Source organism: Podarcis melisellensis (genome assembly GCF_964234715.1).
Source record: "Podarcis melisellensis genome assembly, chromosome: Z".
NCBI classification, from domain to species: Eukaryota; Metazoa; Chordata; class Lepidosauria; order Squamata; family Lacertidae; genus Podarcis; species Podarcis melisellensis.
The window spans coordinates 2,827,219-2,956,212 of record NC_138547.1 but is presented as its reverse complement, the minus strand read 5'-3'; the positions used below and the strand labels follow the sequence as shown (position 1 = coordinate 2,956,212).

General features: G+C 45.7%; 2 protein-coding genes, 1 long non-coding RNA gene and 1 pseudogene across 9 annotated transcripts; 3 read left to right on the top strand and 1 right to left on the bottom strand.

Annotated features, from left to right (window-relative positions):
- Nucleotides 1-13,989: 13,989 nt before the first annotated feature.
- Nucleotides 13,990-46,425, top strand: LOC309361536 (dual specificity testis-specific protein kinase 2-like). The gene is made up of 9 exons (XM_081896654.1): nt 13,990-14,117; nt 15,666-15,865; nt 31,592-31,713; nt 34,768-34,816; nt 35,370-35,519; nt 40,061-40,234; nt 41,847-41,930; nt 43,939-44,025; nt 45,424-46,425. The coding sequence occupies exons 2-9, from the start codon at nt 15,680-15,682 to the stop codon at nt 45,523-45,525; spliced, it is 954 nt and encodes a 317-aa protein (XP_081752780.1). The 5' UTR covers nt 13,990-14,117; nt 15,666-15,679; the 3' UTR covers nt 45,526-46,425.
- A 6,493-nt stretch (nt 46,426-52,918) lies between these two features.
- On the bottom strand, nt 52,919-113,573 carry GLT6D1 (glycosyltransferase 6 domain containing 1). 6 transcript variants are annotated; one of them, XR_014164471.1, is made up of 9 exons: nt 105,225-105,584; nt 86,223-86,312; nt 85,006-85,092; nt 79,712-79,744; nt 77,433-77,504; nt 75,233-75,292; nt 64,665-64,802; nt 61,805-63,583; nt 52,919-53,029 (listed from the first exon to the last, which is right to left on the bottom strand). XR_014164471.1 is itself a non-coding variant. In XM_081896597.1 (8 exons), the coding sequence occupies exons 3-8, from the start codon at nt 85,089-85,091 to the stop codon at nt 62,890-62,892; spliced, it is 1,083 nt and encodes a 360-aa protein (XP_081752723.1). In that variant the 5' UTR covers nt 85,092; nt 86,223-86,312; nt 113,430-113,573; the 3' UTR covers nt 61,311-62,889. The 6 variants fall into 6 exon arrangements, 5 of the variants coding, with proteins under 5 accessions (XP_081752723.1, XP_081752722.1, XP_081752724.1 ...); XM_081896597.1 differs by lacking the exons at nt 52,919-53,029; nt 105,225-105,584 and adding an exon at nt 113,430-113,573 and having other exon boundaries at nt 61,311-63,583; XM_081896596.1 differs by lacking the exons at nt 52,919-53,029; nt 105,225-105,584 and adding an exon at nt 111,983-112,140 and having other exon boundaries at nt 61,311-63,583.
- On the top strand, nt 63,599-67,118 carry LOC309361597. The gene is made up of 3 exons (XR_014164547.1): nt 63,599-64,380; nt 65,136-65,159; nt 66,459-67,118. It is a non-coding gene; the product is annotated as an uncharacterized lncRNA (long non-coding RNA).
- LOC309362216 (ubiquitin-conjugating enzyme E2 variant 2 pseudogene) lies at nt 82,534-84,971 on the top strand (annotated as a pseudogene). Its single transcript, XR_014173387.1, has 3 exons — nt 82,534-82,866; nt 83,447-83,793; nt 84,958-84,971. The product of XR_014173387.1 is annotated as a ubiquitin-conjugating enzyme E2 variant 2 pseudogene (transcript).
- Nucleotides 113,574-128,994: the final 15,421 nt, after the last annotated feature.

The window sequence follows — 128,994 nt, the reverse complement described above, 5'->3', positions numbered from 1 at the left end:
GCGGACGCGTATTTAAATTGCTTTCCTGGACCCTGCAATAAATCGTTTGCTTATGTATATACAATTTACTTGTTTTGTTTATTTATATTACATTTATTTTCTTGGTTTTTTTCCTTGATCTTTATTCTTATTTTCTTGTTTTGTAAAATTTTTGTGCCACTTGCTTGTAACACACGCAAACACTTCAGACACTTCAAAAGCAGCTTGCAAAGAAAATAACATTAACAAACTTTACAGAACAGTAATAGACTGAAAACACAGCAGCATTCTGAATTTATATCCCACCTGCCTTCCCGGGAGCTCATGGTGGCCTGTGTGGTTCTTCCTTTCCCCATATTATTCTCACAACAAGCTTCATTAACTATGAACCCTGAAATTTGGGTTCCCCTCCAAACCAGTGCCAAAGTTTTGTGGTGGTTTTGCAGCACACACCCAAACTAAATAATTGATACTCAAACTGGAGGTGATGGGTTTCACCCCAAAACCCAGCCTTGGTTGATGGCTATGACCCCTGATTTATGTATCAGTTACTCAGGCTGGAGGCCACTGCAGAACATGGGGTTTTCACTGCAAAATGATTGCAAAACTTTGGGAGCAGTTTGGAGGGAGTCCCACATTGTGGGGTTCATAGTTAATAAAGCTCCCACAACAACCCTGCGAAGCACGTTAGGCTGATTATTCCCCAAGGCCACAGCTAGTAAGCTTCATGGTTCAGTGTGGGATTTGAACCCTGGTCTCCCCGAAGTCCAGCACTCTAACCACTATCCCACCACTGGCTCCCATATATAATATATTTTGGAGGTGTATAATCCTTTCAAACTGCTTTTAATGATTTTTGTTTTGTTATTAACTGTTTTTATGTGTTTTATTTTTGGGGAGGGCAGTATTCGGCTGTTTCTGTTTACATTTTATATATTTTGTGTTTTTGTATTGGGATTTTATCTTGCGAACCGCCCTGAGACCTGTGGGTATAGAGCGGTATATAAATATAAATAAATAAATAAATAAATAATAAATTCAACAGTTTATTAAATCCCAGCATGTAGCCATTAGGACTAATGTGCTGCCCTGACAAGGGTGTCCTGGGTGCATGTTTTACTCCTGGAAGGACAGACCTATGATTTTGATTGTGGTTTTTGTGGATGTTCTTGATTAAAATGACGAGGTTCCATAAAGATCTACGCTCAGAACCATGTTTCTGTGCATGACAGTGCCGCAAACAGGATTTGCAGGATTTGCCATTTTGCTGTTTGAGGCAACAGTGCATTCTCCGTTCCGTGTGCAAAATCTGACTAGACTGGTAATTGAGTCTTTCCCCAGCTCTGGTGATAGACCCTAGGGTGCTAAGGCAGCAAGCTAGCTTAGAGATAATAATAATAATAATAATAATAATAATAATAATAATAATATTTATTTCTTTATATCCCGCCCATCTGGCTGGGCTTCCCCAGCCACTCTGGGCGGCTTCCAACAAAATATTAAAATACAGTAATGCATAAAACATTAAAAGCTTCCCTAAACAGGGCTGCCTTCAGATGTCTTCTTGTAGGGCAGGCCACATAACCCACATTTCTAGCCCCTTCCCACCCTTCAGAATTTGTCACCCAAGGCAGCTGTCTCACTTTGTCTCATGGAAGGGTCGGCCCTCACTGCAAAGCACCAGATCCATGATGTTTAACGTTCAGTGAGTTGTGAGCTGGGATGGTAATGAAAAAACTGAAATCTCAAGAGGATCTGTTTTACAGGATCCAAATTTATGCTTTAAATTCTGAATCTCTTACACATATTGGTAGTTTGCTCAGCTTAACAGATACTTCCCAGACTGCATTTGAAAAGAGAGGTGTAAGCCCCTACAGTCCAAAGACAACTGGAAAGCTTTCCCCATTTCCTTCCTCCTTGCAGAGAAATATTTGAGGTCAATTTGGGAGAGTCAAAATGTCTTCAGGATTGCTCTCCTTACTATTTCAGACACGTGGTTTAGACACTTATGTATGTGTTCGCCTTGTACATTTATGAACATTTATTCTATATTTGAGGCCTTAGAATTCTTATAACACAGATCACCATCCTTTAACTCCTAGTCTCTGAGGAACTCCACTTTCTGGTCAGCTTCTGGATCCTGAAAATCACATAGAACTGAAGCTCTTCCAGCTTCACTTCTATGTACATACAGAACAAGGATAACATGGCATCTATCCAGGTGAGATGGGAACAGACTCCCCCATTTGTCTCTGTGGCAACGGAGCTCACTCTTTTAAGATACAGATGATATTACAGTAGAACCTCTGCTTACTTCGGGTTGTGAAGGCGGCAAACCTGGAAGTATTTTGTCGGGTTTCGCCACACGCACATGCGCAGAAGCGCTCCATTGTGCCGCACACATGTGCAGAACAGGCACCTCCAATTGCAGAAACCTTGGGATCCGACCGCAGCTCTGGAACAGATCCCATCCGCAACAGGAGGTACCAGTGTACCTAGCCCCACTCAGCTATAGGGCCACTATGCTAGACAAATGAAGTGTTCTGACGGGTTTCCTCTTATATACCCTACCCTTGCAGATACAGGATCAAAGGTTTGGAAGGGATCCAAAAATGTCATCCAGACTGAGTCCTCAAAACTTTTTGGCATTTGTCTCAGGCGACAATAGAGTGCACCATCTACCTGCCTTACATACTCCACTCTGGATTTGTGTAGAGTTTACTCCCTAGACTTTTCTTCTCCTGAAGATATCCCACAAGGCAGTAGAGGTATAGAATCAGAGCTTTCCTAGATGGGCTACCTTCCCAGGTGGATGGGCCCCAAGTGCTCCATTACACCATGTGCAGATACCACCTTCTTGACTGTTGGACCCACTCTTGGTCTTGTCTGCTCAATCCTTCGGAGCCTGTCTTCGCACACAGAGTCCCAAACTCACTGAGGGTTTGTGACCCATTGGCTACCCTCACCTGATGCAGACGGCCACTTGAAGCCATTCTCAGGACTGTGGCTGTTGTCACATGCTGGCAGCTTCTAGAAGCCACAGGTGAGAGCTGAGAGCAGGGTGGGGACCAAATGGGGATGAACTACCTGAGAAGGAGCGCAACATGCCCCCCACCAGAGGTAGGCACTGTGGGTTAAAGCACAGAGCCTAGGACTTGCCAATCAGAAGGCCTGAGGTTTGAATCCCCGCGACGGGGTGAGCTCCCGTTCGGTCCCTGCTCCGGCCAACCTAGCAGTTTGAAAGCACGTCAAAGTGCAAGTAGATCAATAGGTACCACTCCGGCAGGAAGGTAATCGGCATTTCTGTGCGCTGCTCTGGTTCGCCAGAAGCGGCTTAGTCAGGCTGGCCACATTATCCCAAAGCTGTACGCCAGCTCCCTCGGCCAATAAAGCGAGATGAGCGTCGCAACCCCAGAGTCGGCCACGACTGGACCTAATGGTCAGGGGTCCCTTTACCTTTACCTTTAGGAAATAATTACCTTCATCACCTCATAATGAAAGAAGCAATGAGTTAGAGGTGCTCAGGGGCTTGCACAGGCAGCAGATGACATATCCCAAGGTCCCCTTGCACTCTCAGACACCACGCTGGCAAGCCCTGAAGGCTCACAGTGTCTTAAGCTCCTCACTGAGTTAGTCTTTCCCTCTATAGCTGTGAGGGGGCATCAGAGAGCAGGGCCCATGGGCAGCTGCCCACAGTCTTGTATCCCTTCCCCAGTGTTCCCTCCCTCCCTGACTGCTGCTCAACCAGACTGGACCTAACAGTCCCTGACATGGGCTTCCTGGGAGAGCCTCTGTCGGACTGCGTTTGCTTCTCTCGTAAGCCTCAATGGAACAAAAAATGCATGTATTTGGGGTGACAGGCCACACAGACAGGGAGAATACGACAGCCCTTAGCTGTGGGCTCCTTTTTCAAGCAGCTGCTTCAAACTGCTGGAGAGGCAAGTTTCAAACTGAAATTCAAAATAGTGTTGTCTCTTCAACATGTAATGAGAGAGATGGGATGTTTTATAGTGGGAAACCCTGGAAACACTGTATTTGCCCACCTGGTCTGCTTTGGGCTACAACTCCCATAAGGCCTTGCTTCATACAGCCATGCTGGTTAGGGCTGGTGGGCGTTCTAGTACTAAATATCTAGAGGGCGCCTGGTCAGGGAAGGCTGCTCTCTGGGAAGCAGTCATATATACCAGAGGTGAATGGCCTGGGGCCTTTCAGATGTTCCTGGACACCACCTTCCACCATCTCTGCCCAGTGGCCATGCTGGTTGGGGCTGACAGCAGCTGGAGTCTAATGATCTCTGAAGGGCCACAGGTTAGCCATGCCCGCCTTACCAATTGATGTTCAGAGATAGACTGTCTTTGGACATGCAGGTTCCATCCTCAGCTAGGAAGATATGAGGATAAGAACTTTCTCTCATTCTTGCTCTGTAGCCTCTGATATTCAGAGGCAAATTGGAATATGGAGGCTGGTGCACTAAACAAACCATAATGCACAGCCATGTCAAGGTCAAATGTCCTCCAAGCAACCTCTGGCAATGGGCTGAACTTGATCGCTATAAAACAGCCTTAAAGTTAATTATTTCCCCCCACTTCATGCACTGAAGTAGCTTGAGGAGGTGGGCAGCGACATTCTGGAAAGCCAACTCGTAATTGCAGAGTTGAGTTTCCACTTGAAGGGCTAAAAATAGTCTTAATAATCAATTTGGGGGCAGGAGATCTCAGAGAATTGGATTGTTGCACAAGAAAAGGTCAGTTCCAGGTTGGGAGAGAGAAAGTTCAATGTGCATTCAATGAATGTTATTCAGTGTACCGTAGATAACATTCAGGATCCTCAAGCTCCTCCATCGAGAGAAAACAGCAGGAGAATTTAATGCTCCAAAGCACACTGCAATTCATATGGTAACTATTGTTGTTGTTGTATCTTTAATACTGAGGAACTGAGAATACTGAGAAACAAGACATGGGTTCAAATTCCTGCTCAACCCATCGCCATTCCCGAGCCCCTCTATCCCACTCTACCTTGCAGTACTGCTGTGTGAATAAAATGGGGTGGGGGCACCACAAACATCACTGGAGAACATAAATATAATGAATATAAGTAAATAAATGTTCATGCGTCTGACAGATGGATGCTGCTTTTTAGCGGTTTTCCTCAGCATGGATTAATCACACCTGAATGCCAGAAAAGCGGCTTCCACTGCTGGATACAGGCAGCCAACAATGCAATTTCCCGGTATTTCTTTAAAAGTGCACGCAAGGATAAATTTGGAAATTTCAGGCTCCAGCTCATTAACCGGGTAGGGTTGTGTTTTAGTTTCTTTATTATTTTAAGCATTTTGTTGCCAATGGGCGAGTATAACAGGCATGTAAAAAACACCGTCTAACGAATTATCTCTTGTAATCTACTAAAAACTAACAAGAAAACACTTGTATGGCGATTTTGATGTCACGTGCACACTGATTTCTATGCAATTGGGAGACACGTTTATACTGAAGACAGAATACCGCTGAACTTGGAGGCTCCATATAAGCGTTATTCTTCGCAACCCACTGAAAGTTTTCGCGTAGCGCTCCGCGGCCGTCAAAGAGCGCGTCGGATGCAATGCATTCTCCGATGCTTGTGAAGTGCCCGAGGACACCGAGCTCCTGTTTGTCCAGAGGGCGGCGCTGAACCCGACTGCCTCGCCTTTCTCCCCCAGACTTGGGCTGCCGGGAGCTAAATGCGGCGGAGCGCGCCTTGGAGAGCTCATCGGAAACCGGCGCCCGCTGTGCATTTACGCACGGCGCGCCTCCGCTTCGCCAGAAAGAGGCAGCACTTCAGCCGGCAAGAGGAGAAGGCAGCAAGGCGCCGTTGCAGCAGAAGCTGAGCGCGCCTCGGGGGCCCCAGCAGGTGAGTGCGCACCTCCTCGGGCCCAATAGCCCTTTCTGGCCAGCGCGTAAAGTTCTTTCTCCTCCAAGGCGTAGGAGGAGACGACCCAAACTGGTGACTTGTCCTACAGACAGGAGAAGAGCGGTTTAATCTGAGCCCCGAGACCCGTTTGGTGGAGCAGGTGAAGAAATCCCCTAAATCGATTTCCTCCGAGCGCGGGTAAAGCGCCTTCCTTTCCCTCCGAGGATTACCCTAAGCTCATCGTCTAGGCTTAGGGAGGAAGGGCAGAGAACGATGGGTGAGCCCCGGTGCTTGTCTAGCAGCGAGGGCAGAGACGAAGGAAGGCTCCTGGGCGTGCTCAGCGTAATTGCCCCGATCCGCCTTTGCAGACCCCAGCAGTGATGGGTTTGAGCGCGCTTCCTCTCTCTCCGCCTCATTACAGATTTTTCTCTCCTATCCAGAAGGGTTTTATTAAGGTAGAAAAAGTCCCGACGTTTTAAAACAAAAATCCAGTTTCGTTGAAGGTATCCCATAACAGAAGCGAGATCAGTTGCAAGTAATGGCCCAGTTTTGTAATGGGACTTCCGTTAAGAGCCACTGGGGTAATTCCCTAACCCCCAGGGGTGGGCTGGGATGGGTACGGTTTTTACCCCCTTCTCAAACTCATCCTTTTCCCAGAACTGGATTTGCCGGCCGTTTGCAGCCTTTAACAATAGCAGTAATAATAGTGATCGGTTGTGGCCAACGAAGTTCTACTCAGAGTAGGTCCACTGAAAGAATTGAACCTAAGTTTGACTGCCTGTCATCAGGTGAAGACCTTGTTCCAAGTGGCTTTTGGGAACTGACTGCTTTTAATGAATGGGGTGGGGCTGTGCTGTTTTTATTGTAATTATTTGTATATTTTAAACAAATGTTATATATGTATATAACTTTAATTCTATTTAATTGTTTTATAATGATTTATTTTTTTAATAGTAATTATTATTTTTATTTGTAAGCTGCCTTGAGTCCTGTCAGGTGAAAATGTGAGGTATAAATAAATATGTAAGTAGTAGCAGTAGTTACTCATGTCCATTAACTTCAGTGCTTTGGATACAACCTTGTGCCTTTGATCACATTCAGCATTCATTTAACCATAACCATCATTCTCATGTGCTTGCAAGTTTGGGAGCTGAGGTTCTGAGGCAAGCAGAGTCTGAACCCCCACACCCCATTTTTTAAATAAAAAAATTAACAAGTTGCTATAAGTGTTGTGGGGAAATCCCTGCTTGGTGGTTTCAGCTGCTTTTTAAAATTTATTTTTCTTTGGTTCCCCAGCCACTGAAGCTGTGTGTGTTACAGCTTGCTTTTTAAAGCACAACAGAGATGTTGGCATGTCTGGTCTCCTATTGCCTTGTTCTGAGTGGCAGAAGCTTTCCAGGGTCTGTCATGGAGATAGGCTTTCCCCAGCCACGTGAAGAGTCTTGCTGCAATTTATTCAAATGCTGCAGATTTATTCACATGGACGAAGTTGTAAATTAATGCAAGGACCTTGACCTTGGCCTCGTCATGAGCATCTTGTGCAAGTTTTTCAGCACCAGAGTTATGTGCTGGCTGTAGTCTGTCCCAATCAACAGTCCAGCCTCATCAGTTTGCACCAGCTCAAGGGTATCCACACAGAGAGCACTTTGAAATAACCAAGTCTTGCGGTTACAGATTATTTTTACATTATTATTGCTTAATGTATATAAATCCTGCCTTTCTCCCAAATTGGGATACCAGGTGGCATACAACATTTCGGAACATTATTATAAAATACAAGAAAAATGAGTTGGTTGTTAAAACTCAGCCATTAAAATTTATACAAAATGCAGTTAAAATGCAACAACATGGGATAAAGAGTATACGTCTTCCTGCTTTTTATTTTATGCAGTGTACATACTTACATTTGCAGCCTACTTATATTTCTATTCTTCTAACACCCATTCATCAGTTAATGCTCATGAAAGTGCACAGTCAGGAGAGCAGTGACTTCTGTCCCAGAGGGTTCACGTTTGCAAGCTTAAGTTGCGGGAAGCAATAGTTTGAATGTTTGGAGACACTTCTTAATAGTAAGAGGCTGTCTGTCAAATGTGCCCCTTGGGATGCCAAATTACCCACCCTCGCCCCCACCATGTAACCAGCATCACAAATGCCAATTGGGGAAAAGCTTTTATAGCTCTGCAGTTCACAGTCGAAAGACGCTATTGCCCGATCCCTTATGAAGAGAGAGTTTGCCCACTTAGGAGTTCGTGTGCCTGAAAATTTACCACACTACTTACTGGTTTGTCCAATCCAAGAGGAATTAAGAACAGCCTTGTTCAAAGATTTAAATCTCCCAATTGGGAGATTGGTTTGGTATCAAATTAACTTTTTATTAGGGGACAGGACCCCCTACACCTCTGAAAATGCGGCTTATTCTGCCTTTAGAGCAGCAATTTGAAGGAGAAAAGTTTGTGGGGATGATAAGCTAAATTCTTCAGGGCAGCAAACTCCTATCTAACAGGATGCCTGGTTTTAGTCATTATTTTAACTGTGTTCCGTTTTCTGCATTTTGATTTTTAATGGTTTTCGCTACACAAACACTTGTAATTTGTAATGGTAATAGCGGTCTGACAAATGGAAGCAGGGATGTGAAATAGCTGGGCAAGAATAGGTGGGCCGGATGAAAGGGTTGCCACCCAACGCGCCACCTCCACCTACTGTTAACTAGACCCTAGGGAGGTGTTACAGCCACAAGTTGGCATGACTTTTACCCCTCCTGCTGCCCTCCCCTGCCTCAGTTGTCTTCCGCTGTGTTGAATGATGGATTGTAAGCTCCTTGGGGCAGAGACTCTCCTTTTGCAGTTCTTGCAGAGTGCCATGCCACATCCACAGCACTATACTAATACGGTTGTGCTTCGTTTTGCTTGCTTTGGAATTCCGGTAAATCTGCATAAAATGCAACCAGGTGATTTATTCTTCGTGGCTTCTGCTGTTTTTTGGTGCAAATGCTAAATATAATCCAACCTATATTTGCTGCTGCTGCTTTTTTTTTTGGCAAATGTAACAGAGGTGGGGCTGGGCATTTGGCAAAGATGCTTCTGGCCTGGGGCAGGATTCAGTTTTCACTGGCTGCTAAGCTTCCCCTTGGCCTGCCAGCGGCCTGTTCAGTTTTGTTGCGGCAACTGGAGGAGAGCTTGACTTGTAAATCGCATCTAGGGATGGATGGATGCCTTTGTGACCACTCCCTGTGCTGGGAAATGAGAAAGGAGTTTACTTCTAATGCAGCCTTCCTCAGCCTGGTGCCCCCCATATGTTTAGGGAATACAAATTCCAGCAGCTGTAGCAAGAGTGGATCCAAATCTAAGGCACCAGTGTGGTGTAGTGGTTAGAGCTTTGGACTGGGATGTAGGAGACCATGATTTGAATCCCCACTTGGCTAAGGAGTTTACCAGGTAGCCTCTCAGCCCAACCCAGGGGTCAGCAAACTTTTTCAGCAGGGGGCCGGTCCACTGTCCCTCAGACCTTGTGGAGGACCAGACTATGTGGGGGCGGGGGAATGAATGAATTTCTGTGCTCCACAAATAACCCAGAGATGCATTTTAAATAAAAGGACACATTCTACTCACGTAAAAACACGCTGATTCCCGGACCATCTGCAGGCCAGATTTAGAAGGTGATTGGGCTGGATCAGGCCCTGGGGCCTTAGTTTACCTACCCATGGCTTACCCCACCTCACAAGGTTGTGGGGATTAAATGAGGTAGGGAGAACCATGAGCTCCTTGGAGAAAAGGTGGGCTTTAAATGCAACAAATAAATACAAATAAACAATGAAAGTCCGTACTGGAACCTCAAGGACTTTGAACGGGATGTGGAGCCTCATATTGCTACAGAAGGGAGGTGCCGCATCAACCCTCAAAATTGTCTGGCAGTGTGAATCCTGGCCTTTTGCTGGGTTAACAGAGCAGGACCCCAGGGTCTCCTGCCCAGACTGTGGAAAGCTCAGGACAGTGGGTTCACCCTCCAGGTGTCTCCAAAGCCCCAGCCATGACTGAGGGCAAGTTGCCTCCCCCTGGGTCACGTGGCTTGGCTTCCTTGTGTGAGTTATTATCTGTAGCTATGCTATTTGCACCGCATGCCCATTGTGGCATATGTGTGAATACACACACGCGGATCTGGATTGTGATGATTAGTAGTTAGACATCTCTGCCTGTCAGTCAGTAGATGATCTTTGGGCTGCTGCCTTAGGACTCAGCAGTAGCAGCCCTGGCGTGAATATATACTGTTTCCTAGCAACCAGACACAACCTCCTGTGCTGATTCCAGAAAGCGTTGGAAACATTTTGGTTCTTTCCTTAAAAACAGAAAAGAAAAGCTGTCCCTCAGGTAGTTCTTTGTGCTTTCTCATAGTGCAGGGAGGGAGGAGGGAAAGATGCAATGTGCAGTGATGAGTCTCCCACCGGCTGTTTCTGCAAAGAGGTGTGGTAGCTCGAATTTCACCTGGTGACCTGTGTGCTAATGGAGTTGGCACCCAGCTTCTGCTGTGGATGGACTTTTCCCAGGCAGATCCTCCTCTGCGGGTCTCTTAGGTCCTACACAAAGTGTTTTTCCTTTGGAATGTGATCTGCAGGGTGCGAGTTTGTATGTGTGCATGCCTACTCAGCATACATGGGAGCAGACTGATTAAGACTACAGTGGTACCTTCGGTTACAGACGCTTCAGGTTACAGACTCTGCTAACCCAGAAACAGTACCTCAGGTTAAGAACTTTGGTTCAGGATGAGAACAGAAATTGCATGGCGGCGGCACGGCAGCAACGGGAGGCCCCATTAGCTAAAGTGGTACCTCAGGTTAAGAACAGTTTCGGGTTAAGAACAAACCTCCGGAATGAATTAAGCTCTTAACCCGAGGTACCACTGCATTATGACTGAAGTGCCAGATATGGAAATTGAAATAGCGGTAAGAATAATTGCATAAATAATTGTACAGAGTCTGTCACAAGGAAAATGGAAAGTCTGTGGCGGCTATGAATTTAGAAAATGTGCATGCCTTGGCTCCTTTCAGGAGGAGGAGAATCCATAATGCATTCATGGGGGTGGATGGGAAAGAGAAAGCATTGATGCCTTTTCCCCTGGCCCCAAGCTTCAAACTCAGCCCCACAAGATCAATAAGTCTTTGCCAACATGCTTCCAATTTTTTTCTGTTAACACTTTTTACCCAGACATTTCAACACGACTTCTGTTTCTTCTTTAGCAAGGCTAAGAGGCTAAAAAGTGTTGCATTCTCATCAATCTTTCTCCATACTGCTTTATTTACCAACCTCTGGTGCCCTCCAGATGCAACTTGCATCAACACAGCCCTATCTGTGGTATAGGGATTGGTGGGAGTCATATCAAAAACATCTGGACTGAGTCTATAGAAGCAGAGGCTGCCTTACGCTAGAGTTTGGGTGTTGTCTGCTTTGACTGCCAGGCTCTCAGGCAGAGAGAGAGAAAAGCCACCTCCAACAGCTCCCTGAGGTTACTTCCACTGGACATGCCAGGATTAGAACCTGAGACCTTCTGCCTGCAAAGCAGGGGCGTTATGCCACTGAGCTCTCCCTCAGAGGCACATGGAGATTCTTGAACATGGGTAGGCAACCTAAGGCCCAGGGGCCGGATCTGGCCCAATCGCCTTCTAAATCCGGCCCACGGATGGTCCGGGACTCAGCGTGTTTTTAGATGAGTGGAATGTGTCCTTTTATTTAAAATGCATCTCTGGGTTATTTGTGGGGCATAGGAATTCGTTCATCCCCCCGCTTCAAAATATAGTCCGGCCCCCCACAAGGTCTGAGGGACAGTGGACCGGCCCCCTGCTGAAAAAGTTTGCTGACCGCCCCCTTCTTGAAAGTTCACAGAAAGGTTATTTCCCTTTCCCTTTGTTCATTCCCTGTTCACTCTCCCACATCCCTGCTCATTTCCCTCCCTCTCTCCCCCCCCCCGCCATATGTATTACTTAGTTGGAACAAGGGATTGGGTAGGGGGAAAGAGGATTTCATTTGATTCACATTTATAGGTGAACTTGGCTAATTGCCACTTTCTGAAACAACATGAGAGCTGAAAAACCACCACCGCCAAATACTCACCTGTCTCTGAGTTTTGCGATGCTGTTCTCCAACCAAGTTCATCAGGTGTACAAAAGGCATATTACAGGGGTTAAGTGCAACATGCAAAATGCATTATATTAGGGGAAATCATTTTGCCAATATATTAAGAGAATTTCTGGTGTTGATTCTGCATCCAAGTCTTTAGTTTACCTGGTCAAAAAAACACACCCAACTATCAGAACAATATAAATTCCAGGCTCTTAGCTAATTCTGCTAAGAGAAAACAAAACAAGGGCCAGTTTTTTCTTTATGCGTATTTGGACCCAGAGGGGGAAAAGACTGATGCTAATCAAACTGCCTCTGTATTCATTATATATTATGCATCCCTCTGTGCCACTGCATCGCTGGATGTCGAATTGCATCTGTCTTTTGATGGATAGGCAACCTAAGGCCTAGGGGGCCAGATCTGGCCCAATCGCCTTCTCAATCCAGCCTGTGGACAGTCTGGAAATCAGTGTGTTTTTACATGAGTAGAATTTGTCCTTTTATTTAAAATGCATCTCTGGGGTATTTGTGGGGCATAGGAATTCGTTCACCCCCCCCAAAAAATATAGTCCGGCCCACCACATGGTCTGAGGGACGGTGGACCAGCCCCCTGCTGAAAAAGGTTGCTGATCCCTGGGTAAGATAGCCTTACACCCCTGAGAGTCATTCGGAGGCCACAGTTCGCCTCCCAGAGCTACAGTTCCTAGAGCAGTGTAACAATCCGTCTCCTCAGGGAACTTTTGGAATTGTAGCTCATGGTGGGGGGGGGGGGATAGTGCAGTATCTCTCAACACCCCTATCAAACTATAGCTCCCAGAATTCTTTGGGGGGAAAGCTGTGGCTGTTTAAAATGGTACTTCTTCAAATGTGTGATATGAACCGGGCCTCTTAAAGAGTTTACCACATAGAAACAGCCAGCCAGCAGGCGATGCAATAGGAAATTCTTGCTAGGTTGCATGATATGGCCTTGGAGACTGACTCCCCCACCCCCAATCCATCCAAACTATTTAGGTTGAAAATACAAAGGCCCCATTTCATAGCTAGTGACTCTTTTGAAAGACTGCGGAGCTATCCAGCTCTCCTCCCAGAGGCCAGCCATCAGGCTGGTTGTTTCCAGCCAAGTTTCCCTCCTTCTCTACGCTCCCCGTCCCCTGAGCCTGGGCGTCTGTGTCTGAAGAGAAGACAAAAGCGCCTCTCTGCGCTTTTTCTGGGGTTCCTGCTTGGGCGCAGTGGTGTGAATGGCTTGCCTCTAGCGCCTGGGGAAGGGGCATGATGCAAATTCTCCTCTACACAAAAGGCTCTTTGAGGGAAGGAGGCTGGGCCAGCAGGAGATTGATCTTGAGGAAAGCCATGAACTTGAGGAAATACAGTAGATGTTTCCCATAGAATGTCAAATGCCAAGGTAGGGGGTGTGACGGCGCAATGGCCCTTTTCCCCCTGGCGCCATTGGACCTGTCCTCTCACTTAAAAACAGAGTGTGCACCCAACTACAGTCCCACAAATTCCCACAGACTATCTCAGATTATCTTGGGGGGGGACTTGTGTAAGGTAAAATTTAATAATTAGGAGTCTCAGGCAGGATTTGTTCTAATAAACAATAATGGTTTTATTTAACAAGGAAGTTTATGACACGAGTAGATAACACTTAGGATACTTCAGTTTACAATGTTATTTCACTTCAAGGTTTTCTCGGTTGTAATACTTTGGTTCTTAACTTAATACTTTGGTTCTTAACAAGGTGGTACTTTTTGTTGGTTGCACACCCCTTTGACAACCCTACTCCTGAGGTACTCCAAGTAATAGACCCAAGGTTCCACTGGTTTGGGAGTTTTCTCTTACTAGAAGAATCTCTCCCCTCCTGACTGGAATGACACCTAAGTAGACTGTCTCTTTACAGTTTCTACTTCTCCTGACTCAGCCTCCCAGTTAATTCCTGGCCTATTTCTCTCACAGGACACCACACACTGTCCTTCACACTAAGCTCAGAGACTCCTTTCTCTAGCTTGTGATATTTTCCTCAGAGTGGATGTTTCTACCCAGAACCAGCTCTCACTCCCTATCACTACAATGCACTCTCTGTGGGACTGCCCTTGAAGACAACTTGGAAACTTAACTTGGTCCATAATGCAGCTGCCATATTGCTGGGTGGGCTTCCGTTTAGATTTCATATAACCCCTGTTTTTAAAAAGCTGCACTGGCAGCCAGTTAGTTTCTGGGCCCAATCAAAGGTGTTCACTTAGTGTTTAAAATCCTAAATGACTTGGGCCCCAAATATCTGAAAGCCTACCTCCTTCCCTGCAGAACCTGTTAAGTTGTGGGTGAACACATCAGACGACACAGCGATTCTTCAAACAGCTCTTGTTTATTCACAAGCCAGAACAGAACTGAACTGAAGGGTTCAGCCAGCCTGCTTATATAGAGCTCAACTACAAAGCAAGAGTAACAACTTTCTGTAACTATCCAATCACTGAACGTCGCTTTCAATTCCTTATTTGCATATGCGGACCTGAGTGAAAACTATCTACAGAATCCCCCTGCTGGCCCAGGGTGAGAACTTCAGTACATAACAGAACCCTTTAGGTGCTAAGATTGGCAGTTCTTCCGCCCTCAGAGATTCAGAGTGGCAGTGACCCAGGAGAAGGTCTTCTCTGTGGTGGCCCCAGTAGTGGAGCTCCCTCCCTACAGAGACACGCTTGGCACCTTCATTACATAGCTTTTGGCAAATGCTGAAGATGTGCCTCTGTACCCTGGCCACTGATGCTTAAGGTACATATTCTTAAAACTTACAACTTGCGGTTGTAAGCTGCTTAAATCTGTTTGCAGTACAGTACTGTGTTTTTTTAACATAGTAACCTGTCCCGGGATCTTAGGATGAAGGGCAAGTAATTAGTAATAATAATGATTCAGACCACCACCCTGGTTCATTCTGATCAGTAATGGTGGAAGAGCTGACCCATTGCCACTGCTCATCTTCCCAGGTAGCGCTCCAGGTAAGAAGGGTGCTGGCTGTGGCCCTGGGCACCCAGTAGGCCCCACAAGAATGCTCCAGAATGTTCTAGAACCACCTTGAATGTTCTAGAACATCTTGCAGCCTGCAGGGCTCTCCTGGCAGACGTGCACCACTTTCTGGAGTAGATGAACCAAGGGAGAAGTAGTTTTCCTGAAGTTTGAAGGCCTTTGGGCATGGGTGGGGAGGTCTCAGTGGCAGAATCTGGCCACTTACTAGCCCTGATCTGTGTTCTCTCCTCCAGTGCTTAAGCCTGGCATCCTTGCACTCTGGTAATGCTTCTTGCTTTTCTGGATGGTGAAAAGAGATGTTTCCTGTGCAGGGTGAAGTATGCTTGAAGCTTGTGCAGAAGCTCCTGACTTTTGCTGGAATTTAGCATGTTGTAGAAAGGTGAAAGGCACATCCATTGCTCCACCTGCTTTTGGTTCTGACCCTGCCTGTCACTGGCATATGGCCCCTCAGAAGCTTGTTCATGGGGGAATGTGGCCCTTGGGCAGCATAATTCCCCACCTTGGGACATAGGAAGCTGTCAGTCAGCTGGCGGGGAGGGCTAAAAGCTCTGTCCCCTGGAAGGGACCTGCTGTTTGCAAAGCAGGCACGACAACAGCCAGCCTTGCAGGGCTTCTTCACCCATTTGGCAGAGCCGGCAATGAAACCTGTTCATTCTCTCTCCCTCCTCTTTGCAGCACCTGTCTCTGAGATGTGTGAAATGGGGCTGGTCTCTCCTGAGCCCTCTAGCCTGACGCCATACTATGGGGAGATGCCGGACGCTTATTGTCAAGATGACCGCTGGCAGAGGTTGCGCACGGCTGTCAGGAAGCTGGAATTCTGGGAGAACTTTGAGGCGGAATTGATCGGCAGCGGCTTCTTCTCCAAAGTGTTCAAGGTATGACTGACGCGAAATGCAGCCTTTGCAATGCTTTGACACTGGCTTAAGCTTTTAGTGCAGGTTCACCCTCAGGAGTGCAGGACACTTGCAACCCTTTGTGCCTGCTTGCCTGCCTGCCTGTGCTGCCTCTTCAGTACAGCTGCCCTGTCAGAGAAGGGAGAGAGTGTTACTCTGGCAGCCTTTTTTGTGCTGCTGTAAAACAGAAACGGGACGCGGGTGGCGCTGTGGGTTGAACCACAGAGCCTAGGTCTTGCTGATCAGAAAGTTCGAATCCCACGACAGGATGAGCTCCCGTTGCTCAGTCCCTGCTCCTGCCAACCTAGCAGTTTGAAAGCACGTCAAAGTGCAAGTAGATAAATAGGTACCTCTCCAGCGCGAAGGTAAATGGTGTTTCCGTGTGCTGTTCTGGTTCACATGACCCAGAAGCTGTACGCCGGCTCCCTCAGCCAGTAAAGCAAGATGAGCACTGCAACCCCAGAGCTGGTCACGACTGGATCCAATGGTCAGGGGTCCCTTTACCTTTACCTAAAACAGAAACCTGTTGCAGCCTGGAGAGGGCAGGTAAGGCTGTACTGTGGTGGTGGTGGTGTGGAGCATCTGTTTTGTGTGCCAGGGGTGTCTATGTGGTGGGGTCCCAGGCTTAATTCCCTGCATCTCCCAGTAAGGCTGAGAGAGAGAGACCCCCTGCCTGAAGCCCCACAGAGCTGCTGCCGGTGAGAGGACACAGTGAACAAGACTGACTGGTGGCCTGACACGGATAACACAGCTTCTTGTGTTCCTAGACTGGGGTAGGCAACCTAAGGCCCAGGGACCTGGATGCGACCCAATCGCCTTCTCAATCCAGCCCACGGACGATCCGGGAATCAGGAGTTTTTTACATGAGTAGAATGTGTGCTTTTATTTAAAATGCCCCTCTGGGTTATTTGTGTGGCATAGGAATTCGTTCCTCTTCTTTTTTCAAAATATAGTCCGGCCCCCCCACAAGGTCTGAGGGACAGTGGACCGGCCCCCTGTCCTAGACCTTTACTCAAGCCTGTGTGCATTAAACCCACAACTTAACAGTGGTCAAAGAAGCTCAGCCGGGTTTCCTGAGAAAAGGCACAGTGCAGTGTTTCAGACAAGGAAGGTCAGCTGTAAAAATTGCCAGTCTCCTGCCAGCTTTCCTGATGCAAGCAGATTTGGAAGCATAGCACATTCTCTCCATCCCAGGCACCCCCTCCCCTGGCAACTGGCAACCATGAGCTGGTTCCCAATCCGTCATCCCCACCTACTCACTGCAGCCTCCTGACTCTCTTGTTCCTCCCACTCTTGCAAATTGTTGTTGTGATAGTTACTATCTCCTTCCCCCTCCCTGCGCACACACACACACACACACACAATTTTCTTGCAGCATTTCTTTCCCTCTCTCTCCTTTCTTGGCGCTCTGTAGAATCCCAGCAGCCAGCAAAGCTGGAGACATCTCACTGTAGAATGAAACCGTTTTAGATAACATGAAGGATTCCCAGGGATCCACTATGAAGCCTTTGTTTAGAATAGAGGGGGGCGTGTCTCTCCTTGGACATAGGTGAAATTATGTTTTCTCATGCTGAGGGCATCGTCCTTCTAGTTTTATAATGCCCAGTGATGAAATAGCATTTGGTGTTTGGGTTTGTATAGCATCCAGGAGAGCTGATCCCTGGGGGTTAATCCATTGGTTCCTAAACTCTTTTGGGCTACTACCCCCCTGGTTCCATAAACCCACCTGATAAAAAGCATTGGTCAGAACAACACAGTAAAATTTGAAACGGTAACATGCTCGTGTATTCAAAATCCAATTAAAACTTAAGTTTAGCTAACAAAACTGATTAACTTGATCCAGCGACACCAGCTTCTCAGAGTCTGATAGTTACTTAGCAAGAGTCTTGTTCCCCACCCCTGAAGTAAAGGTTGTAGTCCTCATTCTCAGCCTCCCTCGTCCGCTTGTGTGGAGTCTCTCCTTAATGGGAGGCGGTGGTGGGGAAGCGCTCAGCTATTTATTTATTTGTAGGAGTTTCTAAACTGCTCAACACATAAAAAATACCACAAACAGATCCAGTCAAACAGACCCAATTGAAAGTGCTTCACTTATATCAGACACGTCCAACAGGTAGATGGTGATCTACAGGTAGATCACTGGACGTCTGTGGTAGATCACTGGCTCCCCCCGAAAAAGCTTAACAACTTTGACCTGAACCCCAAAAAGGGGGGTAGATCACTGCCAGTTTTTAACTCTGTGAGTAGATTGCGGCCTCTTGGGAGTTGGACACCTGACTTATATCACTAAGATAATATCTTCACAATAGCCCCTGCCCTGGTAGATTAGCCTGAAGCTGGTCTAAAGTAATGACAGGAATTTCCCTCCAACCTCCCAGTGAGTTTGTGGTGGAGGTGAGGTGGTTGTGTTGTGTTTCTGAATGTTTTATTGAATTTATAGTAAGATGTCATTGACCAAGGACACGGCCAAATAATGGTATCATTGAGTACAGTACCAAGGCTTCAGCTATCCACAGCAGAGCATGCGTGATGGAGGTCGGACATTAACGTCACTTCTGTTTATGTTGTTGCACCACCTCCCCCAGTTTCTGCTCATAAAGCCCTCATCCGAGCACAGTACGTAGACACTTGACAGGTGGTTATAGCAGGTCTTTAAATGCCAAATACTTGGTGCAATATCCAACTGACCCCGCTATTCCGCCAGCCTGGTTAAAGCATCAGCCTTGTTTTGAGCTGGCTGCCTCTTCCTCTGAGAGCTGTGAGTGTGTAAATCCCTTTTATTCTTCACTAAAAACAACTGCTGAGCCACAGTGCTGCTGGGCTGGTTAATAGCCAAAGCAAATGAGAGGTTTTTGATAGTTGTTTACTCAGTTACAAAGCAAACTAAGTCTCTTAAGATGTTTGCCAATTCCTTGCAATTGCCTGGAGCCTGCAGCTCTCTATTTTAAGGCTGGCTGGTCTTTTACACCCAGATGTTCCAGGGGAAAACCTGAAGATCTTGAAGATGCAAACTGCTGCTCCCTAATACACAGAATTCCAAGGAGATATCGTATGAGTTCTATTTGATAGATTGATTATATTTGTGGATGGGTAAATATTATATATATATTTCCCCCCACAAGTTGTGAGGAGGTGTGTGTGAATCTGAACTTATGATATGGTTTATATCTTTAGATCATGGCATAAGTATAAGATTGACATAGCTCTAATGTGCCATGAGACACCCCCCCCCGTGATGAGCTTTGGTGACCCTGGAACAAGCCAGATTCTGACCGCCTGCTGAAAGGCATTTGGGCATATCCTGAGTTCACCTGTAAAAAGGTAAAGGTAAAAGACCGCTGACAGTTAAGTCTAGTCGTGAACGTCTCTGGGTTTGCGGCGCTCATCTTGCTTTATTGGCCGAGGGAGCCGGTATACAGCTTCTGGGTCATGTGGCCAGCATGACTAAGCCGCTTCTGGAGAACCAGAGCAGCGCACGGAAACGCTGTTTACCTTCCCCCCGGAGCAGTACCTATTTATCTACTTGTACTTTTTGGTGTCCTTTCAAACTGCTAGGTTGGCAGGAGCTGGGACTGAGCAATGGGAGGTCACCTCATCTTGGGGATTTGAACCTCTGACCTTCTGATTGGCAAGCCCAAGAGGCTCAGTGGTTTAGACCACAGCATCTGTGTGGCTAAGTGCAGGATATTCAACTCCTCCGTAGGCTCTATTTGCATAATGGTGAGGTGATTTGAAGGCAGATAGCAGACAGGGATGCCTAGTTACAGGTAGGTAGCCGTGTTGGTCTGCTGTAGTCGAAACAAAATAAAAAAAAATCCTTCCAGTAGCACCTTAGAAACCAAGTAAGTTTGTTATTGGTATGAGCTTTCGTGTGCATGCACACTTCTTCAGATACCTAGGGATGCCTAGGTTCAGATAACTATTACAAGTCTTTCACCCTTTGTTAAACAAATAGGGTGGCTAGTTTAACGATTTCTCACTATTCTGGGGCTAGCAGTGCAAAATTTTAAAGGAACATTCCCTTCTCTAAGCTGAGATTGATTTATAGGGCTTGGATCCCCATATTGCATTCCTCTTAAGCGTCATCTATTTTCAGCTCTAGGCCCTTCTCCCAGGTAAGTGTAAAAGCTTATAATGGGTCTGCCTAGATATATCAAGAAGTTCCTGTAGAGAGTTGGGGGGGGGTTGCCTTTCACAACTGCTAAAAATAAAACCTGTGTGCTCAGATGCAGTGTACCTCTGGATAACTGTTACAGGGGGGAGAGGACAGTGAAGAAAGTTGTTGTTGTCTTCAAGCCCCGAGGTTTCTAATAGGCCATTGTGGGGGAAGCCCACTGACCCCATAGTTGCTTTCAGTCATCCTGACCATTGGCTCTGCTGGCTGGAGCTGATGGGAGTTTGAGTCCAAAAACTGGAGGGCACCTAAAGCAGTTGCTCCCAAAGTAGGCAGTATCCATGCTCTGGGGACGGGGCGGGCCAGTTGGTGGGATTACCTGTGGAGTGAGGCAACAGCTTCCACTGCAACCTTTTCTTTCCTGAATCTTAATGCCAAATTGATTGAATTCCTGATGACTTCCGACTCATTGTAGCCCAGTGTGGGAGCACTGATATTCCACTGAGCACAGAGAGAAGCAGATGGTGGGTGAGAGAATCTGGAAGGCTTCCGATTATGGGTGCCAAATACCCTGAACTGTTGGTCTAGATTAGACATGCCTTGAAAGTGATTAAGAGGAGGCAAGGCATGGTGGACATTAGCAAATGGCAGCGCTGTCCTCAGCAAAACATATTTTATTAGGAAGAGGCGTATGGAGCTGAGTGAAGATTTCCTGTATTGCCTGTTTGCAAAGGTCACTCCACAATTTTGTATCCATTAGAGGCGGCATAGTGACTGTTTTATGGAGCTGAACAGCTGAGCTGCCCCCATCAATCTTGTTTTGAAGCTGGGAATGTGGAACAGCCAAGGTAGCGCACAAAGAGGGATGCGGGATGCGATAAAGGTCAGACCTGCGATAGAAGTGCTAAGCAGGGCTATTAGTTAATTAAAAGGCCTTCACAAATCAACAAGGAACCCTTTTAAAGTGTGGCTGTGGATTAATCTGAAATCTGCATATGTCAGTTTCAGTAAGAGGACCTCACAAATTCTGGCACTAATTATTGGAAAGAGAGATATGCTTTTAACATTTTTTTTGTTTTTGTTTTCATTCCCTAGCCCAGTAATGCCTCAGAATTCACATTAGTGTACCCTTAGCACACAGCTGCACTGAGTGTAGAATTACTCTCGGCCAATAAATAAAGCTTTAGTTGATTTAATCTAACACTCCCACTTTCTGAAATTGCAGCTCTGGCACTAAAAGACAAATGAAAATTTAGCTGCAGCAGATATTACCTGCTGAAGATAAAGGAATCGTGCCCACTAGAAAAATCAATATGTAAACATGAGATCCTCTAGAGGTAAAAAAATGTAAGGACAATTTCCTTTCTTTAGTTAGGTTTTAAAAATGTTAAATAATGTAAAACAGACCATTCACCCCCAGCCTATGAATGGCTGTGGATAATACAGGAAAAAAGGAATATGTGCAGAGCCTGACAAACTAAGGTTCACTGGAAATGCAGTCTGTCTTTCTAGAAAATAAGGCGTATCCATGTCAGTGGTGTTTTTGTTTCTATAGTCTTGGTTCTAATTTCTATTATACAAAAAGTCTGGAATGTATCACTGAAGTCCCCATCCCCTGTTTTTGTCTCTGCTTCAATATTTCTTACCAGTTTTCTGCTGGTACGGTTTTGTTTTATGCTTGATTGTGCCTCTTAATAAAATTCCTTATAATACTATAAAGAAAATATATGTATAGAAGCCCCCACCTGGAAGCGTTTTTGGTGGATTTCAGCAGGCCTTGTGTATAAAGGTCTCTTCCAATTAACCCAGAGCACAAGTGTCCAGCTAAAGGGATGTGATAGCACTACTCCCTTCTGCCTTGGTCAAACCTCATCTGGAGTCCTGTGTCCAGTTTAAGAAGGATATTGACGAGCTGGAAGGTGGGGAGAGGAGGGTGACCAAGATGATGGAGGGTCTGGAAGCCAAGCCTTATGAGATTGGTGCAAAGTGTTGGTGCTGACCTTTAAAGCCCTAAACGGCCTCGGTCCAGTATACCCGAAGGAGCGTCTCCACACCCATCTTTCTGCCCGGACACTGAGGTCCAGCACCGAGGGCCTTCTGGCGGTTCCCTCCCTGCGAGAAGCAAAGCTACAGGGAACCAGGCAGAGGGCCTTCTCTGTAGTGGCACCCGCCCTGTGGAATGCCCTCCCACCAGATGTAAAAGAGAAGAACAATTACCAAACTTTTAGAAGACATCTGAAGGCAGCCCTCTTTTAATGTTTAACAGATTACTGTATTTTAATACTTTGTTGGAAGCCGCCCAGAGTGGTTGGGGAAACCCAGCCAGATGGGCGGGGTATAAATGATAAATGATGATGATGATGATGATGATGAGGGACAGTTGAAGAAACTGGGAATGTTTAGCCTGGAGAAGAAGAGACTGAGAATTGACAGAATAGCCATCTTCAGACACACATGCAAGATGGAGCATGCTTGTATTCTGTTGTGCCAGAGGGGAGGATCCAAACCAATGGATTCAATTGCCAGGAAGATTCCAATTAAACATTTAGAAGAACTTTTTGATGATAAGAGCAGTTTGACTGTGGAATGGACTGCCTTGGAAGGTGGGAGACTCTTATGCCTTGGTAGGTTTTTAAGTGGGGTTTGGATGGCCATCTGTCAGGTATTCTATAGTTGTGATCCCTGCATTGTCAGGGTTGGACTAGATGACTCTTGGGGTTCCCTTCGAGCTCTATCATTCTATGATTTTGTTATCCTTAGCTTCTACGTCATGTCCTTTGCTTGTGCTTTGGTACCTTAAGCCTTAAACTTTGTTTAAGCTGTTTCCATCTTACTGAGCAAATCACTACTACGATAGGGAGGGTAAAGTGTCAACAAAGGGCCTCTGTTTGATCTGATAGCTTGATCAGAATGATCCAGCAGGTACCAGCTTAATTTAGGTTCACCTCCAAGTGCCAGGGTTTTAAAGGAGCCATCAAGGTGATGTGACGTTATACCAAGGAGATCCTAGTATGGTTGTTTTAAATTTTGTTTGCTCTGCAGGGCTGCCTAGAGATAGGGAAAGACAAAGACCTCATCTTCACTAGGAAGACACACCGATGTCTTAAGTTAAGTTGTGGACTTCCCTGTTGCAGGCCATGTCATGAGCCACTGGCTTAGATGGCTTTAAAATGAGGTTGAACAGATTAATCGAGGAGTATTATCTGTGGAAATAACAACAACAACAACAACAACAACAACAACAACAACAACAACAATAATATTTTATTTATACCCCGCCCTTCCCGGGGTATAATACTAAGGTAGATGGGTCAGCAGTCTGACTTGGAGGTATTATTACTATTACTATTAATCCTGCCAAGTCAGATAATAATAAGTGGCAATTTAATTTACATACTACTTAATGCCTAGGTGGCTTCTAAGCAGCTTGCAAAACAGAAAAACAATTGCACAACATTATTTAAAAACAGAATTTAAATACAACCCTTTACATCAGGGGTCACCAAACCTTTTCAGCAGGGGGCCGGTCCACTGCCCCTCAGACCTTGTGGGGGGGCAGGACTATATTTTTTAAAAAGAGAATGAATTCCTATGCCCCACAAATAACCCACAGATGCATTTTAAATAAAAGCACACATTGTACTAATGTAAAAACACGCTGATTCCCAGACCGTCTGCGGGCCGGATTTAGAAGGCGATTGGGCCGGATCCTGCCCCCGGGTTTTAGGTTGCCTATCCGTGCTTTAAATCCTGCTTCCGGGCCTATCAGGGGCACCTGGTTGGCCACTGTAGGAAACAGGATCATAGAATCGTACAGTTGGAAGCCAACCTGAGAATCATCTAGCCAATCAGCTAGAATCAGCTATGATTAAATGGGCACAGGATATTGGTCATGATATTATGTTTGCGGACTGGGAACAGTTATGGACCACCGGTATTAAATTTACGGCATGTAGTGCCTTGAAAGAGAACATAATGAAAATGATCTATAGGTGGTACATGACCCCAGTCAAGCTTGCAAAGATCTACCATTTGCCCAATAACAAATGTTGGAAGTGTAATGAGACTGAAGGCACCTTTTACCATCTTTGGTGGACCTGCCCAAAGATTAAGGCCTACTGGGAAATGATCTATAATGAAATTAAGAAAATCCTTAAGTGGACATTTGTAAAGAAACCGGAGGCTTTTCTCTTGGGCATGGTCGGCCAACTGGTACCAAAGAAAGATAGGACATTCTTTATGTACGCAACTACAGCAGCAAGAATCCTGTTGGCAAAGTATTGGAAGATGCAAGAACTACCTACTCTGGAAGAATGGCAGACGAAGGTGACTGAATATATGGGACTGGCAGAGATGACCGGCAGAATCCGTGACCAGAGGAAAGAGACAGTGGAGGAGGATTGGAGAAAATTTAAAATATATCTTAAAAATTACTGTAAAATCGTGGACTGATAAGATGTTAAGGGGAAAGAAACAAAGAATTACAGCTGTAAATGTTAATCTTAAGTAAATCTAAAAGAGACTTGATTAAAAATTGACTGAAGGTGTCAGGGAACTGACATCTAAAGCGCCGGAGGCGCAAAGGCTCACTGAGGGTGAGAGAGCAGTAGCAGCGGAAGAGGGAACCAGTAGAGGGCGAGCAAGAACTCCAAGGGAAAGTGAGTCGGAGGGATGGCTCAGAGACGCTTCAAGCGAAACCAGTGGGGAGGTCTCAGGACCTCCTATAGGGACACCCACACCTCGACGGAAACTGTCACGCCGAGAGGCCAGACGACGTGTTTCCGTTAAGGAGCTTTTATGTTGGAAACATTTCCGAAAGCAGCCACTTTCGGATTCTACTAGTGATTGACGCAGCCATGCTGGAGGGGCTCCGTCACAGGCAGAGGTTTGAAAGCCTGATCAAACTCTGAGGGACTTGCATTTTACGCACAAGCAGCTCATCGTCCCATCACAGCAATCCGAAAGTCTCCGAAAGCCAGCTTGTGCAGGGAGAAGCATCATGAGCAATCCAGCCGGAACCGGGGAAGCAGGAGCAGCTGGAGGAGGTCCAAGCCTGGAAGAAAGGTACAGGGCGTTGGAGATCCAGTTGGCGCTGCAAACGGCGAGGCTTGAGGAGAGGAGGGCTCAGGATGCAGAAAAGGGAAAGGAGAAAACCACCCCGCTCGCCAGAAAGGTGCCAGGATTGGTGTAGAAATTCGGGGGGGATCCCAGGAACTATCATGCCTTTAGAACAGAGATGCAATACGCTCTAAACTTGCAGTTTGATGACTTCCCCGATGAGGAATCGCGAGTGGCGTATGTGATTGGCCATCTCGAATCCGGGGCGAAAGATTGGGTTAGACCCCTGATGGCAGCGAATAATGAGATCTTAAAGGACACGAGGAAGTTTTTTCGTGCCATGGACCTGATGTTTTCCAGCGATATTGAGCAGGGGGTGGTGCGAAGGCAGTTAATGGCTTGCCAGCAAGGAAGCAGATCTGTCCGTGAGTACTGGACTGAATTTACCATGTTGATTCACAAATTGGGGTGGGACCTATCGGCGGAGCCCATCCAAATGCTTTTCGAAGAGGGGCTTTCTTCAACCGTCAAAGATGAGCTTTCCCGGGGCCCCAGGGCGGAGTCTATGGACCAGTTAACCAAATCTGCGCTGGCCATAGGAGCGCGCCAGGAGGCGAGGGCTATGGAAAAGCGGGAAGGGAAAGGAGACCGTTGGAGGGAGTTCCGCATTCCAGACATTCCAGAGCCACCTTTCCCGCCGGCAGAGCCGATGGAAGTTGGAACAGCGCGGGCGCGCGCAGTTTCAAATCCCAGTGAAGGGCGGAAAAAGGAGGGAAAGAGCGCCAAGAGATGTTATCTCTGCCAACAGCCAGGGCACTTTGCCAGAGTTTGCCCACAAAGAAAGGAATGGCAAGGGATGGCAGGAGCTGTTGGGGGAAAGGAAGAGGAAGGCAAGGAGCAAGTAAAAGCCAACGCCTGGCTGCCACCGTTGGGGCACAGCAGCCAGGCCAAAGAGCAATGAAAGTGCCCATGCCAGAACCCCCCAGACCCGCTTTAGTGATAGAGGTGTTACTAGAACTGCCAAACGGACACCCACTAAAGGTCAAGGCGCTTTTGGATTCAGGCAGCTCCTGTAATTTCATGAGTAAGGAGTTTGCAGCTGAGCACCAGATACAGACTATCCCTTTAAGTAACCCCTTGCAGGTGACTACGATTGACGGCAGAGAGCTGTTGGGGGGAGAAGTTAGCCAACAGACTGTCCCGATGATAATGAGAGTGGCAAGGCACACCGAACAGATAGCGTTTAATGTGGCCATCCTGGGAGGAGCGCCCATCATTTTGGGGATGAGCTGGCTGGCGCTACACGATCCGCTAGTGGGCTGGCATCAGAGGGTGGTCTCCTTTGGGTCAGCGCATTGCCTAGAACACTGCAAGGAGGGGAAGGTTTCGGGAGGAGACAGAGTCACCCTAGCGGGGATGGAAGTGATGGACAAAGGGAAGGTGCCCCCGCAATACGCAGATCTGAGCAACGTATTCAGCGAAAGGGAAGCAGACAAACTGCCACCGCATAGACCCTTTGACTGTCAAATCAACCTACTCCCAGGGGCCCAACTCCCAGTAGGCAAGCTGTACGCCATGTCAGACAGGGAGATGCAGGAGCTGAGGGAGTTCATTGACAAAAACTTGAAGCGAGGTTTCATCAGAGAGTCCCGAGCGGTGGGGGGCAGCCCAGTGTTCTTTGTGGACAAAAAGAACACAGACAAACCGAGACTGGTGTGTGACTTCAGGGCCCTCAATGCAGTGTCGGAGCCCCTGGCTTTCCCTATGCCCCGAATTGATGACATTTTGACCAGAGTAAGGAAGGGAAAGATTTTTACAAAACTGGACCTGCGGGGGGCGTACAATCTGATACGCATAAGGAAGGGAGATGAATGGAAGACCACCATGTTTACCCCGTTGGGAGCCTTTGAATACCTCGTTATGCCCTTCGGTCTACAAGGGGGCTCCGCGTGTTTTCAAGCTTTTATAAACCACGTTCTGGGACCTTTGCTCTACAAGAATTGTGTGGCCTTTTTAGACGACGTGTTGGTGTATTCGGAAAATGAGGAACAGCATGTGAGGGACGTTCGAGAAGTGTTGGGCAGGCTGCAAGCCAACCAGCTGTGGGTGAAACTGGAGAAGTGCCAGTTTCATACCAAGGAGGTGGAATTCCTGGGGTACCGCTTGTCAGACAAGGGATTGGCCATGGATCCAGGCAAGGTCCAAGCGGTACTGGAATGGAAGACACCGAAGACCAAGAAGGACGTGCAAAGATTCTTGGGATTTGGGAACTTTTATCGGAAGTTCATCAAGAACTTTGCCCACTTGACGGCGCCCATCACCGACTGTCTCAGCAGCAAGAAGAAATTTGTTTGGACGGCAGAGGCGGATCGAGCCTTTGAAGAACTGAAAAGGGCTTTCGCCTCGGAAGAACAACTTCTGCATGTGGATTTACGAAAACCCATGAGAGTGGAAACAGATGCATCCGACCGGGCGGTAGGGGCGGTCCTTCTTCAACCGGGGAGGAGTGCGTCGGAGTGGAGACCGTGTGCCTTCTTCTCGCGGAAGCTGAATAAGTCCGAGAGGAATTACACGGTGTATGACAGGGAACTACTTGCCATTCACGAAGCATTCCGGAGGTGGAGACATTTATTAATTGGGGCACAACACAAGGTGCAAGTGTGCACCGACCACAAAAATTTAGAGTATTGGAGAACAGCTCGAGTGCTCAACCAACGACAAGTGAGATGGGCACAGGAATTCTCCAAATTTAACTTTGAGATTTGTTATGTGCCAGGCCCAGAAAACGTCAGGGCGGACGCGCTCTCACGCAAACCAGAATATTGGGAAGGGGAGGGGGTGATCGAAGAGAGACATGTCATCCCGGAGGACCGCTGGGTGTGTGGGGCGGCGATGGTGGGGCAACGAGAACTGGTGGAGGAAACGGAAAATGATGAATATGCCCAGGATAAGCTCAGAGGTCTCAGGGGGGAGGGCGAGAGCCCCGGAGGTTTTGAGGAAAGAAATGGGGCATTGTATTACAAAGGGGCACTGTATATACCCGAAGGTGAATTGAGGGGGAGAGTACTCAAGCAGTTGCATGATAGCCCCACGGCGGGACATTTTGGGCAACACAAGACCATGTGGTTGGTTACCAGGGAATTTTGGTGGCCTAAGGTGAGGGAAGATGTAAGGGAGTATGTAAGAGGGTGTGACCAATGTCAGCGAGCCAAAGGGGAAAGAAGGGCGCCGGCAGGGTTATTAGAACCTTTACCCACACCAGAACGGCCTTGGGAAGCGATATCAATAGATTTTATGACGGATCTGCCAAGGTCCAAGGGGAAAACAGCCATCATGGTAGTAGTAGACCTGTTAACTAAGATGTGCCACTTTGTAGCATGCTCACATGCAGTCACAGCGGAAGAAACGGCGAAGTTGTTTGTGGAACATATCTTTAGGTTGCACGGGGCTCCCTCGAGGGTGATCTCAGATCGAGGCAAACAATTTTCTTCCAGGTTCTGGAGGAAGCTCATGAGCTTGTTACACGTGGAAGTCAATTTTTCAACTGCCCGGCACCCTGAAACCAACGGGCAGGCGGAAAGGGGAAATGGCATTCTTCAACAATATCTTAGGTGTTATGTCAATGACAGAGAGAACGATTGGGTCGAAAAGTTGGCGTTGGCAGAATTTGCCTACAATAATGCGGAGAATGTGTCCACAGGGATGAGTCCCTTTTTGGCTAATTACGGGTGTCACCCCAGGGCATTTCCAGGGGAAGGAGGGGAGAGATGGAGCGTCCCAGCGGCTGAACATTTTGTAGAAGAGATGGAAGCCATCCATCAGCAGCTCCAGCTCAACTTAGAAAGGGCTAAGGCACAATATAAGAAGCAGGCAGACAAGAACAGAAGGGAAGGTGAAACCATAAGGGTGGGGGATCAAGTGTGGTTGTCAACCCAAGGGTTGCCGTTCAAAGGGGGTTGTAAGAAACTGAGGCCCAGAAGATTGGGACCCTTTGAGGTGATTCAGCAGGTCAACCCGGTAGCTTTCAAACTCCGATTACCCAATCACATGAAATTGCACCCAGTGTTCCACAGGTCGTTACTGTCACCATACAGGGGAGGAGGTGAAGGGGAGCACGTCAGGGGACCAGCCTTGGAAGAGAGGGAACGCCGCAACCATGTAGCGGAAATCCTCGATTCCAGGTGGAAGGGAAATCAGGTGGAGTATTTAGTGGCGTGGGAAGGGGAACCGGAGTCAGAAAACACCTGGGTAAGTGCGCAGGAAGTCAATGACGAGGTTTTAACAGAAACGTTCCATCAAAGGTTCCCGAGGAAACCTCAGCCGATAGCAAGGTTTAGGAGGGAGTATTTCGGCACCACCGATGAGGAAGAGGAAATGGAAGGGTTCGCGGAGTCGGAGTTGGAAGAGGGAGTGGACTCTGATGACGAAGAGTACCTAGAGAGTAGGAACAGCAACAAGTGGAAGGAAGTGTTCGCGACGTCGGAAGATGAGGGAGGTTCTTTCAAGGGTTTTACCTCCTCACCGCCAGTAGGAGAGGAGACGGGAGGGGGTGAAGGGGGCCCTGGAGGGGAGGTGGATGTCAGGGAACTGACATCTAAAGCGCCGGAGGCGCAAAGGCTCACTGAGGGTGAGAGAGCAGTAGCAGCGGAAGAGGGAACCAGTAGAGGGCGAGCAAGAACTCCAAGGGAAAGTGAGTCGGAGGGATGGCTCAGAGACGCTTCAAGCGAAACCAGTGGGGAGGTCTCAGGACCTCCTATAGGGACACCCACACCTCGACGGAAACTGTCACGCCGAGAGGCCAGACGACGTGTTTCCGTTAAGGAGCTTTTATGTTGGAAACGTTTCCGAAAGCAGCCACTTTCGGATTCTACTAGTGATTGACGCAGCCATGCTGGAGGGGCTCCGTCACAGGCAGAGGTTTGAAAGCCTGATCAAACTCTGAGGGACTTGCATTTTACGCACAAGCAGCTCATCGTCCCATCACAGAAGGGTTGCTAAAAAAGAAAATAGTAAAATAAGGATGCGGTGAAAGGGAGGCATGGGGAAGTCAAATTTTGTTGTATGTTTTTGATATATGTGTTTTGTTTTGTATTGTCTTTTGTATGTTAAGAAAACTAATAAAAATTATTATAAAAAAAGAGAGAATCATCTAGCCAAACCTCTGCAATGCAGGCTTATGCAGCTGTATGGGGACTGAACCTGCAACTTTGGTTTTATCAGCACATGCCCATACCAACTGCAGGGTGCTAAAATAGGGACGTAGGAGGCTGCCTTATACTGAGTGAGACCGCATCAAGCTCAGTACTAGGAACATGAGGAGATTCTGCTGGATTAGGCCAATGGCTCATCTAGTCCAGCATCCTGTTCCCACAGTAGCTCACCCAGATACCTCAGTGGGAGACCAGCAAGCAGGATTCAAGCACTAGAACACTCTCTCCCCTCCTGTGGCTTCCAGCAACTACGATGCGATAATATTTATTGTCATTGTCCCATACAGAACAACGAAACTGAAAATCTACACCAGACATTCAGAACCAACAAGCCTTCTATCCCAGCTATCCCAGCCTGGTTAACCCCCTAAAAACTCTGATACCCCATAATTAAATACAAAATACTCCCACAGAGACTACCTTAAAGGTAAAGGTAAAGGGACCACTGACCATTAGGTCCGGTCGCGGACGACTCTGGGGTTGTGGCGCTCATCTTGCTTTATTGGGCGAGGGAGCCGGCGTACAGCTTCCAGGTCATGTGGCCAGCATGACTAAGCCGCTTCTGGCGAACCAGAGCAGCGCATGGAGACTACCTTACACTGCGTTTAAAACCAAAATCGCATTTGGATAGAAACTGTTTCTCAGGCAGCTAGTCCTATACAGTGGTACCTCTGGTTAAGTACTTAATTCGTTCCGGAGGTCTGTTCTTAACCTGAAACTGTTCTTAACCTGAAGCACCACTTTAGCTAATGGGGCCTCCTGCTGCCGCTGCACCACTGCTGTGTGATTTCTGTTCTCATCCTGAAGCAAAGTTCTTAACCTGAGGTACTATTTCTGGGTTAGCAGAGTCTGTAACCTGAAGCGTATGTAACCTGAAGCATATGTAACCCGAGGTAACACTGTATATAAGTTTATATAAAAGTGGGCTCAACACACACCCCTGTGGCATCCCTGTATTCATGAGATCCGCAGAGACATGGGAACCCATCCTGACCCGTTGGGAATGGTTTGATAGAAAATCTAATATCCACCTTCACAAAAGTCCCAGGTCTAATAGTTTGGGCACCAATCTATGCGGAAGAATAGTATTAAATGCAGAACTAGTATTCAAAAGCATTGTTGCCTCCAACTGTGGAGCACAGCCACTTTGGGTAGTAGCCATTGACTGCCCTCTCTTTCATGACCCTGTCTCCCCCTTTTTAAAAGTCATTCAAGTTGGTGGCCATCACTGACTCCAGTGGGAAGGAGTTCCATACTTTGACTATGCCCTGCAATCTGCATGAATAAGTACTTTCTTTTACCTGTTCTGAATCTTCCAAAAACTCACAGGTTGCCCAAAGCCCTGGAGGCAAAGCAATGGTGGTGAAGATCTACAAGAATGACGCAGACCAGGAGGGGATCGTACGCGAGATCAGCTTGCTGCAGAAGCTCTCCCATCCCAACATTGTCAGGTGGGTCTCTGGGTGGCAGGTGACCAGGGGTGGCTCCCCCACTCGCCTTGGTGAGGCAGTCGCCTCAGGCGGCAGGCTGGAGACAACTGGGAGGGGCGGCAGATCCAGGGCCCCAAGAGCATGCCTCACACTACCTTCTGTGCTTGTTTCCCATGGCCGTGGTCTAGAAAGAGCGGGAGCGATGCTTCGGCCACCTGTTCCCTTTGGCTTCCTTTTTTCTCCCTTGCTGCTTCCAGGATGTTGGTTCTTCCCTGAGCGACCTCTAGCTGCCTCAGGCTGAAAGCAAAGAGTAAGGTTACCGTAACTTCTGTCATAGAGTTTCAGTATGCTGATGACAACTTAGTGTGCGCGCGCTCAGAGGATGACATCCAAACCATCCTAAATATCTTTGCAGAAGCTTACGAAAAGCTTGGCCTATCACTCAACATTCAAAAAACCAAAGTGCTGCACCAGCAAGTACAAAATAATCCTTCTGGCAGCACCACAAATCCAACTCAATGATGTAATGTTGGAAAATGTCAATCACTTCTCCTACCTGGGCAGTTATCTTCCCACAAGGGCCAACACTGATGCCGAAATCCAGCATCGCCCTGAGCTCTGTGAGCTTTCTCCCAATTGAAGTATCATCATTCTTGTTCTTGGTTTAAATGACCTCGTGCTAGACAACAAAAGGGGAAATGTCATGATGTAATAATAATAATTTTATTATTTGTACCCTGCCCATCTGGCTAGGTTTCCCCGGCTACTCTAGGCAGCTTCCAACAGAACACTGAAAACAGAATAAAACTTCAAACATTAAAAACTTCCCTAAACAGGGCTGCCTTCAAATGTCTTCTAAAAGTCAGATATGTGTGTATTTCCTTGACATCTGATGAAAGCGCAGTGAGGGAACTGCCAGAAAGCCCTCAGAGGTGGACCTCAGTGTCCGGTTGAACGATGGTGGTGGAGATACTCCTTCAGGTATACTGGGCCGAGGCCATTTAGGGCTTTAATTATCAGCACTAACACTTTGAATTGTGCTCAGAAATGCACTGGGAGCCAATGCAGATTCTTTAGAACAGGTGTTATATGGTCTCGGCGGCCGCTCCCAGTCACCAGTCTAGGTGCCGCATTCTGGATTAGTTGTAGTTTCCGGGTCACCTTCAAAGGTAGCCTCATGTAGAGTGCATGGCAGTAGTCCAAGCAGGAGATAACCAGAGCATGCACCACTCTGGCGAGACAGTCCGCGGGCAGGTGGATCTCAGCCTGCGCACCAGATGAAGCTGATAAACAGCTGCCCTGGACACAGAATTGACCTGCACCTCTATGAGTAGCTGTGAGTCCAAAATGACTCCCAGGCTGTGCACCTTGTCCTTCAGGGGCACAGTTGCCCCATTCAGAACCAGGGAGTCCCCCATACCTGCTCGCCCCCTGTCCCCCCCCAAACAGTACTTCTGTCTTGTCAGGATTCAACCTCAATCTGTTACACCCCATCCATCCTCCAACTGCCTCCAGTGACTCACACAGGACCTACACTGCCTTCACTGATTCTGATTTGAAAGAGAGGTAGAGCTGTGTATCATCCACATACTGATGAACACCCAGTCCAAACCCCCTGATGATCTATCCTAGCGGCTTCATATAGATGTTAAAAAGCATGGGGGAGAGGATGGAACCCTGAGAGACCCCACAAGTGAGAGCCCAGGGGTCTGAACACTCATTCCCCCCCCCCCACTTTCTGGACACAATCCAGGAGGAAAAAGCGGAATCACTGTATAAAAGTGCTTCCAGCCCCTCTAGGTGGTCCAGAAGGATGTCATGGTCGGTGGTATCAAAGGCTGCTGAGCGATTCAGCAGAACTAGAAAACAGCTTTCACCTTTGTCCCTAGCCTGCAGGAGATCATCAACCAGTGAGACCAAGGCAGTTTCAGTCCTATGATGAGGCCTGAATCCCGACTGGAAGGGATCCAAATGGTCCACTTCTTCCAGGCGTGCCTGGAGTTGTTCAGCAACCACCTGCTCAATCACCTTGTCCAAGAGTGGAACATTTGAGACTGGGTGATAGTTGGCCATATTGGCCGCGTCCAAATATGTTTATTTAAGAAGCTATTTAATGACCACCTCTTTCAGTGGGTCTGGGAAGGCTCCCTCACAGAGGGAAGCATTCACCACTCCACAGAGCCCATCACCTAGCCCTTCCCAGCTCGCTTTTATGAGCCAGGATGGGCAAAGATCAAGGAGACAGGTGGTTGGTTTCACTCATCCAAGCAGCCTGTCCACATCCTTGGAGCTAACAGATTAGAATTGATCCCATGCAACTTAACCAGACAGGACTCTAGCACTCTCCTGCCCCGGCCCTGCTCCCATGGTGGAGTCTACCTCTTTCCGGATCTGAGCAACTTTATCTGCAAAAACTTTGCAAAATCGTTGCAGGAGATCTTGGAGTCCTTACCAGGCCCAGATAACACAGGTGGTTCCGTTAAATTGCAAATCACCTGAAAGAGTGTCCTGCTGCTGTTTTCTGCAGATGCAATAGAGGCAGTGAAGAAGGTCCTCTTTGCCGCCGCTATCGCCACTTGGTAGGCTCGACTTTGAGCTCTAACCCATGTCCGGTCTGATTCAGAATGAGTTATCTGCCACTGGCGCTCTAGCCATCTCAGTGATGATTTCATCACCCTCAGCTCCAGGGAAAACCACATGGCTGTCCGGGCTCCATTCAATCGGAGAGGGCACTTCGGAGCCAAACAGTAGATAGCACTGGTTGACTCCTCATTCCAGTAGGCCACCAGGGAATCAGCTGAAAGGCCATCAACATGGGACAAAATATCCCCTACCACTTTCTGGAAACCATTTGAATCCATTAAGTGGTGGGGGTGAACCATCTGAATCAGTCCTACGTCCCTGCAGAGGGGAAGGGTCACAGAGAAGTCCAGTTGCACCAGGAAGTGATCTGACCATGGCACTTCTTTTGTTTCACTTTTACTAAGTGTCAGATCACCACATTCATAGAGGTGAACACCAGGTCCAAGGCATGTCCGTGACTATGATTTTTGTACATTATATTCCCTAATAAAGGTATCTTGGGATCTGTGTGAAGGGTGAGAAGCTGTATCCCATTCTGGAGGTAAGGAACAATTCCCCCAGTGATTCCTCTTTACTGTTGTTATGCCTATAAATATACAAGCAGTAACCATAACATAACAAATTATTTCCCCATGATGGTACTGAATGTTAGGCAGCCCTCAAGACTTGAACCCTTTCCAGTGAGTGCTGGCTGAGGGATCCACTTATTCTTTCGGTGGTGGGCTCCAGATAATACTGTCATTCCCACCCAAGAGTCATCTTGTTCTTTTAGGACTAATGTGATGGAAGCTTCCACTAGAGCACCAGCAAACAACAAATCCCTGCACATAGAAAACTAGCAAGTAGAGCATTTCTGATTTACTAGCTTTCTGTGTGCGAGGATTTGTTTCCTTTTTGGACTAGTGGAGTGGTCTGCCATGGGAACCCTTGCAGGCAAACTGAAGAGGAACACTCCAGGCACGGGTTGCTGTTGGTGGCAATTTAACCTTGGTCCGTGAACAGCCTGCTTTGTTTGGCTGGTGCTGGGACCAGTGTCCCTTCCAGCCTCTTATGGAAATGATAATGGGTGTCCCTCTTCAATCCTCTGCTGGTAGTATGTGAATGGCGGGTGCCTGGAAGAGCTGTTGGCCTGCAAAGATGTCTCTCTCAGCTGGAAGGAGAAAGTGGACCTGGCTTCAGACATCACCCGGGGGATGGTCTATTTGCACTCCAAGAACATCTACCACCGGGATCTCAACTCCAAGGTAAGCTAACTGGAGATCCCCTCTGGGCAGGGGCAGTCTACCTCTTAAGGACCAGTTGCTGGCTGTGATGGTTGGTGCCCACTGGCACTGTTAGGGCAGAAGACAAGCAGGTTGTCAGAACCGGAGGCAGATCAGGCAGGTGGGGGTTGGCAGTGCCCCTTGCATCCTAACGAACTAGGCTCCACTGGTTGCCGGGCAGCAACAGCAAGGGAAGGTTGTGGTCTTTATGCCCTCTTGTGGACTTGCCAGGGCGTTTGGTTGGCCACAGTGGAAAACCGGATGCTAAACTGGGAACTTACTCCAAATCAGGACATTCACCCATCTAGCTCAGTACCAAGGATGGAAGAAAAGCCCTGCTGGATCAGGCCCATGGCCCGTCTAGTCCAGCACCCTGTTCTCACAGTGGCCAACCTGTGGGAAACCAGCAAGCAGGACTTGAGCACCAGAGCACTCTGCCTTTTCTGTGTTTCCCAGAAACTGGGATCCGGAAGCATTGCTGCCCCTGACCATGGAGCCTAGAGTGCAGCCATCGTGGCTAGGAGCCACTAATAGCCTCAACCTCCATGTATTTGTCCAGTCCTCTTTTAAAGCCGTCTCTGTGGGAGGGAGGGTGTTCCATAGTTCAACACTGCGCTGCATGAAGAAGGACTTTCTTTGATCTGTCCTGAATCTTACAACGTTCAGCTTCATTGGGTGTCCACAAGTTCTTGCATTAGGAGTACTGTATATTCCAGGGGTCAGCAAATGTTTTCAGCAGGGGCTGGTCCACTGTCCCTCAAGCCTTGTGGGGGGCCAGACTATATTTTGAAGGAAAAAAATGAACGAATTCCTATGCCCCACAAATAACCGAGATGCATTTTAAATAAAAGCACACATTCTAATCATGTGAAAACACCAGGCAGGCCCCACAAATAACCCAGAGGTGCATTTTAAATAAAAGGACACATTCTATTCATGTAAAAAAAAGCTGATTCCTGGACCGTCCGCAGGTCGGATTTAGAGGGCGATTGGGCCGGATCCGACCCCTGGGCCTTAGTTTGCCTACCCATGGTCTATACCAACTGGCTGCAGTTCTCCTGGAGAACCTAGGCATTGAATCTGAGACCTTATGCATGCAAAGCGGATGATCGGCTACTGAACTTCTGGCCCTTCCTGATTAGACGAGCCCTTGGTCTCTAAGCAAAGGCAGTTCTTTATGCTCTTCGGAGATTTTGCAAATTATTTTACATTTTGTATTCATTTCATAAAATTTATATGCAGCTTGATTGTTAAAAAGAACAAAGGAACCTCAGAGTGGCTTACAAATTCAACACACATTAACAAAGAGCCCTTGCAGGAAATCTTCCACGTGAACCTGAAAAGAAAACTGGCTGAGTAGGGAAGAGACGCATCTTTTTTGCTGCCTGCCTCTCAGAGGCAAAGCTCTCCAAGCTTGAACAGTGAGGTCATTGCCAATCTACTCAGAGGAGAGGCAGATCATCTGCTGGTTAATGGCATCATCGCTTAATGAGATTTTGGCCTCTGCATTTCTTGGGCCTTTTCCAGAAGCCTCCAGATTTGCAGAGCTGTTGGTGGTGTGCGTAGAGGTTCATGTGAGATTGGAATTTGGGGTCACCCCAAGGGAAGCAAGTGGGCAGGAGATTCCTGGAAGAGGGAAGAGTGTACTTGTTTGCACAGTGATGCAGCAATAGCTATGATTAAAAGGTGGTCAGGCAAATTATTGGATAAGAAGGTTTTTCAGTGACTATTAAATTAATGGAACTTCCATGTTGAAGTCAAGTCTACCTCTAACAGCTGCAATCGGGGGGGTGGGGGGAACAACAGGATGCAGTTCTTTGGAAAGCTTCATGCCCTACATGTGGATTTCTTAAGGTATCCTGCTGATAATTGTGGGAAGCAATGTGTGTATGTGTGTGTTGATCTAGGAAGGCTCTTCCTACAAAAGCGGTGTCAACGAGGGATGAACAAATCCACCTCGTTCTCTTTCTAATTTCCTCCACAGTCTTAATTTGTGTGTTTAAAAAATTCTCACGGGAAGGTCCTCACTTTGGCCACACACACACACACACACACACACACACACTTTTGCAAGCAATTTCCCCAAATATAATTCATATGTTGTTTACACTAATATATGCATTTGTTACCATAAGTTAGTTTCTATCCTGCTTTTTGGCCCAAAGGCCTCCAAAGCAGTGAACAGATTAATACAGAAAGAAATATACAGTACGTATAGAAGTACAATGAATATATACAACAATTCAATAAAATTATAAAATAATGAAGTCGCCAGATGCTCCATCAATCCAGTTGTATGTGTTTGTGAGCTGGGTTCATTATCTCACCACAGATACAGCTCCCTTGCGTTCCACCTCTTACTTAGAAGCCAAGTTAGCTCATATCCACAGTTGCCCAAGGGGAACCGCCCTGACAGAGCAAACACCGGTGATACTTCCCCCAAAATCATTTTTTTTTACTTGTTTTAAGTTGGAGAATAGCCAAATATTTGGAGAAATGCAAATTTAGAATCACAGCTGCATTTCCGTTCATATATTGTTTAGGGAGATGTAGGTCTGGTAGGTTTATATTAAAATGAAGACTGAACTGAATTTCTGCCTCACTCCTAGCGATAGCTCCCAGCTGTGGTGGGGGAAAAAAGGGGTCTGTCTCTGTTTATCAGGGTGTCATAGGCATAAGGGGAGACCAAGACCCCAGTTGGGTACTCTAAGGGCAACAGGCCTGATCCAGTACGCCAGCGTTTTTAAACCTTTTTGAGTCCACAACTACCGCATTTTTCACTCCATAAGACACACCTGACCATAAAACGCACCTAGTTTTTAGAGGAGGGAAGGGGGAAAGCCCTGGTTTTGGGGGGATCAGCTCACAGTTGTGCAGCTTCTTTTGCAAAGGGGAAAAGCTCCTTTTTTTTTTTTTTTTGAGGATCAGCTCACAGTTGTTGAGCTTACTTTGCAAAGGGGAAAAATCCTGTTTTTAAAGAGGCCTGGGCCGGAAAAGGAGCCAGCGACCGACCACACATTCGCTCCACAAGACACACAGACATTTCCCCTTACTTTTTAGGAGAAAAAGTGCATCTTATGGAGCAAAAAATACGGTACATTGACCAACTCCATTCTTTGTGCTGCTGCTCTGGGTGGCTCAGGAGCCCAATTAGGTCCCCCCTTGCCTGCAGAGCTGGCAGCCTCTCGCCCTTTTTCGAACACCCTCACTTGTGGAGTGTTTCCTCAGCCTCCTCTCCTCTCCCCTCTCCTTCAGAGTCCTCTGGGCAGCTGCTGCTGCTGCCATCCCTTGTCTCTGAGCTGCCCCCCAGCCTCACACTGCCCTACAGGGGCCTGGGCCTTCTCTGTCCATTCCCAACAACAAGGGCTGGTGGACTGGCTAGCTGGGCTCCCTCAACCACTTGCTTGCTTACTCCGAGACGGCCTCAGCTCCTGCAACCAGCACCCCATGTGGCCAGGCTCAGAGGCACCACTCACTCATGTAATTTGTAGCCAGGGCTGCTGCAACAAACAGCTGCGCAAGCCTTTGAGAGGCAGATGCACGAGAGGACTCAGAGGAGGGAGGGAAGGAAAGAGGGCCAGGGTTGCAGAGGGTACTGCAGCACACTGGTTGAAAACCACTTCAGTAAGCTAATCTGGTGATGCTGCTGGATGAAACTGGGATGGGAACCATGGTGGGGAGGGTGCTCTTGTGCTCAGGTCCTGCTTGCTGGCTCCCCACAGGCATCTGATTGGCCACTGCGAGAAGAGGCTGCTGGACTAGAGGGGCACCCTTTGGCCAAATCTAGCAGGGCTCTTTTTATGTTTCTATGGTGCCTTCAGATCTGTACCATCTTTTGGGGCTAGTACAGTGGTACCTCTGGTTGTGAATGGGATCCGTTCCAGAGGCCTGTTCGCAACACGAAGAGAGCTCAACCCGCAGCGGCATGTCTGCGCATGTGTGGCTTGCAATTTGCCGCTTCTGCGCATACATGTGATGTCATTTTGTGCTTTTGTGCATGCGCAAGCGGCGAAATCCGGAAGTAACCCTTTCCGGTACTTCCGGGTCGCCGCGGAACGCAACCTGAAAAAACGTGAAGAACCTGAAGCAAATGAAAGAACCTGAAGCAAATGTCACATGAGGTATGACTGTACAAGAATTCACTGACCTTCTGATTGAAGGCTCCCTTGGCCAGTAAAGCGAGATGAACGCCGCAACCCCAGGGTCGTCTGCAACTGGACCTAACAGTCAGTCAGGGGTCCCTTTACCTTCACCTTACAAGAATTCACACATACCTCCTAGTGGTGCGGCAATAAAACTGCTGGCACACTTGCAAAGCTAAGCAGGATCCAGTATGATTTCAAATGGGATGAGGGAACGCATGTTGAGATTCCTGATTTTCAGGGGGTTGGGCTAGATGACCGTCGGGTCCCTTCCAGCTCTACAACTCTGTGATTTTCGTATGTGTTCAAAGTTGCCACTTAGAGCAGGACAGGAAGAGAGAATGCGTAACCTTGTAAAGTGTGCCTTGAAATGGGTTTCAGAACTGCCTCATTCGGGTGACGCAACGGGGGCGTGAGGCCCTGGTGACGGATTTCGGCCTAGCCAAGGAAGTGGCGGAGCTTTCTGCGAAGGACCCTGAGAGAAAGCTTTCTTTGGTGGGCTCGGCTTTCTGGATGGCCCCTGAGATGTTGCGAGGGGAACCTTATGACCGGAAGGTACCATGTTGTCCACCCCCCCCCCATTAGTTTGAGGGCTGTTCTTTGTGGGACCCAATCTGGCCCTTATCCCCAGGGTGCCTTGGTTTACTAGAGTAGTGTGCCTTGTTAGAAGTGATGGAAGAGCCTATGAATTTCAATTTCTCTGTTTCCCCCCAATCTTATGTTCAGCTTACATCTATTTGTATTTTTTTTAAGTCCTCAAAATAATTAGTTGACAACTTAGCACATTTTCCCATTTATATGCAATTTCCCCCAATATTATTTGCCTTTAATGCCATTTTAATGAATATGCATTTTCATACACACTTTCCCCAAGTGTTTGTGTGTATGTGTGTTAGTGAGAGAGCACGCGCGCACACACACACACAAACATTTTTCTTGGATTGGAGAACTGCATGGCAAAATTTGGAGACGTGTGAATTTCAAGGATAGCTGTGTTTTTGTTCATATCTAGTTTCAGGAAGTATTAATTGGGTAGGTTTGCATAAAAATGTGAACTGAACAGAACCCACCCATCACCCCCTGGGTACTATGCCTATTTATTTTATTTTGCAACATTTATATAATGCTTGTTTACTATACAGTCGTACCGTGGAAGTTGAATGGAATCTGTTCCATTCGACTTCCAAAATGTTCAGAAACCAAAGCGCAGCTTCCGAATGGCTACAGGAAACTCCTGCAGGCAATCTGAACCCGTGGAACCCATGTTGGACATTTGGGTTCCAAAGAAAGTTCACAAACCAGAACACTCACTTCCAGGTTTGTGGCGTTCAGGAACCAAAACGTTCGACTCGCAAGGCATTCGGGATCCAAGGTATGACTGTAAAACCAAAAAGCATTTTACAGAAACCCCTTGTACAAGCTCACCTGCACCATTGTTTAATGTGGGTAGTAAATTTCTTTCCGTTCATTCTGTGTTGTCTCGCCAGCATTCTTCTCTTAAATCACTCACTTCCCACACATTCTCCTCTATCGATCTGGATTTTCTCATGCCAGCGATACTTGAAAAAGGCGAGGGCATGAAACAATCCAGATTGGAGGAGAGGAAAGTGTGGGCAGAGAGTGATTTAAGAGGAGAGAGTCATATGGGTAGTGGAGAAGTGAAGGAGGTGCAGAAAGCTTCCTCTCCACTTTAAACAACAATGCAGATGAGCCATCAATCTCTGACTCAGACAACAGTGTATGTTGTTTGCTTTTATGCAGAAACCTAGACAGCAACATCCTTAGCTGTGGTGGGTGGAGAAGTCTGCCTGCTTTCAGGTATTTCCAAGCCATTCAGAAGACTTCAGGGGATCCACCCACTGATGGCATTTAGCCAACCTCCCGACAAAAGAGGCACTTGGCAACTTTGCCAGGGTCATTAAGGACTTAATTATCCAGCACTGGCTCTCCTCCAAGCTCCCAGTCTCACAGGAATGTTAAAAGCAGTCTTTTATTAGCAAGGCACCTCTGTTTGTGGACTAGTAACCTCAGGGTTCCTGTCTTCCAACCCTTTATGATGTTGCCTCCAGCTTCTGTTATGTGAAAGGCTGGATTGTTGGTCCCTCTGCTCACTGCCTTTGGGGCCTCCAGATGCCGTCTCCCACTGACCCCTTGCTCCCTCCTGTAGGTGGACGTCTTCTCTTTCGGCATTGTCCTGTGTGAAATACTAGGGAGAATCCCAGCTGACCCTGAGGTGCTGCCCCGGACCCAGGTCATTATGGTGCTTTTATCTGCTTTTCCATCTCAAGTACAGGTGAAACTCAAAAAATTAGAATATCGTGGAAAAGTCTGTTTATTTCAGTAATTCAACTTAAAAGGTGAAACTAATATATGAGATCGACTCATGACATGCAAAGCGAGATGTGCTTCTACTTCTCAGAGGTCCAATCTTGCTCGATTTGCAATCCTTGCTTTGCTGATTTCCTTGAATATTCTAATTTTCTGAGATGGTCAATTTGGGGTTTTCATCAGCTGTACGCCATGATCATCACAATGATAACAAATCAAGGCTTGACATATCTCGCTTTGCATGTCACGAGTCAATCTCATATATTAGTTTCACCTTTGAAGTTGAATTAGTGAAATAAAGGAACTTTTCCACGATATTCTAATTTTTCGAGTTTCACCTGTAACATCGGCTGACAGCAAGGCTTTGGCATGTTGCATCATGCACCGTCCATGCAGTGTCCACAAGATGCTATGCTCTGTTTAAAAGTGCATGCATTGGGGACTCTGCCTAGTGACAGTGATGGTTTTGTACAGCACCGTCTGTGTTAGCAGGTGGAGTTTGTATGTTGCAGGAGAAGTTAACTTCAGTGAACTGAATCCTTGCTTGGAGGAAACTTTTAACTGGAAGATGCTCGGATTAAGACTTGGGATAAAATAAGAAAGCTTAAGGGAAGTACCTTGCTTGACAGGAAAGGGTTCTATAGTCTATGCTAACTAAGTATTTGGAGAAACCAAGAAGCCTTGTTTGCCTGTTTGTTCTCAGAAGATCAGTGCAGGTGCCAGGCTGTTTTGCTTCCTAGGCAAGGCTATCTACTTGCACTCCCCACAAAAAAAAAAATGCTAACTTCATTTTTCAAAAACAGATGTCTTGTAGACAAAAATAAAATAAAATCACAAAACTTGAAACTGCTAAATTTATTTTGAATTGTAAGATAATATTTGATTATCTTTCTCAAATACAAAAGAAAATGAATTAGCACATACCGTATTTTTCGCTCTACTAGATGCACTGGACGATTGGACGCACCTAGTTTTTAGGGGAGGAAAACAAGAAATAAGAAAGGAACGCAAAGCATCCTGAGCTAAGAGGGAGTGCTCCTCCATCTTCGCTCAGGAGGCTTTGCGGGGCTATCCCTGAAGCCAGGAGAGCAAGTGGGATCAGTCTGCACCGATCCCTCTTGCCCTCCCGGCTTCAGCAAAAGCAAGCCTCCTGGCTTTCCTCCCGCAAGAGCCGTGTGCTCTTTAAAGGGAGTGCGGCTCTTGGGGGCTTTGCTGGGAGGTGGGGGAAGGGACAGAACTGCACACTCTGTGTCTTCCCCCATCTCCTGCAAAAGCCAGGGATAGCCGCACGAAGCCTCCGCAGGGCAGCGGGATGAAGGCTCCCCTGCGGAGGCTTCGCATGGCTAAGCCAGAAGCTAGAACAGCCAACGGGATCCCCCTGCTCGGGAGAGGCTGTCTGCGGCTAAGGCTCCCCCAAGAGCCACGCTGCCTTTAAAGAGCGTGTGGAGTGTGTGTGTGGCTCTTGGGGGCTTTTCCCTGAGGAGGGAGAAAGGCAGCCCTTCTCCCTCCTCGGGAAAAGCCCCCAAGAGCCGCACACACGCTCCATGCAGCTCTTTAAAGGGAGCACTGACAGAGCCTCCCACCTGCATTCGCTCCATAAGACGCACACACATTTCCCCTTACTTTTTAGGAGGGGAAAAGTACGTTTTATAGAGCGAAAAATACGGTATATCATTTGAATAATCTTCATGCCAAAAGAGGCTTCTGAGACGTTGACCAAACAGGCAGGGGCCTCTGGCCCCAGGTGTTCTCCACTCATTTTAAGGGGTCCTCTTTTGTGGAAGGGGAGTGGAATCCCTGGGGCCGAAATATAACAGAGGGGGCAGCATTCTGCACAAAGTTGTGGTGGCACAAGCTCTGCTGTTCTTGAGCTGCATAAGTGGATGAAAAGCCGAGTCACCTGTGAATCCTTTTATCATTTTCCCTGCTAGGATTATGGGCTGGATGTGGCGTCCTTCTATGACATGATCCGCGAATGTCCCAAGCAGGTCTTGGATCTGGCTGCCAGCTGCTGCAGGGTAAGGAAGTTACTGGGAGGAGTTAAAAGAAAGTCCTCATCATGCAGTGTATCATTAACTTACAAAAATTGTTGCCGTGACAGCCAATTAGCTTGGATGGCTTCAAAAGCGAAGAAGTAACTTTCCCCCCCTTTTTTATGAGGACAGCTCTGTTCAGCAAGATTCTTGGCAGCTAAGAATAGAGCCTCCGTATTTAGAGGCTGTCTAAATAATAATAATAATAATAATAATAATAATAATAATTTATTATTCGTACCCCGCCCATCTGGCTGGGTTTCCCCAGCCACTCTGGGCAGCTTCCAACAGAACACTAAAATACAATATTAAACACTAAAAGCTTCCCTAAACAGGGCTGCCTTCAGATGTCTTCTAAAAGTTTGGTAGTTGTTTATCGCTTTGACAGCTGATGGGAGGGCGTTCCACAGGGTGGGTGCCACTACCGAGAAGGCCCTCTGCCTGGTTCCTTGTAACTTGGCTTCTTGTAGCGAGGGAACTGCCAGAAGGCCCTCGGCGCTGGACCTCAGTGTCCAGGCAGAATGATGGGGGTGGAGATGCTCCTTCAGATATACTGGACCGAGACCGTTTAGGGCTTTAAAGGTCAGCACCAACACTTTGAATTGTGCTCAGAAACGTACTGGGAGCCAATGTAGGTCTTTCAAGACCGGTGTTATGGATAGGACAGTAGGCGACAGGCAGAAACTAAGGACTGTTGACCTTAGTCCCTGGCATCTGCTTAGCCACTATGGGGAGCAGGATGCTGGACTTGATGGAGGTTTAATCCTTCTTGATTAATTCCATAACTAGGAAGGAGAGCTGGCTGGATCAGGCCCATGGCCCATCTGGTCCAGCATCCTGTTCTCGCAGTGGCCAACAAGAGGCCTGTGGGAAACTCTGAAGCAGGATTTAAGCATAAGAGCTCCTGCATGTCCAGCAACTGTTATTCAGAAGTGTTGCTGCCTCTGGTTATGGAGGCAGAGTCTAGCCATCATAACTAGCAGCCATCATAGCCAGCAGCCATCGACAGCCTCCATGAATTTGTCCAATCTTCTTTTAATCTTCCAACCTTCTGCTTCATTTGGCTTCCAAAGAGAGCCAGTGAGGTGCAGTGGTTAAGAGCGGTGGACTCGTAATCTGGTGAACCGGGTTCGCTTCCCCGCTCCTCCACATGCAGCTGCTGGGTGACCTTGGGCCAGTCACGCTTCTCTGAAGTCCCTCAGCCTCACTCACCTCACAGAGTGTTTGTTGTGGGGGAGGAAGGGAAAGGAGAATGTTAGCTGCTTTGAGACTCCCTAGGGTAGTGATAAAGCGGGATATCAGATCCAAACTCCTCCTCTTCTTCTTCTCGGCCTTGATTTTTCTCTTGCTGCTTCTCCCCGCAACCCCTTCCTGCTGTTCCAGGTGGAAGCGTTCAAGCGCCCGTCATTCTCAGAAATCTTGGAGGAGCTGGAAGACACTGCGGAGAGGCTGGAGTCTACAGTGGGCAAGCAGACCCCCGGCTGAAGCACTGGGGACCTGAGCTGCGGATGTATTTGTATATCTTGAAACGGACAGTGGTGAGCAGGAGGGAAAAGGGCCTCATGGCAAAATATTAAAGGGGTGTCTTGCCCTGCTCACCCATTTCAGGACAGATCTGCGACTTGTATAGAGGAAGAGGGGGTTCTGTTTGTGCCTGGCTAGCCCCTGGATCTGTCCACAGCAGAGCCTCTCTTACAGAACAGCTTTTAAGAAAAGATGGTCCTGCCAAGGTCCTGTTGCTTGCAGAGTAAGCAAGGTGTACAACGCAAGCAGGGGAGAAGGGCCACCCACCTTTCCAGACCAGTGCCTGCTGAAGAAATGGGCTTTCGGTAGCTCTAGCCAGTGAGCCCAAGGTGCATGGAAAAGGCAGCAAATCCACTGCAACTGCCAGCCCAAAACCCTTTTCTGGCCTGTTCTTCCCTCTCCACACAACATTTTATTGAATTTTTATTTGTATACAAAAACTGTAGGCACAAAAAAGAAAAGAAAAATCTGTTCCTCAAGCCTCCCCCACCCCATTCTCTGGCCGTCTTGCTGTCACTTCTTGGCTGTATCTGCTTCTTAACTGGTGCCAGGATCAGGCCAAATGAGAGACAACCATGCTCACACTGTGTGTGTGTGAGAGAGAGAGAGAGAGAGAGAGAGCACTTTTTCTCAATGCTAAGTTTAATTAACACATAGAATGCGGTACCATAGAATGATGCTGGGGGCTTAGACAAAATTCGTCAAAGTGGAGCTAGTTAGGAGCTGTGGTGGCTGATAGTAGGATCTCTGTGCAAATAAATCATCCACTGGGAAAGGCAAATGCCCGCTTCCAAAAACGGGTATCTGCTTGGATGTTGTGGGGAATGGGAGGCTGGGCGCAATAGATCTATGCTTCATTGGAGCTCCCCCATCCTTGCCATAGCTGTCAACTTTCAGATTTGAAAATAAGGGATCAGCAGCCTCGAAAATAAGGGATCAGCAGCCTCACCTGTCTCAGGGACAGTCCACAGGATATCTAACAATTTGGGATAGCAGCGGGAAACGGCGCTGGAATAAGGGAATTTCCAGCAAAAAAAGGGAAGGTTGACAGCTATGATCCTTGCAGCCCATCTTTTGCAACGTGCGATTCAGGGATTGCAGCAAGTAGGGCATTATTGACAAGATGACCTCTAAGTCATCCCCTCCCAACTCCTGCAACAGCGGGGTGCGCTCAGAAGTTGCCTGTTCACCATAATGGCCAAACAGAAGCAGTGTAGCTCTGAATAAGCTGCGGCTGGTGGGGCAAACAGCAGGTGAGAGATGCAGCCTTTGTGCCACTTCATGGAGCCTCCTGGCTATCCTATGCTTGGAAGCAGTATACTCGGCTAGGTCAAACTTCAGCAAAACAGTCCTTTTTTCCATATCTAGCCCTGAGAAGTCCCCATTTTTCAGCAGAAGACTTTCTCCTCTTGCCAGACCTTGTTTCTCCCTAAGCCAGGCATGGGAGAGCCTGTGGCTCTCCATGGGGCTTTGAACTCCACCCTCACTGCCCCCATCAGCCTCAGCCTGCATGACCAGCGCTCTGGCATCCATCGTTCCACCTCTAGCAATGGTCCACATTTTGAGGTGTCCCTGCCAAGGGCACATCTCACATTTATTCCTGCAGCATCAGTACTGTTCCTGGGGAGCTCCCTGTTTACAAGTCACCATGGGCAAGTGATGAGAAGGGTGGAAGTTCAAGATGGGGAGTGTGGCATAAAAAGAGGTGTGCAAAGTATGATGGGCTGTAGCTCAGCCAAGGCCCCGGAATCAACCCTTGGCATCCCTAGTTTTTTAAAAAAAGATTTGAAGGAAAGAACCTTCTCTGCTTGAGACCCTGGAGAAGCAGCTGTCAGTCTGCATTTATTTTATGCTGGAGAGAAGCAATTCAGTTTGCATTTATAGGCAAACCTACCTAATTATCCAAAACAATCTGCAAACCGAAACTCACCCACCCTATGAAATTCGCAGCTCTCTGAATGTTGCAGTGCTGGGACATAGCATGCATATAAATGCACATACAGTGGTACTTTGGTTCTCAAACTTAATCCGTTCCAGAAATCCATTCCAAAAACCAAGGCGTTCCAAAGCCAAGGTGTGCTTTCACATAGAAAGTAATGCTAAAGGGATTGATCCATTCCAGACTTTTAAAAACAACCCCTAAAGCAGCAATTTAACATGAATTTTACTATCTAATGAGATAGATCCATAAAATGAAAGCAATAAACAATGTACTACAGTCACACAATCAATCAGTAGCTGAACAAAATAAGAGCTGCAAAAAACGCAAAATAAATAGCAAAAACAGACAGACATCAGCGTCGCACTCAAAACGGAAATGTGGCACTCAAATCGAAAGTGTAAGACTCAAAACGGAGCACGTTTGGCTTCCAAAGAAAGTTTGCAAACCGGAACACTTATGTCCAGGTTTGCAGTGTTTGGGTTCCAAAGTTGTTTGAGTACCAAGGTGCTTGAGAACCAAAGTACCACTGTATATTAGTGAAAGTATACAAAATGAGAGTGCGTTGTAGAAGGTGAATTCCACACTAAAATTCTGATGCATTTTCGTGAGAGCTTATTTAACAACAAATCACAAACAGATGTGTGATTGTGGAGAAGTGAACTTAAGAAAAAGTTAGAAATTGAGAAGACACCAAAATTGCCAACATCCCTCAGCTGGACTTTGGACCAGGCAGCTTCCTGTCTTCGTGGGGGTGACTTTTGTTTTGGCCCAACCCAAACATGATGAGGGATGCCTGGCTTGATGTAACAGCTGCCAAGGTTGTCCCCTCCCTTTGCAAGCAGCGGTCAGTGAGGTGGGGTAGGGAATTCTGAGCATCTTGACATCACACTGTCTTGCTTTATCAGAAGCTATCTTGTAGTACTTGGGGGTGGTGAGTAGGGGCACAGTCCCTGGGAAGTCTTGCTTGGGCCTCAATCTCTAGGTTTCATCCAACATCTCCCCCCCCCCCCCCAAAACACAACATTAAAAAGTGGGATAGGTTTTGCCAGGTGGGCTTTTAAAGCAGGTACAGGGAACCTGGTGCCTTCCAGATGTTGCAGACTACGTCATCCCTGCCCACTGGCCATGCTGGCTGGGATCTTGGGAGTTGGAGTCCCCAACACCTGTAGGGGCTGTAGGTTACCCATTCCTGTTTCCTGAGGGTGCCACTCCTGCCCTCCCCATAACTGATTTTTTAAAAGTCCCATCTGCAGAATTATGGCCCCAGCCTGTTGCAACTCATGATTGGTCTGCCTTTTCCCTTTGTATGAATCAATAAATGACTTGGGAACCTGCTCCTCAAATACCAAACGTCTCAGTTTCCCTCGACCTTTATGTGGCTTTCCTGTTTCTTTGGTAGCAGCTTTGAGAGGGTGGGGCTGAGATCAGAAAGTTATCTGAAAAGAAGTCAAACTGAAATTTGTGCATTTGGGAGAGTGATTTTCTGCCAACGTTCATTCCCCCCTTCTTCACAGATCCCAGCTTTGCATAGCCCCCCACTGCTTCCCAAAGCTTCAGACCTCTGCCTTCATCCAGAGCTGGTTGCAGGGCTACACACACACACACACACACACACACACACACACACACACACACTGATTTGCTACTAAAAAAAAAGCAATCAAGGCAAAACAATAATATGTTCAAAGTAATAAACTGATAGTACAGTGGTACCTCAGGTTACAAACACCTCGGGTTGCAAAAGCTTATGGACTCCGCTAACCCAGAAGTAGTACCTCAGGTTAAGAATTTTACATCAGGATGAGAACAGAAATCATGCGGCGGCAGCAGGAGGTCCCATCAGCTAAAGAAGAAGAAGAAGAAGTTTGGATTTGATATCCCGCTTTATCACTACCCGAAGGAGTCACAAAGCGGCTAACATTCTCCTCTCCCTTCCTCCCCCACAACAAACACTCTGTGAGGTGAGTGGGGCTGAGAGACTTCAAGAAGTGTGACTGGCCCAAGGTCACCCAGCAGCTGCATGTGGAGGAGCGGGGAAGCGAACCCGGTTCACCAGATTACAAGTCTATTGCTCTCAACACCACACTGGCGTCTGGAGGTCCATTCTTAACCTGAAACCATTCTTAACCTGAGGTACCACTTTGTGGGGGAGTGGGTGTCCAAAGCCAGGGTGCCACCCTTGAAAAGGCCCTCTCCTCTCTAGATTTTCAATGGTAGAATGCATGCTGCTTGTGCAAAAGGTCATGGGTTCAATTCTTGGTCTCCCGGTAGAGCTGGGAAAGGATCCTTGTCTGAAATATTCAAGAGCCTCTGCTGGTCAGTGTAGACAATCCTGGGCCATATGGACTGGTGCTCTGATCAAAGTTAAGACATCTCTCTACATTTCTATTTTAACTCAGCCCTTTGTTCAGAGCCATGAAGACAGGATCTTACTGGAAAGAACCCTCGCTACCTCACTGGTGGAATACCTCCAGGTAAAGGTAAAGGGACGCCTGACCATTAGGTCCAGTCGTGGCCGACTCTGGGGTTGCGGCGCTCATCTCGCTTTATTGGTCAAAGGAGCCGACGTACAGCCTCCGGGTCATGTGGCCAGGATGACTAAGCCACTTCTGGCAAACCAGAGCATCGCATGGAAATGCCGTTTACCTTCCCGCCGGAGTGGTACCTATTTATCTACTTGCACTTGACGTGCTTTCAAACTGCTAGGTTGGCAGGAGCAGGGACCGAGCAACGGTCACGGGGATTTGAACTGCCGACCTTCTGACCAGCAAGTCCTAGGCTCTGTGGTTTAACCCACAGAGCCACCCGTGTCCCATACCTCTAGGTAGAGCTGAGGAAATGCCCCCATCTGAAACCTGGAGAGCTGCTACCAGTCAGCATAGACAATGCTGAGCTAGATGGACCAGTGGTCTGACTTGGTGGAAGGCAGCTTTCTATGTTCCCATTTTTCAAAGGAATAGAAAAAAAGAGAAAAGATTCCTTCTTGCACAGTTGAGAAAGGCCTCGGGTATACCAGGTTGCCCCAACCCCAGTCCCTGCTCACTGCTGGAACTTTTCCAACATTGTAGAATTCAGTTTGGTGGTGTTAAAATGCCTGCTGGAAGCTCCCGAGAGTTGTTCCACTGCCATTCCTGGGGTGCCAGTCTTCAGGGTTGTAGTTACAGCTGTCCTTTGAGTAGAAGATTGCTCCACCCATGAATTAACCTGCAAAACTGAGTAGCTCAGGACACGATGGCAGCTTGATCGATCAGACAGATCTGTGGTCTAAATCACTCAGTCCCTTGGGCTTGCTGATTGGAAGGTCAGCGGTTCGAATCCCAACAACAGAGTGAGCTCCCGTTGCTCTGTGCTAGCTCCTGCCAACCTAGCAGTTCGAAAGCACGCCAGTGCAAGTAGATAAATAGGTACTGCTGCGGCAGGAAGTTAAATGGCCTTTCCGTGCGCTCTGGTTTTCGTCACAGTGTTTCCGGTGCACCAGAAGCAGCTTGACCCAGAAAGCTGTCTGTGGGCAAACACTGGCTCCCTCGGCCTGAAAGTGAGATGAGCGCTGCAACCCCATAGTTGCCTTTGACTGGACTTTACCGTCCAGGGGTCCTTTACCTTTTACCTTTTACTATAAACCCTGCTTGCTAAATGGAGCCACCTAGTTCAGAGCAGTCTACTTCTGTGAGTACCACAATGGAGGAAATTTGCTGTTATGCTCTGCTTTTGAGTTGCCTTGATCTCTCTTGGAAATAGGATACTGGGCTTAAATGGACCCTTTGGTGCAATCCAATGTGGAGATTCTTCAGCTTGCCATTTCCAAATGCAGCTTCCTCCATAATCTCCATGAGAGCGAGGGAGCTGCTTTTCACCATGGTGGTGAACGCCGGAAGTCCCCACCCCCTACTTCTTTAGAGCATATTTCATTTTCAATTTAACTGGGTAACTGAGGATGTTGCAAATCCCAGGCACCCAACATATTAATTTACCGAGAGACAAATCTGTGTCGTGAGGCTGTGCCCTGGAGTCATTTATACTTCCTGGTGTATAAAACGAGTCATAGTATGATAGTGTCTCCCTCTCTCCCTCTCTCCTCTTTACCGTCCAGGGGTCCTTTACCTTTTACCTTTTACTATAAACCCTGCTTGCTAAATGGAGCCACCTAGTTCAGAGCAGTCTACTTCTGAGAATACCACAGTGGAGGAAATTTGCTGTTATGCTCTGCTTTTGAGTTGCCTTGATCTCTCTTGGAAATAGGATACTGGGCTTAAATGGACCCTTTGGTGCAATCCAATGTGGAGATTCTTCAGCTTGCCATTTCCAAATGCAGCTTCCTCCATAATCTCCATGAGAGCGAGGGAGCTGCTTTTCACCTTGGTGGTGAGCGCCGGAAGTCCCCACCCCCTACTTCATATTTCATATTCAATTTAACTGGGTAACTGAGGATGTTGCAAATCCCAGGTACCCAACATCTTAATTTACCCAGAGACAAATCTGTGTCGTGAGGCTGTGCCCTGGAGTCATTTATACTTCCTGGAATATAAAACGAGTCACAGTATGATAGTGTCTCCCTCTCTCCTCATTCTAGGGGTGGGGGGTGGGTTCCCCAATGCAGTCAATGTTCAAGCAGCTTATAACCTTGTTGTGCAGCTATGGCCACCACCTTAGAAGGCTGCAAAAGATTCGACCAAATTATTGCTGCATTTACATCCCTGTGTTCTTTTGCAAAGCCAGTAAGTACACCCTAGTTACACACATGCCTGCACAATTGTGCAACGCAGAAACAAAGCAGAGGCAGCGCAACAAGCAAACCGTATGCCAAACAAGTTCTCCTCCTTTGCCACACTGGCCTTGGAGTGGGGCGGGTGTATGTGTGTGAGTGCCTGTGCCCTGCCCATGGGAGCACCTGCCTTGCCAGATTTCTGTTCAAAATCTGGGTTGTTCCACTGGCTAAGCTGCATTCAGGCAGCTCCCTCTTGTGGGCATTTGTAGCAACAATGTGCTCTGCGCACACGTTAAATTGCCAGCCGAAGATTCTCAAGTGCCAGGGTGGAGGGTGGAGTAGGAAGGGATCCAAATAGTACAGTTCTGGTCACCTCGCCTCAAAAAGGATATTGTAAAGTTGGGAAAGGTTCAGAAAAGGGCAGTCAAAATAGTCAAGAGGAAAGGTTGCCGCATTTCAGACTTTTTAATTTAGGAAAAAGGCAAGTAAGAAGAGACATGATAGGAGTTTATAAAATATGCATGGCAAGGAGAAAGTGGACAGAGAAAAGCTCCCCTCCCCTCACTGGGAGCCAGTGTGGTGTAGTGGTTAAGAGTGGTGGACTCGTAATCTGGTGAACCGGGTTCGCTTCCCCGCTCCTCCACATGCAGCTGCTGGGTGACCTTGGGCCAGTCACACTTCTCTGAAGTCCCTCAGCCTCACTCACCTCACAGAGTGTTTGTTGGGGGGGAGGAAGGGAAAGGAGAATGTTAGCCGCTTTGAGACTCCTTAGGGTAGTGATAAAGCGGGATATCAAATCCAAACACCTCTTCATAATCCTATAAATTTTGAGTTATCAAGTGGAGCAGAATATTGGAAGATTCAGGGCAGATATGAGAAAGCCCTTCACACAGCTAATAGTTAACCTTTGGAACTCCCTCCCACAGGAGATAGTGATGACTGTCACCTTGCATGGCTTTAAAAGAGGACTGGGCAAATTCATGGAAAATAAGGCTAATGTTACAAAAAGAAAAGAAAAGAAAAGAAAAGAAAAGAAACGAGAAAGCAAGGTTATCAATAGCTACTAGCCTTAATGGCTATTGAACTGCTTCTGATTTCCTTTCAGTGCCAGAACTGAAGGGAGCTCGATCAGGCCTTTCACATGCAAGTCCACACCTCCAGGTTTAGGCAGGGAAAGTTATTCCCCTTTACTGCTGTTGTTAAGCAATTGAGACTCAGAAACTCTTGCCATTATCTACCCAGAGTAAATCCCGAAGATCGTTTGGTAGAGGCTGATCTTTGTTCCAGCCAGGAGCTGCCTAATGTCCTCAGTGTGTACGGTGCTTTACAGAGCATAAGAGGGAAGATCTCTGCCTGAAAGAGCTTACAGTCTAAAATTAGACACTGGAAACAACTGGAAAAGGAGAGAGCAAGGGGCAGATGGGATGAATAAGAAAGTCACATGCAGCTGTTTCAGTTGCACGAGTTTCATTCAGATCAGATCAGATCAAACATTTATTGTTATACAATTATCAGAATTAAGGAAACAAAATGAGAGGGACATGAAACACACTATGCTGATATGTTTAGCAGGGTAAAAAAAGAACAAAATGAAGCAAACAGAAGTAGCGCAGAGTGAGGTAAAATGGGCACCAATGTTTTAAAAGTTATAGTCATGTTACAAACCTAAATAGGAAAAACCACAAAATGTCAGAGGGATCAGTGCTTGCTGCAGGGCAGTACTTGGCCACACTGAAAACAATAGACGCATTTCAATCTGACAGGAATAAAATGATGTAACGTGCACCTGTTCCTCTGTCAGTTGCTGGCTGGATGGAAAAGAGTGGTGGGAGACACCAGCCCAAGAACTTGGGATAACACAGAGGAAGAAGATTTAGACCAGGGCTCAGCATCCTTTTTCAGCCGTGGGCTGGTCCACTGTCGCTCAGACCCTGTGGTGGGCTGGACTATATTGTTTGAATGAATTCCTATGCCCCACAAATAACCCAGAGCTGCATTTTAGATAAAAGCACACATTCTACTCATGTAAAAACACCAAGCAGGCCCCACAAATAACCCAGAGATGCATTTTAAATAAAAGGGCATTCTACCCATGTAAAAACACACTGATTCCTGGACCGTTCACAGGCCAGATTTAGAAGGCGATTGGACCGCATCCGGTCCCCGGGCCTTAGGTTGCCTACCCCTGATTTAGACCCAGGAGAGTGGCGGTGGGACAGTCTGCAAACTGGAAAGTGGCAAACTGGAAGTGGCAAACTAGAAAGCCAGGGCAGGGCAGGGCCCCGAGGGCCTCAGTGTGAGTGCAGACACTGGCAGAGAGAAACAAGATGCTGCTTCAGTTGCCCAGCAGCGGGGCAGCACAACAGGAAACAGGGGGCGCAAATCATTGGCGCAACAGGAAACACGGGGGGGTGCAAATTGGTGGTGCGACAAGAAACAGAATGCAAATCATTGACGCAACAGGAAACACGGGGGGGGGGGGACGCAAATCAGTGGGGTAACAGGAAACACATCCTTTACATATAATGCTACTCCTTCTCCCTTTCTGTTTGGCCCTTTTCTCTTGAACAGGTCATACCCCTCAATTCCTACATTCCAGTCATGGGTCTCATCCCACAATATTTCAGTAATGCCTACCAGGCACAGGCAAAGGAACAGGGGGCGGGGGGAGCGCACCTCCCCCATCACCATTGGGGATGGGGTACCATCACGGCCACCCCCCGGATACGTGTCGTGCACCCCCCCACACCAGGCGTCACGCCCCCAGGGGTAGCGTGCCACGCCCCCAGGATGCACACCCTGCAGGTGACATGCCACGTCCCCAGGACGCGCACCACCCCTGCAGGTGACATGCCACGTCCCCAGGACGCGCACCACCCCTGCAGGTGACATGCCACGTCCCCAGGACGCGCACCAGCCACACCCCTGCCTGCTCTCCGCCCCCGGTGCTGGAGCATGCAGCTTCGCCACTGCTACCAGGTCATATTTGCCCTCCTGAATTAAAAGCTGCAGTTGGTCTGGCTTGGTTCCCATACTCTGTGCATTTGTGTAGAGACAACTGAAACCACAAGTCCTTCCCTCCATCTGCTTCCTTCTTGTACTTTTTTGCCCTTTAGCAGGTTTCTGGAACATCACCTCAGTTTGCTGAGCATCAGTGTAGCTATTATCCCCAGTTCCATGTGTTCTTCTGTCGTCTGTAATGTTGTCTCCTTCCCCCTAAAGTTCTAATTTAAAGCTCTCCTGACCACCTTCACGAGACCCTTAGCAAACACATTCTTGCCAACCGCTGTGAGGTGCAGCCCATCTCTTGCCAAAAGTCCTTCCTCAAGCAAGCGGGGGCCATGATTGAAGAAATGAAACGCTTCCTGACAACACTACCTGTGCAGCCAGTGGTTTACCTTCAGTATTTCCCTCTCTCTTCCTGGGCCACAACCTTCAACAGGAAGGAGTGATGAAAAGACCACCTGTGCCCCAAAGCTCTTCAGCTCCATGTGCAGAGTCTCATAGTCCCTTGCTACACGTTAAAGACTGTGTGTGGCAGTATCATTGTACCCATATGAGTCTGAAGGAAGCAGGAGTGGTCAGTGGGCTTGATAACACTTGGCAACTTCTCTACCACATCGTCAATCTTTGCACTTGGAAGACAGCACACCTCCCGGGACATCCTGTTTCCTCCGCACATTGCTGCCTCTGTTCCCCTCAGTTGGGAGTTACCTATCACCACCACTTGTCTCCTCCTCCTCTGGGGAGGGCCAGGAATCGTTCTATGCGCCGTGCCTTCCAAAGCCTGCTTGGAGTGATCTAAGTCTGCTCCTGCTGCTCTTGAGTCTTCCCCTCTTGTCTATTGGAGCTTATTTTGATATCGTGGGGATAAGTTACAAAGGCAGGAACCGTACGGTCTGAGACTCCCTACAACTTCCTCTCGGCTGGCCATCTCCAGAGTGCAATTCTCTTTCTCCAACATCGTCTCCATGGAAGATAGTAACAAACTCCAAAGGAAAATTCAGATGACCATGTTTAAAAATGTGTAGGGAGCCTGTGAAGATGAATGGTCAACCAGGAAGGGTGAACTGATCACCCTTTTCTCATCCCTGGGCTGCTCTTCCACCTTCCATGATGACATTCTAATATTCTCCTAGCCCCTTCCTCACATTCCACAGGGTTACCATAGAGACAGCAGGAAACAGGTTTGCATCATCGCTATTCTGTTGCTCATTTCTTACCGGATGCTTGGTCAGTAAGAAGCATGAGAGGTGCTCTTAGCTTAGATATTTGTGTGTTTTCTGTCAGCATTCTTATCAACATGGCAGTTGGGAAATTGTGCCATCTAGATGTTCACCTGTTCTGCTTCATTCTCTGCTTCATTGCAGCAGAGAAGTCAGCTGAGAAGGTAAGGATTTATAGCTGGGGAATGGATGAAATCTTTGGATAACTTAAGGAGAAAAGCAGATTCCCTTCAAAAGCCACCGGGCACCCTCCACCCACTAGTCAAGGTCCCAGTACCCCCCCATGGGGTTTAGATAAGCCATGACTAAGGCCATTTCAATGGCCTTCAGTGGGACTTAGTCTTGAATGTATCTTTCACTAGATGTGCCTCAGATAAAGTCTGAGGCTCTTTCAAGATCGCATATTTATTTTTGGTACTACATTGCGCTTGTCTAAAGCAGCTTACGAACCAAGAATTTCCAGGGAACAACAACACAAAACATCAGCTTGGGAGGGAAAACAGTAGATAAATAAGTAAATATCCATAAATGATCCACATTGATCCAGAACCAAAAGCTGTTTGGTTAGGTTCTGCTCTTGTTTGAGAGCCTGAAATAGCAATTGTTCTTTAGAGGAATAATGATCTTTGTTGCTGTTGTAATCCCTATCTCACCAAATTATAGAAACAGGTGAGTTTAACAGGTGTCAGGTTTAGTCAGGGCCTGTGAGTTCGCTAGGTGTCCAGATTAACCCGGTCAAATTTGGGGGATGCCAACCAGGGGAAGAGCGTATGGTAGAGCTTGTTGCCACTCAAACTTGTCATAACGTCAGTTACTCTTCCCCAACAGATGTTTTTTCTATCCTGGCACCTTCAGTTCTGGCCAACTGCCTTTTGCATCATAACATTCTCTGGCCAGTTTGAATCTCAGAGGTCAGCGTGGTGACAGCAGGAAACAGGCTCATATGACGCCAGTTCCAGGGGCTCCCAGGATGGGATGCTGCCCTGAGTTAACACTGAGCGCGGGTGCGTTTGAGGACCACAGGGTGGGGGGTGGGAATCACCCTCATGTTTACCATGAAAAGAAGGGGAATAGCAGAGCATCTTGACAGACAGAATCTGTTATGGCAGCAGCAGCCGGGCAGGTCTATTCATCCATGGAAGAGACAAGGAGAGGGAGAAGATGGGGGAAAGATTCTTCCCCATGGGATCAACCGGACACTAGGGCATAATTCAATAGCAGGACGACCTCCCACAAGCCACTGTTGTATCTATACTGTGTACCTCTTCCTCTTCCCTGGAAGGGTCAGGAGGGGGAGGCGGTCTCCACCATTCCTGCTCCTGTGGCCACCCCTGACACCTGGAAAGGTTGAGAAAGGAACCACCAAAATTATCAAGGGTTCAGAGTAACTCCCTTATATGGAAATATTGGGATCTTTTAGAGACATCCTTCCCTCTGTGTCAAAGCTGAGAGGTTTCTTGGAGGTGTTACTTCAGAGGGCTGGGTGTCTGGCAATATGGAGGGCAAAGGTGGTGGGTCAAGCAGGGTGGGACCCCTGCCACCAATGCTGGGCAGGGGTCTCCAGTGGGTGGGGAGGGAAAAGTGAGAGAGGGGGCCCACCCATGTGGATGCGAGCCAGATGGTCCTGCTAACAGCTGGGGTAATCCACATGGGTGAGCAGGGAGAGGGGTGCCAGCCTCTGCCCAAATTGGGCTGCTGGCTTCAGCAGGGAGGGGGCTGGGGAGGGGGGATCAGCCGAAAGAAGCTTTTGGAGTGTTTTTTAGGCCTTTCCTCCAGGGCTATTTTGTTCCCTCGGATGCCTCAGATGCCCCCTTTCTCTACTTTTGGGCCTTCCTTCTTGGGCTTCTTAGGGGGTTCTCTTTTGGGGGGTTAGGTATGCCTATCCCCTTTATGGCCAGGTCTCCCCTATCTTGCTTCCCACGGGTGGGTGGGCTTTGTTGGATTCCTTTAGGGATAGGTTCCAGGGTCTTCCTCCATCTCAGGCATTCACCCAAGTCTGGAAGAAAAGAAAGATTGGAGGTACAGCCATTGTTTTCAATGCAACTAGTTTGTCCATCGTGGAGAGTCTTCATTTATTCCAACATATTATATCCATATTTAGAGCTTTCCAAACCCTACTATAATTAAACTGATACAACTTGTTCAACTTCGGGGTAATTTATACCACCAGATATCTAAATCTAAGACTTTTCCTAACTATTGGATGATGAATGAGAAAGTGGGGGGGGGCACATTCACACAGGACAACGCCATTATTCAAGAGGATGGGATCTATAGCATCTCTGTGTAAATTTTGAAATAAAAAATTACTGTAAGTAACTTTTCCTTGTCTTTATCATTTCATGGGCTGGGAGCCGCTGACAGCACCCTGACACCAGCTCTCAAAGACCTGTTTTGAGGCAGAGAGGCCAGGACTGTGCACTCTGCAGTGTGCCAAATGTGGCTGCATCATCAACTGGGAGGACAGCATCGAGATACTGGAACTCACACTGTCCCATAAGGAGATACCCAATGCGCACCCACAATGCAGAGCCATGTGGAAATGGTACCGGGCTTGATAGCTACTGAGGCTAGGCTAATCCCCTGACCCAGAGACCCATGGAAAAGCGAATGATTCCTTTACAAAGATGAGCACAGACCTTGCAAGGCTGGAAAGCACCCAGTGGCTGGAGTAGGCCCCAGGGTGGTTTGGGGTTCTACCTGCTGGAGGGCCAGAAGTATTTCCTTGTTCGCGGCTGATAGCATAGGGACAGGGCTCCCAATCTGCACAGTGGGGCTCTTCTGTTCCCGTGGAATGGGGGCTAAGTTTCCGTGATGGCAGATGCCCACCCTGTCCTAGGAGGCTGAGTGGATGGGTCCAAGCCCAGGACTAGCTGGAGGTGAGGTGCTCTATATAATTGAGTATCCATTTATTTGAGCATCTCTCACCCTTTCGTTCTCGAAGCCCAAATCACTTGCTGCTGCTGCTCAGGTTTAGCATTGTTGATCCACGTCATTACAATATAATTAGGGTTTCTCAGCTGTGCATCAAGAATCAATGTTTTAGATTTCTAATGATAGCATTTTATTAGTTTTCCATGCTGTTAACCTCATCCCTCCCCCATAATGCTTTATTACATTCTGCTAAAAAAAGGAAATCTGTTTGCCATATCCCTGAAGACTCATCCATCAATACTAGATTTTCTGTGTGCTGGATTAGCACCAGAATGGGGTCTGTAGGGTTTTTTAAATTTTATTTTAAATGCATAATCCTGATCTGGCCCCATTTGGACAGAGCTGACTTGGCAACTGTACTGCATGCTCTGATAACTTTCAGGTTAGATTACTGCAATGCACTTTCTGTGGGTTGCCCTTGAAGATGAATTGGAAACTTCAGTTGGTCTAAAATGCAGCGGCCAGATTATTGGCTGGGGTTCTGCTTAGATCTCTAGATCTGTTTGGAACAGCTGCACTGGTCACCATTTTGTTTCCAGGGCCAATTCAAGCTGCTCACTTAGCATTTAAAGCACTGAATGACTCAGACCGCAGAGATATGGAAGGCTGCCTGCTGCCCTTGGGTACTAAGACCAGCACAAGGAGCCCTCTGGGTTGTTCCTTCACCTTCAGAAGCTTGGGGGTTGGTGGCCCAGGAGAAGGTTCTCTCTGTGGCTGTGAAATTATGGAACACCTGTCTCAGAGAGTTGTGCCTGGCCCCCTCATTGTAGAGCTTCCGGTGAATGCTGAAGATGAACCTCATTACCCTGGCCTTTTGAAACTTGAGATATTTTTAGGATATCTGTGATTGTGAGTTGTTTTAAACCATTTTTAATATTGTGCTCTAATAATGCAAACCGCCCTAGGACCTTAGGGTGAAAGGGAGCTAACTCATTCTAATCATAATGTGAGTTTGCATGGTGGCGGAAGCGGAGGGTTAATCAGCATGATGATGCCCGGGTCCCTTCTAATCCCTGGGGTCATGGATCCAGCAAGGGTTAAAATCTAATGGAGGATTCCATAGCCAAGCTATGCATTCCATGCAAGTCTCTCTGTGAGCTAGTGGCTGTAGTTCCTTCTTAAGTACTGTTTTTAGTAGAATTGGTTTTGTTCCAAAGGGCAAATGGGTGAGCCTCCTCCCTCCCTTGGCTGCTAGTGAGAAGGGCAACAGCCTGTGTGTGTGTGTGTGTGTGTGTGTGTGTGTGTGTGCTAGAAGAAGGAAGAAGCCAGAGAGTGACAGCAATGCAGGATTTCCAATGGAATCCAAGGCCATGACTATGGGAGGAGCAAGAGCTTCTCAGGTGTTGATGATGTGAGCCCCTCCATCTCAGGCTCAGGATGTATAACAACAACAACAACAATAATAAAAATATTATTATTTATACCCTGGGTTTCCCCAGCCACTCTGGGCAGCTTCCAACAAAGTATTAAAATACTGTAGTCTGTTAAACATTAAAAGCTTCCCTAAACAGGGCTGCCTTCAGATGTCTTCTAAATGTCTGGAAGTTGTTCTTCTCTTTGACATCTGATGGGAGGGTGTTCCACAGGGCGGGGGCCATCACTGAGAAGGCCCTCTGCCTGGTTCCCTGTAACTTGGCTTCTCGCAGGGAGGGAACCGCCAGAAGGCGGTGTAAATGAACATGTGTTCATTTATGTGTATATGAGTAAATGAACCATATACTCTAAAGGCACATAATAGTTGTCCCTCATTCCAAGGAAACTGGATCATGCCTGGAATCTTGCATTGCTTGGAAAGTGGGGTAGTGCTCAGCAATAGCAGCAGCAACAATAAAAACAATTTCCCCACCCCCAGGCAAAAACCCAACCCAGCTAATATCCCTGTGGCACATTATACAGACATCTTCCTCCAGGATGCAACTCCCAGCACAAACACATAAGATTTTGATAAAATAAGGATTTGCATTTATTATCTCAGGATCATTTGCAACCAAATAAATTAACAAAACAATCACCTTTGGCTGTGTGGAAGGGCTTCCATTTTCGCAGCAAAAAGAAGTACACAAAGGAAGAAACAGGATACAAATGGGAATCGCAATCAGGCTGCGTTGGGGAGCACCGCAATGATGGTTGTGGGGAGCGGGAGAGTTTACATCTCAGGCAGCAGTGGTACTAACTGTGAGCCAGTGTGGTGTAGTGGTTAAGAGCGGTGGACTCGTAATCTGGTGAACCGGGTTCGCTTCCCCGCTCCTCCACATGCAGCTGCTGGGTGACCTTGGGCTCGTCACACTTCTCTGAAGTCTCTCAGCCCCACTCACCTCACAGAGTGTTTGTTGTGGGGGAGGAAGGGAAAGGAGAATGTGAGCTGCTTTGAGACTCCTTTTGGTAGTGATAAAGCGGGATATCAAATCCAAACTCCTCCTCTTCTTCTAACACAGATCTTCTCCGCAAATGCCCCTGTGGCTGCCATGTCACTTATCCACAGTGCACCAACAGGGCATCATTCCACGAGGTTGTGTGCGGGGACATGACATAGCAACTGCTTCAAAAAGTGGTGGGCCGTGGGAGATGCCATCTTTACAGCCTTCCACAATGCCCCAGAACAACTCCCTGTCCGGAACCCCGTAAGACAGCACCCGCCGGCGAGGGAAAGATGTTGTAGCAATTGAAACCACCATGGGCAGCAGCAAAAACAAGATTTAAGATGGGTAAATGATATACGTGAAGAAGAGAACAAATGTAGCAAAATGAGGGAGCTTTCAACCACTGGACGGCAGCTAAGGAAACATGTTTCTTTGTTTTTAAAAACAAATGACGACATGAACCTGTTCTTTGGTAGCAAACCCCCCCCCAAATTGGTATTAATAAAGTGATACCCACCCTCACATTGCCCCCACTGAGGTTTATGTTGTCTGTACAGTGATCCTCATTTGGGGGGAAAACAGAACAAAACAATTAGGAAGGCAAGATTTAGACCGTCATTCAAAAATCTTTGTTTAAAAACACACACATTCTGACATTCTCAGGGACACTTCTGCGTTTGCACCAGCTTTCCCGCAACCTCATGGCCTCAGTGACGCCACCCCTCCCCCATTTACTGCTACCCTCCTGACCCCTTAGCGGTTCCAACTCTCCCTTCTTTGCACATCCAAGGAATACAACAACCATCTTGCCAACCTCTCTGATGTCACCGTGCCACTGTGGAGGGATCCTAGCTTGGCACATAGCTGTGTGCTGCTTCCACAAATGTTCCCAACACCAACAGCATTTCCTGAGAGCAAAAGATCAGCAACCAAATCAACAACCTGTTCACAAAAGGCTCTTCCGACATCTGGTTCCTACAAGCCTTCCAAGGAATCCATAGAGAAGAGCTGAGAGAGCGTCACAGTTTAGTGAACTAAAATATTTTGGCAAAGTTTTCTCTCCTTCCCGTAGAGGACGAGAGTTGAAATGCTCAAACGGTTCTGCGACCGAAACAGTTCGTCGACCCCTGCCGGTGTGATTTGAGGAGGGCAGCGGAGTCATAGGTTACTTCTAACTTCACCATATTCTTTGGGCATCCAGGATAACTTGACATTTCTTATGGCGCTGGGGATGCCAATTTTATAATCCCAGCAGTACTCAGGGGATAACACCTTGGTTGGTTTGTTGAGGAGGTAATATTTGTTCAGGTGGCTTTCGTCATGCCACACCGCCTCAAAGTTGTGTTCCTTGTCCTCCTTGATGCCTTGATAGCATTGACGAGTGAGGTTCAGAACACGCAGTGGGGTCCCCCCAAATATGGCCCCATGGTAATAGTAGTCCCCTTCCCCATAGGGGATGTACGCAGCCGACTCAGGACGCCTCTCATAAGTGAACGCAGTATTGTCTGCATTGTAAAACCAAGCATGGAGCTGGGCCACAGACTCATCAAGGGTCTCCACCCCATAGTCACTCTGGAAGACCTGGTCAACATCCATGCAGAAGAGGAAGTCCACCTCGTGGCGGATGTGGCTCTCGATTAGGTCCCCAATCACCTTCATCCGCATCATGCTGATGTCTTGCCACCGGCTCTCCCTTTTCACCTGGAAGACTTTCAGCACCCTCAGGGGGCCCAGCTCAATAAGAGGCACTTTGGTGAGGTCGTCCACCATGATGTAGAAGATCACATTGTGCCCAGTCATGAAGAAAGCGTTTGCAGAAGTCAAGAAGTTCTTCAAGTATTTGTCTAGGTACCTGGGGAATGGAGAGGGACAAATGGAGACAGGTGGGTTCTGGGCAGATCTCCTAACCCAGGGTCCCAGAAGCTGACTTTAAAGCAGGGTGAGGGTTCCAGTGCTCAACTTTGGACTGAGACCAACATTGTTTTTCAGATGTAAATCAGCACCCAATTAAGAGGAGAAGAACCCTTGGTCACCTCCATTGCCCTTCCATTGGGCAAACCCACCATAAAAACACCAGATTGCTGGATGTAGGCCACCATTCTGTTCTCACAGTGGCCAACCAGATGACTCAATGAGAAACCCACATGCTTGATCCAAACAGAAGAGCATTCTCTCTCCAACTCCCATCAAGGAATTAAGAAGCATTTACCACCTCTGACCTTAGAGGCAGAGAATAGTCATTGTGGCTAGTAGCTTTTGATAGCCTTCTCCTCCATGAATTTGTCTGATCTTCTTTTAAAACCATTGGCCTGATCCAGTAGACTCTTCTGGTGTTCTTATGGCGGGTTTGCCCAGAGGAAGGGCGACGGAGGTGACCAAGGGTCATTGTGACTCAGAATGTGACAAATACCTAAAAGACTGCCTCCTTTCTGACAGACCCTCTCGTGCTATGATTGGCAGACAGGGCCCTACTGGTTGCTCCACCACCCTCAGAAGCTCAGTGTGTGTGTGTTGCAGGCTGGGAATGGGTCTTCTCTGGGGCAGCCCCTACCCTGTGGAAACCTCTCCCCAGAGAGGAGTGCCTGGCACCTTCATTGCCCAGCTTCTGATGAATGCTGAAGATGCACATTTCAAGGGTAAGGAGGTGCAGTTTTTAGGATCCGCCTTACAGTTGAAATCTTAAGTTATTTTGCACTCCTTTTGTGTTGTAATTGTTGAAACCTGCCCTGGGTCCTTAAGACAAAGGACGGGTAATAAATAAAATACGTGGCCGGACAATGGATGTTGTTTTGCACATCCAGCCAGGAAAAGTCTGGCAAGAAAGAAGCAGGCCCCAATCCTGATCCATATTTTACTTGTGAGCTAGTGCCACTGAACACAAGGAGACTTACTCAAGAGTAACGTGCATCAGATTGGGCTACAAGTGAACTTACCTCCCAATAGCGAAAACCGTCAGGCCAATGGTGACTTTCTGCTGCTTATAGTAGTTGTCCAAGACCGGTTTCCCGACTGTTCCATCCCAGATGATGGGCGCTGACCAAGGGGTCAGGGTGGGCATGTCCGTTCGTGCACTGCAAAGAAAGGAGAAAAAAGCATGGATGCCCAAAATGGTGGAAATCTAGTTGGAAGTATATATATTAGGTGGGGGGTTTCACCTCCACACCACTGCCACCTGAGGGCCCTGACTTCATCATCATTGACTGAGTCGAGGTTTATCCTGGTATCTTGAGAACAAATGCAATCAAAACAGCTAATGCACAGTATGCAAGGCAAGCCATTTAAGCCTGAATTTGCAAGGAGTAACAAATTTAAAATGCAGCTAAGAGTCAATGGCCGAGCAAGCCAAGATACTTTCATTTTACAGTGCCTTTTAAAAGGTTGCAGCAGGAAAAAAAAAAAAAAAGGTTGCAGCAGGAGTACAACAGCACGTTTGCCTGGCACCAAGGTGGGCAGCAGCGGAAAGTATCTTGCAGTCCTGAGACCCCAGAGAACTGTTCCAATTCTGTACATAGTATTTTGCCTGCTGTGATAGGGTCAGAGGTGCATAAAATTATATCCTCTGCAAAGAGGCCTGAATTTTGTTCATTTCCGTTTGCAACCACTCCTGTACCAGAGAGGGCATTGCATAACTTGATTGCTAATGCCACTACCGAGCTTCAGGAGGAGGTGGGGTTGCGGGCTCTCGACCCCACCCACGCTCCCGCGGGGCTGGAGTCGGCCTCGCGGGATGATGTAGGGATTCCCCGGCATCCCCGCGCGCCAGCCAATCGGCTGGTGGCAGGGGCGGGCCTTCTACAGGCCATTTAAGGTCACGGCAGCCCTGGGCTCGCCCCTTTCTCCTCAGCAGACGACACGGTTTCCCACCCACCCGCCCTTTAGGTTTGCCTTCGACATTGCTATGGGCTTCGGCTGGTCGCCGCAAGGGGCCGGGTAGGAATTTTTTCCATTTGGCTAATTGGCTGTCTATTGGAGCCACTTGGTTTTTTCGCCTACCTCGTAGCAAATTGTCACAACTTCTTCGGTTTGGCGGTAGGCAATGGCAGGGGTATTGTCATGTAAATGAGTTCGGGGGGGAGGAGTGCCATCACCTTCCCCAATGCATGGAGGGTAGTTCGTTAAAGGACTCCGAGGGGCGACGCCTCGTCCGAAACCTACGGAGGCTAGGGCCTAAAGCGCGCCCCCGAGCGGTAACCCCTCGGGGAGCGCCTAGGGATATGCATCTCGGGTGGCTCCCCCTGTTGGAGTTAACCCTTCCCGGTTAGAACCGGATAGTCGGATAGGGGCCAATGCCTAATGCCAATACCTCTCTTACCTGTAATCAATAAAGTTGTGGCCATTTCCGCCCATTAACCTAAATACTTGTGTCCTGTGTCTTCTTTTCCTTCACCGTGGGAGGGGAGGGAATAGCCACGCAATGGTTCTAGAATTAATACAACTACCAAGGCTGACAGAGAGCATCCTTCCTTCTAATCTAAAAGATCCCAATATTTCCATATAAGGAACCACACCACTGCCACCTGAGGGCCCTGACTTTATCATCATTGACTGAGTCGAAGTTGTATCCTGGTATCTTGAGCACAAATGCAATCAAAACAGCTAATGCACAGTATGCAAGGCAAGCCATTTAAGCCTGAATTTGCAAGGAATAACAAATAAAAAAATGCAGCTAAGAGTCAAAGCAGAGCAAGCCAAGATGCTTTCGTTTGTTTTACAGTGCTTTTTAAAAGGTTGAAGCAGGAGTACAATAGCACGTTTGCCTGGCAACAAGGAGGGCAGCAGCAGTGGAAGCATCAGGAAAAACCAGTCCAGGGAGAGTATTCCAGGGAAAGGCCGTAATTCAGTGACACAGCACCTGCTTTGCATGCAGAAGGTCATGGGTTCAAGAGAGGGCATCACTAGGCAGGGCCAGACTCTGAATCGGAAGGTATTTTGATTCTAGGGCCCTGACCTGGTTACCAGCTGACAGGCAGGTCCATCTAGCCAGGAGTCTCCATGGCTCCAGAATCCCCAAAGACCCTGAAGAAAAAAGCATTTTTGCCGGCCACACGATAGCTCCCTTATGGATTGTGCATTGTTTTCAATTTTCTGGTTTTTAATTGATTTTATCCATTTGCATTCTATCTCAATGCAAGTTGCTTTGAGACCCTTCCCTCCCCCGCTTTGGGTATAATGTGATTAACAAAAGTAACAAATAATAATAGTTTGTGCAAAGCTTTTGCTGTAATAAACGCGCTAGACCTCAAGGTTCTCTTTGTTGTGTGACAGCCTGGTAGGAATGGATGCATCTCTTAGACTCAGTTTCTCATTTTTCCATTTTTACTCATGCCCTCGGTCTTAAATTCAGCTCACCTCATTTCCACATCAATTTGCATTAAAAAATATAAATAAAAAGTACATGAACTTTGTAGATATCTCTATGCAATTTTTTTTCTTTTTGCAAACAATTCTCTGTAAGATGTTTTTGTACATGATTCTCACTAATATACACATCTGTGCATGTGGTTCTTAATAGATGCCTTTTGTACACCTTTTTGGCAGGAGTACTCCACTGGGGGGGGGAGCAGAACTACAAATTTCAAAGGATAGCTGCATTTTTATTTGTTTCTTGGTTCATGAAGCTGACATTTGCAGCATGCCTTAAAATGCATATGCATTTGAAACATATGCTGAACAGATTTCTTTCTCCTGCTCCATCCCTGTTCACAGGCTTGGAGCTCAGCTGGAACAAGAACAATACAAAACACTGTAAATTAATAAGCAACCACATGATGGAAAGTGTCTGGGTTTGCTGAAGTTAGTCAGCTTAGCCATCCAGGCACCTAGACCTACATCCTGCCCTCCCAGTGGCCAACCAGGTCCGCCAATGGGAAGCCTGCAAACAGACCTTGAGGGCAATCATGTTTTCCTTGCTTTGGATTACCAGCAATTAGCATTCGAAGGCACCCTGCCTCCAACACTGGAGGTACAGGGTGAGGCCATCATGGCTAGTAGAATCTCAGTTGGCTAAGTAGGAACTGAAGTGCCTGTGGAGCATTTTCTGTTTGCTTGGAAGCATGCTAAATGGAACCAGATGTTGTGCAAATATTTTGGATTATTATTATTATTTTATAAAACAAAGCTGTTTCCCAGCTACACTTGCCTAAATTTAATTTTAGCAGGCTATTTCCAGCCTTGCTTGTTTTCCAGTGGAAGCATACAAGCACACACACACACACACACACACACAGAGAGAGAGAGAGAGAGAGAGAGAGAGAGAGAGAGAGAGAGAGACAGACAGACAGACAGACAGAGAGAGAGAGAGAGACCCTGGCCAGCTCTAAACAAAAATGCTTTAAAGCTGGAATCAGAGCCAGCTTTCCTGAGTTCATGCTGGTTCTATGAACAAGAGAGCACATTTCTGGAACACCTGTGCCTAGGATAAAATGGTGCCAGTGGCTTTTTGTACATGGTGTCTATTTATTAACTAATGCACTTACTATCCCACTTATTTTGATCCCGCCCAAAGAGCTAGGAGGAGTCCAAAGCTTGAGAAAAACATAGCAATAACTCAGTGCTTTCGCATTTCATTCTTTCTCTGCTGAATGCTTTCTACTGGCATCCTTACTGTGAAATTTAATTTCTCCCAGGGCAGATGCAAATGGTCAGAGGCCCAGTTCTGTGCCCTTCTTGCCATGGCTGAAGGCAGGGTGTGATCTGTGCTGGCATCTCTTTGCTGACGCTTAGACAGGAACACTCCTCCCACATATTCCAGAGGTTCTTTGGCCAATGACCAAAAATGGCTGCTTTTGAATCTGTGGCTCCACTGGCTTTAGTTGTATTTTATCTGCCATATTTTACTGGACCATTAGCATATCACAACTAAGCTACTGGCATGGATAGGTGCTCCTAGCTCTCTTCTCTTGTAACCCACCTTATTAATGAACTGAGGCTGTATTTTAAAACTGCACATTAAAGGTAGAACTCAGAGTTTACAAAGATGCGTCAAGTGAAGCTCCTGGTCTGCAGGAAGAGGACTTCACAGCCACCAGCTGTTGGCCTTTTGAGGTGGGGTGGGGGAGGACAAGGGTAGCTGCAATGATATGTTGCAGAATGCAGCTGTTCCTGTTTAGAATGCTAGCCAATCACGACCCCTTCCAGGACACTCCTCACCAATACCCAGCCAGGGTTCGATGCCCATTGATATATGCTCAGTCTGCATTGGGCTTAATGGGGCAGGGCAGGGGTCCTCCCTTCCTTATGTTCTCCACTTTAAATATTTTTGTATTTCTGCAAACTTTCGAGTTTCCTCTTGTGCATGGATGATGCTGTTTTGGCTACCTGCAAACTTCTTACTTGGAGAATGGGTTTGCTGCTGTGTTAGATGGAGGGGAATAAGCAGCCACAAGTCAGTCATGCACACTGATTTCAATGGGTCTCCTCTGAGTGTTACTGGCACAGGATACAGCCTACTATCTGTGAAGGAGAAATGCCCTGCCTGCCATCAGCTGTGATAACTAAGTGCAACCACCATGCCTAGTGGCAGTGTACTCTTGAGCACCAGGCACCAGGGACAAACAACGGAAGAGCATGGTTCCTTAGGGAATGTTGCAGCCATCTTGGAGGTAATTTGGCTAACCACAGTCAAACCTTTGATCTAGTGCAGTAAGGCTCTTCTGCTGCTCTTAACTGACTGACTAAGCCAGTGTGATGCAGCAGAAGCAGCATCAAAAGAAGAGACAAGAGCAAGCTAATGCAATTCAAGACTAAATCAGCAGAGGTCTAGTGTTCCAATCAGGGGAAGTATGGTAATAGTAACACTCTTTTCTGTCTTGGTTTGACCACACCTGGAGTCCTGTGTCCAGTTTTGGACACCAAAATTTAAGAACGACATTGGAACAGTCTCCCTTGGGAGGTTGCAGAGTCTCTTGCATTGGAAGTTTTTAAGCAGCTATCTGTTGTGGATGTTTTAGCTGAGATTCCTGCATGGTAAGGGTTTAGACTAGATGACCCACCAAATAAATCCCCAGGACCAGACGGGATCCCTGGTGAACTTTTAAGGCACAATCCAGATAGGTGGGCCCTTCTATTAGCCAATTTATTCACCTTAATTGACAAATTTGGGGTACTACCAGATGTTTGGCTAAACTTCACCATCACTCCTATATTCAAAAAATGTAACCCTAAGCTGCCTGAGAATTACCATCTGATAACTGCCAACCTAGCAGTTCAAAAGCACGTCAAAGTGCAAGTAGATAAATAGGTACTGCTCCGGCGGGAAGGTAAATGGTGTTTCCGTGCGCTGCTCTGGTTTGCCAGAAGTGGCTTAGTCATGCTGGCCACATGACCCAGAAGCTGTCTGCGGACGAACGCCGGCTCCCTCGGCCTATAGAGCAAGATGAGCACGCAACCCCAGAGTCGTCTGCGACTGGACCTAATGGTCAGGGGTCCTTTACCTTTACCTTTTCTATCATTCCTTGGTAAGATGTATGTCTGACATTTGGAAAAGAAATTTAAGGACTGGATGACATCTAATAAGATCCTTGGGCCTGAACAAATAGGCTTCAGCCATGGCAAACCCACCACTGATCATTGCATAGTCCTTTCACATCAACATGGAAAATGGGAGGAAAGAACTTGATGTGGCCTTCCTAGACTTAAAAGGAGCTTTTGACACAGTCCCCTGTGAATTACTTTGGTGCAAATTATATAAAATGGGAATTGACCAATTGACCAATGCCTGCTGTTTCTAATTCAAAAATTACACACCGCTACACTCGGTCACATCAACTGTAACCCCCAAGGCGAGTTGACAAAAAGTATAAATATTACTAAAGGAATAAAGCAAGGATGCGTCTTGTCACCCCACTTATTCAATCTTTTTTTAAAATGACCTGGCTCATCACTTTGAGGATGTAAATGGACATCCACGGACATTAGGCCAACATAAAATAAAACTGCTTCTATATGCAGATGATACTACAATACTTTCTCAGACCCAGGTGGGTCTTAGAAGACTTCTAAATTCATTTTCTTCCTTCTGCCAGATCAACTCCCTGGGAATTAATTACGAAAAATCTAAAATCGTCAAACTGTCAAATGGAGGCTAGATAATCACCCCATTGACCAGGTAAAATCCTGCAAATACCTAGGGATATTCTATCAGCCAAATTTAAACTGGACAACACACAGACGCCAAATGATCATCCAAGCAAAATGCACCACATCTGCAATTCTCCACTTTTTCTTCCTCAGAGGTGACCATACGGTCTCTGCTGCTATAAAATTTTTTAATGCCAAGGTTATTGTATGGTATTTCAATTTGGATACAAGCATTTAACAAAGAAGTTGAACAAATTCAAGTGACTTTTCTTCCTAAGATCCTTGGTGCCCATAAATACATAAGCTACTTAACCTTATGTGTTGAAACTGGTCCACATCTGAGGGAAACCAATGCATGGCTTACTACAATCAAGGCCTGGCTGAAAGTCCACTTTAGAACAACATCTAATTCCTTTTTAATCTCTACACTTGAAAACCGTGTTGCAGCTGGATGGTATAGAGCAATTCAAGATAAAATCTGTAGTTTGGGCATTGCCCTTGAGAGCCTTGAAGCATGTGATGAAAATTACATATTCCACACAATCAAACAGCGGCTCTACGACCACGAAAGACAACGTTTGTTACCTCATACTCTGAGAACCTGTTCTCTGCAGGCCTTAGGGATCACAACACACTACGGAACCTGTGCCAAATATCTAAAGGACCTATTACTCCCTTCCCATCAAAGAGTCTTTATGCTTGCGAGACTAAATGCCTTCACCTCTGCAGTGACCACAGGTAGATTCTCACATATTCCACATCAAGCCCATCTGTGTGCCTGCAACCAAGGAGGACCTGATTCAATTTCTTAGATTGCTCTTTACACAGTAGACCTCATCAACTGATGCTGAGCAAAATGTTGGGCTTCTGACCTATAACTCTGAAAAGAAGTCAATTGAGGTCTCTCCTGGCAGATTGGGACAAAGATTACTGTTTTAGTAGCTTCCTTTTTACCCGAAAGGGTTCCCAACAAACCATCCTTTAGGGAAACTGAGAGGGCGAAGCAGAAAACCTAAGTGCACACAATCACAATGTGATGTTATGATCCTCGCAGCTTCACCCTTGCCCCTTTTAATTATCCCAGTGACCTGAAATGTTTTATACTGTGATGCCAATGAAGGTATTTGATTTGATTTGACTAGATGACTCTCGGGGTCACTTTCAACTCTACAACTCTAGAAATCTATAATTTTATAACAAGCTGGAAGGTGTGCAGAGGAGGATGACAAAGATGATCAAGGGTCTCGAAACCAAGCCTTATGAGGAATGGTTGAGGGAATTGGGGATGCTTAGCCAGGTAAAGAGGAGATTGAAAGGAGGTACAATAGCCGGCTTCAAATATCTAAAGGGCTGTCACATGGAAGATGGAACAAAGATGGTTTTCTCCTGCTCCAGAGGGTAGGACCCAAACCAATGGCTTCAAGTTACAAGAATGGAGGTTCTGACTAAACATCAGGAAGAACTTTGTATTTGACCATGGAGCAGACTCCTATAAGAAGTGATGGACTCTCCTTCCTTGGAGGTTTTCAAGCAAAGGTTGGATGGCCATCTGCCAGGGATTCTTTAGTTGAGATTCCAGCATTGCAGGGGGTTGGACTAGATGACCCTCAGGTTCCCTTTCAACTCTACCATTCTATGGTTTTAATATTATAAAGGAAAAGCCAAATCAAAAGCATTTTGTGTGTGTAATAACCTGAACTTCCTCTTGGCTAAACAACGCTATTTCCCCACCGCCTGAACCATTTCCTGAGACAAGTTTCTAATGCAAGAACTTGAGCAAGGACAATTGAAGTCACAGGCTCAAGCAAATGACTGTTCTTGGGCGGGGTTCCCTTCTTCTTCTTTTTTTGAGTTGTAAGAGATTGTGGAGTGAGTCTTAGTTAGGGGCGCATGGTGGTGACTTTTGTGTGTGTCTCAGTGCCCTTTTTGAACTTCCTTAAACAGTAACTGGGGGAGATGTGTTTGTCTATTTCAATTTTGCCCACTTTCTGATAGTTGCCAACTTCACTTCTCTACAATTCTACATTAGCTTTAGGTTATATTAGTTTCACTCATGGAAATTTGTCAGTAGCTCACAGCAACATTTTTCCTAATATGCACTTTTTGGAGAGAAAGCACCTCCTAATATTACGCCTTGTTTATATTACTGTCCACCAACACAAGTAATTTTGCACACATTATTTGGCTGGAGAACTGCATCAAAAAATTCAGAGAAGTGTGAATTTCAAGGGATAACTGTATACTGCTGAACAGTACACACAAGTTACAGGTAGGTAGCCGTGCTGGTCTGCCATGGTAGAAACAAAATAAAAAAATTCCTTCCAGTAGCACCTTAGAGACTAACTAAGTTTGTTATTGGTATGAGCTTTCAGAAGCGTTCATGCACATGAAAGCTCATACCAATAACATATTTAGTTGGTCTCTAAGGTGCTACTGGAAGGATTTTTGTTTTGTTTTGTTTCGAGTACACACAAGAGCTTTCTCCATTGTTCTGTGGCTGTGCCTTGTGAAAACCAGATCTTGCCCACTAGAGAAATGAAGCTTGCTTAAGCAAAATCTCTCTTCTGATTTTCTGCACATCTGATAACTTCATTGATTTATTATTTATTTTGTAAAATGTATACACCATCTGAGTGCAAACAAAACAAAACCCCTCAAAGGTTTACGAAAAGCATGAAGCATTAACATTACCAATAAGAAAGATGAACAGAATTAACTAACAACTTTTGAAAAGTTAAAATAAGGATAGACTGAAAACAGACTAAAACTCACATCAACTTCCTTAACATGTGAGTAGGCTTGCCTAAACAAAATTGTTTTTAGCAGGTGCTGAAAAGCATACAGTGAAGGTGAATGTCTGAAATCAACCAGGCAGAAAAGATAACATAAGATAAAATCCCATTCAGCAGGTAAGATGGGATTTTTGCCAGGCTGAGCTGCAGAACAAGAAAAGCTCTCAGCTTTGCCTGGGGGCAAATATTTGGTACACAAGCCCATCAAAATACGGGTCAAGAGAAACTGTGTATGAGCCCTTACTTCACATACTGGTTTGCCAAGTGCAAAATTAAGCTGAACAGGAAAGATACCTCCTAATAGTTATCTGCAAGCCAGAAGAAACTGGAGGTAGAGAAGACTTCATACATGGGGAGGTGAGGAGGTCCAGGAATAGTTGCTGGATTGCCTCAAACTTTCTTAGAGACAGCCCAAAGCTATAGTAAGCCCTAAATCATAGAATTGTAGAGTTGGAAGGGAACCCCAGGGGCCATCTACTCCAACCCTCTGCAATGCAGGAATCACATAGTTCTGCTCAACACATCTTGAGGTTTAGGGCACATAATAGAAGTAGATTGCTGTGGTGGTAATTGTTTAATAAAAGCATTCTGCTTTTGAGCCCAAAGACTCCTACCCCTCAACTAGTAGAAAGCAAAGGTAAAGGTAAAGGGACCCCTGACCATTAGGTCCAGTCGTGGCCGACTCTGGGGTTGCGGCGCTCATCTCGCTTTACTGGCCGAGGGAGCCAGCGTACAGCTTCCGGGTCATGTGGCCAGCATGACTAAGCTGCTTCTGGTGAACCAGAGCAGCGCACGGAAACGCCGTTTGCCTTCCCGCCGGAGCGGTACCTATTGATCTACTTGCATTTTGACGTGCTTTCGAACTGCTAGGTTGGCAGGAGCTGGGACTGAGCAACGGGAGCTCACCCCATCACGGGGATTCGAACCGCTGACCTTCCGATCGGCAAGTCCTAGGCTCTGTGGTTTAACCCACAGCGCCAAATAAAAGGGCTCTAACTACCCCCAACATCCTCACACTTAGGGGCTAGTAACCAGGATAGACAATGAGTTCAGAATTCTCTACATCAGCCTCTGGAATTCTATGTCTCAGGCGGCTGCAGTGGTATTGGCCACAGGTGGCAACATAAATCCACAGTGAATCAACAACTATTTCGGATAATGCTGGTCCTGGGAATGGATCCTCCAGAACACGGAGGCAGTCTACCCTCGTTCCAGCTGCTGCCTGCCTGAATCCATATATTGTGCAGGCTCCCTTCTGCCCCTCAGAAGCTGCATGCAATCATTAACAATACACTTCCAAATTTATTTAATTGCATGATTCCAGCAACCCTTACAATAACTCTGCAAGGGTGACCTATGTTATTATCCCTATTCTGCAGATGCAGGGGTGAGTGGACAAAGCGCTACAGGAATTATGCCTTGACAAAAGACAGAGGATGAATTTCAGGGGTGTGGTGAGGAATGTGAATAGCTCATTCTCCAGATTTCACAGTAATAGCGTAAGTCCTGTGTTGCAAGCCAATGCCGTTGTGGGTAAAAGGCTTTGATTGCACCAAGACCTTTCTCCTCTCATTCCACCGCTTCCCTGAGTCTCCCTGCCCCCACAAAAAAAAAAGGTTTTCTCTCCTTACCGTGAATCAAACCAGCTGTCCAATGACAACCCCTTTGGTTCTTTATTCGCAAATTCGTATCTGTAAGTAGATAAAAAGACACTGAGAAGCCCTGGAAGCCTGAGATTTTCTGAAGCCACGGCTGTTCTACAGCTGACCGGAAGCAGAATCAAATGGCCAGCCCTACATGGCACTTAGGAAAGAGCTGTATTATTTGGCAAATTATCTTTCCCCATGCCAAGATCCTCCACAGTCCCATTCAACAAAGATTCCACTACTCAGTGGCATAGTGTGGGGGTGCAGGGGGGCCCGGCCGCACCGGGCGCAACATCTGGGGGTTAGGGTTAGGGGGCGCAAATCCACGGGTTAGGGGGTGCAAATTACTTGCCTTGCCCCGGGTGCTGACAACCCACGCTACGCCACTGCCACTACTCCATGTAACTGTACCTTTGATTAGTAGCTTCCGGCTTCTCAATTGAGCCATAGCTTCCCTTTTTGCAGCCAGAGCTGCAGCTGTTTTGTTATCTAATCTGTCTATCTGTGGTAAATGAATTAGATGAAAAGGACACGACTAAAGGTCTCCCTTAGGAACAGCAGGACTGACCAAGAGTACTGTACACAGTGTTGCAGGAATTTATATATAGGTTGGGAGGGGGGGTTGCCCCTCCAGCAGATATCATGCACATGCAGCCCGCTACTAAGATCAGCACAATCACTTTTGTGACTTTTGTGATTTGTCCCCACAAAACACTTCATCACAGTTTCTTCCTATCTGTTCAAAGGGCCTCTGCTGCACAATACCAAATGTAACAATGCACTGATAAATGTATCTATGTACTGGCTCACTGGGAAAACTTCAGAAATTCATATAGACACGTGAGCTCAGCTGCTCAGCAGACAGGTAGCCGTTCCAGAAATAACAAACCCAGATGAAGACAAAAGGGTATGATTCACTTGGCTGGGAAACAGGGAAATGTAAATATCTTTTATTGTTACACTTGATGGGTGTTTGGTGGAGGGCAAGGGGAACCATGGGGCAGGGTCCAGGATGCTCAGATTACTGCCACCAGACCTCCCCTTTCATTACGTAACCATGATGTATTAGTGATGTAGTTTGGGGGGGGTGTAACATGGGGATGAGCAGCTAATAAAAGTTTGGGTTCTCTTATGTTTGGGGCTTCCGTCTTGTTCCACCTTGTGGCAGGTGGGAGTCCTGTTGCGACAGTCTTCAATAAAGACCAAGCCTACTGGCTGCTGTTTAGCTCTGGTATTCCTGGCTGGTGTCCTTGTTTTTTGTCCAAGGGAGCCCTCAGATTTCTCCGAAGCAAGTAACTAGCCTCTTGAAAACAGAAGGCCGAGACCAAAGGTAACAACTAATTATATGGGCTGTGGGCACCAAAGCATTACTAGAACCTTGCCAGTCTACACTGAACAAGCCGGGGCTGCATCTGCATTAAATCATAAGGGCCTCAAAGTAGCCTTAAACCATAACCTGGTCTATAAACCATAGACCAGGCTTCCTCAACCTTGGCCCTCCAGATGTTTTGAGACTACAGTTCCCATCATCCTTGGCCATTGGTCCTGCTAGCTAGGAATCATGGGAGTTGTAGGCCAAAAACATCTGGAGGGCTGAGGTTGAGGAAACCTGCCATAGACATACTTACTTACTTATTAAATTTGTATACCACCCGTCATTTGCAGAACTCGGGGCAGTTCACAATATAAAAATACAATATGAGCACAAAATATATGATAAAAACAAACAACACACAAATCAACAACTCCACCTCCCCTGTACTGCCTCCCACAAACACATTTAAATAAAAGGGGTGTTTATCAGCCAAAGGCTTGGCTGGAAAGGAATGTTTTCGCCTGGCACCTAAAGGTGTATAACGAGGGTGGCAGGCAAACCACCTTGGGGAAATGTAGTTGGAAAAGGTCTAAAGGGTCCCAGAGTCTCCTGTTCCTGAACCAGTCTTCAGTATCAGGGCTGAGTGCTGGAATATATAAAGCAAGGGAAGTACCTCTGAGCTTATGCAGAGGGCCGGCCCAAAAGCCAACAACCGAATGCAGTCTCTGGACTGGCACATTAGCTCAACATGGTAATACGTTAAAAGTCCCAGTTGCAGTTTGATTTCCTGTATGGCTGGCCAGCTTTGGCCACTATGGAAAGAGCTTGCTGATTTCAGTTTTGGCTCATATAAATATATGGTCCTCTTACCTTGAGTTAAACCAGTTGCTTATGGCCAGCCACTGCTCTGTCTGGTTTTTCAACTGGGAAATCTTTAGGCTCCTGTATACGTAAGGAGAAAACAAAAAGATACTTGGAAGATGAACCCGGAAGGATGTGTTGAGGAGGCTAGACCTAGTGGCAACAGCCTGTTTTCTGCATGCAGAAGGCTCCAGGTGAAACTTAGGAGATCTCCAGTACCTGGGTAGCACCCAGGGGGCAACTGCCAGTCAGAGGAGACCAGGCTTTGCCCTCCAGATGTTTGGAGCTGTCACCCAAAACATCTCGAGGCCCCAGGATTGCAAATACTGGTTATAGGCAATGCCAGGGTAGATGGAGCGAACTGCCTAACTTGATACAAGGTAGTTGGTGCAGATGGGCCCGTAAGGTTGTCAGATGAGGGATGGAGACACACAAATTGTGCTTCCTGGCGGAGCATATTTCTATCCTTGGCAGAGTGCCAAAGCTCAGCTGACACGGCTCGGCAATGTCCCAAGCAAGCAAGCAAGCAAGCAAGCGGCCTGCACCTCCAGACATCTCATTCTGCACAGACAGCTGTGGGCAAAATCTGACACCTGGGCCACTTTCCCCAAACTAAGTAAAGGTAAAGGGACCCCTGACCGTTAGGTCCAGTCATGGACGACTCTGGGGTTGTGGCGCTCATCTTGCTTTATTGGCCGAGGGAGCCGGCGTACGGCTTCCAGGTCATGTGGCCAGCATGACTAAGCCGCTTCTGGCGAACCAGAGCAGCGCATGGAAACGCCGTTTACCTTCCCGCCAGAGCGGTACCTATTTATCTACTTGCACTTTGATGTGCTTTCAAACTGCTAGGTTGGCAGGAGCAGGGACCGAGCAACGGGAGCTCACCCCATCGCGGGGATTCGAACCGCCGACCTTCTGATCAGCAAGACCTAGGCTGTGTGGTTTAACCCACAGCACCAACCACATCCCTTCCCCAAACTAAATAGGAATAAAAAGCAGCGTCAGAAAGCTGTGTTTATGGAGGAATTGCTCCTTCTATCCCCTCCTGCTATCCACCAACAGCTTTTCTGGAGGGGGGAATAATATTGGGGGTGTTTGCCTGTGAATGGAGAAGCATACTGGGTGTGTGTTAGCGGGCAAAGGGCAAGAGAAGAAAAGGTAAAGCGGCCCCCTCCCCCTTAAACTGAACCTGCCGTGGTGGCTTTTTATTTAAAATGGACTTTTGGGAAAAGAGGCAGACAAAAATCTGTGTTGTGGCTAATTTGTTGCCATGCCTCCTTCCTGGGACATGACACAGAATGGGGACCACCCAGGCTATTGGATTTTGTACACAGCTGAGAAGCAGCAGGTGGTTTTGTGCATTCGGGACACAGCATCACCAGAAACAGTTTGATGTTGCAGTAGGGCAGAAGTAGAAGCTGTCCACACCTCCAGCCCGAGGGAAGAGCTGTGTGGCAGGACTCCTGGCCTTGAACTCCTGGCCCAGACATTGGCACCTGGATTTGCTCCATGATCTGAACTTGGGGATGGTGGGGTGAGGAAGGAAGGAAGGACCAGATCTCCTGGGTAGGGGTTGCTCTTCAAGACAGCCAAGATATGTGTTGACAAAACTGTACAACAAAATATTATCCTTTTGAACAGGTGAAATATACTCGGAGTCGAGTGTGGATTTCATGCACTTTATTCAGCTCATAGTAGTAAGGAATGGAAGTTCCCCCGCAATGTCTGCTTTATATACATTATTTACACAGTGGGAACCACGTGATTGGCTAATTCTGGGATTCTCCTGTAGGCCAATCAGGTTGCAGATTCACTTCCACCTGGAGTTGGATTGGGTGGCTCCTGTGGACCAATCAGACTGCTGCATTCTGGATCCTATTGTTCTAGGACCAATCAGACTGCTGCATTCTGGATCCTATTGTTCTAGGACCAATCAGACTGCTGCATTCTGGATCCTATTGTTCTAGGACCAATCAGACTGCTGCATTTTGGATCCTATTCAACTCAGTACATAACACCAGGTCTATGAGCTTGCTTTTCCCTTTGCCCTTCTCAACTCCCCTTCCTCATGTGCCATGTCTTTTAGGACAAGGGCATTCTTCATAAAGATTTTTGGAACGCTGCTCCAAGATCCTGTTTGGCTAATGAGTAGGGTAGGGAAATTGCTTTAAAAGAATCGTTAAAAGACCTCCCTTTTGCCCAGGAACCCTGGCAACCATGAGCAAGACAGAGACCCCTCCGCATGTTGTCAGCAAAAGGAGCTAGCAAAGTAAAGAGCAGGTGCTTACCTGTTCTTGTACATCCATATTAATGTTCCATCTCTGCAAAAACATGAATAAAATGTTATGTATTTCCTTGCAGACTTCTTGTTATATCACAAAGCTGGAAGGGCAGTAAGGCCCTCTTGAGAATAAATCCCCTGTTGTGGTTAACATGATCCTATGTTGAGCAAATCCACACAAGTGTGTGCAGGATCAAGCCCCATGGACTGTCCTCATTCCCTTCACCCAGACCAGCAAGCCACCTCTTAATTAGGAGAAGGGCTCAGTGGTACAGCATCTACTTTGCATGTACAGGGTCCTGGGTTCAACACCTGCCATCTCCAAGTAGAACTGACTTAAGACAGGGAAATAGTCTTCTCTGTTGGAAACCCTGGAGAGCTGTTGCCAGTCAGTGTGGACAATACTAAACTAGATGGATCAACTGGCTGCACACAGTAAAAAGCACCTTTTCTGTTCTCCTATGAACAGAATCTGTTCTCAAGTTCTCCCCTGCTAAGGATCACATCTTGGATACATTCTTCATGTGTCGGGCTATTTGTTGAATATTCATTAACATTTTAATAATGATATTTTATTCCCATATTTCAACAATTTGATAGTTTAATATTTGTGTTACGGAAATTACGGGGGGGGGGCACGTCTTTAAAGTTAAATTTACAAATATTGTGCCTGAATGTATCCTTTTAACTTGACAGCTCAGGGAAGTTACCTAGCTTTAAAAATAATATAAAATCAACTCCTTTGCCAGCTTCCTCCATTCCAAAGCTATGTAGCAATGATTTAGCAACGATGCTGTACAAACTGTATTCTGGGATAGGATGGGAAATTTTTTAAAGTCCTTGTCACCCCATCCTCGGGGTTCAAATTTCCTATTTGAACCTGTTGCGCAATAAACTTTGGTCTACAGCTACAGCTCCAGTTGGTGGCTGGACTCTTCCTTTATTCCGCAGGGACCCGCGGGCTCTGCCCGACGAGCTGGGTCACTGAGCAGCCTCACACCTAGATTTTTAACAATTTGACAACCTGGCATAGCATTTAACCAAACTTAGATTTCCACTCTCAAGAGAGGAAATGTGATGGCGTGGAATCTGTGGCAACTAATGAAAATTCATACCAAACCCACCCCCACAACTGAAACAAAAGTAACCAGGCCTGGGCCTCCTCTCCTTCAAATGTCACCTGGGGGCAGCCATTCCATCAAACTGTCTCACTAGGAAGGATGGGAAGCCACAGGGTTCATCCCATTAGCTTTGCTCAAAGCCCACCTCCACTAGGTAAAATTGTTTAACAACTGGTACCTATTTTACTTTTTCCTCTCCCCTCCCCTGCCCCTTTCCCCTTGCAGGGCATGTTTCTTAAGCCTTCAGGGAAGAGGCTGCTTTGTTTTAATTCAGTGACTCTCAAAGGGCATGTCATGTGCCACACTGTGTGGCAGGAGAGGATGGTAAGTGTGGCAGGAAGATTCAAGGACAATCCGTATTACTGGGAATTTTCTTATGTAGCTGCATTGATTTATAATTTCTGAATGTCCCATTAAAGGTAAAGGTACCCCTGCCCATATGGGCCAGTCTTGCCAGACTCTAGGGTTGTGCGCCCATCTCACTTAAGAGGCCAGGGGCCAGCGCTGTCCGAAAACACTTCCGGGTCACGTGGCCAGCGTGACATCACTGCTCTGGCGAGCCAGCGCAGCACACGGAAACGCCGTTTACCTTCCCGCCAGTAAGCGGTCCCTATTTATCTACTTGCACCCGGGGGTGCTTTCAAACTGGTAGGTTGGCGGGCACTGGGACCGAGCAACGGGAGCGCACCCCGCCATGGGGATTCGAACCACCGACCTTTCGATCGGCAAGCCCTAGGCGCTGAGGCTTTTACCCACAGCGCCACCCACGTCCCTTGAATGTCCCATTACCATATTATAAATTAGTCGTGTTCTAGGAGTTCTGCTAGGAGTTGTTTCTTACCAATGGATTTCTTACCAATGCAGTCATACCTTGGGTTGAAGTAGCTTCAGGATAAGTATTTCCGGGTTGCGCGCTGCGGCGACCCGGAAGTAACGGAGCGCGTTACTTCCGGGTTTTGCCGCTCGCACATGCGCAGATAGTCAAAATGATGTCACGCGCATGCACGGAAGCGGGAAAATGCAACCCGCGCATGCACAGACACGGGGTGCGTTAACTTCTGGATGCAAACGGGGCTCCGGAACGGATCCTGTTCACATCCAGAGGTACCACTGTAAAAAACAGTGTGGCAAGCACTGAATTCTGAAACTATCGCCCAGAGAGAGTGAGAGCCACTGTTTTAACTGATAGCATGAAAGCCATCCTGGGAGCCTTTTCAGCTGAAGAACAGAGTAGAAATGCTCAAAACAAAATAAAACAACAGCACTTGTGGTTGCAGGCTGCTCTCTGCATGGCAGTGTCAACCATGTCTATAGGACTTGGGGGAATGGGTTTGACAAAGTGCTTTAGATACATCATGTCAGACTGACACTTCCTGTGAAAAGTCAGGCTGGACAGCTCTGTCTATGTCCAATCCTCATCAAATTTACATGTAAATTCATGTAAAATTCATTCCATCTCATTTCTGCATTATAATCTGAAGAGTTTTTATAAAAAAAAGTTTTATTTAAATATGTATTTCATCTCAATTTACACATTTCTAAGATTTGATTCAATTTAAATGTATTTTGTTTTATTTTTGAGCTGAAAACTGCACTGCAAAATTCAGAGAAATGTGAAATTGAAAGGGATTGGTACCTCGGGTTAAGTACTTAATTCGTTTCGGAGGTCCATTCTTAACCTGAAACTGTTCTTAACCTGAAGCACCACTTTAGCTAATGGGGCCTCCCGCTGCCGCTGTGCCACCGCCGCACAATTTCTGTTCTCATCCTGAAGCAAAGTTCTTAACCTGAGGTAATATTTCTGGGTTAGCGGAGTCTGTAACCTGAAGCGGATGTAACCTGAAGCGGATGTAACCCGAGGTACCACTGTATTAATGATCCATGCCTTGGTGCACGTTAAGCCAGTTTGTTTAAGAACTGCCGATCAACCTGGCTGGTGGGGGAGGGGTTTGGACAAGATAGCTGGATCCACAGTTAAAGTCCCTCATAATTTTCACTTGTTGAAAGAGCTTGAAGAAGGTCAGAAAGGACTAGGACCCTCGTACCTAAGGGACCACCTCTCCTGGTATGCCCCACAGAGGACCTTACGGTCTGCAAATAACAACATCTTGGAGGTCCTGGGCCTCAAGGAGATTTGACTGGCCTCGACCAGGGCCAGGGCCTTTTTGGCTGTGGCCCCAACTTGGTGGAACGCTCTGCCTCATGAGACCAGGGTCCTGCGGGATCTGACATCTTTCTGCAGGGCCTGCAAGACAGAGCTGTTCTGCCAGGCCTTTGGTCGGGGTTCAGTCTGACTTTGCTTTCCCCCATAAGAACTTGTATGAAAGTGGCCCCACAACTTTTCTCACACTCATATGAGATCAGTATAGAGAGTTAGGCATGGTGGGCATTTAAGGTCCCCATCCCAAATTTGCAGGTTGCCATCTGATTGGATTTTATTCTGATCCTGATCTGATTTTAGGATGTATTTTAATTGATTGCCTGATTTTACGTTAGTGTATTATACATTTGATGTTAGCCACTCTGAGTCCGGTTTTGGCCGGGGAGGGTGGGGTATAAATAAATGTATTATTATTATTATTATTATTATTATTATTATTATTATTATTATTATTATATAGCACAGTAAGCTGGGGCCTCGAAGATGACGAAGACATGACACTCACAAGGTGGACAGACCTTTTTATTGGTCCACCAAGGACAAATTATGAAAACAGAATACACAGCTTGAAAGCAGAGTGTGGACCTAAATATCCAGAAGCACCCTCCAACAGTTAAGATTCATAACTAAAATTAATATGAATGGAATAAATAATTCCAATGGTGCACGAAGCCTACCAGAGTTAGCAAAATTGCAAAATTCTTGTAGCATTAAAGTTGTGCTTCCAGAGCTAAGGTATCTAATGATGTCCAAAAAAATATATGAATCTTCTACAACCTCCAGAAGAACAAATTTATAACAATTACCGTATTTTTTGCTCTATAAGACTCACTTTTTCCCTCCCAAAAAGTATGGGGAAATGTGTGTGCGTCTTATGAAGTGAATGCAGGCTGCGCAGCTATCCCAGAAGCCAGAACAGCAAGAGGGATTTTTTTTCTTGTTTTCCTCCTCCAAAAACTAGGTGCGTCTTGTGGTCTGGTGGTCTTATAGAGCAAAAAATACGGTAATTTTAGCTGAATCCCAAACTTGTCTTAAACAACTTCTACATATGTTTAATGTCTTGATTCGCAATGCAAACCACCAATGCATCAAGACTTTCTGCTCTGGATACTTGAAAGAATGAATATATGTAATATGCAAGACCCATATGTTTTCAGGCACAATCAGAATAGAGAAAAGGCAGCACAATTATTTTTCCTCTTTACCAAGGCACTATAATTTTAAGCATAGACCTGAAGTAGCCCAGAATTGGAGCTCTGGTGTTTTCTGATGAAAGCAGCCCTGTTTAGGGAAGTTTTAAGGACTGATGATTTTTTGTTATGTTTTTAGATATGTTGTAAGCCACCCAGAGTGGCTGGGAAAACCCAGCCAGATGGGCGGGGTATAAATAATAAAATTATTGTTATTATTGTTATTAGACAAAAGCATGGCAAGGTCAGGAATAATATTTCAGAATAATATTTCAGAAAAGTTTTTCTAAAAAAGTAAAAGTAAAAATGGCATGCTTTATACATCTTGCTTTAGTCAAAGAGCTGCAGATAAAATTGTTAAAAGCTGACCAAGCCTAATTCTTCTCCATCTATAATGAGAAACAAGATGTTGGGTGTCTTTGATCCTAAACCATGGGCAGGCAAACTAAGGCCCGGGGGCTGGATCTGGTCCAATTGCCTTCTCAATCCGGCCCATGGATGGTCTGGGAATCAGTGTGTTTTTACATGAATAGAATGTGTCCTTTTATTTAAAATGTATTTCTGGGTTATTTGTGGGGCCTGCCTGGTGTTTTTACATGAGTAGAATGTGTGCTTTTATTTAAAATGCATCTCTGGGCTGTTTGTGGGGTATAGGAATTCGTTCATTTTTTCCCTTCAAAATATAGTCCGGCCCCTCAACAAGGTCTGAGGGACAGTGGACCAGCCCCTGCCCAAAAGTTTGCTGACCCCTGTCCTAAACACTTGCTTCTTGTAAGAACAGTACATTCTAACTGATTTCCAGGATGCCAGGATCCCTTTTCCTACTTACCTGTCCAGGTAAGCAAAAATTGCCAATGATAATATTGCCAAGAAGGAAATCGATAGCAGAGCTGTCTTCCCTCTGGAGAGTGTCATCCTTATCAGAAAGAAAAAGAGGAGATGTTTGCGAATATCTTCGCTGAGCAGAGTTCAGGGAGAGCCTGGAAATGTTTGTGGCCTGAAATGTGACCCACCCTCATGCCACCCCACCCCCGAGTTGGATATCATTGCCAGACAGAAACCCTGGAAGGGTCACAGCACTCACACGGAGGCTATTCTGTGAGTAGGGATAGAAAGTTCTGCCAATTTCAGTTATCTAGTTTTTTCCCATTTTTCCAGTCTTAAATTCAGTTCTCCACATTTCTGCAGCAACATATATGTATTTTAATACAAGCTCTACCTTAGCACATGCATTTTTGTGAACATTTTCTGGTTGGAGAACTGCGCCACAAAATTTGCATGAGTACAGATTTGAGATGCTCTGTTTCAGGTTTAGTCATGCTTCAGGAAGTGTGAATATGGTAGCTTCAGCTTCAAATGCAAACCCATCTCAGGCAGAGTTTCCCAGGAAGAGAAAGGTGTGACTGTCAAGGTGACCTAAGCCTTTAAGCACCCTCCCCTCTGACTCACAGTGCAGACCTCTGCATGCTTGCAGAATAAATCCCCACTGATTTCAAACTGCAGTTTATTCCCTAGGAGCATGCAAAATGTTGTGCAGTCTTTTAAAAAAAGTTTGTCACTGGGCAAACCATTTTTTTGTAGAACTATATCCAGCTCTGCATTCTACAAAATGAAGGAAATAGAAATTTCAGGGAAAACAGTTACTGAAAGATTGGAAAAATAATTAAAATGGGCCAAAAATTGATTTAAACACGCCAGCAGTCTACATATCTGGGTAGACTTGTCTAAACAAAAAGCACTTTTGAGCAGGCACTGAAAAGGAGTACAGTGAAGACAACTGCCTGATGTCATTCTGAAGGGAGTTCCAAAGGGTATGTCCTGCCATGCTAAAAGATCAGATCCTTACAAACGCAGAATGGTATTCTGTAGCCACTGTTAACAGTGTCAGCTACATAGATCAAGGCAGTCAAGTGGGAGTATATAGGGTAAGACCATCTTGCACGTAAACTGGTCCCAAAGGTTTTTAAGGGCTTCATTGAATCTGGCCCAGTAGCAAATCAGCAGCAAATGCAGATCTAAACATGAGGATTTGGGGCAGGCACTTACTTTGGTTTTGTTGTGTGGATTTTATCACCTGAGAGGTCAGCATCAATCTTGTGGTCTTTAGGTGCAAGTAGCAATGCTTAGCTTCTGGTTCTAAAAAGAAGGAATAAAACAGAGTTGTTACAAAACCTCTTCTAGGTTCTCACTTCAAGGGAAGCCCCATGGACCAAAGGTCCGGCCCGTACAGATGTTGTTGGGTCCAGCTCCCCATAGTGCCAGCCTGCTGCCTAAGTCCCCTCCTTGCCAGGGTTTACATACATACATAAAATTTATTACGGTCAGAGACCAGCTTGAGAAACACAAATGGGACTACAATCCCAATAGCAAAACAAACATTTAAAACAATATAGAACAACGGATTTTAAGTTTAAAAGTGTGATAGACATAAGGTAAAAGGTAAAGGTACCCCTGCCCATATGGGCCAGTCTTGACAGACTCTAGGGTTGTGCGCTCATCTCACTCTAGAGGCCGGGGGCCAGCGCTGTCCGCAGACACTTCCGGGTCATGTGGCCAGCATGACAAAGTTGCTCTGGCGAACCGGCATCAGAGCAGCACACGGAAACGCCGTTTACCTTCCCGCTATAAGCGCTACCTATTTATTTACTTGCACTTAAGGGTGCTTTCGAACTGCTAGGTGGGCAGGAGCTGGGACCGAATGAGGGGAGCTCACCCCGCCGTGGGGATTCGAACCGCCGACCATGCGATCGGCAAGTCCTAGGCGCTGAGGTTTTACCCACAGCGCCACCTGCGTCCCACATGATAGACATATAATCACATAAAAACTTTAAGATAGACTACCTTAGAAAAATGACCCAGAGTCGCCCGTGGATCTGAGTTTGGGAATTTTCTTAACAAACAAGATTGAATTGGGGGATAGTCTGCGCCTACAGATCTGTGCGCAGAATCTGGCAACAATTCGGGTCGTTTTGTGGTCTTTGCCTAACAGGAGGAGATCGAATTTTTGCTTTACTGGGAGGTCAGCAATCCTCACCAGCAGGGGGTCAATGGTTTCTCTACGTGCCTCAAAAGGGACATCTAAAAAAATGTGTTCAGGGCTTCCTATGTTCTCCAATGGACAGGCACAAATTCTCTGGTCATATGGGACTTTTTAAAAGGATCCTTCCAAGACAGGTGAGGACAGAGCTGAGCTTCTGGCAAGTGTAAAAGCCCTTCTTGCATTTTTGAATACAAGAAAAAAGAGATATGCTGCTGGTGCAGCTATATCTCTCTCTCAACTTCTACAATTTTGTAGTTGGGGCACCTTAAGCAGTCCTGTTGTCTCTTGGTGTCTATAATTCTTTGCCTAACCATTGCTTTTGCTTGGCCCAAGCCCAAACCTAGAAGGTCTTGAGGGGCAAAATCCAGTTTCTGAAGAGTGTTCAGGACTGCTGTCTGCCAGCCTGACTGGAACTGGTCGCCAGGGTTCTTTCCAAGCAATCAGAGACTGTGTCTGCACTACAAGCAGCATCAACGGGGGTTCAAATCCCCACAGGTATGGGGTTGTACCAGGTGTATAGGGGCACTTCAACCTTCCCCCCACCCTGCTGTAGTCCAGAGTACAACTCCCCCCCCCCCAAAGCAGGAACATTCTACTAACTGAGACACCAGTTCCCTCTAACTCCTCCACCCACCTCACTGAATGGTCTCTACTGTATTTTTCGCTCTATAGGATGCACTTTCCCCCCTCCAAAAATGAAGGGGAAATGTGTGTGCATCCTATGGAGTGAATGCAGGCTCCTTGGCTTCAGCGATAGCAACGCGAAGCCCCCCCGTGCTCTGGAGGCTTCGCGTTGCTTTCGCTGAAACCTCTGGAGTGCAGGGAACTCCCGCTGCGCTCCGGGGGCTTCAGGCAGCTATCCACAAGCCTTCGGAGCACAGCAGGAGTTCCCGCTGTGTTCCAAAGGCTTGTGGATTGCCGCCTGAAGCCTGGAGAGCGAGAGGGTTCGGTGCACACTGATCCCTCTTGCTCTCCAGGCTTCGCTTCGCTGGAGAGGCGCTGCACAGTTTTCCCTCTCTGCGCAGCACCCCTTCAGCGAAGCGGGAGGAGAAATGGAAGGGGCTCCGTTTCTCCTGCCGCTTCGCTGAAGGGGCGCTGAGCAGAGAGGGGGAGAATTTTTCCCCTCTGTTCTCTCCCTCCTATGGTCCAGTGTGTCCTATAGAGCGAAAAATACGGTATTTATCCCAACTGGTCGCTATAAGAACTCTGTAACCTTAAGAAACTGGAGCCTGAGTTTGCTTTCCTTCCCTCCTCTTTCATGCTGCTTCTTTTAGAATGCAAATCTAAGGACAAAGACCAATCAAACACACATATTCCACAATTTTTCTGTCCCCTCCCACCCTATTCAGGGCGCCAAAAGAATTGTCTGAGATCAGTACACTATATGTGGATTGGAAAAGTGTGTTACCTTCTGTGCATGGGTCGGAGAGCCCCCAAAATAAATCAGTTATCACAGTGTGAAATATCACTTAGAGGACCTGAGAGACCAGGGTTCAAATCCCCACTTGGCCATGACACTCACTGCATGTGACCTTGGGGGGCCGGCACTGCCTCTCAGCCTAACCTACTTCACAGGGTTGTTGTGTGGATTAGAATATCAGTGATAAAAATGAATGTACTGCCAAGAATGTTATTTTTATTTCAATCAGCCCCGGTAATAGGCAGTGCCGGATGCTTTGAGCAATGGCAAAAAGACATATCTAGGTTTATCTGGCAGGGGAAGAAACCAAGGATAAAATATAAATTATTAACAGATGCAAAAGAGAGAGTTGGTTTTGCCTTGCAGGATTTGAAACTTTATTATGAAGCATCCTGTATCTGCTGGATCCGGGACTGGATTATGCTGGAAAGTGCAGACATTCTAGATTTAGAAGGTTATGATAATAGATTTGGATGGCATGCATTCCTATGGTATGAAAAAACAAAGGTCTATAAAGCATTTCAGAACCATATAATAAGAAAATCAATCTTTAGGGTATGGGGAAAGTATAAAAATTTATTTGAGCAAAAAACACCCTTGTGGCTTTCCCCTTTGGAAGGAATATCTTTGAGAAAAGTGAATATAAGTAGTAATTGGCCGACTTATAGAGAGCTGCTAACCAAACTGGAAAATCAGTTAAAATTAAAAGATTTTGAAGAGATAAAGGAACTAGTAACAGATTGGTCACAGTATTTTCAGTTGAATGATATCTTCAAGATAGATAAAAAGAGAGGTTTTAGTTATGAGATATCAAGATTCCAAAAATAACTCCTAGAAAATAATATCAAAACTCTGTCCAAAAAAATATATCTTGCTCCTAGAATGGTGTACAAAGGATGAACAGGTTAAATCGACTATGATAAACTGGACAAAGGACTTAGGACATAACATACAAATGGCAGATTGGGAGAGGCTAAGGAGAACAGAACTGAAATTCACAGTGTGTTGTACGCTGAAAGAAAATTCTATTAAAATGATCTGACTCCTACTAAGTTATACAAAATGTATAGAACAAGCTGCAAAATTTTTGGAAGTGTAAAAAAAAGGAGGGTACCTTTTATCATATGTGGTGGTCATGTAAGATAACAAAGTCTTTTGGGGAATTGATATACAATTAGGCCTTTACATGCCTAAATATCCTTTCCTCAGCAGTTCTGGAGGAAAGACATAAATCCCTTGCCATGAATGCAGGTGCCCCTGGCACTCTGGAGAGGTCAAATTGGCAGTGCATGTCCTCTTGCCAAGATCTATTCAAAATCTTTATCAAACCCCTCTTATTAAATCTGCCAGGACAATCAGACTGCTAGAGTAGAACAGTCTGTAGAGCATGAGACTCTTAGATCAGACCTTCGTGGTCCCTTCCATCTCTACAATTCTAAGATTTTACTCATTTCAGATCAAAATGCATCTATTGCTTTCAGAGTGGCCAAATTCTGTGCTGTAGCAAGCAAAACTCCCCAGGAACTGACCTCTCTGACCTTTAATCATTTCCCCCTTCGGTGTTTGTGACATGACCGTAACTTTTATCATGTTGCTGTTTATCTTAGTTTATTTTATGCTACTTTTATTTATTTTATTTTACCACATTGTAAACATTTGTGCCTCATTTTCCCACTCTTTAGCTTTTGACCATAAATCCAATAAATATTTAATTTGATTTGCATGTTCACTTGTTTATATCCAGTGAAAGTTGCCAACAGATGAGAGGGGAGAAATCCTTAGCTTGCTTTTTTGCCTTTAACAGCAGCTTGATCTGTAGAAATTATGCAAATGAAGTTCTTCACAACACTGACGTCTTCCATATGTATGAAGGGCAACTTACTTTTAGAGAGCAGAATGGTGGTTGGCTGAAAAGCTGACAACCCAGCATTAAATTTCACTATTTTTTGCTTTTGTAGAAATTTGGATAATGCCACCAAATATGAAAAGAAAACCAAAGCAAGCACAGCATTTCTGTATCCAAATCGCCAATTATCTGAGACATCAAGGACCTACACCTTTGATTTCCACCCTCTAATGTAGTGTTTCCTAAATGGTGGACCCAAGAGGTCCACGTAACCCACACAGGGGGTCCATGGTACATCAACAGTCCAGGACATCCCATTTTAGGGGGCCATGAGAGCATGGTGCCCCCAACATGAGCAAGATCACAGTGCTCCAAAATACAAGTTTTGGAGCACTGTGCTCTTGGACAGGTCCTATAGGACATGAGGGAGTGCAACCTGGAAGATGCACAGCCCAGCTTTGCACTGGGACAGACCGGAGGCGCAATTCACATAACAAAAACCACCAAAGAGATATTGACATTTTCAAAATTAGGGTCCATGGCTTGGCTTTTGAAAAACATGAGGTCCATGACACTTAGCTAATTGGGAACCATTGCTTTAATGGCTCTCACATCATGCCCTTGTTTGCAAACTGCTTTGAGTCTTATAAGAAAATCCGCATGCATATAGACAGCAATGGCCATAACGCCGTGAAAACAACCCCCTAAATGTCAGCCCAGTGAGAATTTCCAGACCAGGTAATATCAACTTCCACACAATGCTAAGCCAATTGTCACTATTAAAAACCAAAGCTTGTTCGAATTTTGGCAATGAGAGAAGAGCAACCCCAGTCAAAGTGGAACTGACTGGCTTTGCCAATTTAACCTCTTCCAAGCACCCGAGGGAAAAGAAACCCAAAGTACCTTCTAATAGAATCAACTAAGATGCCACAAAATAGTGCGATATTTATTTATTTATTTATTTATTTATTTATTTATTTATTTATTTATTTATTTTAGTCCTTCTTTTAATTTTTCATGCTGGACTTGAAAGCCACATGCTGGGGAGAATTAAATTTGATTAGGAATACAGGAACATATCAGGCTGCCTTTATGCTGACTCAGAACATTGGTTTACCTTGCTCAGTACTGTCTACACTGATTTGCAGTATCGGCACTCCCAGGGTTTCAGTCAGAAGTCTCCCAGTCCTAGCTGGAGCTGCCAGTGATATAAATTGGAACCTTCCACATGCACGGCAGATGTTCCAGCACTGAGCTATGACCCTTCCCTTAGGATTCTGCCAGGTGCAAAGAGAGCAGGTGTTGTGCTATGGTTAGCATGTTGGACTAGGACCTTGGGCCAGTCACACAATCACAGGATCATAGAAATGTGGAGTTGGAAGAGATCCAGATGTACACATCCCTACACCATGTTAATTTCTCTCCATTTCTCATTTTCCCCCCAATTTTATTTTTTTTTTTTTTATAAAAATTTTTATTAAGATTTTTTACAGATACATATTTAACAAATAAAATAGGTTTCATAACATCTTTTCATTCTATTGCGGACTCCCTCACGTCTCCCGCTTCCACTCTCATCATTAAAAACGAATTTTCCAAGCAAATTATCATCTTGTTTATACTCTTAAGTGCAATATTTAGGTTGGACTCAAATAAAAAATTATAATTTAATGGTAGACAGTTATTTCTGCTCTGGCTTCCTTGTTAGGATTCAACCAAATTACAGTACTTTTGTAAATAAATCTTAAATTTCTTCCAGTCTTCTTCAACCCTCTCCTCTCCCAGGTCGCGAATTCTGCCAGTCATCTCAGCCAGTTGCATATAGTCCATCAGCTGCATCTGCCATTCTTCCAGTGTTGGTAGATCTTGGGTTTTCCAGCTCTTAGCAATAAGTATCCTTGCCGCCGTTGTAGCGTACATAAAAAATGTTCTATCCTTCTTTAACACGTTCTGGCCGACCATGCCCAGAAGGAAGGCCTCTGGTTTCTTGGTGAAGGTATACTTAAATACCTTTTTTAACTCATTATATATCATTTCCCAAAAGGCCTTCACTTTAGGGCAGGTCCACCAGAGGTGAAAGAATGTTCCTTCATTTTCCTTACATTTCCAACATTTGTTATCAGACGAATGGTATATTTTAGCCAATTTCACTGGGGTCATGTACCATCTATATATCATTTTCATTACATTTTCCTTCAGAGCATTACATGCTGTGAAGTTCAGCCCGATAGTCCATAACCTTTCCCAGTCCTCAAACATAATGTTGTGCCCAATATCCTGGGCCCACTTTATCATAGCCGATTTAACCAATTCGTCTTGTGTGTTCCATTTCAGCAGCAAGTTATACATTTTTGAAAGTACCTTAGTCTTAGGTTCTAGCAGTTCTGTCTCCAGTTTCGATTTCTCCACCTGGAATCCTAACTTTTTATCAATCTTAAACACTTCTTTAATCTGAGCATAGTGTAACCAGTCTCGCACTTTATCTTTCATTTTCTCTAAACTCTGCAGTTTCCAATTGTCTCCATCCCTTTCTAGTATTTCCCAATATTTTGGCCAATTGGCCTCCATATTGGGTCTTTTTCGGGCCTTGGCCTCCAAAGGTGACAGCCACCTCGGTGTTTTGTTTTCTAATAAGTCTTTGTATCTTGTCCAGACATTAAATATTGCTTTTCTGACAATATGGTTCTTAAAGACCTTGTTGATCTTAACCTTGTCATACCATAAATATGCATGCCATCCAAATGCATTGTTAAAACCTTCCAAATCCAGCACATCCGTGTCCTCCAGAAGTAGCCAGTCTTTTAGCCAACAGAAAGCTGCGGCTTCATAGTACAACTTTAAGTCTGGCAGGGCAAAGCCCCCTCTTTCTTTTGCGTCCGTTAATATCTTAAACTTAATTCTGGGCTTTTTGCCCTGCCAGACAAATTTGGAGATATCTTTCTGCCACTTCCGGAAGCACTCCGTTTTATCTACAATCTGCAATGTCTGAAACAAAAATAACATTTTTGGCAATACATTCATCTTAATAGCAGCTATTCGACCTAACAATGAAAGTTTCAATTTTGACCAGCTATCCAAGTCTCTCTTAATTTCAGACCAACATTTTTCATAATTATCTTTAAACAGACTCAAATTCTTTGCTGTTATGTTTACCCCTAGGTATTTAACTTTCTTAACCACAGTTAACTCTGTCTCTCTCTGAAACCGTTCCGACTCAATATCTGTCAAGTTTTTTCCCAACACCTTGGTTTTTTGCTTATTTAGTTTAAATCCCGCCACCCGACCAAAATCCTGGATTAGTTGTAGTACTCTTTTCGTACTAGATTCTGGCTCCTGTAATGTCAGAACTAAGTCATCTGCAAACGCTTTAAGTTTGTATTGTTTCGCTCCGACCTGTATCCCTTCCACCAACCTGTCCCCTCTAATCGTGTTCAAGAGCACCTCCAGGACCGAGATAAATAGTAACGGGGAAATCGGACAGCCTTGTCGTGTTCCTTTTTCAATTTTAAACTCTTCTGTAACCACATTGTTAACTATCAGTTTAGCCTTTTGTTCTGAATATATTGCATCAATCCCATTCTCAAACCCCCGGCCCACTCCCATTTCTTTTAGATTCCCTTTCATAAACTTCCAGGATATGTTATCAAAGGCCTTCTCCGCATCTATAAAAATTAAAACAGCTTTAGTATTTATGTCTGTTTGTAAAAGCTCCAATATATCTATAATGTTCCTTGTATTGGCAGACATATGTCTACCTGGGAGAAAGCCTGCCTGGTCTTTATGGATTACTTTGTTTAAAACCCTCTTGAATCTACTTGCCAAAACGTCTGCGAATATTTTGTAATCCACATTTAAAAGGGAGATGGGACGGTAGTTCTTAAGCTGTGTCTTTTCAGTTTCCGATTTTGGTATCAATGTGATGAAAGCTTCTTTCCACGATTCTGGCGCCTTCTTCCCCTCTAAAATTTCATTGCTGACCTCCATCAGTGGTTGTATCAAATAGTCTTTCAATGTCTTATAGTACTTGGAGGTCAGCCCATCTGGTCCTGGTGATTTGCCCTGTTTCATATTTTGGATGGCCTGCTCAATCTCTTGTCGTGTTATTTTGCCATTCAGAATTGATCTATTTTCTTCTGACAACTTTGCCAGTCCATTTGTCTTTAGAAATTGTTTAATCGCTGCTTCATCTTGTGGCCCTTGAGTGTATAATTTTTTGAAATATCTCTGGAAACACTTTCTAATCTCTCCGGGGTTCTGGATACATCTTCCTTCAATCTCTAAGTTTGTCACTGTGTTTAACTTTTGTCTCCTCTTCAACTGCCAAGCTAGCAGTTTTCCACATTTATTAGCCGACTCAAAAGTTTTTTGTTTCATTAATTTGATTTTCCATTCTATTTCCTGATTTATCAGTTTACAATATTGTGCTTGGTAAAGTTTGATTTCTCTCAGAATCGGCTGGGACTTCGGATTAAGTCTTAACTTCTTCTCCAACTCCTTGATTTTTTCCAAAATTTTATCTTTCCTTTCGTTTTGTTTCCTTTTCTTTACTGTGTTCTGTTGTATCAGGAACCCCCTCATCACGGCCTTACTTGCGTCCCAGATAGTTCTTTTTTCCACTGTGGTGTTCATATTGATCTCAAAATAATCCTTTAGGGCTTTTTGGGCCTTCTTAGTGATCTCCTGATCTCTAAACAGGCCATCATTCATCTTCCATCTGAAGGAACCGGTTGGAATCAATGTCATGTCCATTCTCAGTGCGTTATGGTCGGAGCATGTCTTTGGGCAGATTTCCACCTTTCTGATCTTAGGTGCCAGACCTCTAGTTATCCATATCTGGTCGATTCTTGTCCAAGTCAGTTGGGCTTCAGAGAAAAATGTTCCTTCCCTTCCCAAGGGGTTTCTCACTCTCCAAATGTCAATCCAGTCCATATTGTCTGTCATTTCAAAGAAGGTCTTTGGTAGTCTCCCATCTTTAGAAATTTTTTGGCTCTGTGACTTATCCATATTGGTTGATACAACTCCATTCATATCTCCCATCATAATGATGTTGTTGTAGTCCAGATAGTCCAGCATGGTCTCATGCAACTTCTTATAGAATTCCGATTTTCCTTCATTTGGAGCATAAATTCCTAATATTAGTATTTTTTCCCCTTGATGTTGTATTTCTATCGCCAAAATTCTTCCATGCTCATCTTTAAACAGAAATTTAGGTGAAAGGCTCTCTTTTGCATAAATTACCACACCTCTCTTTTTAACTGTATCCGAAGATATAAATTCCTGACCAAGTCTTTTATTTATTAACACTTTTCTGTGGAGCCTGGTCACATGTGTTTCCTGTAAACAAATAATGTCCAAATGTTCCTTTTTTAAAATGTGAAAGATTTTTCTCCTTTTTCCTGGAATGTTACAGCCATTTATGTTCCAGCTCAAAAGTTGCAGAGACATCCTGAATATATCTGGTTATTCTTGCTGTGGGGGTACCTTATTGTCAGATTTTTGGGGGTCCGAGGGTGCAGGAACCCCCGGAGGTTCAGGCCCTGCATTTTCCCCCCAATTTTAAATTCAGTTCTCTATCAGTTTCTGGTTGTTTTGTTTTGTTTTGTCCTCATGAAAATTTCTCAGCATTTTGGCACACATTGCTCATAATATTTGTTTATCTATTTATTTCGGCAATTCAAAAGCAGTTTCCAACAAAACAAACTCTTGAGTGGTTTACAATATATGTTACAAACATATAGCATACATAAGATTGTAACATATGCCAGAAACTAAACTCTATGCCATTTAAAACATAGACAATTTTGCATGCACTTTGACTAACAGACACATTTTTGCAAGCAATTTTTTTCTAATATCATGCATTTTGACTAATTTGCATATTTTAATGCTCATTTCCTCCTTACTTATTAACACACTTACTTGGTCGCACCATAAAAGCTGGAGGAGAGTGAGTGTCAAAGGAGTACAATATTTCAGTTCATGTGTTCTTTCAGGAAGCGTGAATTTGGTAGGCTGAACTTTCAACGCAAAAGCTACTGAATTTAGTTACTTAGTATATATACCACCTTTCCCTCCAGGTAGCATATACAGTGGTGCCTCGCAAGACGAAATAAATCCGTTCCGCGAATCTCTTCGTATTGCGGTTTTTTCGTCTTGCGAAGCACGGCTATTAGCGGCTTAGCGGCTATTAGCGGCTTAGCGGCTATTAACGGCTTAGCGGCTTTAAGAAAAAGGAAAAAAACTCGCAAGAACTCGCAAGAAGTTTCGTCTTGCGAAGCAAGCCCATAGGGAAATTCGTCTAGCGAAGCGACGCAAAAACCGAAAAACCCTTTCGTCTTGCGCGTTTTCCGTTTTGCGAGGCATTCGTCTTGCGGGGCACCACTGCATGGTTCTCTTCCATCCCATTTTATCCTCACAACAACCCTGTGAGGTAAGCTAGGCTGAGGGACTGTGACTGGCTCCTGAGGCCAGACCCATAGGTTGAAGTGAGCTTCAAGACTGAGTGGGGGATTCAAATCCTGGTCTCCCATGCCCTATTCCAACACTCTAACCTAGAGTTTACCAAACTTTTCCTGTTGGTGACACACTTTTTTGACATGATTTATTATAAAATTTATTAGTATTTTCCACACAACAACCCGAAAAATATCAAAAAACAACAATACACAAAGCACAAAAACCAACATTCAAAAAAAATCCACATCTTACAATATAAACACTAAAAAGAAAAACAAACATTGACTTCCACCAATCCCACAGCACCTCCTTTACCTCTCATTGTGTCCTCCTGTTTTCCTGATCATCTCTATCCTAGCATCTAGATATAAATCCTTCTTTCTTATCCTTTCACTTCACAAGGTTATTCCAGACTCAGCCAGATTTCTGCCCTCGAACCTTGGCTTTTAAGGTATTCATTTAGACACTCCCGTTCCTTTTTCACTTCACTTTTTGGTTTTTGTCTTATTATATCTGTCAATTTGGCTAATTCTAAATATTCTGAAAGCTTACATAACCACTCTCCCCTAGTGGGTAACTGATTCCCTTTCCAGTACTTAGCCACCAGGATTCTTGCTGCAGACTTCACGTATAAGAAAAAATTAGCTTTGTTTTTTGACATGCATCATTTCGTGACACAGTGATCTACTTTTACTAGCAAATCAGAAGTTATACTTTCCCCTGGGGAACATCTGTGTGAAACACCTACACACTGCAGCTGAGCTGCACACTGGCTCTCATTTCTCCCCCATCTCTAGCAAGTTAAGATGCAAATTATTCCTCGCCTCCACCGCAACACTTCCCAACATTCAGGCAGGCCAATGGTAAGACTATTAATGTTATTGTTTCAGGGAATGCCTGGGCCCTTAGATCCCAGCTCAATCGCTGAGATCATCTGCAGGAGCATCGCTGGTCATCCCCCAAGTCTGTGAGGCTCATTTGACAAACATAAGTCCTGTGGAAAGCTCTGCCATTAGAGATTCAACAGGCACCTTCTGCATCAACTTTTTAAATGGCAGCTGAAAAACTTGAGAATTATCTAGTCTAACCCTCTGCAATGCAGGAATCTTTTACCTAATGTGGGGCTCGATACCACAGTGCTGAGATAAAGAGTTTCATATTCTACTGATTTTTTTTTAAAAAAATTATGAGTAAAGGTAAAGGGACCCCTGACCATTAGGTCCAATCGTGACTGGCTCTGGGTTTGTGGCGCTCACCTCGCTTTATTGGCCAAGGGAGCCGGCTTACAGCTTCCAGGTCATGTGACCAGCATGACTAAGCCGCTTCTGGCGAACCAGAGCAGCGCACGGAAATGCCGTTAACCTTCCCGCCGGAGTGGTACCTACTTATCTACTTGCACTTGGACGTGCTTTCGAACTGCTAGGTTGGCAGGAGCAGGGACCGAGGAACGGGAGCTCACCCCCACGCGGGGATTCGAACCACCGACCTTCTGATCGGCAAGTCCTAGGCTCTGTGGTTTAACCCACAGCGCCACCCGCGTCCCTAATTTTATGAGTAGTTGTATATTAATATTTTTTTATAAATAACTATCACTACCTCACCCTACTTCTGTACCACCCAATAACTGGAGTTCTCCAAGGTTACAATGACCTTGGGCCGGTTACAATATCTCAGACTAAGCTACCTTGCAGGGTTGCTGTGAGGGTAAACTGGAGAGGGGGAGAAGTGTGCATCCCCCCTAGAGATGAGATATAAATGTAATAATAAAAGACGGGGGGCAGGGGGATGACACACACATACACCATAATACAGAAGCAGAACCTCAAAGTTAACACGGAATAAAAACAACAGTGAGAGTCCCGACAAAAGAACCGTGGCAAGAAAAATTGATGGATTATGCGGAACTGGCGAAATTGACATACAAGCTGCGAGACAATGGGCAACTGTGACTTTAAAGAAGAATGGGAACTTTCTACAAAATACTTAAAAAAAACAAGACAAAAGGAATTGGACTCCTTGGCAGGTTTTGAGTAAACATACACAAATTTATTGATTGTTAACATAATCTGCAGATAATTTAAGGGTTTTTATAATTTTACAATATGCAGAGAATAACATGTGTTGAAAAATCAGAGAGAGGAGCTGAGGGAGGTCGGCGGGGGGGGGAAGGGTTTTTCATGGGGAGGGGGGAGGGAAAAATGGGGGAAGGGAAATGAAGATGATATGTTTTGATAATTTGTTATGTTGAAATTCTTAATAAAAATTATTTTTTTTAAAAGCAAAAACACAGCAGTGAGAGATAACAGCAAAAATTATGCCTGCGAAAACTTTCTGTTGGAAAAAGACTCCTGCTGCTCCCACCACCACCCTCTGGCAGCTGGCAATAACCTTTCCTGTGGCTGCCCCCAGACTGTGAAATTCTCTCCCATGAGAAGCCAGACTGGCTCCCTCCTTGTTATGTTTCTGCTGGCAGGCTAATACCACCCTATCCAGCCAGGTATCTGGAAACGAAGATGCAGACGGGTTTTACCACTAGGACAAAGTGGAGTTTAATTGCTGGTTTTAAATGTAATTTTTAAACTAGTTTTTATTGCTTTATATTTTATAACAATGCTGTATACAATGAATGTTGTAGGACTTAGAAGAAAGGTGGTATATAAATATATTGAATAAAGAAAGTACATTCAGCTCATAGTTAAGGTGTGGAACTCGGCGGGCAGGAAGAGTCATCAACCTAGACAGCTTTAAAAGAGGATTAGTCAAATTCATGGAGGAGAAAAGCTTACAGATTTCCCCAGGTTGGTCACTGTGAGAACAGAGAACACTGTGAGAACAGTGGGCCACTGGTCTGATCTAGCAGGCTCTTCAAATGAGCTCACGTTCCTCATTAGATAAACTACAAGGAAAAGTTCTGTGATGCTCCTCAGCTGTGCAAATTCTGCTCTGCTTAATCTTTCCATTTTGATGGGCTTATTTGGGTAGCTTCCTGCTTTGCTTCTGTCATGAAACCCAAGGCAGCCTGTGTGTGGTTCCTAGGCAGTCTCCCATCTAGGCCCTGTCCATTCTGCCCACTCGCAGGGCAATGAGGCAAGGATCTGAGTTAATGTCTCAAAGCTTAGAGAGAGATGCTTTAAGGATGAGTCAGGCTCATGTGGGCGAAAGTGAGTCTTAAGATAGTGTTGGCCTCTGGCCCACAAAACAGGGGTATTGTTAAGCCTTAAACTTTTGCACACAAGCCCTGGATTTCCTGCCTCTTCCCCGCCCTTTTAAAAAACTTACCTTAAAAATAAAATGCTTACTTAGGTGCTATACATATTGTGAAGACAAGTCCTCTCCTGATTTAGAGAAGCTGTCCCAGTGTCTGATTTGATCCCAGAATGTCCCGCTATCCCTTAGGATGACACTATTTTCATTGGAGAAATGTTGGAGGGTATGGAGTTATCCGGCCCCCAAACCCTCTGAAGGTAACCCTGTATAGGGAAGTTGGTTTTTTAAAAAATGTTTAATGTTATATTATGTTTTTATATATGTTGGAAGCTGCCCAGAGTGGTTGGGACAACCCAGTAAGATGTGTGGGGCTAAAATAGTAAAATTATCATTATGGAATGGGACATCCCTATTTTCATTGGAGAAATGTTGGAGGGTATGCAAAGAGCCTGTGAGATCCCAGCCTCATCTTAATTTTGTTCCAAAAGTTGGATGTTCATTCATTCATATAAATTATCGCCTGCAGATTTTATGCAAGGTTGTGTTATGGGTTCACAGATTGCATCCAACCTACACAGAGTAGGCCTGTCCTGTGGCAATTAATGGCCATGATGAGCTTGGGTTCGTTAATTTCCATTGGTCTGCTGTTTGTAGGTCTAATGCTGGATGCAACTCTGTATCCTGAGTAGGGATGATGGAGAGATTCAAATCAATTATCCTCCAAAGGCAAAGCCATCTAAAGGCACAGCCTACCTTCAAAATCTGTACTTACCTGAATTTTGCAACGTGCAACTAAACTTTATCGAACTGTGTATATCGGGGGAAATATGCATAAAAATAAATGTGTTGTTGAAATTAACATACAAAGATGCATTATATTAGGAAATGTTGTTTGCAAAAACATGTATGGTAAGCACAACTGAGCACAAAAATACAGCGGTGCCTCGCAAGACGAAATTAATTCGTTCCGCAAGTTGTGTCGTCTTGCGATTTTTTCGTCTTGCGGCGCGCGGATTCGCTGGGTATTAATGGCTTTAAGAAAAAGGAAGCAAACTCGCAAGATGTTTTCATCTTGCGAAGCAAGCCCATAGGGAAAATCGTCTTGCGAAGCAACGCAAAAAACGAAAAACCCTTTCGTCTTGCGCGTTTTTCGTCTTGCGAGGCATTCATCTTGCGAGGTACCACTGTATGCTTATCAGGAGAAATTCACCCCAATTTTTTTTTTAATGCAAATTGTTGTAGAAATTTAGAGAACTGAATCAGTGTCTGGAAAAATGGGGAACTGAGAATGACATTGACAGGTCCTTCTACCCCTAATCTTGAATCTTTTAAGTATTTAGCAATATCCTGCATTAGGCTTTTAATGGTTCATACACTTAACTTGAATGGAGCTATCAAACTAATTGGTTAGGAGGTAAGTTGGTTTTGTAAATTTATTAGCAGCTAAAGGCTAGTAACAATTGTCTTCTTCCCTCCCTGCTCCCCAATCATCCTTGCAACAAGTCGCAGAGGCCAGGTGTAAGCATTGCAATAAGTAAATAGATTCAGGGTTTCCAGGAAAATGTGGGGTTTTTTCAGTGTTTGATGGTTATGTGCCATGTGCATAGATGAGAGAGCAGGGGACAGCAACAAATGACTGGGAAGGTGTGTCATTAAGAATGCACTGCTTGTTAAAAGGAAAACATTTGCACTCTTCCGCACGCTGTCCTTGAAGAGCACACAATGGTGCTGAACATTACTCTGTGCCTTTCAAAGCTCAGCTGGCATGTTTTATCTCGGCACTGGGAAAAGCCAATGGGCACGTGGCTGTTTAACTTGAAACTTTGATAAAATATAAAGGATTCTATAATCATATAATTAGGAAACCATTAATGCGGGTTTGGGAGAGAGATAAAGACTTAACAGAACAAAAGACACCTTGGTGGCTCTCACCAATTGAAGCCTTGTTGCCCAAGCCACTTGGCAAGAAAGGGGAGTCGCTTACGTACAGTGATTTACTAAAAGATCCAGAAAGAAAATTGTAACTAAAAGAGTACGATGAAACAAAAGACAAATTTTAGAGTTGTTTACATTATAGGCAATTACATGAGACGTATAAAGAAGACCATAAGAAAGGATTTAGTTACACCACTTCTAGATTTCAAAAAGGAAGTCATAGATAGGAAAGTGAAATTGCTGAAAGGCGCATATAGTATTCTGCTAGAATGGGAAACAAAAGATGAAGAGGTGAAATTGGTCGTGATCAAATGGACAAAAGATATAGGACATAACATACAATTTGGAGATTGGGAAAAATTGTGGAAAACAAATTTAAAATTTACAGATTGTTCTCTTTTGAAAGAAAACTACACAAAAATGATGTATAGATGGTATATAACACCAGTACAGATAGAAAAAAATGTATAAAACCAGGTCAAACATATGTTGGAAATGTAAAGAAAAGGAAGGAACTTTTTACCATATGTGGTGGAAATGCAGAGAAATTTTTTAAAAATTGGGAAATTATATATAATGAGTTGAAGAAAATGTTTAAAATGACATTTGTAAAAAAACCAGAAGCATTTTTGTCAGGGATTGTAGGGCAAGACCTGCCAAGGAAAATAAAGAACTTATTTATGTGCGCTACAACAGCGGCGAGAGTCTTGATAGCACAAGGATGGAAGAATGAGGAAACCCCGACAAAATAACAGTGGCAAGAGAAATTGCTGAACTACGCAGAACTGGTGAAACTGACATACAAACTGCGAGATAAGGACAATTGTGAATTCAAAGAAGAATGAGAACTTTTTACAAATTATTTAAAAAGACAACAAAATGAACTGGACTCCTTGGCAGGTTTTGAATAAACATACACAAATTTATTGAGGGTTAATATAGTAGACAGATAAGGATGTATACAATTTTACAATATGCAGAGAATAATATGAGTTGAGAGATCAGAGAGAGGAGCTGAGGGAAGTCTGGGGGGGGGGTTGTTGGGGAGGTGGGAAAGGGTGTGGGGAAATAATGAAGATGATTTGTTTTGATAATTTGTTATGTTGAAATTGTTGATAATTTTTTTAAAAATAAACTCTGATAAAATACCGCAGGGAGAAACCAGATTGATTCCACACTTGCTGTTTAAAATATGTGGGTTGGTGGGTGTAGTTAGTATCTTCAGGGGGTACTGTTCATTTATTTATTTCATAGAATTTATACACTGCTTAATCGTAAAAAAAAGCCCCGAACCCGCAAAGCTGTTTAACAATAAAGCAATAATATTATCAATAAGAAAAATTAACGACAATAATTTAAGACATTCAAAAAGATAAAATTAACAACAAGCTAAAGCAGCTTAAGACGTGCATCGACTTTCTGAACACTAGGTAGGCTTCCCTAAACAACATGTTTTTAACAGGCACCAAAAATAGCATAGCTAAGTTCCAAAGGGTGGGTGGTGCCACACTGAAATATTGAGTTCTTAGAAAGGCGGAACAAATATTATGTGGCACCTGCAATGGTGCCACTTCTGCAGATCAAAGCGTTTGAGAGGGCCCATATGGGGTAAGGTGATTAACACATGTAAACTAGCCCCAAGTTGTTAAGGGCTTTCTATACCAATATCAATGCCTCTGGATAGCTTTAGATCATGGGTAGGCAAACTAAGGCTCGGGGGCTGGATCCGGCCCAATCGCCTTCTAAATCTGGCCTGTGGACGGTCCTGGAATCAGCATGTTTTTACACGAGTAGAATGTGTCCTTTTATTTCAAATGCATCTCTGGGCTATTTGTGGGGCATAGGAATTCATTCATCCCCCCCCCAAAATATAGCCCGGGCCCCCACAACGTCTGAGGGACAGCGGGCCGCCCCCCTGCTGAAAAAGTCTGCTGAGCCCTGCTTTAGAAAGTGTGTCCCAATGTCTGTGGCTTATTGCATCTGAATATTTGGCCCCATATCAAGAGAACCCGAAGCACTTTTCTCACAGGGAATCTGGTGGCTCGCATTGGAGAAACGCAAGTTCAGATCCCTAGTTGGTCCACAAATCTCACTGGGGGTAGGGCAGTCCCTAACTCTCCAGTTAGCTTCCCTTGCAGGGTTGCTGTGAAGCTGCAGGGAACTGACTGAGAGCTCCTTTGGAAGGAAAGTGGGAGGCAGACTCCTGATTCTCAGAGGGCTCTCTGAGCCCCTTCTTCAGAGAGGGTAGCCCAGGGACAAACAGCATACAGTTTTTCTCAAAGGGACCCTTGCTCCCTGAGAATAAAGTTCTGCACCAGGTCTGTGGCTTCACAGGTCTGTGGAGTGCAGAAGCTCACACCTGACATATCAGCTGCCGTTTACCCTTTTCTGTCTGCAATCATGTGCTGATAAGAGCCATTTTGCACCTCTTGGAGGTCATTAGCTGGTGAAAGGAGATGGCTTTTTAAAAGATTATAATAAATAAATGTTAAAAACTGAGAAATGAACATGCAGCTCTCAAGCACTACCCCTGTATGCTCAGAAGTCATGCTGAGCTCAGTGGTGCGCACCCTCACAAGCAAGCGTGTCTAGAACTGCAGCTGTGTTTATTTGGATGTCGCAAATCCATTTCCCTGGTAAAGAGTTTTGTTAAGTCCCTGTTCTGCGCCACCTTAAATCTACTGGTTTGCCTCACCTAACCCTGTTGTTCCATTTCGCCCTACATCGTTCCTGAGAAAACACACCCATGTCCTCAAATTCACTTCCCCCAGGAACCGCTGCCTTGCCAGAGGCTCACTGTTAACTTACTGCACACCGCTGGGAAACGTTCAGACGCACTTGAAAACAAAGAGAAGAGAGAAATAGAACCAACTTCTCTTTTGTGCCTGAGAAGCCTGGGTGGGGAGGAATGATGGAAAAGATCAAGCACAGCAAGTTCTGAGAGGAAATACATGTGGATTTCACCCTGAGCAGATGGTCTGTGGGCTAAAAGGCAAAATGACATTTCAGTTTCTTTGGAGCAAAACTGGGAGGAAGCTATTTGCAGGATCACAATCAAATCCAAAACTTTTAAAATAAAATAATTCCCACCACCACCACCACTGATGAACCGAAATCATTTTAGTAGCCGGAGTGTATACATACCGTTTGGCTGGACCTGACTTCTCTGAGTTGGAGAACAGCCTGTGTAGGGATGGGTGTGGAGTTGTAACCTGCCCAGTCTATATTCTGCTGAACTAGGCAGGACTTTCATAAAAGGAAACTGTCCCAGCACTTTCTGTCAAAATTAAGCCCTGTTTTGTTATTTCCAAGAGGGATTGTTCTAGATCTCACATCCTGAGCTATTTTGACAGAAACCCAGGGGATAGGGGAGAGAGAGTGAAGTTTTCGATGTCAAAACATGGGTAGTTGTGGAAGGGCAAGTTGCAGGCAAAGTGCGTCTTATGTTCGTTCTCTCTCTCTCTCTCTCTCTCTCTCTGCTGCTGCTGCTTGCCACGTTTCCTTGTTTTGCTTGCAAAAAGCTGGTGAATCACATTCTAATTGGTGCAATTGCAATGGTTGGGGGGGGGAAACATAGTTTGAAGGCGGGGCCTTTTCCTTCCTGACCAAAAGTACTGTTTTGAATAGTGTGGCTTTGGCAATGCTATTTTTGTAGGAAGGAAAAGAAACAGAATGTGCGAGCATTTTGGAAGAGAAATGCAATCCGTTCGGTTTCCCTGTTTTCAAATTGTCCAGCCTTCTGGCCTTTTTCAGATGGGCGAGGCCTGCAGATTCCTAAGTGGAGTCTTGTTCCAGGGGAGGGCTGTGACCAGAGCTCAACCTTCAGGATGGGGGGGGGGAATAGCAATAGTGGGTGATTCTTAAGAGGCAGGCAGCCTTTTAAGACCAGGGCCTCTAGAGGCAGCTAGCAATAAAATCATTAAGAACAGAACAAAGAGCAAAGAGCAGGTTCTATCTCGGATCCTCCCAAGTGTCCTTGTTTTCCAGGGACAGTCTCAGATTAACAGAAGTCACCGCAAGTTTCTGATTTGATCCTGAAATGTCTTGCTTTTCCTTAGGACGTCCCTATTTTCATCAGATAAATGATGCCGGTTATGATACCTAACGGACTCTGCTCTCATCTGTGACTCCAAGAAGCTGCCAGCATGCAACAGCAGCCACACCCTGGGAAATGGGTTTGACTGGCTGGCTAAGCCAAGTGGGGATTGAACTGTGTGCAACGCAGGTGCTGTGCTGGACCTGAGCACAAGAGCAGCACTCTCCCCTGCCACTGTGGCTTCCAGAAGCTGCTGTTCAGAAGCATTGCTGCCTCTGACTGTGGAAGCAGAGCATAGATATCCTGTCTAATGTCCATTTATTGACTTATCCTCCTCCAGGAACTTATTTCATTCTCTTTTAAAGCCTTGCAAGTTGGTGGACATCACACAACTCCTTTCTGCATGAAGAAGCATTCTTTCCTGTTTGGGTTTGGGAGCTCTAATCTCACCCTTCGGCCCACCTTTTCCCCAACATGGTGCCCTTTAAATAGTTTTGACTACAACTCCCATCAGCCCCAGCCAGGTTGAGGGAAACACCCACCAGGTTGAGGGAAGGCTGCTTTGGCCCTCTGATGTTACAAGAACCCAGCATTGCACTGGAATGGAGAGTTTTAAGCAGAGGCTGAATTGCCACCTGTCAGGAATCTGGTTGTGATCAGGGGATTGATCTAGTTGGCCTTAGAGATTCCTTCCAGATTCCCTAAGATCATGCCATTCTACAGATTCAGCAGGGACAAAGTCTCTCAGGGCACTCCTCTCAGATCATAATCACACCCACAAAGTGCAACAATGGTTTGGGTAGCTCCTTTGTTCAGGCTGGCTTAGAATCATAGAATCATAGAGTTGGAAGAGACCACAAGAGACCATCAAGTCCAACCCCCTGCCAAGCAGGAAACTTCATGTAGAACAAAACACAGGATCCCAGCCAGAAATGATTAGAGCTTACTCCTTTGTCTCGACTCTCTCCCCCACTTCAGCAGTTATTCTTTTCCCTTCAGAAAACCCTATAAAACTTGGAACGCACTTAAACAACCAAAAGGTCGAGTAGAAAGAATGCATGATGTTGTCTTTTCCAAAGAAAACAAATGTATTTTGAAGAGGATCACTGGAACCTCACGAAGCCATTTTCCCCATGTTCAGAATGTGCTTTTTTCCTAGACTTTGTTATCTTATTCCCTTCTACCAGCAGTTGGACTTTTGCCTGGGTGTTCTTTCAGGGCTGGGTTATTTTTCTGTTTACTGATTAGCAGGATCAAACCCTGTCCCCTTCTTTGGTGAAATCCATCAAACCCTGGCACTTGAAATGGACAAGGATCAAATGAGAAAAAGAGTGTTTCTGATCATATAGAGAGTGCCCACTTCTCTTCATGATACAGGCACAGCTAGATCACTCTCCCACTCCTGCACAAAAGCATCTGGGATTAGAGGATGAGCCTAACAAAGTCTTTGGCAACCTGGACTCCTCCAGACAACATCTCCCAACAGCTACATCCAGCAAAAGCAACAAAGGGTCGTGCACCACTTTAAAGACCAACAAATTTATTGTGGTGTATTGTTTTTGTGGACTATTTTAGAAAAATGCAGCAGCGTCTTCAGAAGGATGAATGTATCTCAGTTTCTTATTTCCCTGGTCTTCAATTTGCCACTTTTCCTAATCAGTTTATTTTTGTTTTTATTTATTTGTCATGAAAACAACTTGTTATTTTAGTGAGGGTTTCTCCTCATACACACATTTCTGCAAGCAGTTCGCCATAATCTAATGCATTTTAATATTTCCCCCCCCCCCGCCACTAATGCACACCTTTTAATGGATGATGGCCCTGAATATATATATGCCTTTTAGGGACACATATTTTGGTTTGAGAGCTTCATTCACAAAATTTGGAGAAGTGCAGAATTACAAAGAGTAGCCATATTCAGGTTTGTGGTTGTTCCAGGAGGTGTGAATTTGGCAGACTGCCATTAAAATGAGAACTGAACTGAATTTCCTCCCCATCCTTCTTCCCAAATAAGCATCAGTAAAGCGTCAGGACGCCCCTTTAAGCAATAATTCTGGGCGTTTGCTAAGGGTTCTGGGTGCTGTTAGTAGACCCCTACTTCCCTCACAGAGCCACAATTCCCAGAGTTTCTTGACAAGAGGGATTGATCACCCCCCCTCCGTTGTTGGGTCTTTATGGAGTTGGAAGGGCCACCTAGTTCAACCTCCTGCAATGCAGGAATCTCAACCCCCATCACACTTGAAACCAGACCCTCCTTAATTCTGCAAATGTGTGAGCAGTAAAACTGATGCACCACTCCTGTTTTGGGTAGTGTGCTCCTCAAATTCTTTCCCCACATACCTTATTTTCTGTTTGCATTTTTTTTTTTTTGCCAAAGTTCCTGCTCATTTCTGTTCTCCTCATGTGAGCAGCCAGCAGTGGTTTAGAGGTTAGAGCGCTGGCCTAGGACCTGGGAGAGAGCCACTTGGCTGTGAAGCTCACCGAGTATGGCCTCTTGGGCCAGTCACCATCTCTCAGCCTAACCTACCTCACAGGGTTGTCGTGAGAATGAAATGGGGGAGGAGATGTATGTACACCACCTTGAGATTCTTGGGGGGGGGGAGGTGGGCTATAAAATGTCATTAATGAAAATAAATAAAATTGGACAAGACTTCCATTTGCTGAAGCAGGGGTGGGGAGATTCAGGCTTGGGGCCAAACGCTGTGCTCTAGACATCTCTATCTGGCCCACACCCTTCGCTAGACCTGGTTTGCACCACAAATGTCTATCTAGCCCAGCAGTTCTCAAACTTTTTTCTCTGGGCCACACTTTCAGAATAAAAATTTGCTTGCTTCACACCATTTATTTTTACTGATAAGAAATACGTTGGGGAACAAAAAGAAACAACTCCTGGCAGTGCTTGATTTATAACACAGAACACGGCTACTGTGCAATATGGGACACCCAGGAAGTATAAAACAATGCAGCTATATAAGAACACAAATCCTTCCTAAAATAGAATTATAAACCAGCCTCTTATGTATACAAACTCAATGAGAGGTGTTGAGCTTGCTTTCCCCAGCTAATCTCATTTGTATTAGGTCTACGCAGGCTGAGACCCTACCTGCCCGTGGACTGCCTTGCCAGAGTGGTGCATGCTCTGGTTATCTCCCTCTTGGACTACTGCCATGTGCTCTACGTGGGGCTACCTTTGAAGGTGACCTGGAAACTGCAACTGGCAGCTAGACTGGGGACTGGGAGCGGCCGCTGAGACCATATGAGAGATCTGCATTGGCTCCCAGTACATTTCCGAGCACAATTCAAAGTGTTGGTGCTGACCTTTAAAGCCCTAAACAACCTCAGTCCTGTATACCTGAAGGAGCGTCTCCACCCCCATTGTTCCACCCGGACACTGAGATCCAACGCCAAGGGCCTTATGGTGGTTCCCTCTTTGTCCTGTTTAGGGAAGTTCTTAATATTTAATGCTGTATTGTTTTTAACACTCGATTGGGAGCCGCCCAGAGTGGCTGGGGAAACTCAACCAGATGGGCCGGGTATAAATAAATAATAATAATAATAATAATTATTATTATTATTATTATTATCATCTCCTCATCAATACAAAGAAACTTCTCTTTTTTTCTGATCTTTCATATTTGTCAGGAAACCTATGTTTGCTACAATATGTTGTGGAGATCTGCAGAAGACTAACAAATGTGGATACTGTTGCTGGTTGTATATATATATAAAATGTATGTTGATACTATACAATACTATGCCACATTGAAATGTTTAAACATTTGATTTGTCCTTGAATCTTCCCACCTTACTGGTCATCCTCCTCCCCTGCCATCCCAGGGTGGGGCACCACACACCCCTGGAGGGCCACTGCCCTAGCCTCCTTCTAGCCTGGCTGGTGGACAGAGAGGGGTGGGCGAGCGTAACTGCCCCTCCCACTTTTGCCTCTGGCCCCGCCCAGGCGTCCTGCCCTCGGGATGTTGCGCAAGAGGTGATGCAGTCCTCAGGCTGCAAAAGGGGTCCCAATCCTTGGAGCCACCTTGCCTCTGACAGTGTTGTTTACTGTGCTTGCAGGTTGGCATTATTATTGCGGTAACTTATTAAAATGGTGAATAGCAAAACAAATGGCATTGAAAAGACAACAGAATATATATATATATTTTTAAACAACCAAAACCAGCTGAAGTAAAACACAGCACTGCAATAAACCAACCAGCCAACCAGCCAGCCAAATGCATTGTGTCTTTGTGGGCTACAGTCTCTTGAGGTCTGCAGGGCTAGTTGTGTGACAGACAGTTCTATTCCCCAATAATTCTCCACCACTTCTCTACACCCGCCCCCCCCCGCATATCCCCCTCCACAAGTACCTGCTGCCCAGAGTGGTTTTCTCGTGCTGCCCAATGGCAGAACTGGTAATCGATCTGCCCAGATGTCGCGCAGCAATCCAAGTTCTCTGATGGGTGGGACTCAGCAGACGCCCAACGCAGGCCCCATTTGCACCATAAATGTAAATCACTATGATGCTACTTTAAAAGGTCATAGCTTCTCCTAAAGAATTCTGGGAGCTATAATTAGTTAAGGGTTCTCAGAGTTGTCAGGAGACAACTCCTGTTCCCCTCGTGGTGCTGCAGTTTCCAGGACTGATTAGCAGCCAGTCGCTTTCCCCAGGGAACTCTGGGAACTGTAGTTCTCTGAGAGCAATGGGGGGAGCATCCTACCCACCTTGGGCGCCCTCAATGTGCTACAGCTTCCATAATTCTTTGGGGAAAGCCATGGCTATTTAAAGTGGTCTTGGTGTTCATGCAGCCTTGGAAAACAACACGTAATTAGCAGCGAGTATTTTTCCACAGAAAATTACACAATCCTATGCAAGGTTCGCCTGCATCACGCTCGACGTTATGTTCAGTGAGGCTCACTCTTAGCCAACAACGGCAGCATGCTACAGTCTTTAAGAGATGAGAAATTCAACATATGAGTTTCAAAGCTTCTCTATACAGGTGTCAGTCTCGCTGAATGTTTCAACATTCTCCCTCTGCCCCCACATACAAAGAGCAAACGTCAAAATCCCCTTTCAACATTTCCATTATTGCACTAACAGGGAAAGCCCAAGCCTCAAAAAATGAATTCTGATGTGTCAACGTTGATTTTTATTTATATCTTTTTAAAAATATATGCAGGCCAGGGTTGTCAATTCCATACTGCAGGCGGCGGGGGGGGGGGCAAGGATGTGAGGGAAGCCTGGCAAGTTTTGAGAATATATGGGCTTCGAATCTAGCACTTCTTCCTCAAGGCCTCATATGCAAATAATGCATTAGAACGATTGCATCAATTCCGCACACCCCCAGCCGCTTTCTAAGTCTTCTCAGGCAGTTAAAATCTCCTCCGCTAAAAGCATTTCTGAGCGTACACTTCTGCGTTTTACTGGATTCCTGCCCGCCCCGAGCGCGCGCTTTCCTTTTTTTGCAACATCATCTTTGCTCTGCGTAAAAGCCCTTTGCAAAACTGCTTATCGCTGCCAGAAAGACAGAGAACAACAGCTACGCTTTCCCCACCCACCTCCCCCAAAACACACGTCAACCCTTTTTTCCTAATACCATTTCCTGCAGATCAACTGCTTTGGGTGCAGACCACCACAAGACGGCAGAAAGAAAGAAAGAAAGAGAGCGGAGGATCCGAAGAACAAGTTCTATGCCCTGGAGACACGTGCGCGTGTGTGTTTGGGGGGGTCTGGAAAGCAGGGCGGGGGGCGGGGACACTCGCTGTATGAAGAGGAAACAAAAAACCTCATAAATGCCACAGGGGCACGCCTGGTATCTTCAGCCTGTCGATCTTTGGAGCCCGAACAGAGGAAGTAGAAGCACTGACAAACCTTGCTGAAACGCCCCGCTGCCGCTTTCTTGCAGCCACAGGTCTCGGGAAACGGCCCTTAGCCTGGGAGGCACTGTGGTGCTGATCAGCCGGCGGGATCTCTCCCAGTGCCTCAGGGCGGGGGGTGTTGTTCTTGCCTCTGCTACACAGCCTTGGCCAAGGTCCTGAGGGCCCGCCTGACTTTCTGTGCTCCCTTCTTCCCGAGCCTTTTGAAAAGGCCTTTTTGGCTCAGCACAGCACTCTCCTGTCAATCATCATCAGCGTCCTGTCTCTGGCATCTTCTGGGTTGGCATCTTTTTGGACCGGGCACTCTCCACTCTTGTAACATACAGAGTTCTCAGCTAGTGAAGCTGATTTGGACTGCTGGGTTCATTTGTGTTCATGTGTGTGTGTGCTTGGATTTTATCACATGGCTTGTGGAAAGGTGCGGCCAGCAAAGTGGACAAATTCTCAAATGTGGTGGGATCATAGAATCATAGAGGGGTAGAACTGGAAGGGACTCAAAAGGGTTGCCCCCAAACATGCCCATTTGACTGCTTCAGTCTACAGAACTGGCACTATTGCAAGTGCCACATAATATTCATAGAATATTCAGGAAAAGACCCCAAGGGACATCTAGTCCAACCCCGTGCAACGCAGGAATCTCAGCTAAAGCATCCATGACAGATGGCCATCTTCTGAGGGAGACCGTCAAAACAGCTCTTACTGCCCCAAAATTTATCCTCATATTTAGTCAAAATCTCCTTGTCATTTGATAAGTTCAGGTCTGAATAGTTTTTCGAAGTTGCAGATGGGGAAAATGATGAATTCTCTAGTGCCTCTAGTTCCTGTGGAGAATATGAGCACCACGATCTGTTTTTCAGATGAACACACTCCTTAAGGACTTAGGAAGTTGTCTTGTGCCAAGTCAGACCTTTGGTTCATTTTGCTCAGTACTGTCAACACTGGGATTGGATCTTCAGAATGTCATAATATTCTTCAGAATATTATGTGGCACTTGCAAGCCCTACCTGGAGATTCTGGGAACTGAATCTTTTGCATAACATGCTTTACCACTGCACCACAGGCTCAAATTTGCTGTCCGCAATTTAATATTGAGGTGTGGACAGACAAAGATTGGGCTTTAACCCATAATTTCTAAATAGATGGACTTTTGTGGACGGTGGCCATGTACTTCTGCATGGCAATTACAGGAGCTAAGTAAGGGCAGGGGGCTGTTATCTACACACCACAAATGAGGAAAGCTATAATCTACAATCACATACAGCTATCTGTTAACAACCTACATTCTCCGCAAAAATGCATGACAAGAGCTGTTATCCGTGAAAGAGTAACAAATAAGTAACTATGAACTAATTTTAGGAGAGGTACTTACACCTATAGATTTTATACTTGCTTAAAATATAATGTTCCCCTGCACACACACCCCATCCCAGAAGCTCACGTACCCTTTCGATTTTTGCGAAGTCCTCCTGGATTTTCTAAAGGTGTTTGACATCTAGTAGCTGTGTCCAGCGGGAGTTGACACTGTAAATAAGAGGGAAGGAAGAAGAACTGGGGTTTCCTGCTGTGGCGGTGAGCATAGTAGCTAAGCAGATGGCCACTTCCTTACTGAGCAGAACACGTGCCACGTTGGGACAGGAGCTCAGCAGCTTACAAACGGGGATATGCTGTGGACCTATAGAAGGCACCCTCTTTTCCCTTTCCCTTTCTCATTTTCAAAATATTTCATTATCTAAAAGAGGGGTGGGGAAGCACAAGATAAGAGAAACATTAGTGCATAATTGTACAGTACAAGTAAGATTAATCAGCACGTATGACAAAAAATAAATATTGCCAGAGTTAATCACCAGACCAATATAAATTGATAAACCATTGTAATTTCCTCCCAAAGCTGGAGGATGGAGCACAAAATGGGTTGGAAGAGGAGGAGGAGGAGGCAGGCCAGGCAAGTGAAGGGCTGGGTACTTCCCCACCCTCTCCTGCACCAGGAGGGGATTGAAAAGGGATGATATTTCCATGCAGGTGTATGTGCACAGGCCATAGGGCAGGGGTCAGCAAACATTTTCAGCAGGGAGCCGGTCCACTGTCCTTCAGACGTCAACTTTGACTATAAATACTTAACTATCCGTCATGTGCACACCTTTGACACCTTGACTCTTAGGACCCTGTAGGTGAGAGGTCAGTCTGTTACCCACTGCTATGTTCCAGGTCCAGAAGGACAATGGGCAGACATGCTACTGCCATAATAAAGGTAAAGGTAAAGGGATCCCTGACCATTAGGTCCAGTCGTGACTGACTCTGGGGTTGCAGCGCTCATCTCACTTTACTGGCAGAGGGAGCCGGCGTACAGCTTCCGGGTCATGTGGCCAGCAGGACTAAGCCGCTGCTGGCGAACCAGAGCAGCGCACGGAAACGCTGTTTACCTTCCCGCTGGAGTGGTACCTATTTATCTACTTGCACTTTGACGTGCTTTCGAACTGCTAGGTTGGCAGCAGTGACCAAGCAACGTGAGCTCACCCATCGTGAGGATTCGACCTTCTGATCTGCAAGTCTTAGGCTCTGTGGTTTAACCCACAGCACCACCTGCATCCCTTACTGCCATAATAAATATTAACAAATCTTTGGATTGAATGCCTTCGTTGCTGCCTTCAAACTTATTCAAGAGAAGTGGCTGATGGTTGAGATCTACCTGTTCGTTTGAGCTCCTGAAACAGTTGCTATAGGGCACTCCCATCAGAGGTGCGCATGGGTTCCTCTGCTCCCACAATTTCTCCAACAGTTCTGAGATATTCCTCCAAGGTGCACTGGGGTTCCGAACCACTGATATACTGCTTTGAGAATGTTTTGCCTGAAATATGCAGAAGTTGATACCAGTTCTATCGGAGTCCAGATTTTTCCATAATTATGCTCATCCAATGTTTGGCTATTTGAATTTGAGTCACTGGGAATCACCAGCAGGGACAATGCTCTTGCACTCACACTAGATGGTTCTGGCAAGCCTCTTCTTTTGGTCTTAGATAACCGAGATGTTCAAGGATAAAGAAGGCTGTTGTGTCCAACTACCTTTCCAGTCCATATCTTACAGATACATTTTTTGGCTCAGCTCCTGAGCTGGTTGAGTGGGAAATCAACAAGCAGGGCTGGACACACCCTAACTGGTAGTACGGGAAGTGTGTGTGTGTGTGTGTATCTTTTTGCTTTGGATTGATTTTTCCATTCGAGCTCATTTGTCATATTTGCAGTTGTGTTTTTTGTTTTTTGTTTTTTTTGTTTCAGTTATTATGAAACTGTCCCCAGGGCAAAAAAGCACCTGACGAAAGATAAATGAGATTTGCGTGAGATTTGGAGCATTAAATCAATATTCCAATTAGCGTCATGACTGTGGCACCAGTTTTGTGGTTTTTCTGGATGCTTGTTGACAGAGAGAGAGAGAGAGAGAAAGGAATTGTTCTTGGCTACATGCTAAGTCATGAAAGTGTCTAACTAACAGGGTAAATGTTAATTTAGGGGGGTGTCAGAAGCTCTCTTAGGTATCCCTCCTTTGTCACATGCTCTGGGGGGGCAATGTGGGAAATTTAAAATGGCAACTCACTGCATCTTTCTGACCAGCTTAGTGTGTGCTCCCAGAACTATCCAAGGCACTGTTCCTAGTCTGATCCGAAGTTATATAAACTGGGCCTACAAACCAAGAGACTGAAAACATTGTTTAATCATTCAGGCGCTGGACAGAGCACAAGTTCACAAACTCTGTTCTGTGGACCGCCACTGGTCTATAAGCTTCATTCAGGAGGTACATGGCATTGTCCACATTCACTTTTTCTATTGATTTTTAATTGTTTATTTATTTCTTTGATTGTATTTTATTGTATTGTTGTTTAAATTCTGTGGAATGCAAACTGCGAGACAATAAAATACAGTGTGTGAAATAAAAGAAGCAATTAAAATCCAATTCAAGTTCATACAGAATCTAGCAATGCACACTACACTGCACATTACAATAGCTCAAACTGAAAAATCATTAAGTGGTCCACCGAGGGATGTCTTGAATCTCCCAAACTTCCCCATCTCCACTTCCTCTATGCTGTGCAAAATTTTATAAACTTCAGTCATGTCGCTTCTTATTTGGCTTTTCTCAAAAGTAAAAGAAACCCCACCCCAAAGGCTGCAATTGTATTACCTCTTGCAAGGGCCAGGTGGGTCTCCAGCATCTTCCATGAAGCTGCCTCTTTCAAGGCTGAAGTCCATTGTGCTATACAGAGGTTGCTGACGTGTTCATCCTATATTTTCCTCTTGATGGCCTATTTCAAAGTTTGTTCTGTTACCTTTCAAACTCCTACTGTAATTTCCTAATGTTCCAAGTGTACATATGTATGCTTTACCTATTAATCACTTTGGAGCATGTCTGCTCATGAAGCAGCACGGCACTTATGCATATAAAAGAGCAGGCTGGTGAATATGAAAGAGAAGTTTCAGGTTTGGGTGTGCCAAAGCAGGGGCAGACACTAAACCTGGGGTCAGCAAACTTTTTCAGCAGGGGGTCAGTCCACTGTCCCTCAGACCTTGTGGGGCTCTGGACTATATTTGGAAAAAAATAAATGAATTCCTATTCCCCACAAACAACCCAGAGATGCATTTTAAATAAAAGGACACATTCTACTCATGTAAAAATACACTGATTGCCAGACCATCCACGGGCCAGACTGAGAAGGCGATTGGGCCAGATCCGGTCCCCGGGCCTTAGTTTGCCTACCCATGTGCTAAACCCTGCTTCAGTCTTTGAAAAATGACCCTGTTTGCTCTGGACCACATTCCCAATGTTTGTTCTCTTTTGGTAATTTATAGAGAAGCTATGCCTTTTCAGAAAACGTAAAGTCGCACAAAAGAATCAGCAGGGCTTTTAGAGAATGAGTATCAGAGGAGGGTATGGGATGCGGGTGGCGCTGTGGGTTAAACCACAGAGCCTAGGACTTGCCGATCAGAAGGTCAGCGGTTCGAATCCCCGCAATGACGGGGTGAGCTCCCGTTGCTCGGTCCCTGCTCCTGCCAACCTAGCAGTTCGAAAGCATGTCAAATTGCAAGTAGATAAATAGGTACCACTCCACCGGGAAGGTAAACGGCGTTTCCGTGCGCTGCTCTGGTTCGCCAGAAGCGGCTTAGTCCTGCTGGCCACATGACCCGGAAAGTACCAGTATACACCGGCTCCCTCGGCCAGTAAAGCGAGATGAGCGCCGCAACCCCAGAGTCGGCCACGACTGGACCTCATGGTCAGGGGTCCCTTTACCTTTACCTTATCAGAGGAGGGTAGCACCTTCAAGTTGACTCACACCCTTCATGGTTCAAGTGAACAATCCACTTCTCCTCACTGTGATCCCATACATTAAATTGTTTCTCAGCACATCATTAATGTATGAGATCACATGACCCGTTAACATACGGCTGAGCTTTCCCCACATTTCTGGGCTCGTCCACACTTCTGCTTGTGGGTGCCCTTGCCTTGGTCCTTTCCAAGGGAAAACCTCCTCTTTGGCACAGGGGTGCCAACTTGAATAAAATATTGGGAGGCCTAGGTAATCCCTGCCCCACTTAACTGATCACATGATGTGGCGTGCACACACCATTTGAATAGCAATGCCCATCAACTTGGGGTGTGTGTGCCAAACCTCAAATATTTTATTGGGCGGGGGAGGGACCTCAGCCCCTAGGAGTTGGCTCCTATGCTTTAGCGATAGATAAGAGGAAATGTGAATCAGGGCAAAACTCCAAATTGCCCTTTGCTCCAACTGCACATTCAATACCAGTTTTCCCCTGCAGCAAAACAGTCAGACATGACAAGGAAGCGTGGATAAGCCCTGAGTCATGTTGTAGGGAAAGAATGGAATCCCCGAGGCACCCTAGAAAAAAAATATTGCTGCCCTTTAAAGCTATAGACTCACCAATAGTAGCCTGTACAGTTGGCCTTTCCCGTGGATCAGTGATCAGTTTAGCCACAGTCCCTGGAGATGACACAAGCTGCCATCAGTCAAAATTCTAAAAACCTTTTCGCTTCCTGGTTTCCACCCGTCACACACGGTTTGCAAAGCACCTGCCTCACTCATTGCAATGATGGTTTATGTAGCCAAGAATAGTTGGAAGTCACACTCAGGTGTGTGTGTGTGTTGCGGGGGGGGGGGGGGCGGAACCTTTTATTTTTATTTTTTCATAAAGTTGGGACTAACACTTTAAAATTGCAACTCTTAAGTAGCGATGCAGTGGAACAGTACAGAGACAAATAAGAAAACAGGCCGATTCAAAACTTGGTCCATACACTCCAGATCATGGGTAGGCAAACTAAGGCCCCAGGGGCCGGATCCGGCCCAATCGCTTTCTAAATCCGGCCCGCAGACATCAGCATAGGAATCAGCGTGTTTTTACATGAGTAAAATGTGTCCTTTTTTTTAAAAAAAAGCCTTTTTTAAATTTAACAAATAATTTTTATTAAGGAGAAATTAGAAAACAAAAGAAAATACAAAGGAAAAAGAAAATACATATAACCAAGGAAAAAAATTAGAGAATACTTTGCCTCTTTTCATATTTACAGTTATTTATACCTCTATAAAATGCTATTCACAATAAAGGAGTGAAATGAAAGATAAGATATCAGAAAAAAAAGAACAAAGAAAAAATAAAGAAGTAAAAGAAAAGGATCATAGGTGAAAAATTTTAAAAGTAGGTAAGTATTCACTATACATAGCCGTTTCTCATCTATATTTATATTCAGTTGTATAATTTCATCTTGTCCTTATCTACCTTAAAAAGTGTTGTTGTTTTTAAAAGACTTCCACCGTTTGCGTCACACGTTTTTAATAATCCGTTCGTCAGATCCTCTGTTCTTCATATTTTCCCTTTGGGTTTCCTTAATGTCTCACTTTGTATTTTTTATATTACCCACAAGATTATTCTAAACATAATGTGTCCTTTTATTTAAAATGCAACTCTGGGTTATTTGTGGGGCATAGGAATTCGTTCATCGGCCCCCTCAAAAAAAAACTAAAAAAAAAACTCCGGCCCCCCACAAGGTCTGAGGGATAGTGGACCGGCCCCCTGTTTAAAGTTTGCTGACCGCTGCTCCAAATAGTGTTGGATTTGGCACCTCAACAAGCTGTTCCCTCTGCCCACATTTCCTGCCCCAGTCACCTTTGCAGTCATGAGAGATAAACTGAATTAAAGGCATATTATGGATTGATACTGAAAGTATCAGTGCTGTTATTCTTGTGCCTTAAATGAGCCTTCCAGAAAGACTCAGATTTCACTTCAGCTGCGCTGCAGAGTGCTTAGTGGTTTTTGCATCACAATAAACATCTGTTTTTCTCTCCCTGCTCCACCCTGCTTCCATCTTTGTTGTGTGAAGGAGGTTTTATTGTTCTTTTGCATTGCCGCTCTTTTGTAATGCTCTTGTTGTTTTGCTCCCAAAATTTACTGATTTTTTTCTAAGCCACACTGTAAATATCTCTGAAGCGAAAAGCAGCCGGATTGAAAGTAGTGAAAGCATCACCCCTGAATCTGCAATTGGTTCTCCAGAACATTCTTTGGCAACACAGCGCAGACCACCCCCTCTGCAGCGATCTCCTTTCACATTCCTTTTGCAAAAATGCTCCAGAAATCTTTTATGAAAGAGATAACATTTTCCTTCTAATTAACTGTACCATCTTGGGTTTCCTAGTACTGTCGTACCTCGGTTTAAGAACAGTCCAGTTTAAGAATGATTCGGTTTACAAACTTCGCAAAACCGGAAATAGCGTCCTGGTTTGAGAACTGTACCTTGGTCTAAAAACGGAATCTGAACAGGGGAAAGGCACCAGCGGCGGGAGGCCTCATTAGGGAAAGTGCGCCTCAGTTTAAGAATGGTTTTGGCTTAAGAATGGACTTCCGGAACGGATTAAGTTCGTAAACCAGGGTACCACTGTATTTTAGTTGACCTAGACAGCTGCTGATATAATGCAGTAGCTTCCCCTGCCTGTCAGTTCCCAAAATGTCACGTGAAGAGGAAGGAGGTACAAACCAATTTGTGGTTAGAGTGTCAGACTAGGACCTTGGAGACCAGGGTTCAAATTCCCACCTGACCATGAAGCTCACTGGGTGGCTTTGAGCCAACCGCTTCCTCTCAGCCTAACCTACCTCCCAGGGTTCTTGTGGGGATTAAATGAGGAGGGGGAGAAGCATGTGTTCCACCTTGAACTCCTTAGAGAAAAATGTGTGATATAAATGCAATAAATCAAGCTAATGGTCATCTGCGTTCATGGCTGGTCAGACCAGGGTAGCTTTCATTCGCCATCTGTTTTCTGAAATCCTACGTCATGCAGCCAGGGCAACACCCCACCACAAGCACAAGACGGAGGTATCAGCAGCAAGCGGATGTAAACACAAAGGCTTGTGTAAGTACAAAGAGTCTACAGGAGATAGGAAATGACCCACGCGGTAAGGAGGAAAGAACAACCCTAAAGCAGCCCAATTTTAGTTTTATTTATTTATTGCATTTATTTCCTACCATTTTTCTCTCTAAGGAGATCAAGGATAAGTCAGTTGGAGATCTTTATATTTGCTAGTTCTTTCGTTTTTTTGTTTTTGCTTTGCCTTGCAGCTTGGAAGTGAATGAATGAAGCCCAACTTCAGTCTTTTATGTCCGTCCTGACGCAGAGGAATAATGCAGCCTTCATATTTAAACAGGAGAACCATGTTTGCTGTGCAACTGATGATAATCGTGGTTGCCATTCGTGTATGAAATCATATACCAAGACATGAAAAAGGTGCCCAGGTTTTCTCTGGGTACCACCCTGGATATTTTGTGTTGACTTTTCGGCTATTGCCAGTTTCCAAATGTTTTTGGGCCAATATGTAGGCCTTGTAGGTATTTCCAAGATTGGACAATGGATAGGTGGGCTGCAGTTCTCTATCTTCTTTTTTTGAAATAAAAGCTTGTAATTGTTTTGGTTTAGGCAAGGGAACCCTTTGCAATCACAGCCCTCCCATCCTTTTCCTCTTGGCATGTATTATTTATTGTCAGTCAATCACACCAAGGATGTATTCAAGGTTTCCCTATTGTCAGTTGTCAGAGCTCTGCCATTTTTAAATTTGTTGCTTCTTACATTTCCTTGTTTCTGTAACTTGTCCATTGTTCTTAAAATTGAATTTTAAAAAAGAAACATGGGGGGGGGGCAGAGAAGGGAATCAACATAACAAGAGTGTGTGTCAAGAACTGGCTTTCCCAAAACAATGCCTGAAAGACAATCCTGGAACCCTTCTCTGTGTTGGCTGTTGGCGCTGACGGATGTCCACTCACATCTGGAGGCACCAGATATTATTTTTTTTGGGGGGGAGGAGCTGGTCCATAGAAGGGTAACAAGGATAGAAGTCCAGCCTTATAAAGAACAGCTGAAATTTGTATAGAATGTGTAGAAATTTAATAAGTAAGTAAGCTTAAAAGTAAAGGTAAAGGACCCCTGGATGGTTAAACATAAAGGGACCCCTGACCATTAGGTCCAGTCATGACTGACTCTGGGGTTGCGGCGCTCATCTCGCTTTACTGGCAGAGGGAGCCAGCGTACATCTTCCGGGTCATGTGGCCAGCATGACTAAGCTGCTTCTGGCAAACCAGAGCAGTGCACGGAAACGCTGTTTACCTTCCTGCTGGAGTGGTACCTATTTATCTACTTGCACTTTGACGTGCTTTCGAACTGCTAGGTTGACAGGAGCAGGGACCGAGCAACAGGAGCTCACCCCGTTGTGGGGATTCGAACCGTCAACTTTCTGATCAGCAAGTCCTAGGCTATGTGGTTTAACCCACAGTCCCGCCTGCGTCCCTAAGTAAGCTTAAGGGGAGGCAAAAACAATACCCCCTACTTTGGCCACCTCATGAGAAGAGAAGAAGGACCTCAGAGGATTTCTTTATAACATCTGATTCAGGAGAGGCCATGTGTGTCCCTAACTGGTACCTGGATCAAGTCATGGTTTTGGGATGAGGACTAACAAACTGACTGGGACGGGGTGTTGTTTGGGAGTTTTTGTTTGCAGGGGGGTTGTTGCTGCTGTTGTTGGTTTTTTTGTGTGTGTTTTTGTATCTCTGTTTTAGATCTTGTGATTCATGAAACCTGGTCTCCCTTTTTTCATACATAAAGGAAGAAGAAAGTAATGTTCTCCCACCAGCCTCACAATCCTGTATGTGGAGAACCTGCATGGACTGCCAATGTTCTAAGACTGTGTAAAATGATATTTGCCTTGTACCAGCATCATATAATGTAGGCAGGTGGTTAAAAAACTATTCTATTTTCTCAAGTTTCAATCAACACATTGTGGCTGGTTTTTTGAGCTGCTTTGGAGCTGCTGTTGTTACACTATGTACTGCTTTGTGCTGTCTACTCTGTTTTATTGAATTTGCATGTAGCCATTTTACCGAATTTTTAATTAAAATTTAATTTAAAAACAAAGAAATAAACAAGGAAAAGTACACATGGCGACTAAACTTTCTATTCAATTTTTCACAGTTTGTTTACAATTGGTATGATACACTATTGTCATAGACATTGGGGAGAAAGAGGGGGAGGGAGAGAGACTGGGGAGATAATGATCTTTTGTTCTATTGCATAGGGTTTGTGCAGGGATTTTGTGTCAGCATCTCACGGGCAGGTCCTTTTTTATATAATTATGTATTTTTATTGGCATTGCAAGAGATTGGAGGGTTGGTTGGTTGCATTTGCTTGGTTGCAGAATAGTTTGTTTGTATGTGTCAGGGGCAGGGGGTGGTTGGATCAGTTTAGCATATTGATTTGTGTTATGTACTGAAGTTCTCACCCTGGGCCAGCAGGGGATACTGTAGATAGTTTTTATTCAGGTCCACATATGCAAATAAGGGATCGAAAGTGACATTGGATAGTTACAGAAAGTTGTTACAGTTACGTTGTACTGGAGCTCTATAAAAGCAGGCTGACTGAACCCTTCAGTTCAGTTCTGTCCTGGCCTGTGAATAAACAAGAGCTATTTGAAGAATCGCTGTGTCATCTGATATGTCCACCCACAACTTAACAATTTGTATGCTGTGGGTGGGGGGCAGGATAGGTCATTATCTTGTTGTGCTATATATATGATAAAGGGGAGCCACACCGGGGTAAACATATCCTTGTGGATATGTAAAATTATCAGTTAAAAACAATAGCTTCAAACAATAAAAAAGAGAATTAAAATCAACAATGAACTAAAACAGGATTCAAACACCCTTAAAGATTTTACATGACTGGATAGGCCTGCCTAAAAGCATGCTTTTAGCAGGTGCCAAAAAGAGTACAGGAAGGTTGCCTTACCTGCTGGCAATAAGCAGAGAATTCTGAAGTCTGGGAGCCACCACACTTAAGATAATGGCAAAAAACATTTTTGACTGTTGCCTAATGAGTTTTCTTTCCATCACTCTGCTGGCCTCCAGTCTTGGTTTCTCTGTCTTCATGACAGTTTATTAATCTCGCCTGCTTTGAATCTTTGTAGACCTGGCCAGAGACGTTATGTTCTTGCCTTTCTGAGTAAGCTGCCATTGGATGCCGAGAAGTCTGTGCAGTGTGTTCCAGGCCAGTCATCATGTCAGTGGCCTTGAACTCTTGCAGGGTAGCTTTGTCCTCCCTCCCTCCCTCCCTCCCTCCCTCCCTCTCTTTCTTTTCAAAAAAACCTTGTGGTTTATAATGGAACAGGGAATAATGGACCCTCTTACGCTGCACTGCTTGCTTGGCGGTTTAGAGGCTACCATTAAAGCTTTGCAGGAGACAGAAAACAGCAAAAAAGAGCACTGCTGGATCAGGCCAAGAGTCCACCTGATCCTGTAGCACCCTGCTTGTGGTTAACGCTTAGCTGGAATGAAATATTCAACGCAGCAATAGAGAAATTAAAATAATAATTTATTTGTCAGACAAATAAATGACAGACACAGTGGTATATGGTTACCAAAGCTCTGCCTGCCCTCCAGCCCTGATGGCCAGCACTTATATTTCCTCAGCTCAGCCCCCTTGCTCCTCCTTTGGCTGCCTCTGTCCAATCAGCCTGGTTGAAATTCCTATTGGCTGTTTGCTAGAACCAATCATAAAAGATACACCCATTTCCTATTACCTTTTATGGGAGACAAAGAGCTATATTTCCTTCTATTCATAAATGGCAGACAAGTAGCCATATATCTTACATTTGCCTCGACAAGGCACCTTAATTACCAGATCACCTTTTGCCCTAGTTGCCCCTGCATTACAAAACAAATGGCTAAAACAGATGGCTCGTGGTATTAAGTTCTATCTAAACAGAGATCTTACTATTTACCAATTCTTAATTAGTGTTTTTGCAGCTTGATTGTATTCTGTAATATGTAGGGTCAGTGTAACCTTTGCTCCCAGCCTGTATTTCCCTTTTACAACCTTGAGAAACATGCCTCCTGCTACTACTATAAATCAGGGGGGGCTCTTGTCCAGGAGGATAAACAACTGCCAAAGTCCTTAGCCAGCTGGTTTTCTGCCTGGCATGAAACATTTGCAAATCTTTAAGCTCATTTTAAAATACAGGCCTTGATCAGATGCCTCAATCTGACATCCTGTCCTCACAGCGGCCAACAAAGCCTCAAGCAAGCTCTGTGCAACACCAGCTCTTTCTTCCTGTGGCTTCCAGCCATTGGTATTCAGAGACTTCTCTGCTTCTGATTGCAGAGGCAGAGCATAGCCACTGTGGCTAGCATCTATATTAATTTATTGCATTTATATCCCACCTTTTTCTCCAAAAGCTCAAGTTGACACACACATGGTTCTCTCACTGCTCATTCCTTACAACAACCCTGCAACCCTAGCAAACTCGAGGTTAAACTAACCTCCTATAAGAGATACCGGCACATACATAAATTGTAATAATGAAATGTATGGGGAAACACCTACACACTGCAGCCGATACACTAACATGTATGACACACTACTATGCCACACACTGGCTCACACTAGGAGCCACCAATAGCTTTCTGCTCCATGAATTTGTCTGTTCGTCTTTTTTAGAGCCATATAAAAAGGGGTTCTGCAGCCTGAGAGGGCTGGGAAGGGAGATAAGGCAAATTTGGGTTTCCTTTTCTGGCCAACTGTTGGGGTTTGTGTGTGGATACTGACTGGAAATTCCCCCCTTCCTTCCATTTAATCCTCTTTTGTTGACCATCAGTATTATGCTTTCCAATTTTAAGTTCGGAATAGAGTAGTTGCTTTGGAAGACTATAATCAGACATCCAATCAACGTGACCAGTCTGACGAAGTTGACGTTGAACAATCATTGCTTCAACACTGGTGATCTTTACACTGGCATTAGTTCGCCTGTCTTCCAAAGTGATGTGTAAATTTTTTTGGAGACATCTTCCAACATCTATAAAAACATAATAAACATTATTAAAACTTCCCTGTACAGGATTGCCTTCAGTTGGCTCAGGGGTCGGATAACTCCATAACCTCCAACATTTCTCCAATGAAAATCGAGACATCCTAAGGATAAGTTAAGTATTTTTTTCATAACTGCAGAGCTGATCAAGTACAGGTGACTGGTTGCCATCAGTGCTAATAAATGTAAAGGGACCCCTGACCATTAGGTCCAGTCATGGCCGACTCTGGGGTTGTGGCGCTCATCTCGCTTTACTGGTTGAGGGAGCCAGCGTACAGCTTCCGGGTCATGTGGCCAGCATGACTAAGCCGCTTCTGGCGAACCAGAGCAGCGCATGGAAACACCATTTACCTTCCCACCAGAGTGGTACCTATTTATCTACTTGCACTTCGTGCTTTAGAACTGCTAGGTTGGCAGGAGCAGGGACCGAGCAATGGGAGCTCACCCTGTCACAGGGATTCGAACCGCTGACCTTCTGATCGGCAAGCCCTAGACTCTGTGGTTTAACCCACAGTGCCACTCGTGTCCTATCAGAGCTAATGGTTGGAGGCTATTCTGGGTAGTGAGTCGAAGGGAGCAAGGCTTTCTCCTACTCCCTCCTCCTGGGTCAGTGCCATCAGGTTATGCATGAAGGAAAGGAAAGGCAGTCTGAACTCCACCAGGAAAGACATAATGGTTTGACGTGCTCTCTCTGCTGAAACCAACACTATGGCTATGTCTCTCCTCCCCACTAGAAACTTAATTTCAGAGGGGACTAGAATATCTGTTGGAGGGTTAATGCTGTGAGACTTTCCTCAGTGTTTTAGCTGTGGAGGACAGGACAGGGGGCAGAGGGCTAGCCAGGTTTTTTGCCTGTATTCCCAAGTGATGTGTAAAATTTTCTGGAGGCATCTTCCAATGTCTATAAAAACATAATAAAACATTAAACATTAATAAAACTTCCCTATACAGGATTGCCTTCAGACGGCTCAGGGGTCAGATAACTCCATACCCTCCAACATTTCTCCACTTTCTCCAATGAATATAGAGACATCCTAAGGAAAAGTGATCCTTCATGGATCACTGCCTTGTCGTGGTGAAGGGGCTTCAATAATAATAATAATAATAATAATAATAATAATAATAATAATAATAATTTTTATTTATACCCTGCCCTTCCTGCTTCAGAAAACTGGGCTCAGGGCAGCTAACAACAAATTTAAAACACTTAATTGTAGAAGCAGCATAAAATACAGTATAAAAACATGAATAACAATAAAATTCAAAGTTCAGAAATCAATTTGGGGGAAATCCATCGAATAAGCATTAGATAGTCACCAGGGCTAGTTGGCTGAATTAGTCCTACTTGGGCGAGTGAGGAAGCCAGGGGAGAATTAGCTGTGGGGTCTCAGAGCGGGTAATCTTCATAAAAGGGGAGGGGGAGGGAAGAGAAGGGAAATAAAAGATCAGGCTGAATTCAAATTGAAGGCCAGGCGGAATAGCTCTGTCTTACAGGCCTGGCGGAAGGAGGTTAAATCCTGAAGGGCCCTAGTCTCCTGGGACAGAGCCATCACTCAGAGAAGCTATGAGTTATGCCGTGCAGGGCCACCCAAGACAGACAGGTCATAGTGGAGAGTTTTGACTAAACGTGATCCACCTGGAGCAGGAACCGGCAAGCCGCTCCAATATCCCTGCCAAGAAAACTCCATGGACAAAAACAACAGGCATATAAAAGTTATGATGCTGGAAGATGAGCCCCTCAGGTCGGAAGGCGTCCAACATGCTACTGAGGAAGAGCAGAGGACAAGTACAAGCATATTCAGAGCTGATGAAGCGGCTGGGCCAAAGCCGAAAGGACGCTGAGTTGCGGATATGCCTGGAAGTGAAAGGAAAGTCCAATGCACAGGTGTGCGCCCTGGGTGAAGCCTCCAGAGGGGTGCCACTGAGGCTCCCAGCCTGTGTATGTGTGTGGGTTGTTTGTGTGCCAAACTGGGTCTTTGACCTGGGTGAAATAAAGCGTAGTTTTGCCCCTGCTTTCCATCTTACGCAGGGGTGTGGCATTGGGAGGGGCTGCAGGGGCAGTCACCCTGGGCTCACTTTGTACTATGAGGTGGCCTCCTTCACCTGGCTGAAAGAATGGTCTGCATTGCAGGACTCGGACTTACTGGAAGGGCTTGACAACCGATGGGGTTGACATGCATATTTGGACTATGGGAAAGCTAAAATACACAGAGGCTTTATAAACCACATTATTAGGAAATCATTGTTTGATGTATGGGAGAAATACAAAAGCTTGCTAGAACCCAAAATCTCCCGATGGATATCCCCAATAGAGGTCTGTGCAGTTAAGAGGAATAATATCCTGGCAATGTGGCCATCATATAAACTACTCCTAAAGGAAGAAGATAATCAATTTAAGTTAAAAAGCTTTGAGGAAATGAGGAATACGTAAAGGACTGGTTTCAATATCATCAACTATATGAGACATTCAAAATAGACAAACGAAAAGGTTTCGCCACAGAGACTTCCAGATTCAAAGCCAATATCTTGGTGTAGTTGTTTAGTCGTTTAGTCGTGTCCGACTCTTCGTGACCCCATGGACCAGAGCACGCCAGGCACTCCTGTCTTCCACTGCCTCCCGCAGTTTGGTCAAACTCATGCTGGTAGCTTCGAGAACACTGTCCCACCATCTGGTCCTCTGCTGTCCCCTTCTCCTTGTGCCCTCCATCTTTCCCAGCATCAGGGTCTTTTCCAGGGAGTCTTCTCTTCTCTTGAGGTGGCCAAAGTATTGGAGCCTCAGCTTCAGGATCTGTCCTTCCAGTGAGCACTCAGGGCTGATTTCCTTAAGGATGGAGAGGTTTGATCTTCTTGCAGTCCATGGGACTCTCAAGAGTCTCCTCCAGCAACATAATTCAAAAGCATCAATTCTTCGGCGATCAGCCTTTATGGTCTAGCTCTCACTTCCATACATCACTATTGGGACAATATAGTAAATTCTAAATCTAAAACACTCGCTCCTGCTTTCCACCTTATGCAGGGGTGTGTGGGTGGGGCCCCTGCAGCGGCAGTCACCCTGGGCACACTTTCCAGGTGGGGAGAAGGCAGTGCTCACCCCACCCTCCCCATGCCAGCCCTGTCCTGCTTTGTGAGGTTGGGATCTGATCTTCTCACACTGCTACGCACTTTTTGATCACGGCATCACTCCCAGAGGACTGGTATCAAAGAGTGCATGGCTGTCATGTCCTTCTCATAGCAAAGCAGGGCTGGCTCTGGGCAGTTGGAATGAGAAGGGCACACAGTGTCATTCTCACGCCACCCTTCCCTAGACACTTTGCAAGCCTTTCAAAGCAGCTTGGCAATGGTGTCACACTGGCAACAAGAACTGGGCTGGGACGCAATGGGCTCCTTTGACCCTCCACACCCTGCCCCCTGGCACATGCGCAGGTGTGCCCCCTGGGTGTGGTTAAAGCATGCACCACCACTGGCGTTATGTTCAGTCTGTGTATATTGTGTGCAAATAAAAGCATCCATTACAGGCCTCCAGTGACCTTTATTCGAGGGTTACCAGATTTTTTCCATTGAATCCAGGGACACTTTTCAACTTCCTACTAAATAGATGGATTTTGC

Excerpts from the sequence above, each read along its gene's own strand:
- GLT6D1 (XM_081896597.1), bottom strand. The coding sequence starts at position 85,091 with ATGACACTCTCCAGAGGGAAGACAGCTCTGCTATCGATTTCCTTCTTG. Across the intron at positions 79,745-85,005 it reads ATTTTTGCTTACCTGGACAG|AGATGGAACATTAATATGGA; the intron begins GTAAGTAGGAAA and ends ATGTTTTTGCAG. Across the intron at positions 63,584-64,664 it reads ACGGTTTTCGCTATTGGGAG|GTACCTAGACAAATACTTGA; the intron begins GTAAGTTCACTT and ends TCCATTCCCCAG.
- LOC309361536 (XM_081896654.1), top strand. The coding sequence starts at position 15,680 with ATGTGTGAAATGGGGCTGGTCTCTCCTGAGCCCTCTAGCCTGACGCCA. Across the intron at positions 34,817-35,369 it reads AGCTGTATCCCATTCTGGAG|TATGTGAATGGCGGGTGCCT; the intron begins GTAAGGAACAAT and ends CTCTGCTGGTAG. Across the intron at positions 40,235-41,846 it reads GGGAACCTTATGACCGGAAG|GTGGACGTCTTCTCTTTCGG; the intron begins GTACCATGTTGT and ends TCCCTCCTGTAG.